The 144179-nt window shown below is 38.7% G+C and overlaps 3 protein-coding genes across 3 annotated transcripts; all 3 read left to right on the top strand.

Moving 5' to 3' along the window:
- The first annotated feature begins 8163 nt into the window (after positions 1–8163).
- Positions 8164–19360, top strand: MMP8 (matrix metallopeptidase 8). Its single transcript, XM_033121870.1, has 10 exons — positions 8164–8394; positions 10022–10266; positions 10941–11089; positions 11177–11302; positions 13996–14157; positions 15684–15801; positions 16544–16677; positions 17254–17407; positions 18129–18232; positions 18397–19360. Exons 1-10 carry the CDS (start codon positions 8284–8286, stop codon positions 18498–18500), a joined length of 1407 nt encoding a protein of 468 aa, XP_032977761.1. The 5' UTR covers positions 8164–8283; the 3' UTR covers positions 18501–19360.
- Positions 19361–23467: 4107 nt separating this feature from the next.
- On the top strand, positions 23468–35888 carry MMP27 (matrix metallopeptidase 27). Its single transcript, XM_033120870.1, has 10 exons — positions 23468–23595; positions 24412–24650; positions 25814–25962; positions 26053–26181; positions 30987–31148; positions 31329–31449; positions 32969–33099; positions 33855–34014; positions 34572–34675; positions 35638–35888. Exons 1-10 carry the CDS (start codon positions 23494–23496, stop codon positions 35871–35873), a joined length of 1533 nt encoding a protein of 510 aa, XP_032976761.1. The 5' UTR covers positions 23468–23493; the 3' UTR covers positions 35874–35888.
- A 46701-nt stretch (positions 35889–82589) lies between these two features.
- Positions 82590–121550, top strand: MMP20 (matrix metallopeptidase 20). Its single transcript, XM_033121088.1, has 10 exons — positions 82590–82722; positions 88490–88737; positions 92581–92729; positions 94627–94752; positions 95566–95727; positions 98295–98436; positions 107251–107387; positions 107992–108148; positions 119860–119963; positions 120976–121550. Exons 1-10 carry the CDS (start codon positions 82597–82599, stop codon positions 121074–121076), a joined length of 1452 nt encoding a protein of 483 aa, XP_032976979.1. The 5' UTR covers positions 82590–82596; the 3' UTR covers positions 121077–121550.
- The last annotated feature ends 22629 nt before the right edge of the window (positions 121551–144179 follow it).

The following is a 144179-nucleotide window of genomic DNA, read 5'->3' as shown; positions in this document are numbered from 1 at the left end:
CCCGTCTATTACTTTGTTGAGCTTTAATGAAAAGAGCTTTGGAGTCAGAGTGATGAAACCAAACCTGGATCCCACACTCCACCTTACATTACACACCTGCTAGCTGTGTGACCTTGGGTAATTCACTTAACTTCTATGTTCCTCAATTTCTATATTGCGTTAAAAAGCCACACTTAAGAGATTTACATGAAAGTGACTTTGCAAAGGAACTTACAGGCATACCTTGGAGATACTGTGGGTTCGGTTGCAAACCACCACAATAAAGCAAATATAGCAATAAAGTCAGTTACAAATTTTGTGGTTTCCCAGTGCATATAAAAGTTAAGTTTATGCTATACCATAGTCTATTAAATTGCAATAGCTCTATGTCTAAAAACAAACAAACATACAAACCCCAATTTAAAAATACATTATTGCTAAAAAATATTAACCATCATCTGAGCCAGTGGAAAAAATGACACCAGTAGACTTGTTCAACACAGGGTTGCCATATACCTTCAGTTGGTAAAAAAAAAAAAAAAAAGGCAATATTATCTGTCATGCGCAATAAAGCAAAGCACAATAAAAAGAGGTATGTCTGTACTACAGCACCTGACTTACAATGAGTGTTCAGTAAATACTCAAATAGTATGTTCTTGGCATTGAAAGTCAAAATGGGGACCAGATCATCCTGAGATTGTAGGGCATAATCTCCTAAAGCGCTTTCAAAGCACCCACAGGTGTTCCGGTAACCTTTGCTGTGCAGTCACTCCACACATATTAACTGACCACCCCCATCTCTTCCCATTGAAAATTATTGCCTGGTGGTGAGTGGAATAATGGCCCCAAAGATGTCCACTCCCTAAATCCCTGGAATCTGTATGTTAGTTTACATGGCAAAAGAGACTACAGGTGTGATTAAGGAGAAGGACCTTGAGACGGGGAGAGTAGCTTAAATTACCCAATCTAATCACACGAGTCCTGAAAAGTGGAAAACTCTTCCCAGAAGCAGTCAGGGGAAGACATGATAATGGAAGAAGGGTTAGAGGAAAGCAATCGTGCTGGCTTTGAAGATGGAGGGAGGGGGGCCACAGCCAAGGTAGCTTCTAGAAGCTGGAAACAGCAAGGGAACAGATTTTCCCCTGGAGCCTCCAGAAGGGAATAGAGCCCTGATGACACCTTGATTTTAGCTCAGTGAGACCCATAACAGACATCTGAGTACAGAACTGTAAAACAATTCATTTGTCTTGTTTTAAGCCACTAAGCTTGTGGTAATTTGTTACAGCAGCCATAGGAAACCAATACACTGCCCTTGATAAGCCAGTCACCAAAGGGCATATGCAGCGTCTTTTTGATACATTAGACTAAAAAAATAAAACTAAGTTGGGAGTGAGAACAGTATCTAATAGGGACTCTATAGACGTGAGACAGTTTATTGAAATGAGCTCTCCTCGACTCCAACAGTGCCGCTCAGGGAGGTGGGGATAAGGATCAGGTGTGTGGTCTGAGGAACTGAGCACCGGACCAGGCCTCCAAAAAGGCTGAGTGTGAGGGAAAGAGAGCAAAGACTGCAACTCAAGTGGTTAGCAGGGTGGAGAGAAGGCTATTTGTTTTTGTTTTGTTTTGTTTTGTTTTTTGTTGTTTTAATAAAATTTCACGGCATTTTTTTGTAGACAGAGGGGCAAGTGTCAAAAAGGGGGTGGGGAGAAAAGCCGGGAGAATGCATAAAGATGATAGTTTCTGGGTAGAAATACAGAGAGATCCATGGACATACTTGTTGTGAGTGCCTGGAAGGGCAGTTGCTACATTTCAGTCTCTTCCTGAAAGTCAAGGGGACATTAACCCCTCATCAGGGCCCTATGTCCCTGAGTGGTTGTCATGCAGGAGACCCTGCTCGCTCCACTATTTGTCGTGCAGGGAGGCCTGCTGGGTCTCTGGTCCCCCTCTCCACATAAGAACGCAGTATATGGCTACGCCAAAAAGGAACGCCCATGGAGCCATAGGTAGGGGAGTCATATCACTATAGTCTCACTGGAGGCTGGATCTACATGATCTTCAACCTGCTCTCTGCTTCTCTGCCTGCCAACCAACCGACTGACTCGAGTCCCCACCATAGCCGCAGCAGTTATATCAGGGGCTAATTGGCTAACTGGTAACAGCTGATGGTCAATTAGCCACAGCTGACGGCCATCTACTACCTGAACCAGCATCTTTCCTCGTGAGGCCGAGAGCCTGGAAACTGCTCTCTGGGACTCTGTCCTCACAGTGGTACTCGTGACTCAAGTGGGGAAGAAAGTCCCGGCACACATGTTCAGATAGAGTGAATAACACAGCTTTTTTTGGGAACCAAAGTCCCTCCAGAGACCAATGCTCTGGGAAGCACAGAAGGTTATACAGAATAAAATAGAATTTAATAACAAACCACGTCCCAGAGTCAATCGAGATGAAGAAGGTCCCTGGTCTGGGAGAGCTGACTGGGGCCACAACAGGTGTGGGGCAAGTTGGTCTTGCAAAGAAGAGCTTCAGAGAGTCCTGGAGTATCATGGCTTGGACCTCGCAGAGAGTCTCAGCCAGAGTGACCAGTCAGACTAATGGCGTCGCTCTGGAGTTCTGCCTTTATCCTTTTCCTTGGACTTGTTCACTTCTTAGGTGATAACCGGAAGTTGTTTTGGTGAACGTGATTACCACTCAATTTTGTTATGCTCGGTTTCACACAAAAACATGTTTTTCACTTCACTTTTATCAGTCTCAAACATGTGTGGCCGTATTCCTAGCTCACGTCTCTACTAGTAAACAACTTGTTTTGCAAACCGCAATCCAACGTATACAATATATTTTATATATTCTACACAACACCAAAGGACAGTTGTCAGCAGTCTTAGACAAGAGAAATCAGACTTTACATGATGGAAATGAGAGAAAATGAGGCATTTCACCTATGGTAGGAAGTAATGTCATCTCTTGGTACAGCTGGGCATGAGGTTAGACAATAAAGAGTGGAGAAGATTTAGAAAACACACGGCTCAAGAAAAATGAAATCTGAGACATCCTAGCCACAGAGCTGGACTAATTGAGGAAGGAAGAGAATTTCGGCAAATTCAGTCAGCAGTTTCCTTCCTCCACCAACACAGAGCAGCTTGGAATGGAAATGCTTATCATGTCATGGTCTTTTCTCCCAGGTCTCTGTGAAGCTGGTTTGTGGACAGTTACTGTCTGTCAATGGGACATTTTCTCCATTCTGTCTTATCCTCAACATTCTCCAGTTGGGAGGGGTGTTAAAGGGGAAGAAATAGAAACGCTTGAAGCTAACAAATAAGTTAGGGATTGGGTTCTCTTTGCTAACTATAGTTACCTTCTCACTTGCCTGAGCCAATACAGCTGCTCAACCAGGCTTTACTGGACTCATCTGCCTGTTGAATTTACTACCACAGCTTTTGTAAGTCCCCTTCACAGCCGTCAAGCCCAGCCCTAACCTCGCCCCCACCTGCCATCCCCAACACAACAGCTCTTACTGTATCCACACAATTGGTATTATCCAGTTTGGACTCCCCAGTCTACTTCTGTGATGTGAATGGCTGCCCCTAGTAATGTGCAGTGTGATGGCCCAGGTGCCCTCCTGTCCTCTTCAACCTCATTTCTTCACCACCCATCCTGCATGAAGGGAGATGTGCCTGTCCTCTTCATGGAGGAGGACCCGTGACCATCCCCAAGGCCAGGTCCTCGGGAACTTGCACTGAAACTTTTATTCCACCCTTTAATTATTCACCTTATTTACAGCTTCTCCCCACCTCAGTCTGTCCTAGATACTGTCGCCAGGTAAGTATAACTCAGCTCAGAAACCAACAATGGCTGTGTGCTGTTGACCTTTTGATGTTCAATTCCGGCCCCTCCATTGTCTGGTTCCAGCCTACCATCTCAATCTGCTTCTCTTTATCAATTCTATGCTTAATCACCTAGAACTGTGTTAATTCCTACCTACAACCTAAGGTTTTGCATCTCTCTGTTTTTGCTCTCTGTTTCTACCAATCCCACCCTCATTCATCCCAATCTAAATGCCACAATTCAATCCATCATTTGAAATTCATCTCAAGGGCCACTGCCTCCATGCAGAGACTTTGCTGATCTCCCCAACAGGACGTTGATTGTTCCTTCTTTTAAATCCTTAAGGTGTGGATGTTCACCTCTCTTGTTCTATGTCTTCTATCCTCCCTTACAATAGAAGTTCTTATGTCATCCTCAGAGTCACCTGGGTGCTCTCTAAAATTGTATATGCCTGGGCCCCACCCCAGAGTTTCTGACTTAGTAGCTGGAGTAGAGCTCACATCCGTATTTTTAATACAGATTCTGATATAGAGCTAAGACTGAGAACCATTGCCTTATTTTGAATTTTTCCTCACCGACAGAACAAAGGAGACTACTAGGAAGCATCAATGGAAAGTTAAGTTTGAATCAGATCTCTGAGCCTCAGTTTCCTTATCTTTAAAGTGGGAATAATAACCCCGACTTCTTTGGGTTGTTATGAAGCTGAAAGGAGATAATAGTGAATATCTAAGAAGGAGTACTACAGCGAGAGTGCAGACGATTAATACACGTTTTCCTCACTGGATAGTAAAGAGTGCCAGCTTAGCACAGCGTTTAATGCATGCTGGTTTCTGTGATTGTAACTTAACCATTTATACTCTGTGCAAAGGCTCTATAAGTTACAAGCCTATGTTTCCTGGCTGCACTGAGCACTGGATACTGAAGGAAGCTGTACGGAAGTTACTTCATCACTCTGTGGCTTAACTTTGAAGCACTTCTCTTTCTGGAAAACAGGACCTTTTCAACATTGCTAACTCAGTTCTCAGAATGGACGCACAAACTAGCATGGCCATAACTTCATCACATTCATAATACAAAGAGGACACCACACTAGAGGGTTGACACAGAGCTTTTATATATACTATCTCATCTAATCCTCTTGATGCCGTACAAGGGGGATGTTAATTTACTAGTTTTATAGATGTGGAAGTTGAAGCTCAGAAGAGTTGAGATGATTTGCTAAAAATTGCATAAGTAGAAAGTGGCAGAACTACAATTCAAACCCAGGTAGTATAATTTCAAGTTCAAAGCTCTTTACCCTTCTCCGCAACTGACCCCAACAATTATCCTGTTAACTTGATCAGACAGGTGTGTAGACATCCATCTTGATCATCAAAGTTCAAAAATGCCTAATGCAGAGGACATTTTGCCTTGCCTTATATGAGTCAAATTAGCCACATGCTTCACTGGGTATACGTTTGAGTTTAGAGCCTGTTGTTTCTTCTGCATTCCCTGTTGGCAAACTCCTACTCATCCTTCAAGATTCAGGCACATGTGCACACTTTCAGGCAGCTTTCCCAGCTACTTATGCCCATCCCAACTGGCTAGACCCAGTCTTTTTTTCTTTTTTTCTGTTTAACTAGAAAGAAAGCAGACTATATTTATGTGCTTAGTTTCATCTCTTAAGGTCTCAAAAGCAAAACTGAGCTATACAAATACAAGTTGCTATCTCTGCTGTGGACCAGCACATCAGATGATCAGACTAGGTTGCTACCTACAGCGGGTGGCCTTAGGGAGACAGAAAGAGCCTCCATTGCCTTGTATTGTATTGTCTCTGTCCAAAACTAAATTTTCTTCATCTTATTTGCTCTGAAATTGATCTTATAGGGAACAATGCTTCCTTTTCTTTTTTTTAATTTGTTTGCTTGTTCGTTTTTTGTTTATATTTTGTTTTGTTTTCTTAGTAAGTAATTGACTTACAAGGAAATAGTTCACACTGAGGTATAAATAACGGTAGCTGATCCTTTCCCAGAAGCAGGATTTACTGTAACAACTCTGGGTTCCAGGCATGAGAAGGGGTGAGGCTTAGAAACCATGCAGGCAAGTGGTGGTAATGTGTGAAGAAAGGATTCAGAAAACAAAAGCTAGAGGTCCTGGAAACAAAGGAGTCCTTTTCCGCCACTTCCCTGGGGCTAGACCTATTGTCAGGGATCCAGACCCAATAACTCTTTTTAACACAACATTTATACAAATGCCAGAGAACTGAGTCCACCAATGTGTTAAATTATTATCTAAATCACTTACCATTATGTTGAAAAAAAAATACATTTATAAATCTTCTAAACAAGTCAGTGCAGCAAAATAACTCAACATAGGGTCGACCAACGTTACGGCATTCTTATTCAGAAAAAACAAACGTTTTTTTTTCACTAAAGACCTAACGTGGAGGAAGCCACATCTGACTAAACTGTGCACCCAGGGAGGGTTAACATGATCATGACCTTAGAACATCTTGAACAACTTGTTGGGGAGAGCTACCACATGCATACAGGGAATAGTTCACCACGTTTCTGTCTATTCACAATCTACTCCTTCAAGGCGCCGTTGAAATTCTACCTCCATCATGAAGCCTTCCTTAATTCCACGTCCCCCACATTGCTCTTTCCTCCAGACTCCCACAACATTTCATCTGAACCACTATTAACTTATCTCCAATAATCTATTACCCATCACAGCCCCTGGCATATGGTAGATGGCAGGAAATGTTTGCTGAGTGAATGCACTAATCCACACCATGAACACTAATCTGCTGTCCAAATACGTTGTAACCCAAGACACATTTCTTCGGGTTGTTTATAAATGTTGTAAGAAACATCAGGAGGGAATGGCACTACTTACCATAAAATCTCAAAGACATTATTTACATATTAATACATGTTATAGATCACCTATGTTGACATATATTTATACACAAAATACCTACCATTAAGAATATATGTAAATATATGTAAATGAATAAAAGACTCTATGGTAACATAACCCACATGTACATAGAGTCAGAATAAGAGGGATGAGGTAACATGATTTGAAAAGTAAGCCCAAGGGCACCTGACCAATATAGATTGCTATGTAGCCACATCGTCTGCAAATCCTCTCTCAGTGTCATTTTCCTTGGGGAATATATGGCATCTCATTCTCCCTTTCCCTGTCTCTTTCTCCACGAACACAAGCCACTGTAACCAGTTGTTACAGGCCTAGAGCTTCTGCTCTATTATGGGCCAACTGGGGCACTTGAGTGCAGACTATAAAGCAGCCTGAGATACCGTGTTTCCCTGAAAATAAGACCGGGTCTTATACCATATTTCCCCAAAAATAAGATCGGGTCTTACATTAATTTTTGCTCCAAAGGCGCATCAGGGCGTATTTTCAGGGGCTGTCTTATTTTTTCATGTACAACAATCTACATTTATTCAAATACAGTCATGTCATCTTCTTCTGGAACATCATCATAACGTACTAAATGCATCTGTCTGGCTGATGATCTTAATTGGGGCTTATTTTCGGGCTAGGTCTTATTTTTGGGGAAACACGGGAGTAGCTGCTAGCTCAGTCTCTCTAAACATACCACCTGGAATTGAATCCTGGCTTTTCCACAAACTTAGCATGTGACTTTACAAGTCGTCTCACTTCTCTGGATTTGATTCCATCTGCAAAATGCAGATAATAGCTCCTACCTTCCAAGGTCGTGTGAGGACAAAAAGAGGTAATATTTGTACAGCATGTATATCTGGGACACAATAAATATTCAACAAATTTTATTATTATCCTCATCAGTATTGCTTTCTTTGTCTTTCCCGTGGAAAACCAACTGTAGGCTGGAAATTTTCTACTACATTAACGCCAAAACCACATTCTTCTGAAGCTGATCCAAGACTCCCATGCAAATCCTGCTTTGTGACAACACACCCAGACACACTCTTCTCACATGCAATAAGGGTGAGTAAGTACAGAGATTCTTGAACTGGGCTCCTCGGTCCCAAGATAGCTACTGCTAATCTAACAATATTCCCCTACGTAAATTAATAGAGCATGTGTTTTACATACCCAGCAAATGCAAACCCATAGATAACTGCGGTTCATTAACTTCAGGATTAGTCTCCTATTCCTTTTCCTTGACCAGACAATTTTGCAAAAGTAAATACCTAACAAAAAACCCCAAATGCAATGAGTAGCAAATTGTATTTTTTTCCCGTTGAAAGACTCCTCCGTTTTTGGGGATGCTAAATCGCATGATATAACATTACAAAATTGTCAGACTGTAATTAACCTGTGTTTCTTCACATTCCTGATGTGGCAATTGTTTCAGGCACGGCTTTTTAAAGGGCCAACAGAGAGGAGTGAGGAACACACAATTCTGTAAACGTCTGGGCACCCACCAGGGACGGACCCTACCCAGAGGGGCAGAGAGGAAGGCCACGAGAGGTAGAGTTTGGAGGAAAAGCCATGTTCAGTCTGATGATGCTTCCACCTCTGTTTATACTCCACATGCAGCTTTCCAAGGCTTTTCCAGTACCTTCTGAATCCCAAGAAGAGAAAACTATAGAAATTATTCAGGTAAGTTGACAGGTGGGTGGTTGACTTGGTGATTATTAGGAAATTGTGTGGGTTGTGTTCTCTTTTTAGTTAAAGCAGCCTGAAAGAAATTATGTGGATGATTTATTTGAGCTTGAACAACCCATTTCAGTGATTTGGGGGCTTCCGATCTGGATCCTATAAAAGCCAGGCATGAAAATAAGCTGGGTTCTTCAAACCCTGGGAAAACCCTGCTACCTCCAGCAAGGGAATACTTTTAGAAGGAATGGTTTTAATTACAAAACTAAATGGTTTTCTCTATTTACCTAAAATTTTCCCTTCTAATCTAGCTGCACCAGTTACTATTAATACATGTCTGGTTGTTTCTGGATGACTTATCTTTATAGTCCCAAATCCCAGCTGTACAAAACAGCATCAGAACGGGATATTATAAGGAACTAAAATCTGTTTATAGTATGATCAGATTTTCATATACTAGATTATGGGAATGTTTATAAATAAATTCTTGGAAGCTCTATAAAAGCAGAACCCAGAGCTTTCTTCCATTGTTTCACAGTATGAACGTCAGGCCAAATTTTTAAGAAACACAAGGGAATTCTGTCACAAATTTATCATGCACAATTTTCTTAGCAATACAGTTTCAGTAAAGCATCCTTGTTGCTTTTTCTTTTACTTTTTAGAAGTGTCTCACAATGGTAGTAGTGACTTCTGAGCTAATAGCTACAGTATATTGAGTATTTACTCTGTACAAGGCACTCTGCTAAATATTTCGCAAATGTTATCTCATTTTAGCTTTACGACAACCCTGTGAAAGGGGTATTATTATTTCCACTTTAGAAACTAAAGCGAATCTTAAGTCAGTTAAGTATATTTCCAAGAACTCAGTTACTTTGTAGCAGAGCTAAGATTTGAACCCAAATCAATCTGATCCCAAAGCCTGTGAGAGCACAAAAGTGTTCTCTCCCCTGTCACTTGCAAAACGCCAGGTGTTCACAGGATGCTTAAGGTGGGAGAAAGAAGTCTTATGATTGGCTTTCCGCCCCTCAGACATTTACTTCCTAATAAGTGTCTACCCTTTCAAAGAGTTACCATGGTGGATAAAATGCTAATGTCAGTGACACTGCAGTTGCCCCAGAACTTATTGGGTTCTTCTGAAATTGTTAATTCTCATTTGAAAAGCAACATGAATTGTCATCTAGGCAAGTTCCTTCCTTCTCTGTAGTCCATTTCTTAAATGAGGATGAGTAAATCCTCTTTACAGTAGTGAAAAGAGGATTAAAAGAGAATCTGCACTGATGCAACTAATCCCTTAAGAAGTCAATAAAAGTTAGTGATATTCTTTTGTATAAAAATAAGAAGGCAGTCTCCTGATTGTATTCTAACATTTTGCATGAGGACTTGGACCTTATCCCTTATGAAATACCTATTTTTATGCATAAACATTAACTGGAGCACTGACAGAGGGGCTCTTCTTTCCAATAGGTACTGTTCTTTCAAAGTCAACCTACAGTTTGTGTTTTTATACCTGTGACTATCAGGTTATTAGATTGTTATACTCGTAAGTCTGCAGTAACTTAAAAGGAATGCAAATGCCCAGAGAACTGAAGGTAATTTCACAGCAAGTTTCCTCATGTTTGTCTTTGTCCAGCATTACCTAGAAAATTTCTACCAGTTACCAACGACCAGATACCGCTCTGAAAGAAAGAACAGCGCAAATGTGATTGTTGAAAAACTTAAAGAAATGCAGCAATTCTTTGGGTTGAATGTGACGGGGAAGCCAAATCAGGAAACTCTGGAGATGATGCAAAAACCTCGTTGTGGAGTACCTGACCTGGACAATTTTATGTTAACCCCAGGAAACCCCAAGTGGAAGCAAGCCAACCTGACGTACAGGTGATATTTCCAGTTTCAAAATTCATTCAGTCAGTCAGTGTTTATTGAGCATTTGTGATGTGCCGGGTACTGTTCTAGGACTTGAGATCCACCAAAGACAAATAAATAAACATCCCTGTCCTTGTAAAGTTCAGATTCTAGTGAATGAGTATGAGAATGAAAGGATAAAGATCTCACGTGCTGTCTTCACTCCAAAGTCTGTCATTTTTTGTTTCCCTTCTCTAATAATCTAAAGAAGATTATGGCAATATTAGCTTGTCTCTCTGATAACTCACTTTAGGACCCAAAAAAGTTTAATAATTGCTGGAGAGAATTTAGCCCCACCTTTCATGCATCTTGATGATGATGTTAATACCCACTCTTTGTTGAATACTACTATTTGCCAAGAAGTGAACTAAACACTTTATGTGTATTTAACCACCCACAATAACTCTATGAGACGGGTCCTATATTATTATCCTCATTTTATAAATAAGGAAACTGAGTTTAAAGACATGTAACAACTTGTCCAGAGCCCACCTCTGTCTTCAACCCTACGTCCGGCACTCCCTCCTTCTACCCTCTCCACTGGAAGCTCATCACGTATGCAACTCACTTTAAAATGGAGAAACTCAAGCTGTTGAATGACTGCTGTTCTAAACAATAATGAACCCTTCATACATCTCATTTTGAAGGATTGTTAACTATACTCCACAACTGTCAAAAGCTGATGTGGACACAGCTATTGAGAAAGCCTTTCAAGTCTGGAGTGGTGCATCACCCCTGACCTTCACCAAGATCTTCGAGGAAAAAGCAGACATCAATATTGCTTTTGTCCAAAGAGGTGGGCTAAAAGCAGTCATGCTCAATTTTGCTTTCTCTGGCTAACATGAGAGTTGGCAAAGACCTGATACAAATTGTTTTATTTCAGATCACGGTGACAATTCTCCATTTGATGGACCCAATGGAATCCTTGCTCATGCCTTTCAGCCAGGCCAAGGTATTGGAGGAGATGCTCATTTTGATGCGGAAGAAACATGGACCAAAACCTCCAAAAGTAAGTTAACCAACGTTAGATCAACATGCAGCTTCTTAGTAAACATTTGCCACATTAGAATTTACACACACACACACACACACACACACACACACATCCAAGTTGTTGTAACACTTCCCACTCACACAAACTGACCGTTTAAAATTTTCCCTCCCTCAAGATACTGTCAAATTAGGTTTAAAAAAAGTCCTAAGGCTAATTACTGACCTAGTTTACTACGACAGGAATCAGTAAGCTACAGACCATGACTAAATCCTGCATGGCCCTGTTTGTATAAATAAAGTTTTACTGGAACAGCAGCACATTTACTTGTTTATGTATCATCTATGGCTGTTTCCATGCTCATGGGCAGAGCCGAGTAGTTGCAACAGAGACTGAAAATAGTCACTAAGCCTGAAATAGTCACTATCTGGACCTTTACAGAAAAAGTTTGCTGACCACTGACTGCCTTAGGGTATATCTTTCTTTTAATATTCTGAAATTTAATGATGTTTGAAAAAGGTCCTATTTTTGGAAATTCAGAAATAATTGAGTTCGTTTAGAAAATTGCCCTATTTAGAAAAGAGCAGCTATCTTTTTTTTTCATCTACTTATTTTGTCTTCATCTAGCTCTTTTTCAATCATATGTCCCTACATAGCAAGCCACCTTTTTCAGAAGAAGTCTCAGAATAAGAAGATTTGACCACATGAAAGGAAGAATTGAGGTTAAAGACAAAGATATCCAGTCCATATGGTACTTCACTAAGCCATATGTCACAGAATATGTCACAGAATACTTTTTAGAAGACAGTAGGAAAGGAACCTTTCACCTTGCTCGGCCTTTTTTCTCCCATCATTTATTCAAACTACATGTTGTGAGCATTTATTCTACCCAAGTCCCTGTGCTAAGAGCTGTGCATACCCAAAGATAAACAACACTCATAACTACTATGCAATCCTATTGCCCTCTCCACTAGTTCAGACAGCCATTACCTCTCATCCAAATTAAATGATCCAGATTCCCAACTGGACTGTTCACCGCCAATCTCTGCTCCCTCTAATTTTTTCCAACACTGCAGCAAGGTTTGTCTTTGGAAAGCCCATCTGGGATTACATTAGTCTCCTGCTTAAAACTTTCAGTGTTTACATTTTCTGGACCAAATAATGTCCAAATACCTTCATTTGACACTGAATCTCTTGGTTTTCCAACCTCATCTTTTCATGGCTTGTCTTCATATTTCACATAGAGTGGCCACATCGTACATTCACTCTTCGTAGAACACACCATGTGCTTTCCAATTTCCCTCTGTTTGCTCTCATTGCTTCCTCTTCCTAAAGTGACCTTTCCCACACTTCAAACACCCCAAATCTCGCTTTTCCCATGCTATGTCAAATGCCACCTCCATCTTGTCTTTCAACTGGAAATGAGGTCCTCCTCCTCAGAATCCTGACTGCTCTGCTCATTATTCTGTCCATTCAAATTTTTGTATACTTCTCCCCTTTCAGACTGTTTGTCATTATAAATAACCCAGAGCCCCTCTCACAGTGCCCAGGCACTCAAAGATGTTTTTTGAAATGCATTCATGAATGCAGGGGGCAAAAAAAGGATATGGTGATCAAGAAAGTAGATCTTGGAGCATGGGTAGAATTTTACCAGGCTACTTGTCAAGAGGAAGTTGAACATTGTGTTAATAGCACAACTCTTGCCATCATTCCTAGGATTGACCCCAGCTCTACCACTGCAAGTTACAAGACTAATAACAAGATATTGAAAACCTGTGGGCTTTAGTTCCTTATTGTAAAAATATTTCTAACAATATTTCATTAAAATGTTGTGAAGATTAAATAATATTACACTTCCTAGCATATAGAAAGTACAACTATGACTTAAAATGTCAGCACGTAAGAAAATGCACAGTGTGTTTGTGAGACAGCCCATAGACTGGCTGGAAGAAATGATTCATCTCAGAAGTCAAGGCCTCAAATATCTGCTGAAACCAAGTAGAGAGATCTCAGACTCGGCAAAGGCGCTTGGGTTTTGTTTAATAAGAAGTATGAGCCTTGGAAGTTTTTGCGTTCCCAGTTGTTAAAGGCACTATGCTCGTGGAAGTTAAAAAGATGAGGGAAATTAAAAAGATATGAGGCAGGATATGTCTCCTTTTGGTAGAGAATTCCTGAAGTTTCTTGGAGAGCTCAGAATGAGAGAAGAGCTGGTGCGAAGCTGTGGGTGATAAGTGAGTCTGTTCTGCCTCTACGGCTGCTGCCTGGAAGGCTTCTTATGTTACTATATGTTTCCTGAGACTCTACTGATGGAGCCGACAGCCTGGAAGACTGGAGAGGGGTGCGAGTGGATGCACAACAGGAGAGGGCTTCTGAGTATCATGAGACCTGTGATGGCTCTGCCATCATTTCTCTAAGCCTCAGGTCCACACCCACGAAATATGTGAATCAGAATATAAGCAGTTTTGCTTGATTCTAAGATTTGATGAGAAGCTTACATTCACCTAATCTCAACCTACAGCTCCTACTTTGATTCCTTTTAATCTTCATATTTTCAGGTAATCTTCATATTTTCAGGGAAAAAAGCAAAAGGCAGGCAGGGGAAGGGCTATTTCTCCAGGCAGTTTTGGCCCAGAAGCTACATTCCTTGAGATCATATTTCCACCACACTTGGATATACTTGGAGCCATTCACCATACGTGCTTGCGTTTCAGATTACAACTTGTTTCTTGTTGCTGCCCATGAATTTGGCCATTCATTGGGGCTTTCTCACTCCTCTGACCCTGGTGCTCTGATGTATCCCAACTATGCTTTCAACGAACCCAGCACTTATGCACTCCCTCAAGATGACATCAACGGCATTCAGGCCCTCTACGGTAAGGTCACTGTGAGACCTCGGCATGTCAAGGGTGTTCACTGCAGTCCTGTCTGTGTGGTGGAGGTTGGAGGCTACCTGGGAGTCCATTAAGAGGAGAATGTTCAAGTAAAATGTGCTGGATCCATGCCATAGAGTCATGTGCAGCAGTGAGAAGCACTGAGTTAGATGTCCATATGGCAACAACATATATGGGGCTTTAAAACATTGTGCTTCGTGGAAAAGAAATAGAATGATACACGTTACATAGTGTATGAATTAAATTACACAATATATGAAACTACATAAATTAGAAATGCACATAGATAAAGAAAGGAATTTTCAAGAATATGCTAACCAAAAGATGTATGTATGTTGAACACATTAAGATTGCTGTCTGTGGGGGGATGGAGGGGACTGGAAATGGAGTACGGAGAGATAGAAACATTTTGTGAAGACCTGACTGAAACCTTCCAGGGAGGAATATAGAGGCCTCTGGCCCTGTTATAAGAAGTACAGTAGTACCTCGGTTTTCAAACATCTCCAGTGACGAACATTTTGGTTTATGAACGCCATGAACCCGGAAGTAAATGTTTCGGTTTTCGAACATGACTCAGAAGTCGAACATGTCACACAGCTTCCGCTGAGTGCAAGATCCTGAGGCCTAGCTGTCGGCTGTTTTCGAACATTTTAGAACTCGTGGATTACTTTCGAAAACCGAGGTACCACTGTGCTGTCTGGAAAGACCGTTGCATTTCTTTTCCCTCTTGCCCTCCTGCCCTCTAGTGCCTATAAGAACGGGAAACCAGAGAAGAGATTTGCAGCTCTCTAAAAAGTGCTGAAGGCAGTGGAATGGGAGTGGAATGAAATAGAACTGGGAAAAGCATTCTGCCCTCTCTGGTGGGACAGCATTATAAAACCAAGCAGGTCAGGATACCACAACCAAGGAATTTTTTCATCACAGTAGAATTTTTAAGAATGAAAAGACCTACTCTAACTGTCTCTATTCCCCAACTCCTTTCCCCCTGAAAACATCTCTTTCTTTTGCTCATCAATGTTTTAAATCCTCTTAACTATGTGTATAGCCCTTCTACAATGAGAAAACAGTTACATGCAAATACTTACAGAAACATTATTCCTCAGATTTTATTTATATTTATGGTGTGGGGGTAAAAGATTGATATCAGCTCCCTGAAGCTGGATTTTGGAGGGGAAGTAGGAATCGGATACTAAGTGACCAAAAATGCAGAAAGAGGAAGCAAGAGAGGTGAGAAAGATGGGATTAGAATTTTAAGTGGAGGGGCATTCAATTCAAATTTCTTTACCTCACAATTTAACCTGGAACTGTCTCTGAAAATCACCATTACTCTTATTAGAAAAAAAAAATCAAGAGGGCCAAATGTACACTTACTTTGATGCCTGTGTGATGGTCTGGTAACTTTCTCTTTATGTGAAAACACTTCACCATCCTGAGAAATGCTGAAATACAATAAAGAATCACAGTGGACTTATCCTTATAAAAAGCCTTTTTTTTTTTTTTTTTTCCAGGACCTTCAAATAACCCTATCCAACCAACTGGACCAAGCACGCCCAGAACCTGTGACCCCAGACTGACATTTGACGCTGTCACCACACTCCGTGGAGAAATGCTTTTCTTTAAAGACAAGTATAAGAGTGAACTATTCCTTCCTTTCATTTCTTACTGGCATAACTTAAAACAGGATTCTAATTAAGTTCATATTACATATCACTCAGTTTTTTCTTTGAATTCTACACATATCATCTCTTTGGAACTTACAGTGTTTTGTAACTCTGTAACTCAAAACACCCAGAAAAAGAAAACTGAAACATTCATGAACATTCGGACGTTTATGGTGACATAAACAGACATAGGCTCTAGCTGCTTGGGAACTGCATAGCTAGGTTTATCCAACACCAAAACATCATTTAATGCCACTCAAACTCTGTCAAGTAAATGGAAATTTTCACCTAATAAGCTGCAGGGCAAATCATCTAAGTGATTGAATTTTTCAATTGTCCATCAGCTATTTTGTGATTATGTAATCACAGGCTGAGTGTCCTTGTACTATTTTTGCTGGAATATTCTAAATATTCTCATCATTTTGTAGGAACGATCATCGAGGAGACTAAAATAAGATTTGGGGGGGTAGGGCGTGACAGTAAAAAAATGTAATCAAATGAGGTCACTCCTACAACCCCCTCGGAAAGCAGATGGACAATACCACCATAAAGCACTGGCCAAATGTTGGTCACTGTGCTAGAAATTTTGTATTCACTATATTGTCATATCTTCCCAGCAATCTTACAAGGGCCAATACGAGCCCAAGACTCTCAGAAGCTGCCTACTTAGTCGATAGTGTGTGATTTTCTCCTTGGTGTTCCATTAGATTCTTCTGGAGAAGGCATCCTCAGATACCAACAGTTGAACTCAATTTTATTTCTCTATTCTGGCCATCCCTGCCAACTGGTATACAGGCTGCTTATGAGGATATTGACAGCGACCAAGTTTTCCTATTTAAAGGTAAGTGCCTAGGGTTTTCGTCTCATTTTCATTCTGCCTGAAGGGAGGGGAAGGATTTCTTTGTGATCCCTACCAGGTTTAGAGGAGGTGAGCCAATGAGAGGGTGTTACGCTGGACTGGCTTTTGTCTAGAGCCGCGGTAGAGACCCATCTCTGTCACTAAGTACTGTGTGAACTTGAGCGGGTTGTAGCCTCTTCAGGCGTCAGTTTTCTCATCTACAAAATGAGGAAACCTTAATAGATCACCTTTAGTGTTCCTGCACCCTCATCCTAGATATAATTTTCTAAGATTCCCCAAGGCTATAATTTAATCTCTGTCTAGAAGTCCCATGAGACAAGACATCCAATTGTGGGACCCTAAATGTGAGACTAAGCAGTTGGCATTTTTTTAATAAGAGCTGGGGAACCACTGGTCTATCACAGCCTAATTAACTTCACTTTTCCGCCTTGATATTTTAAAGACTACTTGTCCCATTTTCATTTCTACGATAAATTTATGCAAAGACTAAGAAATGATTCACATTGTTTTGTAGGAATGGAAGAACATTATCTAACATATAACTGGAATCATTTGCAGGCAACCAGTACTGGGCTCTGAGAGGCTATGACATTCAGCAAGATTATCCCAAGCATATATCAAACTACGGCTTTCCAAGCAGTGTCCAAGCCATTGATGGAGCTGTTTCCTACAGGACAAAAACATACTTCTTTGTAAACAACCAATTCTGGAGGTAAGATAGACTATTTTTCCAACTAGAGATTGAAATCTCTTCACCATGTCTACAAACCACTAACAATCAGGCACCTAAAGGTTTTAAAAATCTAGGTGGTCTTTGATAGGCATTCTTTTTCATAAGAAGATTGATGTTGCTATGGCTTTTGAAAATTTCATTTTTATAAAATTAAAATACCTGCACAAAAGTATTGAAGATTCTGTATCATGAAACATAGCAAGCCTTATTAAAGCACTAGGGTGGGATGCAAAGAAAGAGTTAAGCTAATTCTCATTTATGAGTTAAATTATAACATACTCAAGCAGATATTATCCAGATAGCCTACAAAATTTGGTGTCCAAATTTTACTATTTGGTAAGTAAACTTACTATTACATTTGTCCAGAGAGAGAGACAGACAGAGGCAAACTGACTATGTACCAATTAATTAAAAGCCTTAGAAAATATAGCTCTTCTTTTTAAAAATAACACTGCACCAGCAATCAAAAGCATCTCTTTAATATCATTTTAGTATTAATGATACCCATATACTTTATAAATAGGTATGTACACTTAGGTAGAGCGGTTAACCAATCTTAGTCCCAGTAAATAGGACATTGTGAAGACTGAATGAGAAAATAAGTGGGAAGGCACTTTGTAAATTATATGCAGTTTGAGAAAACCATTATCATTATATACTGTTCTGGTCTTAAAACACGGGACATTTTTTTTCTCATCAGATATGATAACCAAAGACAATTCATGGATCCAGGTTATCCAAAAAGCATAGCAAGTACCTTTCAAGGAATAGAAAATAGAGTTGATGCAGTTTTCCAGAGGAATAGTAAGTAGAAAAGAAAACTAGTAATAAATTTGTTTAAAGTTTTAAAATAGCGCATTTGCATTTGAATGTTATCTTGGGATAGGAATGGGGTCTTTTTCATTGAAAACATCTGAGATGTTACTTCTACAAGTTAATTCAATATATTCTCTCTTTTTTTTAAACAGATTTCTTCTTTTTCTTCAGTGGACCAAGATATTATGCATTTGATCTTAATAATCACAGAGTCACTAGGGTTGACAGAAGCGTTAGATGGCTTAATTGTAGATAAAGTTGAAGCAAAATCAAATGTGTTTGTATCCATTTTGTGAATATGAAAAGGAAGTCTAATTTGCATATTCATTACATAATGTTTACTCAACATTAAGTAATGTTGTTTGCTATCCCTATATTCATTGGACCTGCCCTCAGTGAAAATACATTTAGAGTATTCCACTGTTTGCAGAGTCTGATTTAGTTCTTTTATATTCCATTTTAGGTTAGTGAATCCATCACAAAGAGAAGGAAATTAAGTCCTCTTTGTCACCTCAATATTCACTATTTTCATTACTGGTTTATTTGACTTCTAAAATGCTTATATATTCCTACGTCTCTTTACACATGTCTTAACTATATTGCTATGTGCAATTTAGCACTGGAGTTTAGTTAGAAGTAAGGATTATGAACAATATAGACAATACCCCTTGCCTCTATGGAAAATGTGGTGCTATTTTCCACTCTTGGAAAGAAATATCGCTGATTCATGTTGTGGGTTTCATTGTGTCCTCCCCACCCCCACCCCAAAAAAAGAATGCTGAAGTCCTAACCCCAGCTACCTATGAATGGACTTTATTTGGAACTAGAGTCTTTGCAGATGTAGTTAGTTAAGGTGAGTTTATATTGGATTGCGATGGGTCTAAGAACTGGTGTCCTTCTGAGAAGAGGAGATACATAAATGCACAATGAAGAAGGTTATGTGAAAACAGAGGCAGAAATGCCAAGAATTACCGGAAACGACCAGAAGCTAGGAGGAGGCAAGGAAGGATCCTCCCTAGAGCCTTCTGAGAGAAGAACATGACCCACCCAATACCTTGATTTTGGACCTCTAGCCTCCAGAACTATGATAGAATAAATTTCTGTTGTTTTAAGCTACCAAGCTGTGGTACTTTGTTACGGCAGCCCTAGGAGCGCAATACAGTACACTTGCACATAAAAAAATAAATCAATACAGAATGACATAGTTGAACCCCCAAGTAAGGATTATTGGCATCTTCCTAGGGGGAGCAACAAAAAAAATAAGTACCTCTTTCTCTCTTGCTTCCTCCCCACCCTATCCTTCTAGAGTCAAGTAAACGGGCTCGTTGGAACTTTTTTTCCTGGTATACTCAGGAGGACAACCTCTACTGATAACTGGAGTTTACTACACAAACAACAATGCTGGGCACAAAATTTAATAAAACTCATTAAATTCAATTAAATTGAGTTTAGATGCATAAATTTGCTAATGGCTCTTCTCTGTTAAGAGCTTTAAGACTTGTGAGACCATAATGGCTAGTCCAGATATCAAAATCCTCGCAATGTCCTATTTGCAGTTGTTAGAATGTAATGTACCTTATTACACAATAAATATGTGAATTGTAAAATATATTTATGACTAGCACATCCTATTTTCTTTTTCTCTTAAAGTTTTTAAATTCCAATAGATAATTATTATTTAGTGTAATTTAGCATCTTACTCTGGTTCAAAATTATCTATTAAATGAGTTCAAAATAAATATTTTATTTTAAATAACTGACTTGTGATCTACTATTATTTCTTAGATACTACCACATAGTTCATTTAAAGCATTAAAAAATAGTAAATTTTGATATATTTGCACCCATTTATTCCCCTGTCAGAATTATAATATTGGTGTTAAGATTTTAGATATTGCTTCACAAATCGTGAAATATTTTATAAATACTCAAAAAAAGTTCCCCCAAATATATCAGCACAGTACTCTTCATTTATTTTATAAGATGAAAAAACAGAAACTAGTATATACTATAATTTTAATGATTTGTTCACTTATTCAACAAGAATTAGTCAGTTCCTTACACGTTACAAGTGCTGTGTTAGGGAAAGAGATGTGTAAGTAATGCATAGTATCAAGGTAACAAGTGCACAAGGACCTGTAAGAGATAGGTATTTCACTTTTAACAGTAGATTCAATTTCAGACTATCATATTTTCTATAACTTATGTCAGTTTTTACAAGCATGAAGATGGGAGATTCATCTTCTCAGAACACCTGCCATTTGTCCCAGCTAGCTATGACAGATTCTTCTTGGCCCAAACCTCATCTGTACATTTTTGAGTTAAGAATTGAGTTAATATTCTTTTCCACCATATGTCAGTCATATAAAGTGAACAGAAATATGAATACAGAATTCAAAACAATGTATTCCTTTTTCTAGGTTCTTTTCCTGACAACAGGTATTTTCTGGCTGTTACACGCAATTTTATGTGAGTAGAAGAGATGTAAGAATCTAAGCTTAGAATTTAAATAATGAGATTACTTTTTATCTTAGTTTGAGGTTTTTGCCAGAAGCAAAGCCTAAGACCTGGGTGCACTTATTTTATTCCGGACATGGTCTAAGGAAGCAAAAGTGAGGAAGTAAACAGACTGAAACAGAGAAGGAAGGAAAGTCAACACAAGTATGTGTTATCAATTTTTGCTATGTGCAACTGGAGCTCAATTTCATCAGGACCGCCTGAGAAGCCTACAGAACACCATTCAATTGTTCAAATCTCCAGGGAAGAGAAGGCTGGGACATTCATCTTTCAGTTCCCTTCACCACTGGGTGGCTCCAAGGCATTGACCTGTCAGGCTCTATGACATCCCCATGCTCTGGGCAGAGAGCAGAAGGACGCCCAGTATGTCCTTAAGGTCGGACTTTGTCAGAGCAAGGTGTGTTACACAGACCCGTCCACTGCCACTGAGGTGTGCCTAAGGCCACCAGAGGCATCCCCTCCGTCTTTGTTGTTGGGAGATTAAAATGAGGGAAAATTGAAGGAGTTTTCTCTGGACAAACTTACTAATCCAAGAAAAAAACAAACAAACAACGATTTATAGATACTGAGACTGTAGAAATCTCAATGTGGCAGAGGCTGCTCGTTGCCTACATTAATGTGTTATCCTTTCTTTGCTGCAGTAAAGACCCCAATTTCATTTGAGGTAGCAGTGAATCCAGCTAAAAGAATCCAGCTAAAAGAGTTTGCCACCTCGCTTACAGCTACATGTGGCCCATCTGTTTAATTTCTTGCCAAAATGTGAAAGCAGAATATTGTGTGGGCTTCTAGGAAGAGCCTGGGAATTTACTTTTTTTGCCTTCCCCTTTCTGCTGCCTGTAATGAAGATACAATGGCCAGAGTTTTTGAAGCCACCTGGACCTTGAGCCATTGCACACAGAGAGTGGGGCAGCAAGATAGATGTTGCCTACATCCCTGGTGGTGTGGAATTGTCATACAAGCCCTGGGAAACCAAATCTGGACTTCTCCCATGTGAGGGAGAAATAAATTTTTATTTTATTAATCATCTGTTATTTTCACGGTTATTATTATTCAACCCCTTCGAATACATCACATGAAACATCTGGAACCCACCCCACTTCCAGGCAGTAAATGTCAATGATTGAATAGCCCTGCACATATAGACAAAGCTTCCAGTCAGCTTTCTTGTCTCTCATTCTTTAACAGATTGCACAACACAAAGTCTCCAAATATTTGGAAAGAAGACTTCTAATGTGAAAAACAGACACCAAAAAAGAAATTTTGAAGAAATAAAGACAGTCCTGGGAGCAAAAGAAAATATCAAAATAAACTAAAATTGTACTTAACACTCTCAAATCATAAGGCATATTTTACATCCCAAAATATGAACAAAATGCAAAAAAGTACAAAATAAAATAAAACAAAATAAAAAGACACTCAGAGAACTAAAAAGAGATCTTAGAAATGTAAAATATCCCTAAAGTAAGAAACTCAGTAAGTGAACTGGAAAATAAAGTTGATGGAAAATAGTAAAGGATATATTAGAAATACAGGTATTCAATCCAGAGGTCCAACAGATGTGTATTTCAGAAAGAGAAAGAGGAAAAAATTATCCAAGCAATAGTGTAAGAAAATTCCCTTGACTTGAAGTTTTCGTAAGGAAAGGGCGCCATGCTAATGCAAAAAGACCCACCCACATCAAGGCACGTCATTAGAAAATTTCAGAGTATCTAAGTAAAGAGATTTCTAACATTTTTCAGAAGAAAAAAATAAAAAAATCAAGAATCAAAATAAATGGCTTCTCAACAGCAACACTAGATTCTAGAAAACAATGAAACAGAACCTTGAAAGTCCTAAGAAAAATTTATTTCATCCTGAAATTCCATATCCAGACACACTCTCAACCAAGTGTGATGACGGAATAGTAAAGGGCTTTCTTAAGCATGAAAACAATTTCCTTGCACCTTTTCTTCGATCCTCCATCTCCCGTGGCTGTCTATGCATATATTTGCTCTGGTCAGGCCAGATTTTTAACAGCTTATTTCTGCTGTTGTAATTGCTTCCTACGGCCTCCGTCCACTCATATGCCTTCTCCCTTCCTCTGTGCATTCTTCAAGACCCAGTGCAAGCCCTACCAGCTTAAAGACTCTAGGTTACCCCCATCAACAGTGATCTGTCTATCTTCTGGCCCTTCTCAGTCTCTGGAATCTTCATTGAGCATGGGCCGCTTGCCGCCATTTTGTCTGGCATTAGTCTCAGTATATGACTAAATTCTCCAACAAAATTAGAATGGTATTTTGTTCATGCTGTATTTACAGTGGCAGGCAAATAGTAGGTACTCCATAAACATTTGATGTTTACCCTGGTTAATGAGCATAATCCAATTTTTAATTCAACTGTCTCTTCATGATACCATGCTTCCCAAGATATTTTAAGGTTTCATCCCAAAAAAATATTTTATAAATTCTCAAGAATTTATGGATAGGAAAACCTTCAACTTTGCAAGGACAAAAGTAACTCTGAGGCTGACTTCATCTTATATTTTATTCAGTAATGAAGAGTAGCTCTGCAGATCATGATTGCAAAATCAATTCAACCTAAAAAAAGAAAAGCGTATCATGACATACTTCGTGGCAAATGTCCTTTTTCTGTTATTAATTAAGTGATGATACAAGCCAATTCATGCCACGTCTCACTATTGTTTTCTAAATTCTATGCAAACAGAGCCAGGCTTCAACTGAAGAGAGAGAGGAATGAAGAGCCTTCTGCTTCTATTTGTGCTTTTAATCACATTTTCTTCCGTGTATCCTACAGACCGAAAGATGGAAGATGAAGAAAACATGCACCTGGCTCAGGTACTGGCTTAATAAATGTTATTAATGACTATAAATAAAAAAATCATTTTGTTGGTTGTCTTAGGACTTAAAAAGACAGCAAATTCCTAGAAAAGAGTCCTGTAAGACTCTTTTGTGAGAAGCAGCTGCTTTTCATTTTCCTATCTCTAAGGACATCAAGGAATTGTGTGAGGGGTGGAAAGTGGGGGTGCAAAGGGGGAAAGGCGGGATTTGCCACAACTTTAAGCAATGGTAACAAGTGAGGAACTAGTGAGAGAAGAAAGGGGCCAGCCCTGCAAGAAGTGGAGATCCATCTAAAAGCATTTCTAGACCAGCCAGGAGGCTCCAACTATAATTTGGAGCCCCTTATATGTTGATTTGGACACTCCCTCTAAAAAGCAGTTCAGTTAATTTGCTACAGTTGGTTAAATCAATTGAATTTATACAAAATGAAAAATCACCTATCTCTTCTAGAATTTGTTTCAAAGAAACACCAAAATAAAACTAACAGTAAAAATATGTAAGATATGTGATATTTTGACACATAGAAGAAGCTTAATTCTCCTTTGTGGAGGTTTGGAGTTTTATGGGCTGAGTGGTTTGGCTAATTCGAGTGACACGTAGCTCAACCAGCTCTTGGAATCTGAAAAAAAACAGGGTGATTCCTTTCTTTCCTCTTTGTTTCCTTCCGTTCTTCTTTCCTCCCTCACTCCTTCCTTTTCCTTATTACTTATTTTCCCTGCCTACTGCCAAAAAATATTTCAGACAATTTTGTTTTATCCTGTGATGGAGATTTGCTCTCCAGTAGTCTGTGCCTTATTTTGTCTTTTTGGTCAGGTGTATCTCAACCAGTTCTACTCTCTTGAAATAGAAGGGAGTCATCTTGTTCAAAGCAAGAACAGCAGTCTCATAGACGGCAAACTTCGGGAAATGCAAGCATTTTTTGGATTGACAGTGACTGGAACACTGGACTCAAACACTCTTGAGGTCATGAAAACACCCAGGTGTGGGGTTCCTGATGTGGGTCAGTATGGGTACACACTCCCTGGGTGGAGGAAATACAACCTCACGTACAGGTAATACGACTGCAAACTTATTTCCTTCTATACCAAAAAAAAAAAACCCCAAAAAATAAAAAAACAAAAAAAGAACAAGAAAAAATAAAACAAAACAAAAACAAAAACATGAATATATCCTCCAAAGAACAAAAATAGTAATAGTTTCTTTTACTGCACACTTCCTATGCACATGGCACCTCAAAGATTTCATTTATTCATCCTCCCAACAAACTTGTGATGTAAGCACACAGAGAAACTGCAACAAAAGTTATTTACCATGATACAAAGCTCTTACCAGCAGACTGGCTATGGCAGGTCTGCTCTAACCTCTAACCTCTGCCACCTCCATGTAAGCTCAGGACCAGAAGTACTGCCATCTGATTGCACATGCTTGAAGGTACAGATGAAATGTGCTCAAGAGAAAAGAGGGAGACCTTAGAGCACAACCAATTCATGTTAGAGACGTGTGTGAGTTAGAATTATCAAATCTCAGATGGACCCTGAAAGGAAGTATGGCGTTTGCTCCCGGGCATCTCCGTGAAAGGGAGCTGGCTCATTGGCAAAAAGAGTATGAAGTGTTCCTGTGACCTAACCCAGAGTGAATGACCTTGATTATCTCTCTAGAGCCCTCATGACTGGCCCTAAAGAGTCTTTCTGATAGTTCTTCCTTCATCTTACTGAGTCTTAAGGATTGAGATAAAAATAGGTTTAACAAAAAAGGGAATATAAACAAGAAGAAAATCTTCCTGAGAAACTAACTCTTTGTGGCTCTCCAGTGAGACTCTTAACATGTGATGCATGCATAAGACTGATTTTCATAAGCCATTTGAGAAAATAAATCTCAGTTCTTTTTAGAACATTTATAATACAGTCATATACACAGCAAACACATACCTGAGACTAATGCTCTCCCACTTAGTGTGTGATCTTAGGGAAGTCATTTAACCTCTTTGAGTCTTATTTGTTAAAGTGTTATAATACTACCTGATTAATAGGGCAGATGAGAGAATTGAAAAAGTACTTTATTTAAATAGTAAAGTATTATATAAATGTAAGAATAGCACCATAACAAAAGTTAATGCAGTATATGGTTAATAAGAGAGAAATGCTTTTCTTTTTGTAGTATGTGTGCATACATGCATGTATAACCACCAAATGACATATTTTTGTTAATTGTTAAGAATTGTGAACTACACTCCAGATATGGCACGAGCTGACGTGGATGAAGCTATCCAAAAAGGTTTAGAAGTATGGAGCAAAGTTACTCCACTAAAATTCACTAAGATTTCCAAGGGGATTGCAGACATCATGATTGCATTTAGGACCCGAGGTAAGGTTTTCAACAGAGAAAACTATGGCTATTTTCATCTCAGGAGCTTTGAAGAGGCTGATTTTTTTCTTCTTATCAACTGTATCTTAGTCCATGGTCGGTGTCCTCGTTATTTTGATGGCCCCTTGGGCGTCCTCGGCCATGCCTTTCCTCCTGGTCTGGGACTGGGTGGAGATACTCACTTTGATGAGGATGAAAACTGGACCAAGGACGGAGCAGGTAAGCCCAATTTTCTTTATAAACAAAATGTTATTATTCTAAAGAATCCCTAAAAAGAATAGCTTCGCAATTACGAGTAGTTGCTTCTTACTTCCCAATTTCCTCACAATTTACCATATTTCAAGATGACACTGATGGAAATGTTTACTATCTATTCAGACAATTGTGCTTATACAATTCAGAGCCTTATCCACACAACACGCTCATAAAGTTGCTAATCCTGTTATGATCAGAGCAATCTTCACTTACTCATACATTCATTCGTGCACTCACAGTGCCTGAAGTTTCACCGTGTGTCTGGAACTACGCAAGGTGTTGCACGAACCACAGCATTGTACTATGAAAGTTCCAGCCCTTCAGAGGTTAATGATCTGTGTATGTATAAGGTCTAGACGTACATACCACCTTCATGGCAGGATATGCTATACGTTGTATCAGCAGTAGAAGTCATCTGTGGGTATGAATTGGAAGAAGATTCTAGGGAGGTGGTAATTTTGAGTTAGTGATTGAAGGACGGTGTGTGGGTTCATGGCCTATACAGGTCTATTTACAAGCATGAACTTCCTCTTCTGACTCTTTACCCATCTGCCAAGGAATTAGACATAATCTTTATATTTGACCTCCTTAAGAACAACTGGGTTGATTTTTTTCCTCCTAAAGGGCCTGCTTGACACTAAAATAAGAGATATTTTATTACTTTTTAAACAAAACAAAACAAAACTTTACTACACTAAAATTGTGTGCATCAAACAAAGGAGCTCAGTAGATTCTCAGGTTCTCTCCACTCTTTTTTTCCTATCATTGACAACAGTCATCTTAGGTCTTGCATCTGGTATCCAGGGTTCCAGGAAAGCAGAGATGGTGGCTCTGATGATGGGTGGTGTACGGGTCACCCTTCATTCCTGCCCAAGTAACTCCAGATAGTCTGTAGGTCAATTTTATAGTTTCTTCAAAACTGAAAGCCGGTGACACAAAATGGTTCATGGCCACGCATTGCTAAGATTGCAAGATGTGACGCAGTTCTTTTTCCAAGGGCTAGTGATCAAGGAGGGTAAATGAGTTAGTACTGGCTGGACTTGAGGCACCAGGGGAAGTCTGGGGGTGGTTACTGCCATTGCCACATAAGTGAGCATCACCGACAAGAGGATGAAGGAGATAGGGTGACACCATCATCTAAATGACAGAGGAGTTGAATGGACTATTCTTGTTGTGTGTCTTCTGCTGAGACACGTTCCAATACTTCTTTGGATCTGGCCTAAAGGCAGGTGGATATGTTCAACGAAGCAGTTATAGGAAATATCCTAATGCTTGCCAAAATCAAGACGACTTCTCTTGCTTGGTCAGGCTTTACTTTCATATCTGGAGGCAGAGATTAATCAAGGACTTCACTGTCCTTGTATCCCTATTAAATCCAATACTTAGTAGTAATTATTATTGTCTACACAGCTGTAAACCGTCTGCCAAGAGGGAGGTGTGATGCAGATTACGAAAAAGTCCAAAGAATTCTGAGCCCCAAGTTGGCAAAACTTTCTTGAGCTAGGTAGAGGATAAATGGAGCCTTCCACAGAGTTCTGGGTAGATTACCAAGCAACAGAACCCAAATGGGTTGTCTTCTAACTGCTTTAGTACGTTCCCTCAAGGTATAAATTGTGGGCCCCGGGAAACACCCAACTGTATGACTCTTAGCTCAGTGACATAAAAGGGAAAATGTCACCCTGCTTGCTAATTAAAAACAGGAAAAAATCTCAAGCAAACGTAATTTCCAATCACATGAGGATTTTTTAATATAAAATGTGACAATAATGTATGATATATGATAACCTCTGTTCCTAGAATGTGTAAACTCTGTCTGGGAAAAGGGCGCAAAAGTCTTAGTATAACTTGCTTCCGAGCAAGAGACAACAGTTGTCTCCTCATCCCACTGCTTCTTGCGAGAAGGACAAGTCATTGCATGGTGATGGCGGAGGGGTTTGAGCACATATAGTAGAGATTTTCCCAAGAATCTCCCAAAGGGAGGCCAGTGTCAAGCCTGTATGTGAATATATTTGTGTTACACATACACATGCACTAAACAACTGAAACAGGACTTTCAGATGTGACAGAGGCAGTGCTGTGATGTGGAAAGAGCGACAGTCTGTGGTTTGGCCGACTCTGGGCTTCCCCATTTACTACCTGAGGGACCCTGGGCAAGTTAATTTTCTTACTCTCCATTTCTTTATCTATAAAATAAGGCTAAGAACGCCATTCTTGCAGGAAGGTGACACAAATTACCCGTACTAAAGGTGAAAACACCTTGCAAAGCACTCGCCCTTAGTGAACATTCAGAGTATTTGACATTGATGATTATGCTGATGATTACTAGTATTGATGATGATGACGACTGAAGTGATTTTCAGGCACAGCAATAAATATTCACAAAGGTACCAGTGTATAATTTATCTATTTAGTTACATCTCCAAGAAGGCAGAGATGTGATCATTGTCCTCCGATCAGATACGGCCTGTAATATTGTCAGCACATGATAAATGCTCTACAAATATTTGGTAAATGAAGTGATTCAACAATCTATTACTCAACATCTACTGTGACCCAGGCTCCATGATAGAAACAGAGTATACAATGGTGTACAAGACACAGGCCATGCTCTCCAGGGCTTTACAGTCTAGGGATACGCACACAAATGGCAATTCAAATCAGTACGATCAACACAGGGATAAAGGAAACAATGGCAATATAATAGGAGCACATCAAAGAAATTCCGACCCAAATACAGAGGCCAGGGGAGGAAGTGATGCCAAACCTGAGAACTGAAGCCTAAGCCGGAACTCAGAGGGAATAAAGAGTGTTCCAGGCAGAATAAACCAACCTACTCAAGTATTAAAATTATGGTGGATGAGAAGGCTGAAACAGTGAATAGGATACAGATAATAGAGGGTCTTGAAGGCCAGGATAAAAGTTTGGGCTTCATTTAGATGACCTAAGCTTGAATCCTTTTTTTTCAAAGAGTTACTTGTTCCATCCCTGTCTGAAAGCTCACCCAGTAATCCTGCCAGCCAGACAAGGGGCAACAGCAAGGGCCAGAGCAGAAAAGCATGAAAGACCATGAAATAAGCCATTGCCATTCCATGTGTGTTTTGTGCAAATATCACTGGACAAGTTTCCATCATGTAAGTCCCAGTCTTTTCCCTAGGACCCATAGGCTCAGTTGCAAGTCCAAGAACATTCTATTGTATTCACAACCTTAAAGTCTAGTGGAAGGGACAGAAATAAAAAGGAATTCCACCATGCCTGGTAAGACTTCTGGTATGGATAAGTACAGGTTATACTATGGTCTTGTATAGGAGGCACATCTAACCATTCTTTCATCCAAATAAACACGTTGATACCTAGCAACCATTATTAAGCACCCACCATTAATAAGCTGCTTAGCAGTCACCAAGAATAAAAGATAGTTGACACATGGTCCCTGTACTGAAAGGGTGCACAGCTTGATGACAGAAATAGACAATGCCTAATGTCTTATGTGCTATGACACAATCAAGCACTGAGTCTACAGAAGCCCAGAGAGGGGCATTTAACTCAGTCGGGATAAGAGCTGGGGGGATAAGGGAAGCCTCCTGAAGGAGATGACTCCAGAGTGCATTCCTGAGGAATAAGTAGGATTGCTACACTAAAGGGGGGTGGGGAGAGGTAATATTCTGGACAGAAGGAATGGAGATATTAAGACAGAGATTATAAAAAATATGGCATAGGCGAGAAATGCAAATGATTCAATATGGCTAGCTCATGGAATATGAAAATAAAAGATGAGGCTGGAAAAAAATGCAGGGAGTAGATCATGGAAGGGCATGTTATGGTATTTGAATTTTATCCTACAGCCAATGGAGAACCTCTGAAAAATATTAAGTAGGAGGAGCACGATCACATACAGCACAGCCTAGCAACAACCAACGCTGGCAGCTTCAATTTTTTAAATACTAGCCATTTCTGAGACACCTATTTACCACAACTTGTTTATTCTGGGTTATATTTCTCCATGATGTAACTGATATCAATTATTAGTGTTGAAATATTTTTCATATAAATATTTTTCATATGCATACGAGGTCTGACAATTAAGTTCGTGAACTTGTTGCACCGATGTGGCTGACTTTTTTTGATATCAGGGGGATTATTCATTATGAATTTGTACCAGCTGGACAAACAGTTAACCAGCTTTACTATTTGGAAGTGCTGAAAAGGCTGCGTGAAAAAGTTAGACGACCTGAGCTTTTCACCAACAATTCACAGCACTTGCATCACGACAATGCACCAGCTCACAGGGCACTGTCTGTGAGGGAGTTTTTAGCCAGTAGACAAATAACTGTATTGGAACACCCTCCCTACTCACCTGATCTGGACCCCAATGATTTCTTTCTTTACCTGAAGAAAAAGGAAATATTGAAATGAAGACATTTTGATGACATTCAGGACATTAAGGATAGTATGACGACAGCTCTGATGGCCATTCCAGAGAAAGAGTTCCAAAATTGCTTTGAAGGATGGAATAGGCATTGGTGTTGGTGCATAGCTTCCCAAGGGGAGTACTTCAAAGGTGACTGTAGTGATATTCAGCAATGAGGTATGTGGCACTTTTTCTAGGATGAGTTCGCAAACTTAATTGTCAGACCGCGTATAAGAATTATCTGCTGTATGGCAAGCCATTTCTTCTTTCCTCTTAGTTACTTCCTAATCTTAGATGTAACCATTCTCCTTTTGAGATGAGGAGTAACTCATCTACTCCTGTTTTCCTTGTTTTTATTAAGGATTCAACTTATTTCTTGTGGCTGCTCATGAATTTGGTCATTCACTGGGGCTCTCTCACTCCAATGATCAAACAGCTTTGATGTTCCCAAATTATGTCTCCCTGGATCCTAGCAAATACCCACTTTCTCAGGATGATATCAATGGAATCCAATCCATCTATGGTGAGCAACATCATAAATACGAATATACATGAACTAAATAGGAAGTTTTCCAGGAAGGAAGCTGAGAAAATCACTTCATGAAATATTATCATGAAGAAAATATTCACTTTGGTAAGATCCTCCTGTAGGTATTTCCACATGCCGTCTTGATTCACTGTGGTATTTCTTTTCTTATCAAAGGAAGTCTGCATAAGGTACCTGCTAAGCCAAAGAGACCCACCGTACCCCATGCCTGTGACCCTGCTTTGACTTTTGATGCTATCACCACTTTCCGCAGAGAAGTAATGTTCTTTAAAGGCAGGTAAACCCATTCCCTTAAATACCTTAACTTCCTATGGAGATTTTTCTTTTCAAGAGATTTCAGGATAAAGAAGGCGTCATAGGGATTGTTAAAAAAAAAAAAAGTGTGCTTTTTTTTTCTTTCATGTTGTAACCGCCCATACTGTTCAAATGTTTTACTATGTGCATATATCTCTTACCTGTCTGATAAATTGATTTTTGAATGTTTTTAAGCAAATTTTAAAATTGCCATCGTATTATATAAGAAGGTGAAGTGGAGTCTACTTTCAGTGACTTCCTAGCTTAAAGAACACACCAATCCCAGTGGTGTGTTGGAGCTGACATATGCCATTTCAAGATCCAATTGTTAAATTTTCAGTTCACATGGCTTTGGTAGTTTGAAACTGGCCATTGTTGGAGTGTTTACACTCTGGAAATCAGCAGATAAAAAAAAAAAATGAGGAATTTTTCTTACCTGCAGTCAGTTGTTAAACACATATCAGCAGACCATTCCTTAATGTTGCATTAATAAAGTGTTAATTATAGTAGGAAATCTCTTCTCACACTATGTATAATTTGTTGGACTTAAATTGCAGCATGGTGTGTTAGTTATGTATATACCATAACCATTTTTTTAGAACAACGTATCAGGACATATACCATCTGACAAAGATATAAAGGCAAAAGAAAAGAATGTTTGAAATCAGACTCCTTTCAACTGGCACTATAATGACATACTATCACTTTTATGCTCCTAACAGCAGAGGTGACAGACCACTTGTCAGGGAAGGGTTGCCAGCATGGGAAGGGGAATAAAATATAAGGATTTTTTCAAGTCTCATTCATAGACTCAGAACTTTACAGCCAGAAGGGAAAATGTTTTGTCACACCAGCGATAACATTTCTTCATTCTAGCAAACATTGGCACTAGGGTTTCCAGGCGGGAATTCCTACCCGTTCTCAGGAAATTTTTTTGCTTTCCCGTTCCGGAATCCCGAGATATAAACTGTTTTCTGTCCTCCATGATGAATCGTTTCCACAAAGTGAAGGCCGATACTACCAACCACCTGGGTTCAAGGAGCCGATTTTCCCGATTTCCCGACCGACTTTTCTTGGGATTCAGGAACGGGAAAGTGAAAAAAATTCCTGAGAACGGGCGGGAATTCCGCCTGGAAACCCTAATTGACACCAGCAAGTTCTTAGAAGGCTTGGTGCTGGTTTAGAATGTTTGAGTTTTGCTGCTTTGGCAAAAATGAGGCCATTGTACGTACTGAGTACTGTTTATGGGATTTCCATGGATAACTTTCTACTCTAAGTACCCAAGTGAGTGAGCACAAAGGCACGTCCTGACCTTGGCAGTCCGAAGGGTAGAACTAAACTCACACCCCCCCTACATTTGCCGAGGGAAATTGTGTTAGTGCTGTAAATTATTTGAGGAGTATATCAGCCAATTAGATCAAAGACAAGCCTCAGTTTGCAATGCTGTCATTGACATAGATATGTATAGGCTGTATGTGTAAAGTGTTTTTTCTGTAACACAGGAACCTATGGAGGATCTATTGTGATATCACCGATGTTGAATTTGAATTAATCTCTTCATTCTGGCCATCTCTGCCAGCTGATATTCAAGCTGCATATGAGAACCCTAAAGACAAAATTCTGGTTTTTAAAGGTAACTTTTTCCATCATGATTTCCCCATTCCCAGCCCATATGCCTGAACTTAGGTTCCTGTCATAAAGAATAACTATCCAGGGATTCTCTGTGGTTGTGAAAAGAAACACCATCCCAATTACACAGGAGCTTTAAAAACACAGTATGACAGAAACTAAAAGACAGTCTTTTTTCTGCCAAATAAAAGTATCCCATCTCTCTTTTATATTCCCTTTTTGTTCTACATTCCCAGAATTGGCAAATAAAAATACAAGATGCTTTGAATTTGAGATAAATAATTTTTAGTATAAATTATTTTTAGTAAATATTGCATTTTGGATATACATATACCAGAAATTAGTCATTGGTTATTTGATATTCAAATTTAACTGGTATCTTACATTTAATTTAGCAACACTATTTTTCATAAGAATTTTATCAGATTACTTGTCGTTGAGAACACTTGGGTGCTAAAATTTAGGAGAACATGTCCAGACACACTTATTTCTTTTGTCAGAGTTAGAAAAGCAATCGGTACAATGAAACCAATTGACACGGGTATGCACACTATTAATCATAGGTATATATTATTTGTGTAATATTAATGATATAAGCAGCTAAAGAAAGTGGTAAGAATAAATGGAGACATAAGATTACTACATCTCTAATATTGAACCTAAGAGGAACTAGGCATCTAATTATTTTCAAACTTATTAAGACATCTATTTCTCACTCTAGAAAATCGATCATAAGGTAAACCCTTTCTCTCTTTCTAGATGACAATTTCTGGATGATCAGAGGATATGCTGTTTTGCCAGACTATCCCAAATCCATCTATACGCTGGGCTTTCCAAGATATGTGAAGAAAATTGATGCAGCTATTTGTGACCACAACACAAGAAAAACCTACTTCTTTGTGGGCAATTGGTGCTGGAGGCAAGTTTACAAAAAATTGATTCCTTTCTCTTATTCTGGAGAAAAATATTCACATAGCATCACTTTAACACAAAGATAAAACTAACCTATAATCTTAAAATCAATTATGTTGAAGGCAATTTCAGGTAGATGACATTCATCAAACCAAAGACTGTTTTAATGAGTCCAAAGATCTTTCTCTTACTTAAAAAACAAAGATAAGATAAAATAATAAAGCTGGCAATGTCAACCAAATTGCCAAAGACACAAACATATCCAGTCAAAATCTATGAAAGCTCCAAGCTGAGCCCTCACTTTGGTTTAATATTTCCTCAGAATAACATCAATCTGACAAATGATGAGGTTTTTTTCCTTTATTGGTTCTTGTTTTCAAGACACTATAAATGATTCAACAAAACATAATCTTTGCCATACTTTTTTTATCATTGATCCAAATAGTTTTCCTCTACTTGGCTTACTTTTTCTCCACATCACTGCTTGGCTCCAAGCTGGGCAGTAGAATAATTAAGCTCCCAAAGCAAAGAACCCCTGGAAACTTTTGAAATCCATGTATCCAGGTATGACGAAGTGACCCAGAGCATGGACAAAGGGTACCCAGAGAGAGTGGTAAAATACTTTCCAGGAATTGGTGTCCGAGTTGATGCTGCTTTCCAGCATAAAGGTAAGTATCAAGACCTAAACTCTTAGGATACTAGAAGATTTTATAAAAGAAGACAACACAGAAACTTAAATGTTTCCATTTTAATGTAATTTTACTACTCTTGAGTACATGTAATAATACATTTTAATCCTGTGGACATCATCATAAGCTGAGTCAGTAAGTCCTGAATTGTATTCTCTGTTACACCATTTTAAATCCATGCAGCAAGTACCAAAATTAGTTTTACTTCTCATTGATCCAAGATACCTCCTAAAAGATACCCCCTGAAGAGTTTTAAATGTAAAAAATGACTAAGCACATAACCTGAACAATAATTCTCAACCTATAATGTATATAGTTTAATATACATTAATATACATTAGGGTTTGTGCGTGAAACTACAAATTTTTCAGAGTTTCTGAGGCCGTGGTATTATGGGTGAGATCCAGGAATCTACAGTTTTAAAAGAACCTCAGGCAATTAAATGTACCGGTCCACCTACTATTATCTTTAAAGACAATGGCCTAGACCATGGAGTATACAGGAGTTCAAAAAGGTTTTTGAGGTATACAACCTTTTATTCCAATGATATCAGACACAGAACCTCAAAACCTAAAATGGGTAAAGTAAAACACATCTAAGTAAATGAGGATGTAAGGCCCGAGGCCATACCCATGGGGACCTTCTTCTCCCCCTCACTGAGACATTTTTGAGAGCTAGTGAGAACGTCTGGCATAAACCAGTCCGGCTGAAAAGATAGTAAGCCCCTTGAAGTTCATGTTTTATACCTTAGCTTCTTCCTCGGAAATAAAAATAATAATATTTCTCATGTAATAGTAATAAAATTAAATGTATTTATATATCACACAAGTTTCTTTTCTTTCCATAATGTTCAATGATTTTATTCTATATTCATAAAATTAAAAAGTATGGAACCATTATACAGTTGTGCAAGATAACTAATCATGATTTTCTCTCTCTAGGATTCTTCTATTTCTTCCGTAGATCAAAGCAATTTGAATATGATCCTAAGACAAAGAATATTACCCGAGTGATGAAAACCAATACTTGGTTTCGATGTAAAGAACCATTAAACTCATCATCTGATTTTAGTACCAGCAAGGAAAAAGTAAATTCAAGAGGAGTGGAGATGTTTTATCATAAAAATTTAAACTTGCTTATTTTCAGTATTGTTCATGTGCTGGAAAAAAAACTATAACTATCAATAAATTCATAGCCCTAAAATAAACCTCAAGAGGTCTTTTACTCTGAATTCTGCTTCAAAGTAGAATAAAACTATAAGAGCAAGTTACCAGGCCTGTCATCAATATCTATTGGGTAAAGATTCAACAGTTATTTTGAGGTACCTGATTCTTTTTGCAGGAAGTTATTATGTAATAAACAAAACTCTCACTGTACTTTAAGCCTATTTTATACTTTGTGGACTTGAAGAAGTAAGCCATGTGCCTTATAATAATTAAATATTGAAGACATTTATTAAACCAATGTTTAGCATTCTATTTTGTCTGGACCTTTAAAGTTGGAGAGGCCCAATAAACTGCATCCCTCATCCAAACCCACATTCTGAACCCACTGAGAAATAACACACAGTTGGGAAAGCAAACTCTCACTTTTCTTACTGATAAAGCTGATATTGGAGAATGTATCTGGGCAAGCAAGTTTCCTAATGTCAAATTCTAGAATGAGACATAGTTACACACAAATCATGGAAAGAATTGGAAATCACCAAGCCTCTCCAAGATTGTGAGCTCCATATAGGCTGAGCGCAGCCCAAAGAGAAAAAAACAAGGATGGAGCTATATATGCCCAGTTTCTATTCCCAAATTGACCAATTAAATAAGGTATTCCACCTGCCAAAGACAGGAGTGACAGCCTAGAGAGATGCAGGAAGGGTTATATAAGAGGTGATCCCCCAACAATTAAGGAACTAGCAGGAGTAGGAAAGTAGTGTTCCCTGCAACCGCACAAGCATAGATCCTTAGAGAGTTTAAAATCAAGACTTTTTGCACATTGATCTCACATACTAGAAATGTAGAGGTTTCCTCCCTGTGTTTGAGATATAAGAGTCACCTAAACATAAACCTATACGTGGAAAGTCTCTTTTCTCTTTATTGCACCATGTATTTGCTGAGATTCTAAATTCTTATGGTAGGCTTTTACCTTTACACCCTCAAAACTAAATGCTTAGTAAAGCTCTTCATAAATTTTCTGACCCAGAAGGTGGGAGGTTGTCAGTTGAACCTGATTCTGATAAGGTAATAGACTGACCAGGTGTCAACTGATAGAAAATAAGCACAGAAAATCTCAGAATTCCTACAGCTACTCCCCCTACTCACAAATTTCACCTGAGTTCAGTGTTGCCAAATCCCTAAAAAAGGGGGGTATAGAAAAGATTTAATGTATGTTTGAAACAGGAAGTAAATTTTAAGAAGTACAGTTTAATACCTAGCATGTAGTAGATAGCATGTTAGTCTTTGCAAAAAATAGTGCTGGAATAATCAAATATCCACACACATTTAAAAAAAAAAATTCTCAACCCTACCCCACATGACTCACAAAAATTAACTAAAAATGGGCCTAGACCTCTAATAGAAAAATTAAAAATATAAAACTTCTAGAAGAAAATATTTTTTAAAAATTTGTGACCTTGGATAGATTTTCAGATAGAACATAAAAAACATGAACCATAAAAGAAAAAATCGACAAATTAAACTTTATCAATACTTACAACCTTTGCTCTTCAGGAAACAACATTAAAAGAATGAAAAGTCAAGCCACACACTAGAAGATAATATTTTTCATATGTGTGTGTGTGTGTATGTGTGTGTGATAAAGGACTTGTATCCTGAATATATAAAAAATGCGTATAATGAAAAATAAGATTACAAGCAGCTCAACTTTTTTAAATAGTCAAAATATTTGCTATACGAGTGACAATATAAGAGGTTCAACACCTTTATCATTAGGAAAATGCTAATTAAAACCACAATAAGATACGACAACATACCTACCATATGGTCAAAATTAAAAAGACTGAAAATACCAAGTGCTGACAAGATGTAGAATAACTGGAACTCTCTTAGAGTGCTGGTGACAATGAAAAATGATACAGCCTCTTTGGAAAACAGTTTGACCATTTCTTGTAAAGTTAAACATACTCTTACCATGTGACTCAATAACCCCACTCCTAAATATTTACCCAAGAAAAACGAAACTACACTCACATAAATAGTTGTACATAAACATTTATTTGTGTACATAAACATTTATCATAAGCTTTATTTGTGATAGCTAAAACTTGAAACAACCCAAGTGTCTATCAATTGGTAAATGGATAAACATACTGTGATACATCCAGGTAGTAGGAAACTACTCAGCAACAAAAAGCAACAAAAGACTAATATATATATGCAACAATATAGATGAAGCTCAGAAGTGTTGTGGTAAATGAAAGAAGCCAGACACAAAAGGTTATATATCATTTGATTTCATTTATGTGAAAACTTAGAAAAGGCAAAACCATAAAGATAGAAAGCAGATTGCTGGTTGCCAGGGGCCAGAAGTGAAGGAAGAGACTACAAAGGAATGTGGTATTCTGTAGCACAAATACCTATGATATTATAATCTTTTGAGATTTAAATAAACTTGACTTCCAAAATCCTATGGGGATTCTAAGGCCCTCCACCAAGCACTTGGGTGAGGAGAGGAAACATTCTTATTCTCAATGTCCTTTCACAAACCTAAGTCCTCTTCCCAGCCACTTCTCCCCAGCTTCCAGCCTCCTGTTTCTCTGATTCCCTCCCTGCTTTACCCTCTCTGAGAAACCCAATTTACTATTTGATTACTATTTTTACATATATATTAATCAATTAAGCAGTAACTTTGTTTTGTTGTCTCTTAAACCTGCCACTAGGGCCTCCCCTTTCTTGGAAAAGCTTAAGTAGGTATTTTTTTCTCCTAGAGAAAAGCACCAAAATACGTTTTCACTGTGATTCATAAAGAAGACATTTTGATTTCCCTTTGCTAGCTTGGAGGCTGGGTAAGAATGTGGGCTCTGGATCCAGAATACTTAGACTCTTGGCCCAGTTCCTCCACTGATTAGCTGTGGAACATTGTTCAAGTTACTGACTGCTCTGTGTCTCAGATTCTCCATCTGTGAAATAAGAACAGTAAGAGATCCAGGCTCATAGAGCTGTTCAGAGTCTGAAACAACCCACGTACGACACGTAGGATCAGTACTTGAGGGATAGAAATTGCTCCATAACTGTAAGCCACGATTATTGTAATTAGGTAAGTTAAGAAATGTATCCAAAAGTACAAACAACTGGAAAAACTAGAAGCTGATCTCAGAGTTTCTCAAAATTGAAATCAAGTATGAACCAATTCTTTCTCTGCGGTACCTTACACTTACAGGAACAAATTAACTAGAACAACAAACTTTGTTCCAGTTGGCTGTGTTCTTTCTGGTTTTTTCAAGGGCCTATGACCAAGTCTTGACAGAAAGAAACAGCCTTAAAAACAAGCATGAACAAGACGATGTTGACAATAGTTATTTATTTTGGAAATCTGAGCAGCTGAGATGAAACAGGAATGAATTCACACAGAGAGAATGTGTTTGAATTTCTTCTTGCCTGGGAACAAAGAGAAACTCATCATAACCTTTCTATTGTTCATCATGGGTAAACTCTCCTAAGACTCTCACCTGAATGAATCATTTGTCCCAGAAGAAATGGAATGACTTTTTTTTTTTTTTTTTGGTCTTGAATTTATTTTAAACACGATATGTCTTTAGGCTGGAATTCAATCCCTTGTTTGTCTTCAAATATACAGAATCTTAAAAAGGAAGATCAATGGCTAAAAAATATCTTTATCATACTTCAATTGGTCACAAAATCATAAATGTTAAGTATATATTTACTCACTAGTCAGATACCATTATCCATCTAAAGTTCTTTTTTTTCTGAGCTTTCCATAGGGAAATAAAAATTCAGCTGTTTGTGATATGAATCACTTAGAATACGATTTCTTAGGAGCGGTCAAGAAAATACCAACAAGATAGTCAACACTGACATTAAGACTTCCTTATAGTGGAAAGTTTCCAGAACAGAAAAATGTTTTTGTCTGACCACTATTTATAGTTTCATGCAGTGTTTATTGCTTCATTGACCTCTATAAAGCCAGGTTCGGTTTTAATCTTGAAATTCAATAAATTAATAATTTTCTGTCCATTTACTTCTGAATTGCAGTGTTCAATTTTATTGGTAATAAATAATGCAAGCATTTATTTTCAAGGTTGTGATTGTTTTTGACAAACTGAATTCAGAGTTTCAGGTTTCCTGAACTATTTTTAAAACTTAGAAGCAATAAAAATCAAATAGGGAGCATTTCAACTAGACAAATTCATGGAGATGAAATGGAAATTAAATGAGTCAAAAAGCCCTCAGGAAATACAATACTAAGAATTTGAAGGAATCATATATGAAAATGAGTCATAAATTATAAGGCTCTTCAAATGAATGTGATTTTCTCAGGAGTCTTAGAAAATCTGTTGAGATGGATTTCAACTAAGATGGCATCTTGTTCTTTTTCACATAAATAACATTTACCTTGGTATTGTAATTATTAATCAATCTCATGTATTCAATATATTTGTTAAAGTCCTTTCATAAGTCAGAGGCACTGTCTGTTGAGGCATAGTCTTTCATTCAACAAATATTTACTGAATGCCTACTATGTGCCAGGCACTGTTTTAGGAGCTAGAAACACAGCAGTGAACAAAACAGCAAAGCTTTTGCCTTCAGGAACCCTCTATTCCACTCAAGGTAGAGAAACCACAAATAAACAACTGTAAATATGTCATAAATGCTCTGAGAAAAAATAGAGCAGGTTGTGCCAGTGCTGGGCCTGTTCACCTTCAGATTCCGTCCTCTGTTAAGAACAGGGTGTTGGGTGCTGCCCACTGAGCACAGGCCTCACGGTTAGCCCAGTCGAAGTCAGTTCCTCTGATGGGAGGCACTGAGGGAGGCTGGAAGGCTGGAGGGAGAAGCCAGGATGTCTCTTCCTCTCCCTCCTGTGATAGCATCTGTAGTGGTGGCTGCCTCTTCAGCGCTCCAGCTGCTGCCACAACCACCGTAGTTCCTGCTTTGAGTGCCTTTCTCCTGCCTTCCTGGGGGGAAGAAGACTAGTGGTTTCCCACTGTTTCTAACTTCCGGGTTGCTTCGTTGTCCCCTCTGGCTTCTCAGCCTCTTCCATCATTCATAGAACTAATTTCCTGCATCAAATTCCCCGTTTCAAATACTCAGGATGATTTCTGTTTTCTGGTTGACACTTGACTAATACTTTAAGTAAGGGGATAGGGAGAGTGACAGATAAGGGATGTTTTGGGATGAATTGCATAGAGTTCTTAGTGCAGATCTGAGATCTGAATCTGCAGGAAGTGAGCAAGCAAAAGAGAGCTCCGGGAGGAACAGTTCAGTGCAAAGGCGCTGAGGATCCGTGAAGAAGCTTCTGTGACCAGGGAGAAATGGGGGCAGAGGGTGGAATGAGCGGGAAGGAGATGAAGTTGGAGAAGTGGCAGGGAGACAGATCACGTAAGGCCTTATAAGTGCATTACATAGAGTTTAGATTCTAGAGATATTTAAGAAGAGAAACAATATTACTAACATTACTAAACAATACCACACTATTACTAATTGACTTGTATTTTAAAAGAATCACTCTGGCTGTTCTGAGGACAATAAACTATACCAGAAAAAGAACAGAGACAGGACATCTATTAGGAGGCTACTGCGACAGTAGATGATGGTAGTAGCAGTGAAAAATAGGCTGAGGATGTATTTTGAAGGGTAGGATGACAGGATTTGGTAATTGACTGGATATGTGGTGTGATATAAAGAGAGGAGTCAAGTATAATCTGACTTTTTTTTTTTTTTCCCTGAACAACTGTAAGAATGGAATGTCCGTTCACTGAGATGATCAGATCTGGGGGTAAAACAATTTTGAGGAGAAAACCAAGACATCCAGTCAGCAGGTGAATACATACTTAGGTCTGGAGTTGAGCGGAGAGCCTGAGCATGGGGATATAAATCTGGGAATTGTCATTGTGTAGAGACATGAGATTGGATTAGGTCACCAAGAAATTGAGAACGGATGCCTAGTTATTAACAAATTAGTTATAAACTGTGTTGTACATTTTATTTGACCCCCACAGCAATTCTATTTATGCACATGGGCACGTTCTTCCTGTTGGTGCTCATTCTCCATGCTGTATGCCAGGAGCTGGCTACTTCACCCTGCATGACTTAGCACAACTCCTAAGCCCTTTTAGTGGATTCTCCAAACCAGAACATGGGAGCATCCTGCAGGATGGGGGGAAAGGGGGCAGGAGAGCACAAATTAGAACTCTCAAAAGGACATGTGTCACGTCCTGCACAACAAGAGCTGTGGGAAGCAAGAAGGGCGGCACAGAGTTAAGAAAGACAGGAGCCAAGAGTAGAGTGCAAGCGGGGCCAAGGGACTCAAGTCTCAAGCACTGAGCCCCGATTCGAGCCAAAGCATAACTTTTACTGGTTAACCATTCAGGAGGTAAAGCTTGTTAATCTCAAGATCTGTGAGTTACGTGCCTGCTGGCTGTCTTCCCAAAACTCCCCATAGTGTTCCAGCTTGTACTTTGCCTTCACACACACACTCACAACTCCAGGGGATCCATTGCAGGGGAGGGACCGATATGATTCCATTGGGTCTCAGTTTGCTGAGACATCCCCTCAAGGAAGCTTTACCGATATCTTTCCATATCTTTGCTGAGGCACTCCCTTGTGAAATCCTGGGAAAGGCGCGGGGGAACAAATGGTTTGGCAGCTGTAAGGCAACATGCATGAAATCGTCTGTGTCAACAATGTATACCCAGGTTTTATTTAGCAAACATATGAGAAGAGCATACATTTTTCATTAATGCGGAAAGTTGACAAAATGAGAAAACTTCCGTCATGCCATCTTGATGAGAGACCCATTGTCTGTGATATAGTAGAACTCTGCCTTGCCTCCCAGCTTGAGGGTCTACAAGCTGAGACTCTGGCCTGTGGGCTAGTGACACTTTCTCTTAATAAGCATTGTAAACATTATTGACATTTTTTTCTCTTTCTATATGAATGAAACTTATTTTAAGAAGCTACAAAAAGAATCAAATCAATTCAAAAGTATTATAGTGACATGTCTAAAAACAAACAACAAAAAACACCTCACTTGATCATTTCCTACCTCAGTCCTTGCATTCAAATTAGGAAAACATTCTGCTAACTCCCAGTGGCAAGAACAGTCCATTATCAGAATGGAGTGCCTACCCTGTTTGGAACAGATACCCAAGAGGAAAATGAGTTCCTATATTTTTAAGCCCTTTCCTTCACTTTTAAAGAAAGCTTATCTGTAAGCTAGTCCTATAAATAATCTAAAGAATCATAATAATAGTGACTAGTAATTAAACACAATATGCTAGTTACTTTATGGTATTTCATTGATCCTCATAGCCATCCTATAAGGGTGGGTATTGTTGTATTTTATAAATTAAGAAATGAGATTTAGAGAGATTATTTTTCTTGCCCAAAATCCCTTGAAAAATGTTAGGATCCAAATCCTATTTCATATATTCACATTTTGAATCTTCTCATGGAATACGAATGTCCTAACACTCTATTATGCCTTGTACTCACCATCACTCAAAACAAAGCAAAACTCCCTTGTACACATTTATCTTTTAACCTATAAGAACCTGATTCTCCCGCTCACCCCCCAAACTTGCAGCAGTACCCAGCAGGCTCCATTGCAACGTGTTTTCTGGTTCTTCTGCAATGTGTTTCCCCAAAGTTCTGATTTCATGATTGCTGTGGTTTATTTTCTTAATTTTGTGTAAAGAAAAAAGAAGGAACATGGTACATTCCCATTAAGCAATCCTACAACACACCAAGTGACAAAAGATAGTAACCGATATGATTCCGTAGGGTCTCAGTTTGCTGAGACATCCCCTCAAGGAAGCTTTCCCTTGAGGTAAGCTAAAGGATATCTTTCCATTGGGCCTCAGTTTGCTCCCACTTAAGGCCTCCAGTGGTGCCTGTATCATTCCAAGAAGACATTCTTGCTGAATGAAATTGTCAAAGAGGCTCTGGGGAACCAACTGTGACCCAGCTCTCAGCCCCCAGCCTGGGACTCCCTTATTTCACAGTAATAAAAATAACCAAAAATATTGGCTTGCAAGTTATCTGCATAGAATTTTGTAAGCAAAGTATGACAAAGTAACAATTCAAATTTTGTATTTCACTAATTATTTTTGCATCTATGATCTTATTTGGTTCTCAAGATAACCTTGGGAAGTAAGAAAGAAAATGCTGATGGTAATAAATCTGATGCATCCATTTTATGGAGAAGAAAGCTAAGATACACAATGAGCTGCTAACAACGACGGAATTCATATTTAGATACCCTGGTTAGTGGTTCTGTGTTCTTTTTACTGCACCTCTTTCCTGTACAACATTCTTTACTGTTCCATCTTCTTTTGTTGTTGTTGTTGTTGTTAATTATTTGTTTTTAGTCTTAACTGACCCCTTCCTAAATGTAGGAACTGTGCCTTAGGCATATTTATATTTAGTATAGTGTCTAATTCTTAAAAGGCCTCAGAAATATGCATTAGATTGAAGTAAAGGATCTCACACTTCCAAGATCTTGTTTGGACATGAAGTTCCCTGCATTTATTCCATGAGATACAAAGGTGGGGTGCCAGTGGTGGGTTAGGAACAATAAAATTCAACTCACTGCTTTGTATCATTCAAAGAAGAGGAGCGTTCAGTAAATTTAATATTCAACACTTAAAGACATAACTGCCAGTCACCCCAAGGATTATAAGACCCTGGAAGGAGGCCTTAAGTGGGAGCAAATGTCCACAAAATCACAGAGCAGCAGCTTCCTTAAGATATCACATATACACACAGTCAGTTTGTTAATCTGAGTGATGAAGAAGCTGATGATTTCTAGGGAAGCTACGAGGCCAGTTCTGACCATCATCCAGTTGGTGGGGACAGTCCTGAAGCTCTCCGCACACTGTCTTCCCCTTTCCCCCGACCTGGGCCTCGCTGTTGGCTAATCTCGGTCCCCCCACCCTCAGGCAGAGCCCAGGCTGCGTCCCACCATCTCTCATCCTGAGACCTGCCCACCTTTCTCCTTGGTTGCTGAACCTGGGCTGGGCTGGAGCTGAATTTGGACAGCTGGGCCCTTCTTTTCTTATTACCCATTTCAGTTTTTCATAGCTTTCATCTCACATTGATAGTAGCTTGATGTTAGTTATTTGCTTCAGTCCCTTGAGGGAACTTGAAAGCATCATTGGCTGATGTTGTGCCACTGATAACATCTGGCCTGATTCTTCCACGCCATCTTCTACTGCTGGTACTCTGAAACCTACTCCTCTTTGGAGAGAGGAATGATAACTGAGCTGGGTAAATCTGCAAAGGAAAATCATTTATATCCTTATATCTGTGAAGAAAGGATCACTTTTTCTCCTGGAAAATATAAATTGCATCGAACAGTTTCTTCCTTGAGCAGTAATTCTCAATCCTAGATGCGTGCCTTAGTCAGTCCAGCTGCTATAACACAATACCATAGACTAGGTGGCTTAAACAAAAGACATGTATTTCTCACAGTTTTGGAGTCTGCAAGATCAGGATGCCAGCATGGTCAAGTTCTTGGTGAGGGTTCACTTCCTGGTTATGTCCTCACATGGCCTGTTCAGTGTGTGCAGAGAGAGAGAGAGGGGGGGTGGAGAGAGAGAGAGATCTGTCTCCTCCTCTTTTTATAAGGACATGAATTCCACCATCAGGGCCCTACTCATGACATAATATAACCTTAATTATCTCCCAAAGGCCTGACCTCCACATACCATCACATTGGGAGTTAGGACATTAACATATGAATTTGGGAGGGGGAACACAAACAACACCCAGTCCCTAGCAATGCACACTTATGTGGCGGGCCAGCCGCCACAAATCGAACAGTACCTGAATGGGGGAGTGGGAATGAAAAAAGACACTCACACAAATGATGATGCGGCCGGTCTTCAGTGATCCTGAAGCACCGAGTTTACTTTCCTTTACCAATTTATACCACCTGTGTACGTGCAGCTTAACAATCACGAATGTGCATTACCTCATTGAGAGTAAAATTTTCAACTTTTACATATAAACTACAGACTCACTGAAACTTCCCCAAAGTCATTATCTCAAAGACAAAGCCCACCAATTACCCTGATAATCATCAATGATCTGTGTCCGGGAACTGGCCGTTCCCACCTCATTCCTCAGCAGCTTGCAAGCACCCTCCAGGTGCAGGCAGAGACAATGCCTCAGGAGCTAAAACTGAGCCAGTCTGCAAGGCTTCAGAATAACAAGAAATCATGGCTCCCCACACACTTAGAATCACTTGGAGAGTTTTTTAAATTACCAATAACTGGACTCCTCTGTCCCAGACCAAGTGAAGCAGAACCTCAGGAGGGTGGGGCCTGAGGTTCTCATTTCTAATTAGCCCCCAGATAACTCTGGTCCACAGACTTTCTTTGAGTAGCACTGACTTTCTCAAACAGTGGTTCTCAAATGTTCGTGTGTGTCAAAATTACCTAGAGGGGTTGTTACAACAGATTGTTGGCCCTCACCCCTAGACTTTCTGATTCGGTAGGTCATTCATGGGTGGGGCCTGATAACCTGCCTGTCTAAACCACTCCCAGGTGATATCGATGCTGCTGGTCTGGAGACCACACTTTGAAATCCACTATATCATGCACCGCCGCCCTCCCCTGACCTTGGCTGCCTTGGTCGTCCTTCTAACTCCATCGTGGCTACAATGGTGAAGATCTAGGAACAGAGAAAGCAAGACTGAGAAACATAGGTAGAGAGCCCTCTCCCTTTGACTGTTCTTGGGTCTTGCTCCATAAATTCAACTTCAGGGTTTGGATCAAGGCAACTAGCAGTTGCCTCTGTCCACCAGTCCCCATTTGTGTGCCATATGTTTTCCAAACAGAAGCCAGCCTCCCATTCACTCAGGCTTCCTAGTCAGCAGACACTCAATTTCCAAGGAAAAGAGGCAGCTCCCTTGGCGGACCCTAAGGGTTTGGAACACTGGAGTGAGTGGTTAAAGCCAGTTGTGAAATATCTTTCCCAGAAAATACCAACACCCACCTGAACCCTGAGAGTTCAGGAATCTAAAGCATCAAGACCCTCATTAAATCAATTTGAAAAACTACTTGGAAAGAGAACTTGCTAACAAGAATAGTCAGAGGACAGAGACAGGCATCTCTAGTGATGCATGGCTAGCTGGCAAGGGGAATAGGAAGTGCCTGATGGTCAGATGATTCCTGATTTATTCTTCTTGCCCGAAGAGGATTGCCATTGTTCATGTTCTCCATTTTCACCCCCTTGGGCTCTGAGTGAAAGAAGGAGAGGGCAAAGTAAATACGTCTTCTAGCTTTGACAGCCCAGGGCTTGAGCTCAAGTAGCTGATTGCTGGTGCTACCTAACTGGGTTTAGCTAGGATTGGGCTGTTACTAAAGAAGGTAATTTCATCAGGAAAAGTCAAAACCCCATTTCTAAGGCTTGCTAGAAATCAGTCAGGTGCCACAAATCTCCATGGAGTTATCAGGAAGAAAACATCAGGCTCTGCCATGGAGAGGACATTCAAACCAATGACTAGAAGAAAATAAAATCAGATCACAGAATTAGGCATTCTGTGATCATTCCCTCCTAAATGCAGTACTGCATTAGTTCTCTCTAAACTTCTCATAAAATTGATCCTCAGTTCAGTGGACCCAGCAGGTCAAGTCTGGTTTTCACAATTTTTCTAATTTAAATCTTTGAATCTTAAGCACTATTTAAAATTCTCCATGCGCCACCTAGTGAAAACTTCAGTGAACTGAAAAGGTGCTCTTTCATCTATCCTGTAGGATGTGACTGCTTCGTAGAGGGGGAAATGCAAACACACACCTCCTCCAGTGTTTCTCTCATTTTAATGTGCATATGAATCACTTGGTGAAATGCAGATTGTGATGCTAGGTGGCCTTGTGTAGGGCCTGAGATTCTCCATTTCTAAGGAACTCAGAGTTGATGCCCATGCTGAGGTTCTCCATGCAGCACTTTGAATAAAAAATTATCTATTTCACCTGAACTGGTGTTTTAGATTACATTACAAATGTTAAGCTACCAAGAGAGAACATGGGAGAATCTTTTAAAATATTTTTTTCCTTTGTACACAAGTCACAAACCCAGAAATTACAATGGAAAAACTGAAAAATTTGACCAAATAAAAATTTAAATTTCTCCATGGCAAAGAAGACTATAAGCAAGGCAAAACAGAAAAAATATTTGCATCTAGAAGGGGACTGGTTCCTTCTTTAATGTTGAAAGCTCTTTTAACATCAGTAAGAAAATGATCACCAACTCAATTAAAAAATGGTCAAATAACAGTTCATGGACAGTGGCAGGAGGGCTTATATATGAATCTATGCTCAATCTTACTCATAATTGAAGAAATAGATAAAAAGTATTGAGGTACTTTTTTTTTTTTAACTTCTTGTATTGTCAGAATTGTTTGTTTGCTTTCTAATGTCCTAACACACAGAATTAAAGGCATTCTCATGTCCCGCAATTACAGAGGTAAACTATTGTAATGTGGTTGATGGGCAATTAAAATCCACACACTGCTTTTGTTCTAGTCAATACCACTTCCAAAAATTTAATCTAAAGATATATTTGTACACATACACAAAGTTGAATATCTACAGAAAATTATTGCCCATTGTTATTGGAAATTATTGGAAATAACTAAATTTACATAGATAAAGGACTAACTAAATAAATGACTATACATCCATACAAATAAATACAATGCAATCCATTAAAAGGAATAACAGAATAACATAACATATTGTTGATATAAAAAAGATCTTCAAGAGCTTTATCAAAATTAAAAACTTTTGCTCAATGCAAGACCCTATTAAGAGGAGAAAGAAACAAGCTACAGACTGGGAGAAAATATTTGCAAACCACATATGTGACAAAGGCTTCATTAAAAAAAAAATCCATTTAGAAAATGGGCAAAGGATATGAAGAGATAATTCACAAAGGAGGCTATATGGACAGCAAAAGTCACAGGAAAAGATATCCAATGTAGCCATTAGGAAAATGCAAATTAAAGCCAAAATGAGATATCTCTCCACATCTGTTAGAACAGATAAAATGAAAAATAGTGAGAATACCATATGCTGAAAATATGGAGAAACTGCCCTCTCTTACGTTGCTGGTAGGAATGTAAAATGCTACAGTTGAAAAATTAATTTGGCAGTATTTTAAAAAAGCTAAACATATATTTGTACAACCCAGCAATTGCACTCCTGGATATTTATACCAGAGAAATGGAAAGTTATGTTCATATAAAACCAGTAAATGTTTGTCAGAGCAGCTTTACTTACAATAGCCCAAAACTGGAAATAACCAAAATGTCCCTCAACAACAAAAGGTGAATAGGTGAATGGCTAAACAAACTGCAGTACACCCATACCATGGAACATTACTCAGCAATTACAAGGAATGAATTATTAATAAACACAACTTGGATAGATCTGAAAAAGACATTATGCTAATGGAAAAAAAACCAATCTCAAAAAGTCACATATTATAACATTCCATTTATGTAATATTCTCTAAATGACAAAATTACAGAGAAGGAAAACAGATTAGTGTTTACCAGGATTTATTGATAGTGGCAGGTTGGGAGGAAGAGAGCAGGTATAACTTTCAAAGGGTCACACAAGGGAGTTCTTGATTTCAGTGGTGGTTACACTGATGTTGGATCTGCCAGCAGTTTCTGGGTGTGGGCCGGGCCGAGATTGTGTTTTGTGAAGCCTGAGAATGGACACACGCACCGGGGAGAGGCAAAAAGTTTTAAAAAGAGGATAGTTTATTAGAGGCAGGAGAAGAGGTTGCATCTCCCGAGTGAGAGGAGGTCCCAAATGGGGGTGCCCACTGGCTAAGGCTTTTACTTTTATACTTTCCCTTGCCTGCTTGGGGAAGGGGGCTGAATCCCTCTAATAGAATTTATCTGTCAAGTTTGTCCAGTTTGCTCATCCTAAAGGGATTAAGGAAACAACCCATTCCTATCTATCAGATCTACTCCTTTGTCCTGCCAGAAGGGATTTGAGATTATCTATTAACCTTAAGGCGTATTCTTATGTCTCTGTCCTGGAGTGAAGGAGACATTCCAGGGCCTGGAGTTTCAGGATATGGCTGCTTTTTTTTGTTGTTTATTTCATCAGGGAACACTCCACCCCACCCCCGTCTACCTAGCAACCATACTAACTGGCCTGTCTCAACATGAAGTCTTCACATCTGATAAAATGACTGAACAATATACAAACATTGTACCAATGTCAATTTCCTGGCTTTGATATTGTAATATAATTGTGTAAGATGCAACCATTGGGGGAAACTGGGGAAATGGACTATCTTGGCAACTTCCTGTGAATTTACAATCATTTAAAATTTTTTTTTTAAAAAAAGACCAGTCATGTTAAATTAACATTTAACAGTTGACTATGTGTTGCAAAAAAGTTTTAAAGACAATAAGTGAGAAAAAAAGCAAGAATAGTATACAATGTAATGTGCTCCTATCTATTTTTTTCTTTTAGAAAGGTTATTGTCATGCAGGGTCTCTGGTCCCACTCCCCACATAGGAATGCAGGATATGGTGAGGCCAAAAAGGAACACCCATGGAGCCATAGATAGGGGAGTCATATCACTATAGTCTCACTGGAGGCTGGGTTGGAGACACAGGAGGCAGGAGCCACACCATCCGCAACCCACCGTCCACTTCTCTGCCAACCAACCTCACTTGCTAGTTACAATCCGCCGTGCTAACTGCAATCCGCTCTTGCTAGCTCAGCCACCATCTTCTTGCTAGCCCCCATTTGCAGCTAGCGTAGCCACGGCAGTTATATTAGTGGCCAATGGCTCACTGGTTACAGCTGACGGCCAACTAGCCACAGCTGATGGCCAGCCAATCACAGTTAATGGCCATTTACTACCTGAGCCAGCACCTTTCCACGTGAGGCCGAGAGCCTAGGAACTGCACTCCTGGCTCTGTCCCCACAGTTATATATGCGTGTATATATATATATATATATATATATATATATATATATATATATACATTTTCTAAGTGATAGTCAAGAAACTAATAGGAGAGACTGCTCCTGAGCAGGAGAGAGATTTGGGGAACGTAGAGTGAGAGACACCTTTGAAGGTCAAAGACAGCTTTACTAATGATTGCACAGTAACAACAGGCGTTAACAAGGGCAAAACTGGGAAAACCAGAGATTGTGATCACTGATAGTACTCAATAAATGTTAGTTATTGTTATTATCTTTTTTCTTCCTTATATTTTTATCTATCATATACAAATAAAAAGTTTATGGTAAAGGGGGAACTAAATTATTTGTATTGATCCTCCAGCTGACAACAAATTGATATACTAGTTTTAAAATGTTGTTAGCCCATCCAATATATGATAGGATATCTCTTAAAATGCCTGTAAACTGATCAGTGGTCAAAATCCAAATTCCTAGCAGGCCAGGCAGGTAAGGTGGATGTGTGAATTGGGTCATGTGCATTATTTAGCAGTTGAGACTGTAACAAATTGGAAAAAACTCCCAGACAAAGCATTCAGAAGCAAATGCTTACAAGACATGACCTGGGCCAAACAAATCACATCTATGTCCCTGCCAGCCCCCATCCACATCTGCTTGCTAAGGCATCCTGTTCCACTGTAGACAAGTCTAATTTCTAGAAAGTTCTTTATGCTAAGCTGATATTTACCTGTGGTGACTTCTTCCTATTAATCCTAGTGTTACCGGGGAATGGGTTCTTGGTATCGTCACAGGAAATAATTCAAGGACGTATCAATAAGTCACGCAAACCAAGCCAAGCAAGTAGTGGATTTATTAAATAAGAAGAAAAAGGAGGGGAGAGAGAGAGAGAGTAAGAGAAAATACTCGCAAAATAGTGGGAGTGGGCAGGCCAAGAGGAGAGCTACTGCAACGAAGAACAAGGAGGCTTAGGACTTTATTAGAATAAGGGTGCAAAATATTCAAGTTTTAGGGGTTTCCAGGGTGGGTCCCCACTGTCCTCACTGATCACTCCTTCCCGTCGGGAGGTGGGATCCCCTTGTTCTCACCTCGCCCTTTTCAGAACTGTCATGGAAACACAGAGCGTGGTGATTATTCCCTGCCTGCAATGCTAATAGTATTATAATCCATCACAATTAGCTATAGCTGCACCTTTTCTAAAGAATGATCTCATGTCCTCTCTCTTTTGTCTCCCACTCGTCTTCCTTCCCTTTCTCCCCTCTCTCCCGGAAGCCCTGTTCTTTCTGCCTACAGTAACACTAGTTCTGAGAATTTCCTTCATGATGAGATTTAGTTGACTTGGTTTCAGACAGTCCAATTGGACTTGCTGGTGTCCGATTAAGAGCTAGTTACTTGACTCAGGGCTCAGAGCCACCTACAGGCCACGTAACTCAGGTTGGTCTTCAGATGAACTAAGGTGAAATGCAAACTCGGACATTGAAAATCATTAAGACCATGGACAAGTAATTTAATCTTTAGATACCTCCATATTCAAAATGAGAATAATAAAAAGGCCCAGTTTGCAGAGTTGCTGGGAAGATTAAATGTGGAAACATGTCAAACACCAAGTAGATGTCAAAGTAGTGACATGTTTTGTCAGGAAATGATTGTGGTAGAAGTTCTTTTGGACTAATTTTTCAGCTTTGATTTTTGTGAGAATGGGAGATTCGCAAATTCTCAGAGTGATTTCATAGCCAAGGATGGAAGGTTGAGCTTCCCCTTTCCCAAGGTACTAGGTGTATTTCTTTACTTTACCACTAGATGGCACTTGCCTCCCAGAGCATTTGAGCGGGAAGGAAGTAAAACCCTCAAGTTGGCTGCCACGCTGATTTTCATGTTACAAATCAGGACTTAGACCCACACCAAGTAACAGGGTAGCCCCTCAAAGGGAATTTGTCCACTCGGTAACTAAGAAATTCAGGGCCCTTTCCTGAAATTCAAGGGTGGAGGGGGTGATGGTCCAGAAGAGCAATTTGACATTTTCCACACAGGTACTCACTCAACTAACGTGAGATTGCGCCTGCTACAGAGCCTTGGCACTTGCTGTGCCATCTCCTTTTCCCCTGGTCGTCATATAATCCGCTCCTTTATGTATTTACTTACTAACTCCTTACCCCCATAATGTAAGTCTCAGGAGAGCAGGGGTTGTGTTTTGTTCCCATATCATCCCCAACCTCAAGAACTGTATCTAATACATAATAATAAACATTTGCTCTATAAGTATTTATCAAATGAAAGGGAAATAAATACCCAATTCTCAAAAGTTGCTCATCCACTAGCTGAAATAACACCCTTTCTCTTTTCCTCAAGAAACCAAATCCGGATTCAAATGAACGAGAGAGACTCTATGTCCAACCAGCCCAGGGCTGGATGCTGCAATGCTACCGGACCCCTCGGCTGTGGAAATCGCATCTCGTGTCCTACGTTCCTTGAACCTCCACTGACCATTGCAAGGCTAATAAATTGTGTGACTTGAGAAAGTGTTACCTTAATCTCTCTGTGCCTGGCCCCTGAGATAATAAAGAGAAGTCAGGAATGACTTCTTTCTTGCCTTATCAGTAACATGACTTTTAAAATAATTATTCTGGAGGAAAAGCTGTTGCCAAAGCCAACATCCCCTTCATGTAGACTTTTACCTACACCTCTACGTCTCATAGGTGCTTCAAACTCAAATAAATTCATTCTCTTCTTCCATAAACTGATAATAGCACCTCAGTCACAGGACTTCAGGTCATTGCCCTCCTTAGTCCCCATATGTAATTGTCACCCCCTCATAATCCCACCTGAAATGTGACTCTATGTTCCTCTTCTCCATTCTTATTACCAGCACCCAGGTTTACGCCCTCATTTCCCAGGGCTGCTACAACAGGCTGATGAAATTCATAGCTCTGACCATGACCTTCTGCTCAAAACCATCTATGGACCCTTTAAGGATCAGTTTATTCCATCTCCTTTATGAAGCTTTCTTTCTCCCTGCATCTCTGAGTAGAACCGACCTTCTCTCCCCTGTGTCTCCATGTGTGTCATGTAGACTTCTCTCATAGCATCTATTCCTCTTTATTGCAAGGAATTTTTAGCCAGCTGCTTCTCACCAGACTAGAAGGTCTTTGAGGGCTGAGCAACATCTTATTTTTTTTGTTGTTTTTGTTTTATGCCCAGCACCTAAAACTGGATATGGAGCATTTCGATCCCCATAACTGATTCCCGTTACCCACCAAATAAATTCTAAGCCCTTGCCCTATAATTAAAGGTCATCAAGCATGTCCCCTAATTACTTCCCTACATGTCCTTCCTATCCACTCCCAGGCAGGCTGAACACCCGCGGTATCCCTGTTAGCACATATCAGAGACTATCCAGTGCCCCTGGAGAAAGGACCCTGAATGACAAACTGTAAGTCCATGATGGTAGATCGTACTTAAAATGTTACTTAAAATGTTAGAATATTAGTTAACAGGGAGGTTCTAGAGCCATATTGCCTAGGTTCAGATCTCCCTTCCATCACTTCTTGGCTGTGTGACTTGGGAAAATATGACCTTAATATTTCTGTGCCTCAGTTTCCTCAATGGCAAAAAGATGCTAATAATAATACCTTTCCCATAAGGGGCTATTTTTGGATTGGGTTACCATAGGCAAAGCTCTGAAACAATCTTGAAACATAGTAACCATTCAATTAATTCTAATTATTGAGTGTCTGTTATATTTTAGCTGTGATGCTTGAAACTTGACATATTACTTATAATCCTTACAACACTGGAAGGAGGCAGTATTTTCCCCTTCATCCGATAAGAGAGCTGAGGCCCATAGAGGTTAAGTATCTTTCCCCAAATCACAGGGTCAGGAAGGTCTGGAGCAAAGATTTTAACCCAAAGCTGTCTCTCTCCTTTACGCTAACTCATTCCAATTTTCAGTCAACTGCATACCACTTATGCGACTTTTGCCACATCTGTAATATTGTTTACTAAATAGTCTTTAACTTGGCTCATTTTTTCCTTTACATAAGTGTAGTATAAATGTAAACTTCATTTCACTTTCACAAATGAGATTGATGTGTTGGCCAGTTATCCTAATTCACATGAAAAAAATATAATAATTCTTAAATGTTTGTTCATTTTTTTTTATTGGTGAATATTGGGGAACAGTGTGTTTTTCCAGGGCCCATTAGCTCCAAGTCTTTGTCCTTTAATCTAGTTGCGGAGGGTGCAGCTCAGCTCCAAGTCCAGTCGCCCTTGTCAGTCTTAGTTGCAGGGGGCGCAGCCCGCCATTCCATGCGGGAATTGAACCAGCAACCTTGCTGTTAAGAGCTCACGCTCTGGGTGGTCGGATGTCTCCGTGGGTTAGAGCGCGAACTCTAAGCAGCAGGGTTGCCAGTTTGATTCCCACATGGACCAGTGAGCTGTGCCCTCCACAACTGGATTGGAGACAAGGAGCTGCCAGTGAGCCTCCGGAGGGGCAGCCAGATGGCTCAGTTGGGATGGTGGGCTTTGCCCCTGCAACTAAAGATTGAAAAGAGCCACTGGACTTGGAGCTGAGCTGCGCCCTCCACAGTTAGATTGAGAGACAACAACTTGAAGCAGACGGGCCCTGGAGAAACACACTGTTCCCCAATATTCCCCGATAAAAAATATTAAAAAATAAAATAAAGAGCTTGCGCTCTAACCAACTGAGCCTTCCGGCCGCCCCCACCCCGTTTGTTCATATTTCACCTTAGGAAACACAGTACTGCATCATGCTGCTTAGCCTGTTTTTGATTATATGAGTTTTATAAGAATAAAGTGGTTGATCTGCTGTATAGCAATGTGGATATAGTCAACAATACTGTATATACACTTAAAAGTTTGTTAAAAAGTTTGAATAAAAGAGCTCAAGAGAGACAGAGCCAGAACTATAGATAAAATAATATAGAAATCAGTTCATAGGAACCTCAATTCTAGACTTCAGTCTACTGTTTAAATACTTTTGGTACATTTGGCAATTCACTCAGCAGTTACTTTCTCTTATCTATTACATCTGAATAATGCCATATGTTACACCTCTTGTCTGTACTACAAGAAGAATAAAATTATGAACTGGTGGGATAATATTGTGAGAAATGTAAAGTACTCTATAAATCAATATTGTAGTTACTTGAGCAAATTAATAACTTGTACTCATATCAGAATCAAATTATAATAACACAGGACCCTTATGACAGGCTCTTGTCAATACTCCAGTAAGAACTATGTTATTAGATTCCAACCCAATTAACTTTCTCAAGGCAAACTCCTTCCTCATAAAAATGGAATTTCCCTCTTTTTCTCCAGAGGCAGAGTTTTCTTTTCTTTTTTTTAAATTAAAGTTTATTGGGGTGACAGTGGTCAGTAAAGTTACATAGGTTTCAAGTGTATATTTCTATAATACATCATCTATATCACATAGTGTGTTCACCACCTAGAGGCAGTTCTCCTTCCATCACCACGTATTTGATCCCATTTATTCCACCAGAGTTTTCTTTTAATTATGGGTCCATACTGCAGGGAAATGTAGTCCAGAAAATTTTATTCTGGGAACAAAAGACTGAAATTTTACTTATGTTCAGACTAGACAAGGTGAGAACTGCAGTCGCCTCTTGCATATTACAATATCCCATACACTGAGAATTGTGAACATGTATGATCCCAAGACTCATTCTGGTCTTGCATGAAGAACGTCACTTCTGAGAAACAAATTAACAGAATTTCACACGGGATCAATGTAACTTCTACGCACAATGTACCTTCTATGCACAAACAACCCAAGACTGCAGGGGACAGTTATTTTTCCCATAAATTCAAGTACTTAGAGTTGACCCTGGAAAAACGCAGGAGTTAGGGATGCCCACCATCCCACAGTGGAAAACCCGCTGTAACTATGACTCTGCAGTTGGTCCTTTGCATCCAAGATTCAACCAACTGCATATTGAAAACAGTACTTTCGATGTGTGGTGGGGAATCCACAGTTGGAAATGCAAAAATGCTATTTTCCATCCAGTGTGTTAAATCCTCTGATGCGAAACCGACAGATATGACGGGTGGACAGTATTTACAAAAAAACTCGCGTGTAAGTGGGTCCGCATTGTTGAAACCCATGTTGTTCAAGGGCCAGCTGTATCCAAGTCCATGGTGTCTCTTTTGTAAAGAAAGGTAAGGTACCATTTTTATTTTGCTGCATTTTGCTTTTCACTTTGCTTAACAAAGATAATCTGAGGATGTTCATAATACAGTGGAAACACAACTACTAGTTGATTTCACAATTTCTGTCAACAGGGTAAAAGTCAAACACATTAAAATTTTGTGTTAAATCAAAAGAATAACAACTTACTTTATAACTGAAAAAAACTTTAAAGGCTGGCTATTTACTCCACAAACAAGAAGGCTTCAATTTATATGCCAATTTTGAAGACTTGGCAATGGCTTCCCGGAATGTTGGACTGGACACATGAAGAAACAATGCCATAATGCTCTCTGCCAAGGGGGCAGGAGGCTGGGGTGGGAGGGCTGGTTCCCTATTTGCCTTCCTTCATCTAGTCCAACCCATTTAACTGGTCGGAGGTGACTCCTGACTGCCTTTTTCTTTCCCCCACCACTGTTCCCTTACTGGATAAGCCAGTAGAGCCAGGTTTTCCCAAGAGGCAATGGTAACTAATGGAGGAAAGAGACTATGGAAACTCTTGATACTGGGATGATGTTACTTCAGGAGATATGCAGGGGACCCAGAGCCATCAAGAAGGCAGTTAAAAGGGCTGAGAGGCATGTGCTGGAAGGGGCATTCAGGTGAGGAGGAAAAAGAGCATCAAGGAGCTGCACCAGTCAGCCACAATAGGAACCTGGCAAGTAAACATTGTTTTATGTGATGACTGTGTATTAAACCTGAAATCAGCATTTAGCCCCTGTCAGTAAGCCAGCAGGATGCCTCTAAGTGCTTACTGGGGCTCTTGCACATGTATATTTTTCTGCTCCAACACATACTTAAGGCAGACATTGGGTTGTGGTGAGGGATCTCTCTTATGGCTATTTACCTGGGCCGAGCTGTGATGCTCACGTGGGCAAGCCTCTACTTATTTGGTCCCATATGAGGGATTAAAAAAGAAAAATCCTCCTACTGATTCTCCTGTTATTCGCCCTGCTCTTTCTAGTTTTGAAAGGAAGGGGAGTTTGTCGAGTGGGTACGCTCACTCTGAAAACTCCAAAAGAAGAGCCAGAAGTCCTTCCTTTGCTGGCAAGACTAGAATCCTGTCTCAGAAAATGTCTAAAGGACGTCTGTGCAGAAAAGAATTAACATAGCAAGCCTAAACTGCTATCCTTAGAAAGCTCTGCTTGCAAGGCTGCCCTTTGGCCGTCTTCCAGAAACTTACATTTTGGAAGAGTTCCCACCATTAATGGATAAAAATGGCTCACTGTGCCTAAACTGTTTGTGTAGACACTATGGTTTATGCTGAACACCTGCTTTCCTTCTGGGAGTCTAGAATTTGGCTACATGCCTGGCAAAGGCAGGCAGAGAGGGAATATCACCAGCACGCAATAAAAACCCTGGACTCTGAGTCTCTAATGAGCTTCCCTGGTTGACAACACTTCACATATGTTGTCACAACTTGTTGCAAGGAGAATTAAGCTTGTCTTACGTTATTCCACTGGGAAAGGACCCTTGGAAACTTGTACCTGGCTTCCCCTAGACTCGGCCCCTTCTGCCTTTTCCCTTTGCTGAATTTTCTCTGTATCCTTTCACCATAATAAATCATAGTCATGAGTACAACTATATTCGGAGTCCTGTCCATTCTCCTAGCAAATTGTGGAACCTAAGGGTGGGTGTAGGGAATCCACAGACACAACTACTTTTGCTTCACCATGTTCTAGGGTTACAAAAAGATGGATCATGGCCAGAAAAACAAATAAATTTGAGCTAAGAATCTGAAACTTAAATATAAGATATGAACTCCATAAGCATCAACTAGAGAGTAGATCTGTCTTGGACATGTGGGAAAACATGATGAACTTCTTGTAGCAATTGGAGAAAGGGTATGTTGCCCTGGAAAGCATCATTTAGTTTATGACCTGATCTTGTATGTAAGAAAAGAAAGTTGCTGTATAAGTAGATGCTAGTTAACATAAATGGTCTTCCTTGAGGTAGAATCACCCCAAAACCAGAAATCTAAGTTTTCTCCTTGCCTTTTTTTTTTTTTTAAAGACCCTGCCTGCCTTTTTAAAGGCATTTAGAAAACCTTAGACTTAAAAGGGGTCTCACAGGTCATCATTCCTTTTCCTATCAGTATAGAAAATCCTCTTTAGAACATTCCTGTCAGATATTGATTGCTTGAGCACTTTGTTACACTCAGAGCATCTCCAAAGTGTCATAAAGAAATAAATTTTATGAGCAAAGAAGTAGGTTCAGGTGTAATAAAAATCAGATACGCAAATATCATAACCTCTGAACATATTTGTTTCTGCTTAAAAACTCATCTGAATTTTGCTTTGTATTTTATTGTGTATCTGTATTTGCTTAACATAAAAACATTATAGGTTGAGACATAACCTGGCACATGTATATTTCTGTGGAGATATTCATCACCATTTTTAAAAGCATGATCTGAAATAAAATACATTTTTATGTTTTTTTTTCCTAGTTACAAAACACATGAAAGCCAAAGTACAAAGGACAACAGTCATGCGTAACATCCCCTGCCTCAAAATAACTGCTTTTAATCTTTAAGTGCATATCTTAGAATTTTTTTAAGAAAAAAACAACAGCTATATTGTAATAGATTCCACTTGCATAAAAAAATAAGGCAAGAAAACAAAAAAGAATTGGGTATTACGATTTCAATAGAAGGAAGTGCCTAGAAATCGAACTTTGACTGGAAGAACTAGAGGTGAGAGAGACAGAAAATTGAATATAATAACCATGTTTCCATTTTAAAACATACCTTTCCAGTAAGGATCCAAATGCTTTAGATATAACATGGCAAAGACAGAGCAGAGTCCAAAAAAACTGAAGAGAGACTGTCTGCATATTTATTCACCGTGATTCTTTGTTAATATGAGGTTAGGCATCTATATACCCTTTAGTTATACTCACTCAGCTGCTGTCAGCAGAGTCATTGCACAGGTTCAGAGCAGTGTGGGGAATTTATTTTCCAGTTATATATAAAGGTCTTTCTAAGAAGTAGAGAACTGGAACTCATAAGAAAAATAATTGTACCTGCAAGACTATTAAACTCTATGGTTTGCCTATTAGGAGATCTAGTAAGTTCAAGGGCCTAAAAGAAGTAGATATTACACACACATGTACAAACACACACACACACACACACACACACACACACACACGGAAGGGGATGTAGAAGTGCTGGGAGGGACAAAACTCCTACTGAAAAACAACATTCTTCCAGGCATCTGGCTAAAGCACTGGAATTTTCGCCAATGATTGGGAACCTAGAGGCAGGTCTAGTGTTTGAAAGAAACTGAGAACTTACCCTGCAAGAGGTCCAAGTTCTACTGGTCCTTCTATTTACCAACCAGTGAGCTTTGCAAGTCATTTCACTTCTTTGAGCTTGAACTCTCATCAATAAAATGGGTATAACAGTATCCACCTAGAAGGACTAAAGTTCATATATTTTATAGTGCCTGGCATGTCATAAATACTAATATATGACAGCTTATAGGGTTGTGATGCTGACAAAATAAAACAATGTGTATACAAGTACTTTGTAATCTATGTAAGTTACTTGAGAGTAGGAGAAAGCCAAACTCTATTGGAACGCTAATGCCTAGAAATAAGGATTATGTTTAAGAAAGGCCTCATTGATTAAGGAGAGCAAATAGATTTCACCAGGAGGGACAACTCCATTCAATGAGGAGCTGCTGTCTGGAGTGATACATTGTGGAGAAAAACAAAAACAAGTTCTGAAGCCATGTCCAAACTTAGAAAGAAAGAGCTTTGGGAGAAATTAGTTATGTCTTCCATGAATACAGAAGGGAAAAGAATTACAGCACTCTTGCCAGTCTCAGATCATCTAAAGGAATATGTTAGACTTCAAACCCACCTCCAGAATTTAGGGAAAGTCACCCTTTCTGCACCCTGGTTCCTGATCTACAGCTACTCCACTTAATGTTGCAGCAAAAGGTTTCATGAACAGAACACAGCAATCATAAATATCAGACTTGTAAGGTGTATACACTAGATGAAAACCCACAATATCCCAACCTTTTCAAGTTTATCCAAGTGTAGAATCTCAGAATACTGGGTATCAGCAAAAAAGAGCAAGGAATCTTTCACAATCCAAGGACAATACTGGGCATCAGTTTTCAATAAACATCAGGGTAATTATAATACTACTATCAGGGTTTTTATGAGAAACGAATGAGGTACATAAAATGCACAGGTACATAGAATAGCACCTGGCACATGACAAACCTTTAATAATATTTAGCTATTATTACAAGAATGAAGATTTACTATATTTTATTTCAACAATTTACATAATTTGCAATTTAATTATCAAATGAATGATTAACACAAAACTCATGTCAAATCAAAATCACTTTTGAATAATCCTTAAATTGTCAAAACCTGAAGATTTGGAAGCTCAAAGGCAAAAAATATACAATTTTTACCTCTCTGTTTTTCAGGTGAGAGCTCCCTTTACTTAGGGCAAGGGGAGAGATCCTGTTTAAATGTGATGTGGATATCTCCTGTCAAGAAGGTGGAGTAGATAAACGCTATGCTTGACTCCTCTCATAATCACATCAAAATTACAACGAAACTACAGAATAACCATCATTGAGAATTGCCTGAAGTCTAGCTGAACAAAAGACCTACAACTAAGGACATAGAGAAGCCACCTTGAGACTGGTAAGAGGGACAGAGACATAGAATGGGCTAGTCTCACACCCATGTGTGACCATTAAAAATTGGGAGGAATATCTCAGCTTTGGAGGTCCCCCCGCAGAAGAGCAAGGGGTCCCAGCCCGACACCAGGCTCCGCAGCACAAGATTCCAGTGGTAGAGAGAAAAGTCCCCATAATTTCTGGCAGTGAAAACCAGCAGAGATTGTGGCTGAGTGAGATGGAAGGCCGCTAGAATCTGGGTGTTCCTCATAAAGGGCCCATGCATCAACTTACTCACTGAAGGACTCATTTGCTCTGGGCTCCAAAGCTGGGGCAGCAGGTCGAAAGTCATCAGGTACATACAGTGAGGAACTGAGCTGTCTGGCTTCAGGGCAAGGGCTGGAAAGGCTGCTTTCTCCCAGACAGAAGTGCTGGCAGAATCCATTGTTTTTTTGTTGAGCCCTGCCCCCTCCTGGCATGCAGACGCAGGTGATCGCCATATCTGAGTCTCCATCCACCTAGCTAAAATTGTTCACCTTCCCTGGTGACTCCCTGAGACCATCCCACCCAACTGTCAGGCACACCCAAGCTACTTCCAGTGGCTTTCCATAAAAACAGCCTGTCTTGGCTCATGCTAAGGACTTTCCTAAAATCTTTTAAAGGTTTACAAAACCCAAACAAGGAACATCTGGCTTCCACATGTCCAATACCCTTTGCTGAGCAGTCCCAAGCACAGCAATGGCAGCAGCCAGGCTCAGTTGGCAACTTGGTCTCTCAAGGCACCTCTAAGCCCAGCATGGGTAGGGGCCATCTGCAGATTGCTTTGTCGCTCATGCCAGGTAGCCTTGGGCAGGGCACAGGCTGCACTTGAACTTGGCCTGTGACGGGGCTCCCCCCCAGGAGGCTCTGGGGCTGGCATATTCTGTGGCCAGCTTCAGACCAAGCCAGACCATCTCTTGGCTGCCTCTGAGGACAACACACACAAAGGGAAGACTGGACAGGCACCAGACCCCTACTAAAGAAAATCCTGCTCCATAGGGTCAGCCCCATCACAACAGCTCCTCCACTGTAGTCACAGCAAGTCCTCACAACCAATCAGCCCAAGGGTCAATTCCTCCCATTGATGTACAAACAGCAACCTAGACTCAAATACAACAGGAGGGCACACACAACCCACATAAGGGTTACACCTGGAGCACCTAGCTCAGGTGACCAGGGAGAGTGACCCACTGGGCCCCACAGGACACCTACTACATAAGGCCACTCTACTAAGACTGGGAGACATAGCAGCCTTACCTAATACAAACACAGGGAGGCAGCCAATGTGGGAAGACAAAGAAACATGCCACAAATAAAAGAATCGAAAAAAGCTCAAGAAAAAGAACTAAACAAAATGAAGACAAGCAATCAACCAGATACAGAGTTCAAAACACTGGTTATAAGGATGCTCAGTCATCTTCAAAGAAAAGACAACGCGGGGCTTGAGGCTGTGCCCCCTCAAGGGGAACTTCAACAAAGAGATAGGAAACATAAAAATGGAGATAGAAAACATTAAAAAGAACCAGTCAGAGTGAAGAATACAATAACTGAAATGAAGAATAAATACATTAGAGGGAATCAACAGTATATTGGATGAAGCATAGCATCAAGTCAGAGAGTTGGAAGATAAGGTAGCAAAAACACCCAATCAGGACAACAACAACAAAGGAATTAAGATAGTTGAAGGGGCCTCTGGGACAACATTCCCATCATAAGGATAGCAGAAGAAGACAGCAAGCAAGGAATTAAACACCTATTTGAAGAAATAATGGAAAACTTCCCTTAACATGGTGAACGAAATAGATATACAAGCCCAGCATTCACAGAGTCCCAAACAAGATGAACCCAAAGAGGCCCACACCAAGGCACATAAAAATGCCAAAAGTTAAAGACAAAGAGAGAATTTTAAAAGCAGCAAGAGAAAGCAGATAGTTACCTATAAAGTAGCCCTGCTAAGACTATCAGCTGACTTCTCAACAGAAACTTTTCAGGCAAGAAGGGATTGGCATGAAACATTCAAAGTGATAAAAAGCAAGGACTTACAACCAAGATTTCTCTACCCAGAAAAGCTATCATAGAATCAAAGGACAGATAAAGAGCTTCCCAGACAAGAAAAAGCTAACAGAGTTCACCAAACCATTATTACAAGAAATTTTAGAGGGACTTCTTTATGATGAAAGAAAAAAATAAAAAATATGAATGATAAAATAGCAATAACTACATACTTATCAACAATTACTTTCCACATAAATGGATTAAATGCTCCAATCAAAAGATAAGGCAGCTGAATGGATAAGAAAATAAGACCCTTACATACAAAGGTCTGACAATTAAATTTGGGAACTCATCCTACAAAAAGTGCTACATACCTCATTGCTGAAATCACTACTGTCACCTTTGAAGTACTCCCCTTGGGGAGCTATGCAACAATGCCAGCACGCAGTCTACCCTTCAAAGCAATTTTGGAACTCTTTTTCTGGAATGGCCATCAGAGCTGTCTTCATATTACCCTTGATATCCTGAATGTCATCAAAATGCTTGCCTTTCAATATTTCCTTTATCTTCAAGTAAAGAAAGAAGTCATTGGGGGTAAGATCAGGTGAGTAGGGAGGGTGTTCCAATAGTTATTTGTTTACTGGCTAAAAACTCCCTCACAGACAGTGCCTCGTATTCCCGTGATGCAAGAGCCATGAATTGTTGGCAAAAAGTTGAGGTCATCTAACTTTTTCACACAGCCTTTTCAGCACTTCCAAATAGCAAACTTGGTAAGCTGTTTGTCCAGTTGGTACAAATTCATAATGAATAATGCCTCTCATATCAAAAAATGCTAGCAACATCATTGCAACAAGTTCACAAACTGAATTGTCATACCTTATATGCTGACTACAAGAGAGTTACTTCAGATCAAAAGACACACAGATTAAAAGTAAAGGGATGGAAAAAGATATTCTATGAAAATGGAAACAAACAAACAAAAGCTGAAGTAACAATTCTTATACCTAACTTTAAAACAAAGCCAAGAGACAAAGAAGGACCCAGTAATCCCACTTCTGGGTATGTATCTGAAAAAACCCAAAATGCTACTACTTCAAGGGGACTTGTGCTTCCATATGTTCATTGCAGCATTGTTTATAATGGCCAAGATGTGGAGGCAACCTGGGTGTTCATCGATGGATAAATAGACAAAGAAGAGGTGGTACATATCAGGGGTGCCAAAAATATGTATACACGTAACTTGTATTCATCTTTTGTTATCAGTATATATTGAGAATTACAATTTCAATACAGTTTTTTCCTTTCTTAAAATATATATACTTTTTTTTTGGCACCCCCTGTATATACAATGGAATATTGCTCCACTATGAAAAGGAATGGGTTTTTGCTATCTGTGGCAGCATGGATGGACCTGGAAGGTATTGTGCTGAGTGGAGTATGACATACAGAGAAACACAGATGCAATGTGATTTCAGTTATATGTGGAATCTAAAGAGCAAAACAAAACAAAGTAAACAGAAACAAACTCATAGATATAGAGAACATTTTGATGTTTGCCAGATGGGAGGGGGGTTGGGGAGGTAGGTGAAAAGGGAGAAGAGATTATAAAGCAGAAATTGATTGTTACAAAGTGGTCATGGTGATGCAGGGTATAGCATAAAGAATATAGTCAATAATATGGTAATAACTATGTATGGTATCAGATGGCTACTAGACTAGTCAGGGGGATCATTTCTTAATTATATAAATATCTAAACACTACCCTGTGTGCCTGAAATTAATATAAAATAATATTGAATATCAACTGTAATTTGAAAATTTTAAAAAAAGGAAGGGGGAAGGGGAATAAGAGGTTCAAATTTCCACGTATAAAGCAAATAAGTCATGGGGATGTAATGCACCGCACGGGGAATGTACTCATAGTTAATAATATGTGATAGCATAGTACGGTGTCAGACGGTTGCTGGACTTATCATGGTGATCACTTCTTTAGGCATATAACTATGGAACAACTATGATGTACACCTGAAACTAGTATAATATTGTATGTTAGCTATATTTTAATAAAAATATATTTTTAAAAAGAATTAAATCAAACAGTAAAAGACTTTTTAAGAAGTCGTCTGCTGTGCCCCAGTCTGACAACTTACAGGCAACCACTGCAGCATATTTAATTGTGTCTTCTGGTATTCAATTTAATTTCTCTAAATAACATGCTTATGCATTTATTTCTTGATTTAGCTATTCTATACGTTATCTACTTAATTCTGTTATGTTAGGATTTAGCTCTGTCACACTCCCAACGTTCCATCCTCTTTCTTCCCTGTACTTTTTCTTTACTCATATCATAGTTTTTTTTAACGACATCAATAGTTTACATTTTTGATTATGTGAACATTTTTGCTTCTAAGTAAAAGTAAATTTTTACTTCTAAGTAAAAAAAAATAAACATGTTTACTTCTAAGTCAAAATAGCTTGTTATGACTCAACTTGTATTTACATACAACTCTCTCTTCTTCCTAGAAAGGTTTTTTTCCCTAAAAGTTATTACTGTATTTTTCATTGTTTAGTTCTGTGTGTCCATTTCAATTTTTTTCAAATGCTCCAGCTAATTTGATGTGTGCCTATCAATAATTATCCAGTTCAAATAGTGTCTAGCCATGTAACTTAGTTCTTTTTTTTTTCTCCCTGAGGATGAAGCTGTCCATCCTGACCCCATAGGTCTCTAGCCTTGACACTTACCTGTTTATATTTAAACTGCCCTTCATTGCGTTTCTCTATTGGCTCCTCTTATTCCTGGATTCTGTATTTTCCTCTTTCTTGTTTCACCCTATCAATGTATGAAATCTTTTTTTAAAGTTTTTTATTAAATTTATTGGGGTGACATTGGTTAATAAAATTATATAGGTTCCAAGTATAAAATTCTATAATACAATACCTAAATATGGCATTGTGTGTTCACCACCCAGAGTCGGTTCTCCTTCCATCACCATGTATTTGGTCCCCTTTACCCTCCTCCACCACCCCGCCCCTCCTTACCCCCTGGTAACCATTAAACTCTTGTCTGTGTCTATGAGTTTTTGTTTGTTTCTTTGTCTTGTTTGTTTTCTCCACTAACTTCCTGAGAGAGGATACATGGATAATTCGTTTTTTTTTCCTTGATATGTATCTTGATTGATAGATTAATTGAGTATAAAAACCTAGGTGAAAGTCATTTTCCTTTAAAATTTTGAAGACATTTCTCTACTGTCTAGAGTCAATTATTCTAGTCATTTGAATTCCATAGTGGGATTTTGATTTGTTTTTTCTCTTTTTATTTGCTTTTCTGAATTTCAAGGTAACGTGCCTTGGTGGGGGCCTTTTTGCATTTGTTGATCTGGGTAATTGGTGACACCTTTCAGTCTAGAAACTCTCAGCCTTCAAAGGAGAGAAATTTTTCTATTTCATTTCTTCGATAATTTTTTCTTCTCTGTTTTCTCAGGTCTCTTTTTCTGGAACTCTTCTTGATTGGATGTTAGTTCTCCTGGTTTAATCTCTAATTTTCTTATATTTTTCTCCACTTTTTCACCTCTTCATATTTTTATTCTCTTTTCTGGACAATATCCTTCACTTTATCTATTGCTTATATTTTTAATAAAATTAACCAATTTATTTGTATCAGTCCAGGTACTTAGTTGCAAGCATTAGAAGCAAACTCTGGCCACTTAAATACAAAGGGAATGTACTTAAAACTGTTAATTCTGACTCCCTATAGCTAAAGGTTCCCCTTCGTGCTTAGCACAATGCATGATACTCTATTATCATATTTATCAAAAGTCTTTCTCAAGACAGCAGGCCAGGAAGTCCACAACCAAACTATCAGAGTTGGCACAATCTATATGCCTTGAATTGACCAAAGAAAAATTAATCAACCAGCATATACACTGTTTTAACCTTTAGAATCCTTTGGTCTTGAAGAGTAAAGAAAAAGCAACAGCCCTACTTTACTAAGTCTGGGAATAGATCAAAATGAATGAGGTGGAAAACCTAGAAATCTGATGCAAACAGATGAAGATTTAAAAATAATGACAACAAAACATAGTTTGCATTGCAAATGGTGGTATTTGGCAAATCCCAGGAACTGAGGCACCAGCACTTTAACCCACCCATGAATGCTGCAATCTGGAGTGACCTGGCCTTTTTTAGAACCCTGTAATCAGCTCTGAGTCTAAACCTAGATGATGGGTGGTGACCTGAGCAGAGGACCAAAAAGAGAGGAAACAAGGTTGTATTATATTTCTGGAAAGGAAGCACTATGTTGGAAAAAAAAAAAAATTGAAGGAATGCAGTCATTTATTTAGAAGAAGAGTGCATGAAAATGTAATGAGATGAAGAAAAAGCTGTTACCAAAATCCTTGTTAGGGATAGCACTGTATTTGTCCTGCAATAAATGTCTTAATTAACCACTACTGGTCAAAGGTGAGAACCACCCATATCCTGTAGGCACATGCTCAAGAAACAAGAATTGATGGCTAAGCTGTTTTGTATAGTAGAGAAGTAAGGCATTAAATTCTCTTTAAAAAGAGGAGAAAGAGAGCAGAAGAAGAAAATTCCCAGAGTGTTAAGAAAAGGAAAAACTGAGGAGCATAGATATATCACATGGATAAATGAGAGCAAAAAATGACTTAAATAAATATTCTTTATTAAAAAAACACTTGGACCACTATGTGTCTTTCCTTGCCTGGATATTTTAAAAGAAAACTATAGGGTAAGCAAATGTTTGCAAAAGTTTAAACTCATGTCTTCTTAGAGGCAGAGAATAAAAGACCTTTCGAGACCTTCTCAGCCCTATGATACTATGACATTTCAGGGAATCAAGAGCATGATTAAACCTGAAGAACTATAATAAAAACAAACTTTAGGTGTAATTATAATACCCCAAAGTGCCTACTTCGTCTCTTTTGCTGCTGGTTCTTGTGTTTTTCACTTAAACAGCTTCAAACTGCAAATCAGCATTTTAAAAAAGATCCTGAGTGCTCAAGGCAAAAAAAAAAAAAAGAGAAGTATTTCTGAATTCAGAACATGATTCTGGTTCCAAGTCAATATTTTTGCTGCTGCTATAATTGATTCGATACAAATATTTGCTCAACAGCTCTCTGCAACTTGTATTAAATTTTATGGGGATGAGGAATCAAAGATGAGTGAAATATGATTTCCGCATTTAGAGAACTCCTAATCTAGTTTGGAGGACAGAAATACAACACATAATCCAAATAAAAGGAAGTAGGTGCTACAATGGAGTTATGTGAAAATGCTTTCTAATAAGAAATTCTTATTTAAGACATGAAAAAATAATATCCACCGCATTTCTTAAGCCTTGTCCTTCGTAATACGATTATATCCTCTTATCCTTCTTATCAAAACATGAAAACAACAAAACTTTGACAATAGATGATAATGCCAAAATGAGAGAAAGAATAAGGCTTTGAACCAGAAGTTAGAGTATAACTCCAAAAGGGCTACCATCCTGGTGATCAGATTATTTTGCAGTGTAAACCAAAGTGTGGCTTCACCAATCAAATGGTCAAATAGGGTTGAAAGATACAACATACCCCAGAGTCGACCCTAAGGAGGTACAGATCACTGCAGCCATTCCAATCAGATGAAATCAGGTTAAGATGAACATCAAGGAAACAGAAAGAAATTGTTAAAGGGCAATTTGCCTCTTCCCCAGGCTAGTGTGTGGGAGTAGAGAATGACTTGGGGAACAACAAATGCAAATGCTTCAGATCCCTTTAGCCACACCAGCTAAGTCATGGTGTCACACCCAACACTGTCATCTTGACCTTGAGAGTTGGAGATCCCACAGGGTGACCACCCTTATTTGCTACTGTCTGTGGATGACCCAAAACCTGCTTCTCCTACCAAATGATTGGATGTTTGCAGATAAAGAAACTACACCCCTTGATTCAAAATTAAGTGTTGATATCTGAAGGACTTTATGGAGAAAAAAATTAATATGACTTAGTAATATGAAAACACAGATGAGTTTGCTTTCCTAATTAAAACTGTGCATTATAATCAGTGTGTAACAACACTACAAAGAAGTCACTCCTGGTACACTTTCTTTCTCGTTTCACTTTATATTTAGGTTCCTCTTTAATAAAAATTAAGGGTGGGAGGGCGGACACCAAATTTTAAATGACACGTGTTAGACTTCTGAAAAAGTCATTGCTCCAGGGAAACAGGAACACCTATTTTAAGAAATAATAAAAAAAAAACAATGAAGTAAGAAATTTAAAAGGCTGTAACATATAAACACACGACAGCAGAACAACCAGTTCTGAGTGAAACAAAGCCAACTGCAATGACAAAATGAAAAATAAAAGTAATTTCCCTTGAATTCAATCTCCAAGAAGAAAGAAAGAAAGAAAAAATTAATTGAATGAATGTGTATAACTTTATCAAAAGTCCAACTAGTCACTGTTTTTGAAGGGATTGTTGAAGAAAAGACCTACCTTACAATAAATAAATTTGTTTTAAGTAATTGCTTTCCTCAGTATAGTAAGGTTAGAAATTTTCTTTTAAAACGACAGTAAGGAAAATGAGACATGAGAATAAAATCTAGAAACTTCTTACTTGAGAAGAGAAAGAAAATAATGACAGATGGTAAAAAAAAAAAAAAAAAAAATTAAAAATTAGCTTTGATGACCCAAAAGAAACCAGCGCCTCCCTGGGGAGAACCCAGCAGTGCACTATAAATTCAGACCTAGGAAAAGAAATCTATGAGAACCCGAACTCCCCAAAAGCTTCTTTCCATTCCCCGTAGGCTCTTAATTTCTCAGGAATGAACATTTTCAGCCAGAGCCAAGTTTCCAGTCTTGATACTAGAGTCAGTAGAAGGTAAATATAAACAGGAAAACTCAAGAAGTTCAAGTTAAAACTGACAGCAGGGTCAAAAGACGTTCATCCCTTACCTCCACAGAATAAAGCCTAGGCACTTAATGGGGTACAGAAGGCTGCCGTGTCTCCTTCTGCCTTCTGTCTTGTCCACTTTGCTTTCCCCTTAGGCTTCAGACCCACTGGGTGGTCATGTTCTTGCACAAAGCAGGCCATCTCATACTGTCCCACTTCCTAAAATGCTCCTCTTCTTTCCTTTGTCCCGTTCACCTCTGCCCACCCGTCATGGTCAGGAAGCCTTCCCTGACCGCTGCAGTAATTCCATGACAGTGACAACCTATATCCGCCATTGACCCCTGTTTTATGCTTGCTCTTCTGTATGACTGTCTTTCAGACCAGCTACTGAGCTCCTAAAGGACAGAGCTAAGTCATGTTTACTACAATACCACTAGTACCAGGCACGTGGCCATTTGTTACGTGAATGAGGAACTAGGATATTTGTAAACTTGAATCAGCTATTCTTTCAACTTTTGCTGGCAAAAACGTCCTAAGCCATGTTTAGAGACTGTGGAGGAAAAAAAGAAAGGAAATCCACAGTGAGCTCTGTGTTCTCCAAGAGAATGCTTTTTAATTGTGGAGTGGTTGGGTGGGGGTAGGAGAGATAAATTTAGGATATGTTTAAAAGGTTGAGAAAAAGAAAAGTATGAAAGAGAAGAAAAACAGAGAGTACTCTTATAACCACTCATTAAGCTGTACAGATTTGCTTTGTGATTCTTTGAAGGGATTCAAGTCAAAAGAGAGTCTTGAGAGGATTGCAGATAAATTATACCTTATGATTAGAATAATTACTATATACGACATTAAATTATAATTCTGTTATATATGTGTACATAATATGTAATACTATATAACATATAATGCTATATAATAATAAACATTATCCAGCACTTTCTCCCTTTCAGAGAGACATAGCCTGTAAGAAGTTTCATTCAAAATACATATCTGAAAGGGTAGCTTCCCAGTGGTCCAGTACGGCTGCTCTAAGCACACAATACAGTAGATGCCCACTACGTTGAGACTACAGGGAGATTGTCAAGTGGAGTTTCCAGGAGATCCTTAAATGTATCTTTAAAAAAAAAAAAATCTGGGTTGAAGATAAAAATTTAGGTTTCATCAGCATATATGTGGATTTTGAACAACAGTAATTAATGAGGTTATCCAAAGAGAATACATAAAAGATGAGAGAGAACCCATCGAAGAGAATACTCAAATAAGATGATTAAAGATGGACCCCGAAGAGAACCAACACTTACAGGCCTGAATAAGGAAAAGGAAGGGGGAGACTAAGGAGCACAGAGACGTGGGTGATATGCCTAAAATGTTGGGGTGAGGCCACAGTAACTGAGCATGGTAACGTTAGATCTCTCTATAAAATGTCATAATTTTCTTGTTTTATGATGTAAGCTGAGAAAATTTTTAAGATATTTATAAATTCAGAGAACAAATAAATTCATTATTTAATTTTCCCAATTTAGGATGACTTGTTCTAGATGCATTTAAACTTATATCACATTTCTGACCGTTGTCATTTTTTTCTGGGAATTTGAAAGGTCATATAACTCTTCTTCCCCAATCAAGGCTAGACCAGGGTTAAACTGATATTGAACCTGAAAATTTGGCACCCTTTCAAATTTATAATCTTTGAATATTTCTTCTACACTTATTTAAAGGAGGTCAGAAAAAAATGTTTTCTATGAGTAAAAATCATATCTTTTAAGTATAAAATGAGATTTATCACATCACTTAATTCATCGCAGCATAATATTTTAACTTATTTGGACCTACCTTTTATTTCAGTTTTTCTCTTACCTATTTAAGCAAGGCTAGAGTTAAGTTGCATGGTTATGGTTTTATTTATAATATTTGTAATTTTTTTATAATATATTTTTTTATTTATAATATTTTTAAAAAATTTTCCTGGCTTGAGTGTTGTCAAAATGGTTCTTACTTTTCTAGAGTATTTATTGTTCTCTTTGGTTGATACAAAAATTTTAATTTGCAGGTAACTTTCACACTCTTTCACTAGCTCCTCAGAGCAACACTAGGAAGTAGGTCCTACTGTGTAAGTCTGAGTCCTATTTTTCCAACATAGTAAATTGAGTCTGAATTATTTAGATGACCATTTTTTAAATGTTTTTTTTTAATATTTAAGTTTGAAGCAGTTTCAAACTTACAGAGAAATTACAAGAATAGTAGAACTCTCATCCAGAGACCTCATTCAAGTTTTGTGCCAGTAATGTCCTTTGAAGATCCCGTGTGGCACCCAGCTGTCACATCCTTTTAATTGTGTTCAACCTGGAACAGCTCCTCAGTGCTCCTTCACTTTCATGACCTTTTAAAAGTACATTTATACAATGGAGTATTACGCAGCCATAAAGAAGAAAGAAATCTTACCATTTGCAACAACATGGATGGACCTAGAGAACATTATGTTAAGTGAAATAAGTCAGACAGAGAAAGATAAGTACCATATGATCTCACATATTTGCGGAATCTAAAGAAAAGAATAAGTGAATGAACTAATCAGAAACAGTTTTGGAGACAAAGAGGAAAAACTGAGGGTTGCTAGATGGGCGGGAGGGGTGGGGGGGGAGGGTGAGGGGATTGGAGGGCAGTTGGTGACCACAGGATGGCCACGGGTTTGAAAATTAATCTGGGGAACGTAATTTGGTGGTTACCAGAGGGTAAGGGGGTTGGGGGGTGGGGGATGAGGGTAAGGGAGATCAAATGTATGGTGATGGAAGGGGAGCTGACTCTGGGTGGTGAACACACAATGTAATTTATAGATGATGTGATGCAGAATTGCACACCTGAAATCTATGTAATTTTACTAACAATTGTCACCCCAATAAATTTAAAAAATAAAATTAAAAAAAAAAGTTATAGGCAGTTATTTTATAGAATGTTTCTCAATTTGGGTTTGTCTTGTGTATTCTCATAAATAGGCTCAGGTTATATATTTTTGGCCAGAGCATTAAAGAAACTTTGCTCCTTTCTTTGCTACCTATTGGGTGGCACGTGATGCCTATTTATTATATGTGATGATAACTTCTTTCCTTGGTAGTGTACAAATTTTGTGGGATGATACTTTGTTATGATGTAAAAATCCCTGTCTTCACCCTACTTTCACCCACAGTTTTAGCATCTCTTGATGTTTCTTGCCTGGATCAGTTACCACTGAAACGGTTTCCAAACAGTTATTTTCTAAAGCCATTGTTCATTCTGCATTTATTAGTTGGCTTTCTACGAGAAGGAAGAGGTTTCTTTTCTCTCCATGGTTAATTTGTTTGCTTATATCAGTCTAGACTCATGGGTTCCCAGTTTATTTAATGGACTATAACCCATTACTATCATTATGTACTTTGATGCTCAGAGTGTCCCAGATTAGGCCAGAGAAGGCTCCAAGCTGGCTTGTATCCTTTTGGCATGCTTCCATCACTAGTTGTGTCTTTCCTTACTATCTAGCACCACGAGGTGTTCCAGGTTCACCTTTGAATTTCCCTCCCCCAGCTCTACAAATTGCCATTTCCAAGGAGCCTGGTTCCTTTTAGTGGAGGTGGTTTTGGAAACCAAAATCTGGGTGTAAGGTGTGCATGTTGTGTCCCTGCTCCCAGGCCTTTCCTCCCTTTCAGTGGACACTGATGGGAAATACACACACACACACACACACACACACACGCACACACACACACCTACATTTGGCTCCATGTTTATTTCTATGTCATATTAGTTTACACCAATGCCCTCATTCCCATTCTCTCGGGCTTCACTGCAGTTTTCCTCCTGTCCATTTTTGTACTTCTCTTTTCTGACAGTGGGAAACCTGGCCCCTGTTATCTGTGTAGCCAGTCTCTTGAACCTGCCAGGCTGCCGCCAATCACTGGCCCTCATACCTAAGTCCTGACACCGGCTAGGGCCTGCCTTCCCTAAGTTACCATCCCCATTTGGCCCTGGTTAATGGCTTTTTGGTAGAAAGGGAAGGAGGGGAGGGAGAGAGAAGAGGGAAAGAGAGGAAGGAGGAAAGAGACAAAACTCTAGAGGGAAAAAAAATGGAGAGTTCAAAAGAAACTACTAGGCAAAATATCAACTTCCAGAAATTGCTGATTCATACAATGAAATAGGTCTATAATTTAGTGAATTGACTCACTGAAACGACTGGGCAAGTGGAATGTGCTCTAATGGAACTTTTGACATCCTGCCCTTACACAGGCAGCTGTAAACACATTTACTGTCCAACCTCAAAAACTCACATTGGTGATCATTACAGGCGATGCATTACAGGCGATGCATTACAGGCCTGGGATTTTCCAAGAATAAACAAAATGCTAACTAAAGACACTCTGCTTGTCTTTCATGGTTCATGATCTAAGATAAACATCACTGTTAGCCCTCTGACCCTGGCCTCCTTACACCCACCCCGCGCTGACCCCCTCACTTCCACCCTCACCCCCCTGCAATCTCTGCATGCTCCTTTGAGAGCAGTCTTTCTGTGCATGCAAACCCAATCCTGTCATTCCTTGGGAAGAACCCTCCAGTGGTTTCCCATCACAAACCATTAATGTCTACGTGCCTTAGCCTGGCACACAAGGCTCCCATGACGTTACCTAGTCCACCCCTCTCTGGGCCCTTTAAATAAACTCAGCAAGCCCTCAACAGCCCTTGTTGCTACTGTGGCTGCTCCAGACTTGTTTGGTGCCATTCTGTTCATCTTCCCCTCATTTTCTTTTTTTGCCAACCACATTCCAGCTCTGTGTCCTGGAAACTCATTTCAGTCCTGCCCCTTGGATCTGCAGCTTGGGTTCGAATGTTCTTCTCTCCTGGCTTTCACCGTTGGCCATGACTCAACCAGCAAACAACTCCTAGCTTCTGCCTTCCTGATTCAGTCATCGGAACTGTGGGTGAGAAGCGTCCTCCAACAAATAGGTCTCTTGCCCACCTTTTCTGTCCCCTCCCCTGGTGCAGCTGCCAGATACGAAAATACCTTCAATTTCCTAAGAATAGATGCTCTTTGACGTTTTTTTCACCCCGTAATCTCCTCAGCTTGGAATTCCTCCTCCCCACTTCCGTTCATCATCCCTCCTTCTCGTCTCATGAATCTTGCTGGTGAAGTCTAACTCCTTTGGCAACCAGAACTCAACTAAAGCCTCAACTAAAGCTCTATGGAAAGCCCACCCTGAACCCTCCTTTTCTCCATCCCACTCCCATTCTCAAATGAGGGCAGACCTTTACATACCTTTATTATTCCACTAAATTAAGTGAGATATTTTGATTTTACATCCAAGTCTCTTACTGGAGATTCGAAGACCCTGGTAGGCAAGAACAGGTTTTTATTTACCTTTTTGTACTTAGAACACTAAGCCTAGTACCAGCATATAGAATAAATGCGAGAGATTTAGACTAAGTAAATAGATGAAGCGTGGGCAAACAAATGAGTAAGTAAAACAGGCCACGGAGTTCATCGTGTAGGTCTTACATTTTCTAAAATGTAAACGAAACTTAAAGGGTACATTGATATAATCTTTCAAAATTTCACTTACTATTTTTTTTTTTAATGTGTGGTAGCATTAAAGCATAATTTACAAGAATGGTTAGGTGTAAGGTGTAAGGTCTTACCATCTTAACACTACCATTTTCAGTTCTCTAGGTTTTCCTCCAACATTTTTGCCTATATGTACATACTTTTCTTTAGCAGATATAGAACCAAATTTGTCCAATTTTGTATTTTGATTTTTTGGTTAAAATTGTTTTTGTTTTTTTTAAATATTTTATGTATTGCTATTTCATTTCTCATGACTGAATTATGTAATATGGAGTTACCATAACTTATGTAACCACTTCTTTATTTTTTGACACTTAGGTTGTTTCCAAGTTTTTTTGCTGTTATAACTAAGCATAAAATAAACATTTTTGCTTTTATTCTTCCAAATGATTTTCTTAGCTAAAATTCTTAGGAATGGAATATGGCCCCCCAAAATATGAACCCTTTTCTTGGTATGAATTACATAATTGCTTTTTAGAAGATTTCTACCAATTTGCAATATAAAGGCACATTTTTTAGTCACAAAGAGTCAATTTTTATCTAAGATCTTACTCCAAGTTCTCAATCTTATTGCAGTAGTAAATTTTGAGCTCCTAAAGTGTAAAAACAGTGTCTTGTATCTTTGTATTCCCAGTGTCTAAAAAATAATTGATGCTCAAAAACTACTTATGAAACATTTGAATGAATATATACATATATGTATATATACACACACACAAACATACACACACATATATGTAATATATATATTTACATATATATGTGTGTGTATATATATATATATATATATGTGTGTGTGTGTGTGTGTGTGATTTGACAGAATCATCTAATCTAACTTCTCCACTACACCCTGAACCCAAGCAGACAGGCAGAACCCCACAAAATTCAATCTTTTCTAAATTCATGGTCTTCTGTCCTATGGTCAAAGTCTTTCAGAGGCAACTCCACAAACTTCTTTAGTATTCGTTTTAATTGCTAGATTGAACAGTTGTTTCCATCTCTCTAACCAAAATAAGCCATGATAGAGGGTAAATCTGTTTTCCTTTCTTCTTCTCTTCTCTCCTCTTCTCTTCTCTTCTCATTTCTATTCCTGTGCTTGGTGAAGATAATAAACAAGTCATCTTCTGAAGAAAAGCTTGCTATGCCCTCTCTGAGCTTCTCATTCTCATAAGTGATGTCAGATCATTTGCTTATTTTCTGTATGGGATTCTGAGGGTAGTCTCTGGTTTCAAACCCACTATTTCTTTCTTCTATTTTTATTCCATCTAATTCTAGAATATTTGTTTACCTAGAAATTCAGAATATCAGTTAATGTTATTCTCTATTCTTCATAAAAACATCTAAACTTTTAAAAAATAATAATATTATTATAAAATAGACTATGATGTTATTTACAAGTTAAATAAATGAAAAAAATATTAAGTCAGGTATTCAGAGTGGGATTTATTACTGGAGTAGTTTGAAAGAAAGACTGTGTGTGGTAAGGCTGGGAAGCCTTCTTCCAGATTGTGACTGAACTCCGTGGAAATCCAGAAATGTAATCACTTATCAAAGACAAATTCATTAGAGATTGAAATATAGAAAGCAGAATAACAACTGGATCATTGGCAATGAGAAATATCATCATCAGTCAGGGAACTTGGGCAGTCTGGTTGGCTCATCTTCACTGTAGGCAAAACTCACAGCAGTGCTAGAGAGCTGCTTGGCAGGTGGAGTCAGCCAAGTGATCCACCCAGCAGCCAACTAGAGGTCCAGTGTCTCCTAGAACACTGCTTGACATAGGCATCAATGGTTGTATGCTTCCTGTACCTGTCAAAAACACAGACGTTGAACTCAAACAGATCTGGAGTAAAATCTTGGAGTTACCACTTAATATCTATGTGCACATCAACCAATATTTATCTTCCCTAAGCCCAACTTTCATCACCTGAAAAATAGGATGTCTTAAAGCTGTTTGAAAAATGTACATAAAGTGCTTAGCTCAATGTCTGGTATGTAATAAGGGTTTAATAAAAGTTCTAACACCTAACGGTAATGCTACATACCTTTGTGTGGTTTATTATATGGGTTGATTTAAAATCTATCCCTCTGAGGACAATCGTGTTTTTCTTATTCCTAACTTTACTAATTCAAGCAATTGCTCATTCATGCATTACACATTCAACAAGTGTTTATTGAATATTTATTTTGTGCCAGACACTGTACCATATGCTAGGGATACTAACAGCATATGTAGTCCTTATCCATATGGAGCTTAGTAGTGAAAGACAACACAGAAGAAATATATAGTATGTCAATGTGTACATTTAATGATGTACTATTTTATTTTTTCCTACAACTGTTATTTTAATCAATGGTCAATTCAATAAGCAATGATATCTTAGAAAAAATGTCACATATTCATTTTTTATTAATCCACAATAGTTCTGGGAAATTTTCGCAAATCATGGTGAAAAGCAATTATGAAATCTTATTTATGAACTAGACTGAGCACTAAGGAACTATTAGCTATTTTAATCCTTTCAACAGCTTTCTGAGATAGGTTATCTCACAGAATATCATGAGATTATTCCCCACGTAACAAAACAGGAGATAGCTTAGGAGATTCCACAGATGTGGTGGACATTTTCTGGGTTTGGTTTTGATTTGTTCTTTGGTTGCCCAGCACCAATTTCCTCTCTGGGAGACACTCCCATTATATATATTATTGGTGGTCTCTATGGAATGCATCCTGCCTCCCAGTATGAAGTCTATGTTGGGAAGGTCTGCTTCTTGCTTCTGGACTTCAGGGTGACAGCACGTGACCCACGCCCAGCCAAGAGACTCTCCCATTGAAGATTCTGAATGGTGAGGGAGTGAGACAAAGACAATTAGAAACAAGAGCCTAATTGCAATGGCCTGGACTATCCAGCTGCGATATTATCTAGTGGTAAGAGTCAAGGGCCCCAGCAATAGATCACTCCTTGGTTTTGGTTTCTTCTGCCCTTGGTTCTGCTGCTTTGTCCACCTTGGTGTTCCAGCCGTCCTGGCAATTCTCTGAGCTACCTGACTGATATATTTAAACAAAACAAAACAAACAAACAAAAATATGTTTTCTTTTAAATTAGCGAGAATTGGATTTCATAGCCTGAAACTTAAGAACACTGACTGGTAACACATCTAGAAAGTGGCCAAGTCAGTGTTTGATTCTAGCTCTGTCTAAATACAAAGACTGTGCCCTTTGTAAGTTAGACAAATAGGCAGTCAGTTATTTATTCAACAATTATTCATCGATCCATCACATGCATAACAGGCACCATTTCAGAAACGTAAATGTTAAAGATTTACTAAAACTCCTATGGACTTGAATTCAGCTAGGATCTAGCAAGAACTCAGTTCTATAATTTAAAACACTTTCCCCCTTGTATGAGTGATATATGGAAACTTGGATTCTGTTTAAAGGTTCTAAGAAGTCTGCAGAATCCTCAAATATCACCCCTGCCCAGAGGCTACCAACTTCCTGTTTCATGTACACATATATTCTTTTTATCATCCAATTTTTCTATAGACACTATATTTTCTACAGTTCTCTATGATACAGTCTTTCATTTCATTTCCTTTTAGTCATTGACTTGCTTTGATATGATCTTTTTAGGTTGGAACGATTTGGATTTAAATTATGTTTTATACAAGAATGATAGAAAGAAAGCAGACTTTGCTCCCCTGTGAAGAGAAAACAAAATCAGACAAAGGAAACACCTGGGGAGATATTATTACCAACTTGAGTTTGTCATTTTTTTTTTTTGTAAAGGTCAAGGATGTTGCCTAGTGCTAACTAGCCTTGAGGTGAAATTTATTCACACTTAAGTTTAAGTGACTTACAAGAACATAAATTGCTATTCCTCTTCAGTTTTCGCACTTAATTGAAGTGTCATACTTAGGAATATTGGGATTGATTGCATTCATGCATTAGGAAAGTGGATACTGGAACCTTCTAGAAATATCTACATCACACTTATAGGCAGGAATTTAGCATACTCTCTAGAGTTCCAGAGGAGAGAATATCTTTTCTCTATTGGTCCCAGAGTTTCTTACTGTCATTCTTCAACTCCAACACTCCCCTCTCTGTCTGCTTTTGCATTGGGTCCATCACTATAAGCTGGAACAGTGGTTTGAGGAGAAAACAAGAGAACAAGATGACGAAGTAGAGGAAAGTTTCAAGGACTCAGTCCTTGCTCATCAATTTTAGCAGCTGCTATGAAGGTATAGTACTAGTGCTACAAAGGACAGGAAAGCACATAAATGCAAATTTTGAGAGATTATTGTAATGTTCTTTTCCTTCCTCAGACCAAAAAGTGACTGTTCATATGTGTTTGCACATTCATTCATTCATTAAGCAAATTTGATTGGAATTTTTTTATCACTCAGTTTTCAAGGAGCTTACAATTTAGTGAATTGAACGAGTCTACTAGATGTTTGGTTTCCTTTCTCTTTTTCTTCTGAGAATCATGTGTCGTGTGTTTCAGAGTACATGACAGAGATAATGTTCACATGTGTGACAAACTTGAGTACCTGGGGTTATACACTAGACCCCACACATCGGCTGTAACTCCACTGTTTTCTCTTCCACACAGGGAAGTATATCAATGCAACAGAGAGAACAACAGGGAGAGCAAGAGATCACTATGGGAAAAACCTTGAATCTGATCTAAATGTGAAGAAGGTAAGTCATTCACATACTTTCATGGCTTAACAAGTATTAGTAATAAATTATTGGCAACAGACTTCAAAAATTACTTCCAGATACAAGGTATGTCACCACTGGAAAACACTGCTCTGGAAGACAAGGGCAGTACAGAATACTTTCTGGGACTGGGATGTTTTTGATACTTTCTGTACATGTTTTCATTTCCTCCCAGACCCTAAAATCTTATTTCCTCAACTAACCCAGTATGTTTTCTAACTGAGGTATGCATCAGAATTACCGAGAGGGCTTGTGAAAACATAGACTGCTGGGCCACATTCCCTGAGTTTCTGATTCAGTAAGTCTGGGTGGGGACTGAGAATTTGCATTTCCAACAAGTTCCCAGGTAATAGTGATGCTGCTGGTCCAGGAACCACACTTTGAGAAGCATTGATCGAGTCATCCATTCATCCATTCAGAAAACATTTATTAAAAGCCTACCAGGTGGCACCAAAGTAAAAAAAAGATAAATTGAACATTATTTTTCAAGAGCTAATGTCTACTGAGCACTGTGCTAAGGGCTTTGTTATGACCTGATTTACTCCTTCATGACAATCCTACAGAGTGGGATTCTTTCCCCTATTTTACAGATGAAAGTACCACAACTGAAAGAGATTAAGTAACCTACTCAAAGTCATATGGACACGTGTTTGAACTAGGATTTAAACCCATGTCTATCGGATGCCAAGCGGTGCCAGCAGACACCATGCTATGTATATGTTATGCTATCCCTATCACACTGAGAAGCTTACACGCAATATTATTGTCAGTCTTTTGCAGATTAAAACAAAAAATGATGTTCAGAGAAGTTAAATAACATGCCCAAAGTCACACCGCAACGAGATAACCTTTTAAAAAATGCAATCTCAGTTTAACTGATGCCAAAGTGCTTTTCCCACCATAAATATCCTTTCTCCATTCTATCTCTAGATCAAGATAAATCTTAATCACCACCAGGAAAAAGAGCATGACCCCAACTAACCAGAGTGCGCAGAGAATGGGTAGTTCTGTCTAAAGTCTTTGTTAACTAAGACATATCTCTTCTGCTAACTTTCTAACAGTTATCGGTTCACTTTCCACCCTAAGTCAGCACAGCATAATGTAATGTTTCCTTGATGATTCAGGATCTGACATACCCCAGAACCATCATTATAAACAGCGTGCGTTACTGAGAAATGTCAAGTTAGATGTAGAAGACACAGATCATTGGATTGAATCAAGCCCAGAATTACTGAGGATAAATTAAATTATATTCTAATCATTTACCTTTTCCGTAATCGGAGTGGAAAAACGCCCCCAAACTGAGACTAATCAAATGTTTCAGTTGAGAGGGGTTCAAGTTCATCAAATTTACCCCAATTTGTGTAAGTAGCAGACAAATTTCATTAAAAGTGACTGTTTTTCTCCTTTTGTGACTTGGTAAATCACAAAGAATGAAGCTTTCCCTGACTCCTGTGTACCATTGTGTTACCCCATCATCAGGGAGAGAAATGAGCTGTATAATTACCTTTTGAGACATGAATCATCCTTGCTCTGAGGGTCCAGACCTGTTTGACTCTATAAAAGCAGCTCAAGGTCGAAGTGCAAATGTGCATTGTCTGCCGTCCCCCACGCTGATATAATTACCAAGCTACCTTGAGGAGATGAAGGTACTCCCTGCATCTGGCCTCGCTCTCCTCCTCGTCACGGCTTTGAACTTTTCCACTGCGGCCCCCTCCCTATTTGCAGCCACCCCCAGGACCTCAAGGAACAACTACCACCTCATACAGGTTTGTGAATCTTTGCACAATTCCCTCTTCCTCCTGCTGCCCCAGAAAACTTAAAGGGGTATAACGAGAAAATACGGAAAAATCTGTTATTGATTTAAGAATCATTTTTTAAGACCATTGAAGCCTAGTAGATACTATCGTCTGTGCAGCTAACACAGATGTCTGGTGCTCATTAGGTGTTCGTGTTGCATGATTGAATAAATATTTATCTAGGTATCTTGCTTCGTATACAATTTGAGGTGGCTTGCAAAAATTTATGCAATACAAAAAGACCAAAGAAATATTAGAGGACTAATATAGGACTCATATAGAGGACTAAGAAGGGCAGAAAAATAAAAATCTAAGTGTAAGATTCGCACACTAGAGGGGGGTTGTAAATGCATTGCTAAAAGTTCTAACAGTTGTACTCAGGGAAAACTTGGTCAAAATCTAAAGTGAACCCAGTTTTTCCTGGGTGCCTCTTTTCACTTGAGAAACTTTGCTCTCTAAAGCACATTCCCCAAATACCTTATTTACTTCCACTTTCTGTATTTTCCCCTTTTAAAATCTCTCCCAACTGACTGCCGGAAAGGATTTGATACAAGTAATTCATACTAGAACTTTTGCAAAGACCAGTTGTGACTCAATGTATATTTGCTTCTAAGCAAATTTTGCATCTAATGGGAAGGCGGCCGTCTTTAACCTAAAGAAACGAGTCGCTAATGGTGGAACTTCCAACATTTGTGAAAGGTGTGTGGATGAAATGTGTTTGCACCAGGACTTCTCTTTCGAGAGTGACAGCACATCTGTGATTACCAGCCCACCTCCGGAGTGCTTTCTTTCTTACCTGCCAGACTACACCATGTCCTGCTCCCCCAGTTGCCCTGCAGAGCTGTTTGTCACCCATACACACCCACCAGCATGTCCCTACAGATTGTTTATACTACTCATCCTTTCTAACTGGTCAGTCCCCTACCACACCAAGTATTAAACATTTTGTATATCAGCGCTGCCTATAAACAGTACTGTGAAAGCCAAGTACAGGCCTGCTGAATTGAACTTCATTTGACCTGAGCTCACTTTTAAGATGAATTGAATTCAAAACAACATATCTCAGAATTGGGGTCCATTCAAATTGTATTTCACTGGTGCCCCCTAGCTATGGGTCCCTTCTCCCCAAATGTAATTTTTTTCCCAAACCCAGCTTCATGCCACTCTGATGCAGAAATTACAGTCTTTGTGACCTCCTTCTGAGCCAAAACTGATCCGAGGTGGCTGACAACCCTGTTTCTAGTCCAGGTTCAGACAAACTGTGGTCATTGGCAATACCGGCCACACCTACTTGTTTACATATTGTCTATTACTGTTTTGTACCACAATGGAGTATGGCAAAACCAAAAATATTAAGTGTCGGTTCTTTACAGAAAAAAGTTGCTGATCCCTGATGAGTCTATGCAAGAATAAGGCCATACAAGACTTGGGAAAAGCTGTCCTTGCTAGGAGTATTTGCAAAGACTTAGTAGCCTTGGAATGTCGGGGATCTTTACTGATCCCTTACTTCTTTTTCTCCAAAATAAGTGAGTGCTTACTTATTCTATACTTACACTCCGAAAGACTTTTGACCAGGGACCAAATTTGTCAACAACTTGCCACCCGGCAAACTGCAGCTTCTCCTGCTGTCAATAGCCCCAGCCGTCAGCTCTGGGCAGAAAAAGGTTTCACTCTAGCAGGTTGGCAAACCTCTAAAGTGGGTCCCAGTGATGAGAAAAAAAATCGTGTCCCATCTTACAGTTTATAGAAGCATATAACAGCTTTGGCAGTCTCACAATACAACAAATGAAAATAGGCAGTTTAAGTTCATTCATTCAACAGTTATTTATTGTGTGCTTACTATGTGCTATGTGCCAGGATCTGTTCTAAGTACTGGATAAACATCAGTGACCAAAACAAGTAAAGTCCCTGTTCTTAGGGCATTTACATGGCGATGAGAGAGGAGGTGGGAAGGTCCTGGGAGGAGATAAACAAGTAGCAGTCAACAAGTGCCCAAGATTATTTCAGAATGTGACGTGATACTGGAAAAAAGTTAATTAGGATATAGAGAGTGACTGGGACAGTAGGGGACAGGGGGACGTTTTCACCTGAGTAATCCAGGCAGGCTTCTCTGAGGAAGTGACATTCAAGATGAACCTGAACTGCATTAAATTCCCAGTCATGTGAAGATCTGGAGAGAGCATTCTAGGCAGAGGAAACAGCAAGTACAACAGCTGGTGGAGCGAAAGAACTTAGAAGTAAGCATCAGGCTAGTGTGGCAAGAGCTGAGACCACAAGATGAGGGTACTGGCTGAGTCTCAGACACAGGCACTGCCAGCGAATTACCTGGGGCACGGGAACCCGTGTCAGGAGAAGCAGCTTCCACACTGCTCTCTTTCTAGATCTCTCACTAAGAGAGAACAAATGATTTCTTGTGCCTGGAAACACCAGATAGGCAATGTTTCCAAATATCACACGCTTCTTCCCAAGCCTACAAACACAATAATCTACACTTGAAAAAATGAACAGGTTTTTAGTTGATTTATTTAATGCCCACCTGTATCCTTTAAATTCTGATTTGCTGATGAACATAAAGGCTTTAAAATGATGGAATGATAAAACGCTTACTTAGTCTCTTAATCCAGGATTTTATTCTGTTTTTTTGTTTTTTAAAAATTAGTAACATCAATACAAGATTTAAAACAGGTGTTAAATTGTCCTTAAAAATAATATAAATTTTCATTATCACATTACTATGAACTCTTAATTAAAGAAAATAGAAATAAAAACCTTCCAAATACAAACTGCTAAATTCAGATGTTTTTACCACCATTTTGCTTTCTGTGCATACAGATATTTTTAAATTGCTATTATATTTGATTCCTACTTTTCTCACTGATTATTGTCACAATAAAATTTTGATTTTTATACTATTTTCATAAACATCATTTTAAAGAGTTACAAATATTCTAGAATGTAAGTGAGTTATAATTTATTGAATCATTTCTTTTGTTAGACACATAGATTATTTCCATATGAAGGTTTCTATGAACAGCTTTGTACATCAGCCTAATCTAAAGGGTTATTTTTTCAGGATAGATTTCCAGAAGTGGAATTAATGAGTAAAAGGATATACATTTTAAAGTTTTTTGATGTATTTAAAAGCATTTTCACGGTGAGAACCTCATTGGCTCCTCACGCTGCTCTGGCCCGTAGGACAGATACCAACTCCATTTTATAGATGAGAAAGCTGCCCCAAAAGAAATGAAAGGAATCCACCAAAACCTGTTAGCATCTTATGCATATTTCAAAGAAAAAACATTGTATTGTAAAACTTGTATATGTTCAGAGTAGAAAAATTATAAAACAGATATAACTAAAAAAGAATTCTTCTCAATTCCATCACTAAGCTATCACCACTGTTAATCCTTCAGTCTATATATCTTTCAAAACACTTTTCTATGACTCAGGCCAGAGTCACCAGGGTGAGGGGAGTGAGGCAGGATTGAACACTGTGTTTATGTAAAATTTTCATATTTTGTCTATCACGGATTTTTTTGCATTAATTTCAATCTTTTAAATACTGCATTAAAACATTATTTTTCTTGATTACTGGGTTTTTGGCAGTGCCCCACCCCCACTTCCTCACCGTACTCCCAGTTTGTGAATATCTGTGTGTATGTCCTCCTGCACACACTTTTGTTGACAAACATGGCTTACGCTATAATAATAGTTGTAAACCTACTTTCCACTTAATGTATCATGAGCTTCCTCCCTTATTGTGAAACCAAGAATCGTCATATCAGAATAGACAGAGTAACATACAATCTAACAAGGGAACAAAATATTTGAAATCAAAATTATCTCAGAAAATGAGGAGCATCTGGTCTTCTGCACAGAGCTAAGCTCTGAAGAGCATAATTCAGATTTACCGTGAGCATCGCATTATCACAGCAACAGCTAGAGAAGATGGGTGGCTCGGAAAATCGATACCATCTTGCAAAAACAATCACAAACATAAAATGCGAACTTAACATGGCCCAACCAGAGATGGACATGGAACTTGGCACACCTTTGTTTCCGAGAGCTTCATCCAGGCTTCAGGACCTGACCCTCCATGCTGCCTCCCTCTTTCCCTCCTCTAGGTTCTCATGTCATTACATCTCATGTCATGGGACGATCACCAGGGAAGTGAGTTTCTCTCACAAGCAGGGCAGGGAGCAAGGATCGATTGACCCCATAGTGAAGAAGCAGAGCACCTTGTCCAAATGAGTGAGCAAGGCTTACTCCTTTTTATTTTTTCCTTAACAATTACAGTCCATGTTCATAGCAGAAAACTTTGGCTGATAGGAAAGGATAAAAAATAAATTGTCACCATAATTTTACAACCCAAAGGTAAACAAGATTAATATTCAGACATATTTCTTTCCATTATTTATGTTACTCATGTTCATTATATATGATATATATTATCAATGTATGAATTAGTATCTTAATTTAAAATATCACTATACATATTAACATTACAATAATATACATGTATCATGAACATGAGTATAATATAAATACATACATATATATTTGGTTTGTTTTATTTATTAAATTATGATTATAATCTGTATAAAGATTTATCCTCTGTTTTTCTCAGTATATTGCCATTATATGGACTGCATTATCGCATGCCATTAAACAGTTTTCAAAAATGTGATCTTAGTAGAGGCTTAGTATTACTTCACATGAATATATAATAATATACTTAACAAATTTCCTATTGTTAGACATTAAGATTACTGTCAATATTTTATTATTTATATGTATAAGTATGTATATATATATAACAAATGTTTCAAATACAAAATTCACATAGTATATAAATAAATGTATTGTTAAAATAGTGTATAAATGTTATTTATATACAATTGATATACCTCATATATAAATATAAATGTTTATATGTAATAAAATATGTATATAAATCTTTAGCTGCTCTTTGTTTATTTGCCTGCAGAAAGTTGGGTGGGTGAAATTCCTGGGACCACAGCAGGCTCTTGACTTGGCAGTTGCATGACCCTGCCTCACTCACTTTACCTTAAACAGTCATAGAAAAGTGTTTTGAATTATATAGATATTAGAGGTTTTAATGTGCAAATGAAATTTTATAATGTATGGTTTTATTTATCTCAAAGAATAAAAAGCCTGTCCCAGGAAACCTATCCCATGAAAATAAGTTCAATTCTGCATATGAACACCTCTGAACTGATTAAAAGCCTCAGTTGGGAAACAGATTGACCCTCTGCCTTTGTATAAGATGAGAGGCTGAATTATAAAGCCCCTGAGAGTTAAAAACACTGATCTTGCATAATGTATAAGGAAAATGATGCTTACCAGAGAAATGGGACAATCTGTCTTGCAAATTGGGTACAGGTTTCAAAGACAAACAAATGATCTATGGGGGAAAAAAATGTTCATTTCCCTTCCATTATTTTTCTCTCTTAAAAATGCCTATTCATTGTAGGACAACTATAAAATACAGGTGAGCAAAAAATAAATAAATAAAAGATAATCATTGTTAATAATTTGGCATATTATATATCTTTGTAAGCTTTATCTGTGCAAATGTATCCAATTTTTTTCAAAAATGGGGATATGCTTTACACACTATTTTTGATCCATCGAGAAAATATTGTCCCTGTCATACCTGAGCATGAGTACTTCCTAGAGATTGCTGTAGATGTGTCAGCCTGCCTCTCCATTTCAGGCGTATCTTGACAAGTACTACACAAAGAAAGGAGGGCACCAGGTTGGTGAGATCGTTTCACGAGGAAGCAATTCCATGGTAAAGAAGATTAAGGAGCTGCAAGCGTTCTTTGGCCTCCAAGTCACGGGGAAGTTAGACCGGTCCACAATGGATGTGATTAAGAGGCCTCGCTGTGGGGTCCCTGATGTGGCAAACTACCGCCTCTTCCCAGGGGAACCCAAATGGAAAAAAAATACTTTGACATACAGGTAATGAGACCTGAGTCTTTCCAAACTCAGAGAGAAACACCCTGTCTCTCTCTTTCCTTCTTTTCTTTTAAAAATATCTTCCTTCTGATCTGCATAAATATCGTGACTCATCACAACCATAAGAAAGAATAACAACTTTTAGGCCTAATCGTTAGGCAATGACAATGGAGAATTCACTGAAAAAATATGATCTCAGGATCATTGAAATGGCTGGTCATCTTAGGCATTATGAACAGTTTTACCAGAGACAACACATTTATTTATCTTCAAAGAAAAATAATCTAAGGTTAGTAACCTGCCAAAGACCAACCAGTTTTCTTAAAACAACCTGTTCAATCAGAAGGGTATGTTACAACTCACCTATCAATAAATTAATCATGTTCATGAATTTAAAAAATCATGTATTGATGACTTATTAAGTGCCTACTGTAGACACTCAATTTTGGAGATAAATTGTCCTTGATGGGTGGGCCCTAAGCCCCAGGCTACCCCATTCCCTCCCTTATGCCTCTCTCCACCTCCACACTTTAGCGTGTCCTCCCTGGTCATCCTCTGACCTCCTCCTGCCCGGAACAAGGATTCTCTGTAGTCTGAGAGGACACGTCCAACCAGAGCCTACATTCTCTCTGTGCTCTAGGCCCTCACACAGGAATTCCTTGCCCAGCAGCCTAGACCGACTTCTGGGCCTCCTTCACACGTCAGCCTCTGTTGAACCATCCATGCGGCCCACCCTTCCTCCTAAGGCTGGGGCTGGAGGCAGGAAAACAGCGCATGGTCATGTGGGCTTCGTGCATGCCAGACAGAGAGGCAGCATTGGAGAAGAAGGGCAACCTCCCTTTGTATGTTTGCCCCAGGCCTCACAAATGTAGGGGTTTTCCAAGTAGAAAAGCAGACCGAGCAAATAGCAGCGTGGAGTGGAATGGCCTGGTGTGTGGGCAGCAGTGCCACCTGCAGTGCCCCGGGCGAGCAGAGAGTGCAGGAAGAGGAATGGTGGAAAGTGAGGCTGAAGAGGCAGCCTGGAGGGAGCTAGAATGTGAAGCTCAGCAGTTTGGACTTTATTCCTAGGGCAATGGAGAGCCAGGCCACTGTCAGAATCAGATTTCTTTTTCTTTTCTTTTTTTCTTTTTTTTTTTTTTTTTTTGGCTGAGCCCATCTGGTCGATATCTCGGGATGCGGCAAAGCTGGACTATTCAATAGTCCCAGTCCCAGCAGTGGTGTGGTGCTGGAACTGACTACTGACAGCTCAGAAAATCCAATCCGTACTTGAATTTCCTGCAATTTCACAGCCAGTTATTAAGTTTCAAAAAATTTTGTGAGCTGGTTGCTACACAAACCCATTATTAAAAATTAAATTATGTAAACTAACAAATAAATTATGTTAAAAACAATGATAATCAATACATTGCTTTTTAATTATGACACCTCCTTTCTCTATGCTCACAAAGTCAGTTACATTTATTTTGTACAGTGAGAATGATGTGCTGTTGCTCAGTGCTTCCCAGCTTTGTGCTCAGTGGTGGCAAGTTGGTAGCTTGAAATTAGCCATAATGAGAGTGTTTACAATATGGAAATCGGCAAACCCTGCAAATCAAGAATTTCCCTCGTAGAGCCGTTAAACTGTACCAGTTCACCAGTTGGTCCCTGTAATCAAATGAGGGCCCAAACTAGGCTGTTATGAGCTCATGAGTCCATAAGGTGGCGCACTGAACACAATTATTAGTCGTCTTCAGTTAAGAATTCCACAAAAATCAAAGCGTTTGTTCCTCTTATGGAAAAGCAATTCATAAGGACTTGAAACATAAAGTAATTATGAGATGATTAAGGGTAAAACAGGGAAATTTTATATAAATCCATGGAGTCTTTTCCATCATTTTCTTAAACTGTATCACAGAATTTTGGCCTGGGAGTATGCACAGCAAAGACAAGTTTCATAGATCAGGATAATTTGGAACTTGGAGAAACACAATATTCGTGTAATAAGTTAGGCAGCCCCAAAACCCTCTCAACACACTCACACTGCCCGTCCACTCTTGCTCTTGAGCAACTTCCCTGCCGCCTCAGGAGTCTGTCTTAGCACACTGTCTATGTAGATACTAGATCCCCGAATAACTTCTTATAACAGAGGACTTCAAAAGACAAAATCAGAAAGACAAAAAAAGACAAAATATATCCTGGTGCCTATGGGCATCAGCTTTGAAGTCAGATAGAACTGGGCTCAAATCCTGCCTAATCATAAAATGCAGATCATTATTATTAACTCTTAGGTGTTGTATTCAATGGCATAGCACATTAAAAGGTGCTCAGAACAGTGTCTGGCCCTTCGTATGTGGTCAAAGAATAGTAGCTATTATCACTATTATCAGTCTGTAGACTGTGGGTCAGGACTTCTCTCCATGTTCTTTTCTGATGCTCTTCCTTTCTGTCTCTGTCTTCTCCAACCCAACACACTGTTAGCGCAAAGCTACGGCTGACTCGTCTATAATGTGAGGGAATTTCAAGGTACTAACTACGTAGAATCATGATAAACCACAGATTCCTGTTATACAGTGGGCTTGGCATATTTTGAAAGCACTAAATGGTCCCTTTAAGGGCCTGTCTGGTTTCTCCTCTCAATATTGTAGTTCTCTCATCTTGGCCCTAACCGCTGGAGTTAAAGATCTTGTTCCTTCCCTCTCCAGTGCTGAGTAGAGCTATTTACCATCCTCTCGGTGGGACATGGTCTCTTCCTTTTGGGCCCCTAGGATTACCTCTGTTGGTTTCTGGTTGAAATTGTACCAACTGCCTCAGAATAACCTAGGATACTTGTTCAAATGCAGATTTCTAGGTCACACATGTGCATTTTAAAATCTCCCTAGGTAGGTAACACAGGTTCTAAACTTTGAGAACCAGTGAGTAGGTCCTAAAAACCACTACCTTTTCTTGATTAATTCATCTATTTATCAAGTATATTTGCTAAGTACCTATTATGTGCAAAGTACTGGACTAGGAACTGGAGAAAGAGAGAAAGTAGGCTTAGTCCTGCTCTCCAGGTTGGCTGTCACAGACCTAGTTTCTCTCTCTTCATCCATTATTCCATCCCAGCCCAAAATCCCCAGTGAAAGTTCCTCTCTCCAGCCTTTCCTTCACAGGCTGCCAGCCCCTAGACTCCAGAGCAGGATGTCTTAGAGGACCACCAACTAACTCTCTCTCTTTAACTGTTTGTCAAAAACAAACAAACAAACCAACCAAAAACCTCTATACTTTTCTGCCTGCAGATGTCATTGTCACACCAGGACTTGATGAAAGACTCGAGACTTTTTCTGAACAAGAGAGCATCCTCGTTTAAAGCTAGCATTTCCTCTTTAAGAAATGTATTATTTTAAGGAAAAACATTCCCCCGTGACCCTGGGGAAATCCTAATGGCCTTTGAATCAGAATTTGTAAAACTACAAAACTCCACATTTTTATTTTTAAAAATTGAAAATTTTCAGTCCCTTATGAGGAAAAAGAGATCCCTTCTCAGTTAAAACCACATTAGGTAAAACGGACTTCTTGGTACTGGTAAAGTTACACAAGGTATTATTCTTTAAAATTAGTGATAATCTAATAATAGTGAAAGCCAAACTGTTTCGGCACCTGATTTTCTCATCTCTTTCATTTCTCTACTCTGTTTTTCTTACTGTTTCACATGTTTCAGTAATTTAACAAATATGGAAGCAAAATAAGAATCATTGTTTTGGAGAAAAAAATCTAAATTATAGATTTATGTTAAATATTTTCATTTTTAGTATAAACAGCATATTTTTTGGTTTTTCGCTGAGGAGCATTTACTGAAAGAATAACATGTCCCTTCTGTTTTCACAGAGTATCCAAATACACATCTTCGATGCCTTCTGCTGACGTGGACAAAGCTATAGAGATGGCCTTACAGGCCTGGAGTAGTGCCGTCCCTCTGAACTTTGTGAGAATCAACTCAGGAGAAGCCGATATTATGATATCTTTTGAAACGGGAGGTACTGTGGTGCTTCTTGGATTTTGTCTACTAATCCAGAGGAGAAATGTTCCAATATTTTTTGTTCCATGATATTTAATCCAAGTGATCAGCACAATCCTTCACACTGTGCTGTGGTGAACAGAGGCCAAGATCATGGCAAGTCATGACTTATCCGGCCAGAAAATAGAACCAGAGGAGCTCTCAGCATTTCTTGTCATCATTAGCCTGAGCTGTAGAATGGGCGCGGTATAACCAGTTTTCATCATGGTTTGCCCCATTAGGGATAGATTCTGTCATATTTAGCTTTCCCATTGGCCGGGAGGACACAGGACTGCATGCCACATCCATGGTGTTCATTGCTATATACACCCTTCCATATTACCCAAGAATCTCCAACCTTGAATCTTCACTGAAGGAAGTAAATTCCAGTGGCCCTGACAGCTTTTCCCCTGCAACAATCATTGGGCAGTGGCGTTGCTATCTTGCCTCCACTAGCAGACAGACTACTTTGGGAATGACCAGGTCTGCCTCCAACGTGCCCACTTTTTCTCCATTCCCCACTCACCCTGGTAAGGAATAGAAGCACAACTTTACACAGGGTTGGTGGAACGCTCTGAGCCCTTTGCAGAGAAACAGTTCTAGTTAGACGACAAAGGAAAGGCCGTGAAATTACTTTCTCTTCTTAGCTTCCTGATAGTCAAGGTAACCCTCCAAGGATAACATTTCTAAGTGTCCCTGTTATTTCAAGTCTTGATTGTAATTTTTATCTGATGTCACTGGGGAAAAACATGCTTAGAAGCTAGGAGAGAGAAGATCAAGCAAGTCCTGAGTCTAAATCCTTTAGAGACGGCCCATGGTGGGTACTGGTCAACCCAGAGGATCAAGGCCACCGTAGTATGGCTCAGGGCAGCTTTGGGGGCCATGGGGTTAACATCCAGAGCTCCCTTGATCTTTCACAGTTGGGCCCTGTCCCCTAAAACACAAGCTGACTAAGGACCACACTGTCATTTCACTGGTTGCCTCAGGGCATGCAAGCTGATTAAACTGCACTGCACCTAAACCTGGGGAATAAAACACCAAAACATTGTTTTGTTGGTTTTTATTAAAACAACGTATCCTCACTAAAGTCCTAAAAAAAACTTTGAAATGTAGCTTCCGTATCATCCCTCACTTTATTCTTCCTCCTTTCCTATTACTTTAGAAATGAAGTGTTACTTAAATACAGATAATAAAACAAAAATATATAAAACTTTAAAAGTTAGGATTTTATATACAGCTTTATTACTTTCATGACTTTTACACATGGAAGTATGTCAAAATTACAGAGAAATTTTTTCGAGACTTCCTTAAGTTGTATTACATGGTATCGTGCTGTAGAAACACAAAGCACCTGCTTATTTACTCAATTTGCTGTTATTGTTTTAGCTGAATCATACGTTGAAAGCTGTACTCTGCCAGCATGTTCATCTGCCAGTCACCTTCCAGTCATCTGTGCTCTCTCCTGTTGTAATCTATGGAACAGGCATAATTCACAGTATGCTACATGTCAGTGAAAGCCATAGCAATAAAAACAATAACAGAAGGACATTTTTTTAAATTCTTAATGCTTCCTATCTTTGAAGTACAAAAATAGCACTTTTGATTTTTCCAAATCAACAGATTACTCATTGACATTGAACTTCTTATTACAAAAAAAAATCAATATTGAAAATCTATTTGACATTGAACTTCTTATTGAACTTCTCATTGACATTGAATTTCTTATTACCAAAAAAAAAAAAAATCAATATTCAAAATTTTTTTGTATGAGAAGTGTCAGTGCTATTCAGAAAGTTGTCCATTCCCTGTAATGTTATGTATCCCTCTAAATTGCTAGAAGGACTAAACGCTGTTGGCATTTCTCCCGACTTGTGTAGATCACGGGGATTCCTACCCGTTCGATGGGCCTCGAGGGACTTTAGCCCATGCATTTGCACCTGGAGAAGGCCTGGGAGGAGATACACATTTCGACAATGCTGAGAAGTGGACTATGGGAACGAATGGTATATATGCACAATTCACCATAACCTGGAAAATATTGTACCTTCTTCTGGGCCTCCATCATGAAACCTTGAGGTTCAACGTCCCAAGCCACCCTTTAACTAGGGGGGCTGGCTAGGAAAAACAAGTAAGCCAAAAATCCAAAAATCCGAAAGGGAACACCATAAGGGAAAAGCCCACCCTCAGTCGTGCTGTAGACTTGTCTGATCTCTGGTTCATAGCATATAATCTCAAAAAGTAGCAATCCCCTCCTCAACACACAGCTCTTTTTAGTCAACTACATAGTATTTATTGTTTGTTACTTGTACTTGGAAATAGGCTACATTCAGAAATGACCTGAGGGAATCGGTACTCTCCCAAGAAGTATGATGGGGATGGGTATAAAAGTTCCAGAATATCGTGCATGTCGTCTGGAAATCTTCAGTGTGAAACGTGTGGAGAAAAAGTAGCCTGTAATAGCAGGGAACTAGTAAAGCATTTGTGGCCTAAGTCTACCTATTATTGCCACTATTATCATTCTGCCACTATTAGCTCTAATTAGACCCTTTTTTATCAATCTACTAAGCATCACTGACAATGAACAAAATGACTTGACTTACATTTCCATTCTTCCAACCTCAAGCCCCTTCTAGCCAAGGGGAAAAGAACTAAAGCTAGCAAAGCTAAGTGCCAGAATAACCTACCAACCTTTGACGAACCCAGCATGAAAAGAAAATGAATTGATTGTGATTTGGGCATAAAGTCTCCTGTAAAGACAAGATGTGGGAAATCAAACCCTGTGTTGATGCTGTCTTTTTCTCTCTCGTATTATCTAGGTTTCAATTTATTCACCGTTGCTGCTCATGAATTTGGCCACGCACTGGGCCTGGCCCATTCCACCGACCCCACAGCGCTGATGTACCCAACTTATAAGTACCAGCATCCCTATGGATTCCACCTCCCCAAGGATGACGTGAAAGGGATCCAGGCATTGTATGGTACAATCACTATGCTTCTCTGATGACTAACCCTGAAAGTAACAGGCATTCAGTCTCCACCTTAGAGAAAGTATACTTTGCCGGGAGTTAACCTGCAGAGGTGAAGATGCGGCTGGAGACCACAACTCCAACTGTGCCTCTTATAAAGAGCTTATTTACCAGATGTGAACATTGCTCTCTTCTAAGATGTGCAGTTAAATTTTACCTCTCTCCTCCCCAGCATATCGGTCGCTCAACGGCCATAGAAAATACAATCATTTGTCTGTTTTTTAAATGTAGATCAGGATTTAGACATTGGGAGAGGATGGATATATTTTATAGTTCATATTTATGGTACTTACCTATTTGCAGATAAGTGACCTTATTTTCCTAAAAACAGCAATTATGATGATGATAATAACTACACCACTCAGTTGTACAGACAATCTGCAGTTTATAAAACATGTCATATGCATTATCTTACACCGTCTTCAAGACCAGCTTGTGGGGTGTGCAGTGTTTTCATTTGATAGCTGAGAAAGCTGAGGCTCAAAGACAGAAATATTCAAAATTATCTCGTGTTAACATTCTTTTAAAGATAAGAGAGGATTATTAGAAACTCTATATCTCATCTAACTTAACAGAAAGATAAATCTATTAATCCATGAGAAGGAATCTTGATACATCCTTAGACCTTGACACTTTTTCTTTAATGGGTTAAAGGCCAGAAAAATCTATACACTGATTTTCCCATAAGCTTCAGAGCCTGGATTTCAGCCTTTACCTGTTGGAGCCTCTCCTCATCTTCTCAGCCTAGAAAAGGGCCTGGAGAGCCAGATCCCCCACACCTTTCTGTGTTTTGACCAGCCCATCTGGCTGTTCAGAAATGGGCACACACATCTGCAAACAGTCATATAGCAGCTAAGGCATAAAAGACAAATTTTCTCCAGAGAAGTGTTCAGCCAGTTCTATCCACTTTCAGAGGGTAGGTGATCGTTCTACTCCACCCTTGAGTGACAAAATAAATACTGTGCATGTCTCCATTTTTCAAACATGACTCCAGACTCCCGGGGGCAGGGAAGCAATTCCTATGGGCAGCCAAGTATTTAGACTAAATACTAAATACAAGTCTAAATACTTGGCTGCCCTTTACAGGTCATCGTGCACTGGAAATGCACCACCATTCTCATGGCCACGGTCACTCAGCCAGGAGCTGAAGCCTATCTTTTGACATGGCCATTTTTGCACAGGTGAACAAGATATGAAAACATAGTTTTGTGTTGCCAGGAGCATACCCCTCACCCGTGCCTGACCACCTGGCCACCTCTGACCCTTAGCAGAGTGCTTGGCACATAGTAAATGTTCAAAATAAAAAGTAATACATTTCTAATCTACCCAATTTCCAGTTTCTGATCTTTTCCCGAAGCCTCACCTGATCTCTGATCTTCACCTCACTGCTGACCCTGCTCAGCCCTGATCTCACCCCTCTCTCACCCTTAGTGGGCCTTTCCTGGGCCCCACTCCTTCCCTGATCCTCACCTCTGGTTACAACAAGACTTGATCACGAGCAGGGACTTGTGAGGGGCAATGGCTCAGGCAGCCCCAGGTCATTTCTATAGCTGGCAGATACCGTGTTTCCCCGAAAATAAGGCCTAGCCGGACAATCCGCTCTAATGCGTCTTTTGGAGCAAAAATTAATATAAGACCCGGTCTGATTTTACTATAATACAAGACCAGGTGTTTAAGAATAGAATAGACTAGAATAGAACAGAACAGAACAGAACAGAACAGAATAGAATAGAATAGAATAGAATACCGGGTCTTATATTAATTTTTGCTCCAAAAGACTCATTAGAGCTGATTGCCCTGCTGTCCGGCTAGGTCTTATTTTCGGGGAAACAGACTAGTCCTCAGGAACACGGAGTGAGAGATGAAAACTCACGAGCAGCTCTCCTAAGGAGTCGGCCCCTGCTTTACAAGAGAACCACCAGAAGCTGTGTTTAAATAAACACCTTCAGTGTATTTCAATGCCACAAGAATTCTCAATCTTTCCTGGGTCTCTCACAGGGCAGGATGACCTAAAGTGGATGAAAATTATACAAAAAACACAGAAGAATCATTTAGTCTTATAGAGAACAAAGAAATTAGTTACAATGAAACAATCAGTGGCAACTTTAAGAACACATTTCCGATTTGGAACATGTACTGGTATAGCTATCAAAGAAGTTGTGTATGATTATAAAATAATAGCTACCAGTCTTTGAACATTTACTACTATGTGCCAAGCACTCGCCTACGTAAGTGCTTTTCAGGCAGTATTGAATTCTCATCAAAACCTGAGGTAGGTACTATTATTGCCCGTCCCATTTTGCTAATAAGGAAAATGAGGCTTTGAGGGGTGAAATTATTTGCCTGTTTATCACACAACTCAGTCACTAGTGAAGCCGGAATTCAAACCCCGGTCTGCCTGCCATCAACAGCTGTGCTCTTCATCACCTTGTGAAATACAATGAAAGTGGGTCTCTGAAGTAGGAGTGTACAGACGCTAGATTCCTGGCACCATCTGACCAAGTCACTTTGAATCCTAGGACCTCGGAAAACATTTCCGGGAAAGCCCACTGTGCCCCACGTGCCCCCTCATACTCCGTCCAACCCCGACCTCTGTGACTCCAGCTCATCCTTTGATGCAGTGACAATGTTGGGGAAGGAGCTCCTGTTCTTCAAGGACCGGTAAGCCCAAGACCGACTTAAGACAGCGAGGTTGTCCTACAAGTGCGAAGAAAATAATTGATAATTTTTTTTTCACTCAACAGTATCTCATTTTTCCATGTCAATGAATTTTAATTTTTATCTCTAAGTGATATATGTATATATATTCCAGTGAATAGACATAGCATTACTTAGTTAACCGATCCCATCCTTATGAACATCTAGATTATTCCTAATTTTCAAGAAATTAGGAACATCTTAAACTAAATCTTTAACAATGGATGGTCATCTGCTTTTCAAAGGCAAAATAGAGCTGATTTTCCCATAAGCTTCAGAGCCTGGATTTCAGCCTTTACTTGTTGGAGTCTCTCCTCATCTTCTCAGCCTAGAAAAGGGCCTGGAGAGCCAGATCCCCCACACCTTTCTGTGTTTTGACCAGCCCATCTGGCTATTTAGAAATGGGCACACACATCTGCAAACAGTCATATTGCAGCTGAGGCATAAAAGACAAATTTTCTCCAGAGAAGTGTTCAGCCAGTTCTATCCACTTTCAGAGGGTAGGTGATAGAAACTCAAGCTTTAGCATTAGGCTAAGTTGGTTTAAATCGTGACCTTGCTTCTTACTGATCAAGTGACCCTGGACAAGTCATGTGCCAAACACATGGTGAGTGCTCCATAAATATTTGGGAATCAAAAATATGTACAATGGATGAAGTCTTAGATACTTGAGGCATTTTTTATTATTAATTTTGATTCTTTTTGATAAGACTTCTCGATTATTGACTTTCTTTTTGTTGATTATTACCAAAAGTAAACTGAAACAAAATTGCTAGCATTGACCCAGAAGTGACTGGCTAGCCACAGAGCAGGAGGAGTCTGGAACAGCGTGATAAGTAATGTTGGCTTCATCCGAGGGATAAGGTTGTAGAGTTTCCATCGCCCAGCCAGGTGCCTGCAGCACTCATTGAGTGATAAAGAAAGAAGGTGCTAGCCACAGTGTAGCATGTAGCTTATTCTTTTGGTAAATATCAGTGGTTGTGATAGGTGCAAAGGAAACAGTGCAGTCAAAGATATTACGCCCTTCCATGCAATTATAATTGTGTTTTTAAAAAAGAAAAAACAATGTTTAAGAACGCTGTATCAAACTATGAGCATTTAGCAATTACTAATGACTATTTGAAGTAGATACATCTTTTGACAAAGTCTTGACTATAAATACTAAGGATGATAACAGAATAGAAAGGGAAGCATGGATGCAAGAGACATTTAGAAATGTGTGGTCAGGGAGGGATTAGAGAAAGACAGATGGTTGACTGACATGTACCTGCTGAGTCATCACCTTCTCAACAATTCTGTCAGATTTGATGAGCTGCTGTGATAGGGCAGGTAATTCCAAAAAACTAGGAAATGCTAGAAGGAGGACAGGGAGTCAGGAGTGGTCCCCTTCTGGATTTACCAGTGACTTGCCATGGGACCTTGAATTTCTCTTCCTCCACTTTAAAATGAGGTGTTGTGTGACATGAATAGTGACTTCAGAGTGCTCAGTAGTTACTATCTAAACACTTTGTTCTCAAATCCTTGCAATGGCCCTGTGAGATATGAATTATTATTCTCTTTTTATAAGACACAGAAAGGATAAGCAACTTGTTCAAGAACATATTGCTAGTGAAGAGTCACACCTGCATGGTGGCAGGGCCTGTGCTTCTACCTGCCCTGTGCTACTACCTCCAGAGCTAGAATTCCATGACTCTACAGCTCTGATCCCCTACTGGCTGCCACCAAATGTCCCAAAGTGCTTGCTAAGCCTGGACAAAGAACAAAGAATTCTTTCAAGTCACAGCTACAATGGCAAGCTGGGGCCATTATGAAAGGGCTCCCAGTCTGTTCCCTCCTACCCGCAAGCCTGGAATTCCCCATCACCAACAATAACCTGTTGATGAGTTATTTTAAACTGTGGATGTAATAACCACATGTTTTTTTTTCCCAAAGCAAGATGGAATGCAGTACCTTTTAAAGTCACCATTAGATTGTTACCCATCTCCATAGTGAATAAAGGAACATCAGTACATTCAAAAGTCCTGCTTGAAGAGAAATAAACTTCAGCTGTAATAAGTTGAAAGTCATATATATATTTAATTCCCACACATTTCTTCTTTAGAATAAATTTCCAAATATTGAGACTATCCCAGATGTCCTCAGACTCTTAGGGAAGAGAAGAGGGCAATGATTGAATTGCAGCCATACTAAAATTATATTTGCATCTCTCGGATTATCCTGAATTTTGCACACTATCATTTTAAGGCTAAAATAAAAAAATATCACAACTAGCATTTTACAAATGGAATAAGTTTAAAGGTTGATCATGTCCAAATTCTTCATTTTAGAGACAGGAGAGCTAAGTCCAGGTCTCCCTCAGCCCAGCAGACCCTCCACTGCAACCTGGGTCTTCCAGACTCCCAGTCCCGAGTCGATCCTATCACAAATATAGAAAACCTCCTGACTATGCAATGGGACTACCAAGAGAAACACTGAATTTTGGCTTAAGTGAACTTATGCCTTTCTCCTGGTATTCATGTGAGTTAGTGGAAAAAGTACTCAGGGCTGCTCCTGTGCCCCTGGGCCGTTGGCCGGCAGGCCAGGTAAACAGGCACAAGAAGCAGGATGTTAGACTATCAAAGTTTCCCCAAAATGTTTGATAGGCTTCTGCGCATTCTCTTTTATTCTCAAAATAGGATTCTTTAGTTAAAAAACGAAAACAAAAAAACTATCAATCACTACTGTCACATCACTACTTTAACATCATTGAAAGATGTTCTGTGTCTTAGATTAGAATGCAAAGAAGGACATTTTTAAAGCTATGCAAGTAGGAGTTGAAGAGAAGGATGGATGAAAAAGGCATTCAGAAGGAGTCACCAGGAGGACTTAGGCACTAATTTGGTGAGGAAAACAATGGAAAACAAAGAGTCAAAAGTAGCAGCGTCATTCACATAAATAGGAAAATCAAGATTTATTGGGCACATAAAGAAACACTCAATTTTAGTTAGATGTGTCAAATTCCAGGTGATGACGATTCTAGTGGGGTTTTATAGAAATAAGCTCGTGCTCAGAGGAAGGGCCACAGCTGAAGGCATCATAGGTTATGGAATCTCCCACATGGAGGAGGCAGTTAAAGCATGTGAAAATTAATAATAATAATAATAATATACTACTAATAATAATAATAATAACTGACATTTCATGATCATTTACAGTGTGCTGTGTGTTATGATAAGCACTTTACAGACATTTACTCATTTACTCCACACTGCTATTGTCCCAGCTGGAATTTTAACCTAGGTCTACTTGACATCAGAGACAGAATCCCTGTTGTGGAAATCCCAATTAAATCAGAGAAAAGAGGCTTATCTTTTTATTTAAGTGAAGAACAGTGGAAATGCTGCCCCAGGTCACCAGATTGAGAACTGCAGAAAAGTGACTGATTGGCCAGGATAAATAAGGGATGTAGTTTCAGGGAAGTAGTGAGGAAGGAAGATCACGGGCAGTGAGAGAACAACTGGTGAGGAGCAAATGGAGATGGTAGCCATAGATCATTTATTTGAGAATCTTGTTGACAACAAAAGGAGTTAAGTCAAGATAAGAGTTGGAAGAGGAGGCAGGGTCAAATGAGGATTTTTCAAGATGAGTAATACCTGGACATATTTGAAGACATGAAATGGAGCTAGTAGGAAAAAAAATGCAAAGCACTGTGGGAAGGAAGGACAGTAAACTCAATAACCACTACGATTAGGTAGTATGCTTGGCATGTAGCATTTCGTGCGATTCCATGGGCTTGAGGATAGCCAGTACAACTGAAGAGGAAGTCTTCCTCCTTCACAGTCTCCTTGGAGATGTGTCTTTTCTACAAGGTTGCGTCACTGAAAGTAAACAAATGGCATTGTATTTACTTAGGCCAATTCTCTGTTATGTATTAAGAATTCAGACAAAGAGGCAGAAGTTGTACTAAGATACCTGACTCTGTTATTTCTGCTGAACTCCCTCCTTCTGGCTGAGAATGGGGCCCTTTACATCTTTACAGGTTATGGCTTATAAATATAGATCCCCATTGTCTCCTCAGATGGGTAGAAATACTTAATTTAAGGGCACTATGCTTTGATTATTTTTAACCCACACCACTGTCTCACAGTGAGTTTTTAATTTTATAAGCTGTGTTTTGCTTGGACTCAGTGAGATGGATGATACATGGTTGATTTCTTGGCCTCTAAAGTATTCTAATAAAAACGACACTGGTTAGTGAACCCATCCAAAGGAATGGCTTCTCAGCCAGTGATGTGACAGCCTGTACTTCAAAGTTTCCAGTGACAGAAATATTTTATATCTGGGAGACAAATTTAGAAAGAAACTTAGTTGTATTGATAAACTCTTAAGTTTTACATACCATCAATTAATACATTTGTAGAGTGAAAATAAGTCTCTTTTAAGTATCTAAAACTAATTGTAAAAATAGTCCAGAGCTTATAAAATGCTTCATATGCATTTTCTCAACCGATCCTTTGAAGTATTAGTGTTCTCACTCTTATTTGACAAAAGGAAATTGAGTCTCAAAAAAATCAAGTGACTCCTATGAGGTCACATATCCAATGATAAAACAAGGTTTCAAGCATCTCTTTCTTCTCTTATTGCACGACATTGCCCGGTCTCCGGGGACAGGAGCAGGAGTTCAATTGTGAGCATCAAAAAGACAGAAAGAAGAAAGACACCTCTTCCCCCTGAAAGTAGGGAACAAGATGACAGGGAAAGACAAAGTCAAGGAAAGGGAAGGGGTGAAGAGGATGGAAAATGAATTGCCCATTCAGCTCTTGCTGAAGTTTCTTGACAGTCCAGCCAACAGGAGGTGAAGGCATCTCTTGAAAATGAAAGACTGATGGGACCAGCTGAGGAAGGTGGCGAGGAAACATGGTTGGGTGTAACAAAACAAGAACAAAAGTTTAACCAACGTGGGTCAAGTCCCTCGATGTGCCAGCCACTATGCTAACCTGAGGACAAAACGATGGCTAATACATGACCCTGGCCCCAAGGAGTACACAGAACAGACAAAGGGCTACAAGAAGCCAGGTGAAGGTTATCAGTGATCTAATCTCAAACCTGATGAAGTAGTCGCTGTTCTTCAGTAAAAAGGAATGAAAATGTCAGAGAATATGAAAATCGATGATCAAATAATTTCCACTCAACCCTCTGGCACCCGTGTATTTTGCCAACAAATATTTATAGAGCCCTGACTATGTGCCAAGCAGTGTTGGCTCCTGGGTATACAAATTAGTGCAGCTAATATCTAATCAGCTGGTCTATAATATCAATGAGTTCCATTGTTTTGCCTTCGTTAGCAAAGATCAGATTACAGACTATTAATAGGATCTGTTTATCTGTTTTCACTACTGGTTACAATACATCCAGCACCTGTTCTTTTCCAACAAGCTCATAGATTTTATTTATTTATTTATTTATTTATTTATTTATTTATTTATTGGCTTATATTTTAAATCCATTTACAGACGTATCATGAGGTTACTTACTATCACCTTTTTTATCAACTTTAATTCATTTATTATTGCAGTCTCTAGCTCTAAGCTTGTAAATCCTTCGCATATGTGTTTCATTGCTTTATTACCCACTGGACATAATTTTTCTTCATTAGTGAGTGTACTGAAAATCTCCATGATTGTAGGTTCCTTGTGGAATTTGTATTACTTTATATAAGTGATAGGGAGTGTTTATTTCTACCTTATGATACGATGTATACGTTATGTCATAAGAGTGTTTAAACCAGAGTTTCTCAACTTTGGCACTACTGATGTTTTCCACCAGATCAGTCTTTGTTGTGAGGGGCTGCCCTGTGTATTGTAGGACGTATAGCAGCATCCATGGCCTCCACCCATTAGACTCCATTAGCACTGCCCGGCCCCAGTTGTGACACCAAAGATGTCACTGGACATTGCCAAGTGTCCCCTGGGGCACAAAATCATTCTTGTTTAGAATGACTATTCTACCTTAATTGAATCCTCACAATACCCACAGTATCCTAAACCAGGGTTTATTTAGTAAGAAATTTAAGATTCTACCACCAGTAAAAAGTTAGAAAAATACCTTTTTAGTTTGCCTGCACTCTTTTTTAAATATATTTTTTGTTTTTCAATTACAGTTGACATACAATATTATATTAGTTTCAGATATACAACATAGCGATTAGACATTTATATAACTTACAAAGTGATCACCCTGATAAATCTAGTACCCATCTGACACCATACATAGTTATTACACTGTTATTGACTATATTTCTTACGTTATATTTTACATCCCCATGACTATTTTGTAACTACCAATTTGTACATCTTCCCCTTCCCCTTTTTCACCCAACCCCCCTTTAATCACTACACTTTACTACGTCTCCTATTGAGTCATTCGGGACATCAGTGTCTTACAACTTCAAATAAGAGATGGGGTTCAATTTTGCCTGGAGTCGCTTGTTGATTTTTAAATGAGAAATAAAAGAAAATACATCCCAGCTTTAGGGTGCTCAGGGAAAAAGTCAGCTGTACCTCATCGGAGACGTAATGCAGATAGAGCCTAGTTATCAGAGGATGTATCTGCTGCTCCCCCTGCCTGCTTTCCCCACTTCCTCATCCCCACCATTATAATCCCCTGAAATGCACACTTCATGTTAGTGAGCATCGAGCACAATGACTTAGCATTTCAGAACTATATATTGAATTGAAGTCATTCCTCATCAAGTTCCCAATTAGTCCATTGTTTCGCCTTCTTCATCAAAGATCAGAGTATGGACTATTGACGTGATCTGTTTATTTTCATGACTGGATTCTTCTGGATGCTCAAACCGGTGCTCATTTTGTGGTGGTAGAGAAAAAGGAGAAGAAAAGCCAATTAGACCTAGCCTTCAGAAAAACCTAAGTCGGATTGGACAAGAGGTCAAGTTATAAACAAAGAAAAACCAAAGATCACAAGGCTGAGAATGAGCAAGTTGTTGAGATAGGGCACGTGATGAAAATCAAGACAGCTGAAGTCTGTCTCCCCCTAACCACCAGGTGAAGCCTTGGTGGGTCTCAGTTTTTCTTCTAGTAATACACATGTCCTAGACAAACCTGTGATGTATAGGGCCTAGGGTGAGGCAGTGTACCCTAAATGAACTCCTGCCACTTGTGTATGGTCTATGTATGTGCCCAGTTAGTGAGTAGTTAAGGCCTAGGCAAGTAATAATTTTTATAATTATAAAATATAATATGTTTACAATGCAGTTTCATATGCATTATCTCATCTGATCCTCATAATGATCTCATGAGATAAGCCAGGTATTATTATTTGCATTTAAGAGATGATGAAACTGCGGTTTGGAGATGCTGGTCAGCCTACACCTTCCAAAACACCGTGTGCTTTTCCTTCTGCATCATGATGCCACTTAGGAAACATGAAGAAATATTTTTCTCTTCCCAGTATAGCTCACTCTTATATTTCATCATCGGCTTAAGTTGCCTCATCTGGGATGCCTTCACCAAACCCTCAAGTGCAATGGGGTATCCCTCCTGTGTGTTCCCAGAATATTCTCAACTTAACTCTTTGTAGAACTGATCACTCTAAATTAGAATTGCCTACTTCCTCATCTGTCTCTACTACTAGATTGTAAGCTCCTTGAGAGCAGGGCCTGGGTCTTGTTCACTGTTTTATTCTCAATGTTCCATAAATATTTGTTAAATTAACTGAATAGGAAAACTCACCATAAGATTCGAGGAGTTCCTAAACAACCTACAGTGGTACCTCGGTTTTCGAACGTAATCCATGAGTTCTGAAACGTTCAAAAACAGTCGACAGCTAGGCCTCAGGATCTTGCACTCAGGGGAAGCCACGTGACATGTTCGACTTCCGAGCATTTACTTCCGGGTTTATGGCATTCATAAACCACAATGTTTGTCAATGGAGACGTTCGAAAACCAAGGTACCACTGTACATGGAAAGTTAAATGTTAAAACTTTATTACAGTTTCCTCGTCCACAAATAATTTTCTGTATTGATTCTAGCTTCTATGAAGTCAAGTAAACTATCTGTATTTTATAAAATTATTTTTTTCTGCAAAAATCAAAATGAACCATATTTACATTAAGAGTTTCAGCCCACAGCCCTTGTGTATACTGTCATAATAGTATGGAAATAATATTGGGTAAGTTGATGCATGAGTTGCTAACCCTTAAGTTGATTTGTATCTTACCAGATTTTCTGTTAATTAGCCATCAGGTTCAAAGATACAAACACTTTCAATAGAAAGAGAAATAGGCAACATGACAATTTACAATTGTTAACGTTTTTGCTTTTTTTACTGGGAATAATTAGCATCTCCCAACCACAAAGTTTGGATTCATTTATATAATATTCATAATGTTTACCTGGATCATACTTATCTTTATGAGTTTTTAACTTTTAAAAGATCAGAAAAGGAAAGGGAAATTTGTATCAAATGATATTTTGAATAGGAACGTGCACAGCTTACATGTGTAAATCATTGATGTCATTTCCTTGCAATATCCTTCAATATTCTGACCATCCTTAAATAAATGAAGGAAAGGGGATTGTAGAGATGCTAAGAAAATGACAAGGGAAAAGAAACTGTTTGCTAAGGTCAAAAATTTATGTTGTCCTTCAAAACAAGACAAGGGGCAAGAGGCATTTAGCAATGGCCTCTGAAGTGTGACTTGCAGTACATTTAAGTCCAAGTTCAGTTTGAGATCTAAATCAACCTTTGATCTTGATTTCTTTTGAATTGCCCAATAGGATTTTCTGGCGTCGGCAGGTTCACCCGATGGCAGGGATCCGGCCCAGCACCATTACCAGCTCCTTCCCCCAGCTTATGTCCAATGTGGATGCAGCTTACGAAGTGGCTGAGAGGGGCACCGCTTACTTCTTTAAAGGTACCCTACAGATCCTCAAGAAAAGAAGTGGCAGGGTACTGTGCCCAGAGTGTTTGGAACATGCAGCACTGCCAGCATTTCTTCAGTGATCACGGAGTGTGTTTCGGCCACTCCTCCTCAGGCTGGGTATGAGATGCCACCCCACTCTGTTGTAACAATGACAGGATTGACAATGACTATCAAACAGTTCTCAGGGCCAAACTTGTATGCTGGTGAGTCTCCATTCTGAGTGACACTGCCCAGAGAGCTAGAAACCTGGTCTCTGCCGCCCTTGCACCTCTCTGCTCCAAGTGACATGGCATACCCTTTTGAGAGCCTTTAATTAACAGAAGCCAACATAGAACCGAATGTGAGGAGAATAATACCCTTGCTTCTGTGCCAGAGTATTTTTGTTTCCCTTTGTGTTATTTGTGGTTGGGAGATGCCTCCAGGGCTAATGTAAGTCTTTTACTGAATTGAATGGTTAGATATCGCCTACTGGGATATAGCCATGGAAAATATCTCAGAAACTAGTCCCACGGATGATCCTGCTTAGGAATCCTCATGAGTGAAGTGCATTGCTAAGTGGTACAGAGTTTTTGTAAACTTTAATTTCCATTTTCAGGCCCCCACTACTGGATAACAAGAGGATTCCAAATGCAAGGTCCTCCTCGGACTATTTATGACTTTGGGTTCCCCAGGTACGTGCAGCGAATAGATGCTGCCGTCTATCTGAAGGATGCGCAGAAGACCCTTTTCTTTGTGGGAGATGAATACTACAGGTACGGCTTTTCTCCTTTTGATTGCCCAGATGTATTCAATGGGAAGGACAAAACCTTTTGCAGAAATGAACGCAAAGCAAGTTTGCTATAAGACCATTGACTCTTCTTGGCCACTGGGGTGCCATTTGCTGATGGTTGACACTATCTTCTAAATATGGAACCATCCAAATGATAAGTGAAACATTAATTCAATAATCCTATTCTTTGGTCTCTAGGACACCAAACATCCTGACTTTTCAATGCACTCATTAAGTGGAACCCCAGTGACCTAAAAGAGTGGATGCAGCATCCCCAAATACATAACTACCCACTGGGAATGCCTGAGGGGAGAACTGGTTCCCTGTTATGTGAGTACCAATGCATTCCAGAATACTCTGTGATTTTGTGCAAAATGGACATGGTCGTGACTGTGGGCCTCCTTGAAGGAAAGTTCTGCTAAAAGGAAAGGCCTTATTGCTAAGTCCTTTTATCCAGCGTAGAACATGAAAATTCTTCTTATCCAAAGTGACTCATATATGATTTCCATGACGATCTTGCAGAAGGTTATTACAAACAAATCTGAATATGGTGTCACGTGTTATCCAATCACTGCACACAGGGTTACACTTCATTTCACCTAGTGGGTTTCTATCCTTAACTGATTCATTTTGAAGGATGAGTGCAGCTCTTTACCTCTGCACACCTCTCCTCGATTCCCGGTTTTCACTTTGGCGTTGTTTGTTTTTCTGACCTTCAAAAGAGAGAAGCAAAAACAGATTCTAAGCAGTTGACTATGCTCAACATTTTAGGGTTTGGTTGGAAGCAGGCAAGCACCCAACTTAGGCCCAAGGGTTTTTATTTTATTTTATATCACTTACGTTTAATAACCATTACTGTGGCATAAAAATTTTATAAATAAATATTTGTCATCTTCTTCCACCTGACTGATATTGTCTTCCCTGATTTGGAGCTGAGAAAGTAATATAACTAGAGCATAGATATATTTCATGAAAAAGAGAATTTATTTTATAGAAATGAATGTCAAACAAATGTGGACCCTGCCGATTCTTCTGGTCACTGAGAGTCCTGGTAGCATTGCTGAAATTATCATATGGTGTTATGAGTTGTTACTTCCAGTCCAATTAAATCACCAAGCTAGCATTTTTTTTTTTCAGAACTTCCTTTCTGAAAGTGATAGTAATTCATTTATTAAGTCCCTAATATCGTGTTTCCCCGAAAACAAGACTGGGTCTTTTATTAAATTTTGCTGCAAACGACACATTTAGGGCTTATATTCAGGGAATATCATTCTAAAAAATCATGCTAGGGCTTATTTTCCAGTTAGGTCTTATTATCGGGAAAACACTGTAGCTGCTGGGCAGATTCTTCAAAGCCTTTCTTTAAGATAAGGTAACTGTAATCATAGTGCTGACATATAAGAAGATAGGCACTAAGAAACCTGATTCCCATTGTGAATTTTTAGAGAATGAGATCGGGAGATTCATGTATGAGTACGTGTGTCGGAGCGTGAGCGCATTATGTTATGATTATTCAGTTTATTTGTCAAAGCTTGTTCACAGCCTGATTCTAACATAGGGGATTACCCGCTCTCCCATTATTGTTTTTCTCCATTAATCATCCAGTCTTTGGACTAATCCAGCATGCACCAGCACCTTTAGTAAAGCACACACCTCCAGCCAGGCAGAACTGAGGCTTAACAGCCAACACAAGAGGCTTGGTGAAAGGTTTAAAATTCTCTCTAAATTTAAGGTTGGGGAGAGAGAGGGTCTCTGATTTTAATCACGCCTGAGGAAATAATACTGAATCTTTCCAACTGGGACTCTACGATTGTCTATTAAGAAAAAGTCTTTAGTAATCTAGATAAAACAGATTCATTAAAAAGCTGGTCTAGGGCATTAATTCAAATGTTACAGAGCTCATTTTGCTGGTAAGGGAAGGAAACCATGGTAAGCACTTTCAACATCAATCTTCCTATCTTATTAAGAGTATGAAGTGATATAATGCATGGAGACACCTAGCACAGTGCCTGGCACATAGTAGGTGCTCAAAAAGAGTAACTTCTATAATAATAGAAACTTATATGGTAATTAACAAATAATTGCTTTAAACATTGTGATAATTAACAAATGATTGTTTAAACCTCAATATTCCTCTGACGGGCAATCCAGTCAAAGAGATGGTCAAAGGGAGTTTCGTTTCAGTAAATACTGAAGGACCTGACATTACCCTGAAATGATTGCTTTTGGCAAACCTTAGGCAATCCTTTCAACAATGGGAGTCTTCTACTATACACACTTCAACACGCACACTGGTGTATTCACTAAAGAATAAGACAAACCCCCTTGACTCACAGCTCAAAAGTGTGAGTCAAAAAGTTCAGAAAAAGCTATTGTGTCAGCTCTATTAATAACCCCTCTGCCTGAATTCCACACATTGTGTTTAGCAGGACCTCACGTGTGCGACATCTTGTTGTCATGTGAAGCCCTGTATCAGTTAGAAATTGCATTCAGCTACTAAAAACAGACACCCAAAACGATTGTGGCTTAAATATACAAAGGGTTTGTTCTTCTCATAAATGTAAAATGTCTGAAGTGTAACAGATTTAGGGCTGGTAAGTTAGGCTTCGTGGTCATCAGGAACCCAAGTTCCTTCTAATATTTTATTCTTAACACATGGCTTCCACTCTCGTGGTGGCCATGAGATTCAAGGAGGCCAAAGGAGTTCGTCATTACATCTCTATTCTAAGCAGGAAGAAGGAGGAAGGAAGCTGGGAGGAAAGTGCAAAGGAGACAAATGAGTTTCTACAGGTAAAGCACATGGCCATACCAAACAATACAGAAGGCCACAGCCTCAAGTTATAGATGACAATTTTACTAGAATGACATCCATTGACAGTGTTTTAGGACTTATTTGCGTTACTCATACCTTGGGTTCTGCTTTGGTCCTCATGCTAGTTCAGTCTGTGGCACAAATATTGTGCCAAGGGAAGAAGTCTTTGGATATGCTTTGTTGTCAGGGACAATCTCCATGAACTCCTAATGCTTGGGACCAGTTTTAGTGAATGAAGTGCAATGAGAAAACTATTGGGGAACCTCCTCCACTGAGGATTGAGAGTTGGCTTGGGGCCAGGTGGGTTTAGACTCTATGAATAAGAACCCACATGCTAGCATACTAATAATGTACAGGGGAGCAGCACCCAGAGAACTACAAAGTGAAATCCAAAAAGGGGGTTCTACCATGCTGCGGCCATTACATCCTACATCACAAAATGACATGCTGGTTAAATTTTTACCCCATGTCCATTTACCTTTTGTTATTTCCTTTCTTCTTTCTAGAAGGCCTCAGTGATCCAGCAAGATTTTTTTTTTCTTCACTCTTCTTCCACCATCTGTGGCTAATTTCTCTAGTAGATATTTTTTCTTGTCTACCAATAACAGCAGAGGCTACACAAAGGAGTGTCTGGGGGGTGCCATCAGTTCCACCCTTCTTTGAGATGGTCAGTGGTTTGTTTTTTTTTTTTAATTTTATCTAAAGTAATTTGCAAATCTACCTGTCCCCTTTTTTTACCCCTAAATCATTCTTTCTATGCAGACAGACTAGAGGCAAAATTGATGCAAGGTAGGACACAATCTTCCACATTCTCTCCTTCCTGCATACCACAGGAGTACTGGACATGGATCTGTTTACTTACAGATTCTATAGTTAGTCACCATAGAGAAATAAATAGTAGGTAATAAAAATAAGAAAGATGAGTACAGTTCAAAACCTTGTTTTGTAGTCTTAAATTTTTAAAAAAGCATTACCAAAAGACCACATTCAACCTACACATATTGGACATAACTATGTGTCAGACTCTGTACTAGGAACTGACACCAAGAGAGACACAGAATTTGCTGTTTAAGAGTGGGCAGGAGTAACAGAGTGTCAATCTCAACTCTTAACAGCAATCGTCTAGCAACCTGGATCACCCTTCTGTCTCTGTGTCATTATTTTCAGAATGGAGGTAGAAATAATATTGACTTCATAGAGCTGTGGGAATGAATGAGAAGAATATGAAATAGCTGTCCTAGTATAAGTACCTAATGCATGTTGGGTACTGTTAATGCAAATCTTACAGTTGAGAATAAATCCGTGGATAAATAATTAAGAGCAATTCAATTTGCCCTGATAGAAGACTGCACAGGGATCAGTGGGGCAAAATAAAGAGGTAATAGCCAGGAAAGAATTCTTAGAGGAAGCAATGACTGAGCTTCACATTGAGAGTTGAGTAGGAGTTTCCCAGTCGGGAAGTAGGAGGGGTGGGGGTGGTTTCCAGGCAGAGAAAGCAGTTGAAGCAAAAGCACCGATGTATGAAATAGCCTGTGGGTATGGGAAAAATCTGAAAAATCTGAAGAAGTTCACTGTGACTAGAACATGGGGTAGAATAGAGATGTGGCCCAGGCATAAGCAGGATGTAGATCATGCAGGACCTATGCTTTTCAGGAAGGTCAGTATTTATTCTATAGAAAAGAGGGATATCATTAACTGTCTTAAATAAGAGAAGAACCCAATAAGATTTGTGTTATAAAATATCATTCTGGAGCAATGTGACTAGATTAGAGGGGGACAAGATTGGAAGTCAGCTAAACCAGTTAGGCCAGAAGGTAATGGGAAACGTATTCAAAATGTTAGAAAGAAAAAAAAATCTATCTTTCAGAAGTGAAGGCAAAATAGAAACATTCCTTGATAAACAAAAACTGAAAAAATTCATTGCTAGTACATGTGCCTTACAAGAAATACTAAAGGAAGTCTTCCAGGCTGTCCCCAGGCAGTAATTTAAACCCACAATAAAAAAAAAAAGTACCAGCAAATGTAATTATGTAGTTATAAAAGATAGCATAAATGCATATTTCTTAATTGATTTGTATGAAAGAATATGTATATAATTATATTGTTAGGCTTATAAGATATAGAAATATATTTGTCAATAATAGCATAAAGGAGTTGGATAGGAGAAAAATTGTGTTAAGCATTAAATGACACCAGATAGGAACTCAAATTCACACAAACAAAAGAAGAGAACCAGAAATGGTAAATAAGAGGTTAATATAACAAATGGTATAAATATATACTTACTCTTTTTCTTCTCTCGGCTTCTTTAAAAGACATTAAATTACATAAAATAGTAATTATAACAATATATTTTGGGGTTTGTAACACATACAGATGTATATGCATAACAATACCACAAAAGAGAAGAGTAGGGAATAGAGGTATATAGGAGTAATGTTTTAATATCCCATTGGAATTAAGTTAGTATATATCTAAAGCAGATCATGATAAATTACAATTTATATGGTATACCCTATAGCGACCACTAAGGAAATAATTTTTTTAAATGGAGTGAAAAATGTATGAAAGAAATTAAAATAGTATGTTAAATTTTTTTTTCACTAATGCAAAAGAAAGCACTACGGAGCAAGAGAAGAACAAAAAGAAATGAGACTGTAAAAAACAAAAAGTAAAATGGCAAATGTAAATCCAATTTATTAATAATATTAATGTAAATGGGTCAAACGATCTAATCAAATGCCAGAGATTATCACACTAGGAAAAAAACTAAAAAACAAGATCCATCCATATGCTATCTACAAGAGGCACACTTTAGATTCAACGATACAAATAGAATGAAAGCAAAAAGATAGGATATTTACATATATACATTTCCACTCTCATCACTTCTGCTCAACATTGTACTGGAGGTTGTAGCCAGGGCAATTAAGCAACAACTAATGAAATAAAAGACATCCAGATTGGAAAAAACTATCTTTATTTGCATGTCACATGATCTTTTATATAGAAAAACCTAAGTAACCCTTAAAAAAAAAAAACTATTAGAACTAATAAATGAGTTCCTCAATGAAGAATATGAAAATGGAATTAAGGAAACAATTCCACTTACAATAGCATCAAAAAGTACTTAGATATACATTTAACAAAAGAAGTTAAAAACTTATACTCTGAAAATGATAGAACATCGCTTAAAGAAATTAAACAAGATCTAAATGGAAAGATATCTCATGTTCATGGAATGGAAGCCTTAATATTTTTAAGATGCCAATACTCCCCAACTTGATTTATAGACTCAACACAATCTCTATCAAAATACCACTGACTTCTTTGTAAAAAATGTCAAGCTGATCTTAAAATTCATATGGAAACTCATAGGACCCAAAATAGTCAAAATACCTTGAAAAAAAAATAAAGTTGGAGAACTGAGACTTTCCAATTTCAAAACTTATTACAAAGCAACAGCAATCAAGACAATGTGACACCAATGGAAGGATAGACTTATAGATCAATGGAATAAAATCTAGAAATACTCTATAGATTTATCTATGGTCAGTTGATTTTTGACAGGGATGCTATGGCTATTCAATGGGGGAAAGAATAACATTAAGAAGTAAAGCAGAATTAAAAGAATAAACAGGCATTCCCTTTTGTACATGGAGAGTTTGACATGCTGGTGGGACCCAAGAAGGCAAATGTCCAGAAGAGAGTTGAACACACAGATCTTAAACTCAGAAAACTCAGGCTGGAGAGATAAATTTGGATTTTATCATATAATCAGGTGACAAATGAGGCCATTGATATTTTTCCGTGTTGTTACAAATTCTTTGTTCCAAAACTTTCTCACAGTCATTTTCCTCATGGGGTCCTAGTTTCTGGACTGTTGTCTGGGATGGTACATGGCAGCTTCTCACTCTTCTCCCTTCCCTTTATTCTGACCACTGTCCCTTCTGCCCTTCTCTGGTGTAGACCACAAAGTCTCCTTGCTCCGTGAAAGCCATGTTATTCCTGGCTAGAAGTAGATTATTAACTTCAAAAAAGATTCCAGACTTCCATTTCACCAGAAAAATCTCTTTGAAAAGACTTCCTGAAAACATATATCTTAGATACCTTATCAATAAGTTCCCCTTTTTGCCATCCTTCCTCACGTGTTTTTTAAAGCATCTTTTAGCAGGCTCAACTCCTCATTCAGTACTTCAAAGGAGGCAGCATAGAGTCAGTTTTGCCATTAACCGATGATAGAAATCATCACAAGCAAAACAACATTCAGGCACTTTACCAAAATAATCCATCCCCAAGTCCTTAGATTACAAAGGTGGAGAGTAAGATAATGTATCTCAAAAACCCACATCAGATATCCATTGCACTATGGTATTGTTAGTCAAGTTTAACTGTCATGAATGATTTATTTAATATGTATACCTGTTAATCAATATTAAGTGGTGACCAAAAGCCCAAAAAGTAAATAAATTTAGTTACAGGTTAATCATTTTTAGGTGGTATTTAGGGTTCACAAACAAGACCCAGTAATGAGAAAATATGTGCAATGATTTTAGCAGGTACCTAGCATATAATAGATTCACAATAAAAATTCATTTATTTCCTTAATGTTCAAATTCAGATAATATGTATTGATTACTTATCGTGTTAGGAATCATACTGAGTATTTTTCTCATATTCTCTCATTTTCCCTTCTTCCTTCTCAACAATCTTGAGAAGTAAGTACTGCTATCTCCATTTAACAATTAAAAACTACATCAGAGAGATTAAGTGATTTAGATGAAGGTCTCACAGCTAGAAAATGATCCATCTGAAGCTGCTTTTCATGTCCTCTGAATCCAAATCCAGAGGTTCTTCTTGTTCCCCACTTATAGCCATTCTTCATTCTCTTCACTATTTATTTATTTATGGTCTATTATAATACTCATGCCCATAAGTCTCATCATATAATTTCCTTTTCTTTTACGTTCAGCAAAATCCTCAGCATACAGTAGACTTTGTTAATCTTAATCCCTTCCTTGTTAAATTCTCTAGACCGCCTCCAACATTCTCCAGCCCTCCTGATGAAGTCTGTTTAAAGATTAGGTAAAGATTAAACTCGTTGATGATTTACGATTCCAGATTGAATCACAAAGTTCACTCAACCTCATACTAGCCAGTCACAGTTAATGATTCTGGGGCTAAATTAAACTACAAAGTCTTATGGCTTGGACCTGCCCTGAGTGCCTACATGTACCAGGCACTGTGTGTGTGAGAGGGTGTGTGTGTGTGTGTGTGTGTGTGTGTGTGTGTGTGTGTGTGTGTGTGTGAATTGTCTCTCATCTTCATGACCACTATTTCCCAGATGTGGAAGCCAGGGCTTAGAGCCCTGAGCACTTTCTCCTGATCACAGAGCCAGCAAATAACGGAGTCAGAATCCAAATCCAGAGCCATCTAACTATACAAGTTGTGCTCTTTGCTCTGTAATAGAATTTCTCAAATATTTGTCCACAAACCAAGGGTTGGCTCATCACAAAGTTTTTATCAGTCCACCGCAAAATAAGAACCGCAGCACAGTATTATACATGTGAGGGGGTGGGATCTGTGTCAGTATAAAAACACATTATTGGAAAGAACCATCTTTTATTCTGAGATTATGTTCTTTCAGTCTTTTTGGTTTTAAAGTTTCTTTTCTTTGTGAAATAATGATGAAAACAGGTAGTAATTTTTTTTTGATGGTTTAATGGTAATGTTCTTAGTTGGTAAAATGGAAAGTAGGTACCCCTATGTTTGTTAAGTAGGCCATGCCTACATAATGTGAACATAAAAAGTTCAAATGAAATATTAATATGGCATTAACTAACCCCAAAATGGTGATTCGGTTTCAGGCTGATACTTCGAAATAGTTTGTTGAGAGTAATACTCTCTGGAAATCAGTTATAAGACAGGAGGCGAGAAGGCAGAGACAGGCTAATATAACGGGAGAGGGACTTTTAAATATAAAAGTGGTAGAAGAGATGGAGGAAAGAATCAGTAATTTCACACTTTTGCCAAGGATTTTTGCCTAAGTTTTTATAAATGTGATTGACAATTAAAATTCGCAACTGGACATTGCTTCTTTAAAATTTCTTCTGAAATTTTATTTACATATAATATTATTACTTTCATTATCCTCTGAATAGATATACATAAGGTTTTAGGTGTCACCACCGCCCGCCTCAGCGAACTAAGCAGGCAGATAAAAGCGAAAAATTTCTTTTTCAGATCTTTCTATTAGATGATTAGTCATTGTTTTGCCTTTAAGACTTATTTCTGTATTATTTAAACTGTGTCTTTATTCTCAAGAAAGCTCTTTGCTCTGTCTTTTCTTACTTTCCAGACTTCTCCATCCAATTTAAATATCATACAAGCAGATCCCAACTTGTAGTAGGTTTCCCCACAAATATTCTTTAGTCAGTCGGTTGTTTGGAGCTGAGAACACATTTTGTCATAAAACACTATAAATGGTGGTTACATTCTCAAAATTACTGATAAATGTCTGTTTAACATACAAAAATGGAAGGAACTCTAATTATGATAGCTCAGCTTCCAATCCTGTATCCAGAGCTGACAAAAGATGATAAAGGCATGAAAGGAATTCCACCATTTTCCCTGAGCATAGGGTCAACATTAGCAAAAGAATTCAAAACAGGTTGTTCTCTGGTATCCTCCCACTGGGATTCCCTCTATATCTACAGAAATGCCAATTGCCTCTTAGGGGCTGTAGTGCAGGGGATCCTGCCAACTACACGAAGTGTCGTGCGGGGCGCCTGGCGGGGTCTCTGGTCCCACTCCCCATATAAGAACGCAGGACATGGTGAGGCCAAAAAGGAACACCCACGGAGTCATAGGTAGGGGAGTCACACCACTATACTCTCGCTGGCGGCTGGGTTGGAGACACAGGAACCAGGAGCAACACAATTCTCAACCCTCACTGTGCCGCTTGCAGGCTCAGCCACCATCTTCTTGCTAGCTCCCCCTTTTTTCACTAGCCTAGCCACGGCAGTTATATTAGTGCCCAATGGCTCACTGGTTACAGCTGACGGCCAACTAGCCACAGCTGATGGCCATTTGATCGCAGTCGATGGCCATTTACTACCTGAGCCAGCACCTTTCTATGTGAGGCCAAGAGCCTGGAAACTGCTTTTTGGGGCTCTGTCCCCACAGGGGCTTTGTCTTTTCTTTTGCATCCCACTCCCCAAATATTTTAAGCTTTAGAAGTACCTTCCTCACTCCTTCCAATCAAAGTTTCCATTTTCTCAATACAGCTGTCTCAGAGAAGCAAGAGAAGAAAAACAATCTAGTGAACAAAGATTAACATGTGAACAATCTGTACTTCCATTTTTAATAAAAGACTCCAGATTTCAGACTCTAGAACAAAGTGAAAACAACAAATCTAGGCCATGGGAGCGCCAATGTGCCCAGGCTGTTCCTCTTTTTCTCCATTTCCCCCTAAACTCCACTCCTGATACCTTGCAATCACTCTTTCTAATAGTGTATGGGTGTCCTGTATTGGCACTTCTGATGATTATAGAATACAGTAAGTGGTTTCCATTTATATTGGTGCTACAGTAACTCATAGCTCAGTTTTTCTTTTGATTTGCTAGGTCCTAATCGCTCTCCTGGAAAGAGTTTGGGAAAGTTACCTTCTACTCCTATCCTCAAAATTCCAAAAACAGCTCAATTCTCATGTCAGTTTCAGTCTGACTAGTTAGTTTCAGCCTGACTTCTGTCCCAGTGTTTAAATACTGCTCAGTATCATAAGAGATCTGTCCCCTTGCCTGTGTAGTCATAGCCACATGAGAGGCACATTTCAGGAGAAGGTGGGTGTGATCTGTTGCCACAAGAAACTGCCCAGTGGTCCAGACACCAGAAGAAACTGTCTAACCTTTTGGTGGGAGAGCAGTTGGGTGTCCACCCTGAGAATGTCATCATTTTGAGCTCTGTGATGATGAAGAAGGGGCTTTCTTACACTTTAAATGAAGTCTTCTTGAAGAGGTGAGAGTCAGCTCTGCCTGCATGCTGAACTCACACAAATCATGCTGACTCATAGAAGTCACAGTCTTTTTTACAAGGGTGCAATTTTGATCACAAAGAAATGTATTAACCAATCTTCAAAGTTATGGCTGAATGGGGATTGCTAATCCAGGAAAAGTTATCTAATCTTTTCGGTCAGTCGTATAATCTTCCTCCAGGAAACAAGAGCAATTTCATTCAATTAAATTGACTTGAAAGGCAGAAGCTTAGTTATTCCACATTTCCTTGCTTTTTATCTTTATCTATTGATCATTCACACATTTGTTTAGTCATTGGTTGTGCATTATTCGTTCAATTCCTCCTCTGTGGGTGTGTAGCAAGAAGCCCATGAATAAAAGTCCCTATGAAGGACTTTCACCTGTTTGTTGACCACCCCCCCAAAAAAAAATCATTCATGGAGAGGGTGGGGGGAGACAGAATAATTACAATAGTAAATAAAGCACTAAAAAATTATGTAAAGTTCCTTTTGAAAGGCAACATGCATTTTTCAATTGTGGGAACATGTTGCTATAATATACAGAATAACTAATTCTAAGCAATACATCTAATAATTTTTTAAAGAGATTGTTTAGAGCAAGCTAGTGGTCCCAGAATTTCAGAAACCTGGGAGAGTCGTGATAGAATGTGTGTGTGTGTGTGTGTGTGTGTGTGTGTGTGCAAGGGAGGAGAGAGAGAGAGAGACAGAGAGGAAAGAGAGACAGAGTGAGAGCGAGAGATCTAAATAAACCATTATATACTCCTGATTAAATATACCTGACCAGCATGATGTCACTTACAGTCAATTAAAACCTCTTATTAATATTATTAATGAAATAATACTCTTCCAGCTATGATGAACGAAAAAGGAAAATGGAAAAAGACTATCCAAAGAATACTGAAGAGGAATTTTCAGGAGTAAATGGCCAAATAGATGCTGCTGTGGAATTGAATGGTGAGTGTTTTCACTAAAAACTTTCTTTGTGGAATTGTAACAAGAAATCTGGACTCCGCTTCCACGGAACAGAAAATGGGTTTCCTAATGGAAGTCCTCAGCTCTGATTTTTGGTCCTGAGTCCCTTATAAATTTAGCTAACCAGATTAACCACTAAAAGGAGTCACTATAAAAGGTCTGCCATTGTCGTTCTGTCTGCAAATGGAAAGTTTTAAAAATATAGCTTCAATCCATTAGTCAGCTACATTATAAAGTATATCTGTTCAAAATTACTGTTTTCGTCTTTAAAATGCACATATTGTCAACCTTCCCCATGCCTTTCCACTCCACTCCTAAAATTCAACACTTAGCTGGAAAAGTTGAATTGAACTGAACTGGGTTGAATACATTTAATTGAACTTTTGCATCAATCAACACATTCTTCTTGAGTATATAGCACAGAGCTGGACACTTCAGAAATGCAGAGACAGCTCCAGATATGGTCTCTGCTTTTGCAGAATGATTAACTCCCTCCAACACAGATGAAATTACTAGAAAATAAGACAACCTATAATTTGGTATTGACTTGTATGGTAGTCTTCCAATAATAGCAAGAGGTGATCTGAGAAAGAAAAGATCAGAACTGGCATTCGTAGTTGGAGATTTCATGGTAGATTTCAGCTGGTTTTTAAAGAATGGCTAGAGGTTTGACTAGGGAAAGAAAAGGGGAGGGGACTTCCAGGAGGGGAACAGCCTGAGCAGAAGAACCAAACATAATTGACTTTGACCTGTTAAATGGCCCCAAGGAGAAGGCCAGAGCCTGGCTGGAAGAGAGAGAAAGATGAGAGATGATTGAGGAGTTAGAGGTGTCAGGTTCTAGGGCTCACTGAGAATTGTTCAGAGGACTTGCTAACTGCCACCTGACACATTCGCAAATTCCCTTTGGTGCCACCTCAAGAAAATTACAAGTCCTCCTACTTACAAATTTGCAAGTCATTTTCAGTAACCACAATTTCAATTTTGTCTCTTTTAGGCTACATTTACTTCTTTTCAGGACCAAAAGCGTACAAGTATGATACAGAGAAGGAAGATGTGGTTAGTGTGCTGAAATCTAGTTCCTGGATTGGTTGCTAAATAGAAAGGTCTAGTCTTTCCTAAGGAACGAAGACTGCAAGCAGCTGGTAACTGGATCTAAGGACTAAAGCAGAATGTAGGGTAGGGATTCTTCCCATGGCCTTCAATTCTAAGGGTGTTTTAAAGTTCATTGAAAATAATTATGCTTCTAATTTTTTTCATAGCTGTGGATTCATAATTTTAATCCAAATGAGAAATTCCTATCTGGTTGACTTCATACAAAATCAAAAACTCTTCGATTAGACACCTATTATTTTTTTCTTAGCTAATATAGTGAAGCAAATGGATAAATTTGGTTTTTATTTCCAAAAAGAAGCCTACTTGTGAATTCCCTGATGAGTATTATAATTCTTTTAATAGGAAATGTCATTACCATACAAATTATAATTATTCTTTACAAGTAGTGGCTTTGTGGCCTTAACATTTGTGATGATGAATATAAATTTGTCCACCTATACTTTAAACATATCACAAACAATACACTGCGTAAATTTTGTTACTTGTTTGTTTAACTCTATCAGTACTCATTGGTCTTTGAAGTAAGTTATGGCAGGAAAATCTATTCAAATGAATTTTCATACTGCATTAAGAGATAGCCACTTTTTAACAGGAAAACTTTTAACAAAAGCCAGTTAAACTATTGTATAAGAACAGTCTCTCATTTCTTTTTTCAGTTAATATTTATTATATTTATTAGCTTCTATCACATTTTATTTGGCAATAAATTCTGTGCACCTATAAAAAACACAAACCTTGAGGTAGTATTGTAAGTATACAGACCCAGAATAAATAACAGTAGTTCTCTCTGTTTCCTGCTTCCTGACAATAAAAGACCCTCAATGAAATTATCTTTAGACCATTAAGGGAGTCTCTTCTGAATAGTTTTCCATTTAAGGGAGTTCATCTTTTGCTTTGGTTTTTCTGACTTCAAGCTAGACTTTTTTTCCCCCATCTAGTCAGTAATACAGATAAAAACACAGCAGTCTGTCATTCTTATGATATTTTAAAAAATATTATTGTCTAGAATGTAAGGATTCGAAAATATTTTAGTGGTTCTAAAATCAGATGATAAAATACATTTAACATACTTCAGAGACTGCCTGGACTATTACAGAGTTCAACAGATGTTAGCAATTATTGTTACCATCATTTATTACATTTGTTTCATTCACTCACTAAAAAGACTTAGTATTGAGAAGGGATGGGGCAGGTACTCAAGATTACTCTAAGATTTCCTTTTGGTTGCCATTATTGAAGGTGGCCATTTACAGCCCACTTGCTGAAACCTTGACTTGAAGACAAAGACTAGTATGCTTGTTTTCCAGTGTCAACTGCCTCTATAGAGAAAGAAAAGTCACTTTTACAAAAACAGTCAGATGAGGAGAATTTCTTCATATTAATAAACAAGGAGGGAAAAATAGTCTGGCAGTTCCTCAAAAAGTTAAACCTAGAGTTGCCATATCTATAATCCAACAATTCCACTCCAGAGTATGAGAAATAAAAACATATGTCCACACAAAAATGTGCACACAAATGTTCATAACATTCTTCATAATAGCCAAAAAGTAGAAACATGTCCATCAAATGATGAATGGATTTTTTTAAATGTGGTAAATTCATACAGTGGAATATTATTCAGCAATAAAAAAAAAGAACAAATACATACTACAACATGGATGAACTTGAAAACATTACACTAAGTGAAAGAAGCCAGACAAAAATAGGCCACATATTGTATGATTTTATTTATATGAAATGTTCAGAATAGGAAAATCCATAGAGACAGAAAGCTGACTAGTGCTTGTCAGAAGTTGGGGGCACGGGAATGGGAGGTGACTGCTAGTGGGTGTGGGGCTTCTTTGTGGGGTGGTGAAAATGTTCTAGAAGTGATGGTGATGGTTGTACAACTCTGTGAATATATTGAAAGCCATTAAATTGTATACTTTAAATGGATGGATTGTATGGTATGTGAATTATATCTCAATAAACCTGTTATATTAAAAAATAATAATAAGCAAGGATTTCAGGGTGGTGTGATGATCTGTGCAAGTTCGTGCCATCTGGCCAGCTGTGACAGGGACCACACAGCAATGAAGTGTCAGCTGGAAGACATCCGGTCCTGGGTACAACCAGCCAGATGTCCTCTTTGTGTCCGGTGGCAGGCCAGGAACATACAAATTGTAGACACTTCACTAAATACATTAATGTTACTGAAAGCATAAAAGCACGTGCTCTGAGGTCTGACTGACTGGATTCAAACCCCAGATCTGTTATTTTTAGCTGTATGATGTTTGGTCAAGTTCCCTAATTTCTGTCTCAGTTTCCTCCTTTGTAAAATTAGAATAGGAATAGCTCTAACTACCTAGAGATAGTTAGAGGCTTAAATATAATACATGAGTCAATATATGCAAATCTCTGAGATAGTCCCCGGGACCGTATAGGGATCTCTATAGTTGTGTTTAAAATAATTAGAATTAATATTGTTTTAAGATACTTTGGAGAATTTATAAATATCCCTTGAGATAGTTGAAGATGTGATCATAACAAGGATTGATAACCAGTGACTTCAAATTTTTCTTTTCCAAATTCCAAATTAAATCAATAGTCAAATAATATACTGATTGTGGTTAATCTCCATTTCCCCCAAAAAAATAATTCTTATAAATCATCATTCCTTTGTTGAGTAAGAGAACTCCTGGCTCTGAGATATAATTGCATGTGTTTTGGAAAGATAAATTCTTTCTAAAGCACAAGAAATAGTGATTGTGTCAAAACTCAATCAAGACATTTATATGCTCATTTGAAACAAGAATTTTGTGCAGAAATAACTTATAACATATACTCCTCATTTGGCTTTAGAGTAATTGAGTCCAAAAATGCTTTGTTTAGTAACATTTTTGAACAAAGTGTGGTTTAATTGCTCCTTTGGGGATCAAAACAGTGTTTGTTTTCTGATTACTTTTGTATATTATCCTATTAACCTCAGTTATAACTATTTATGGTTGGCCCAGAAGCCCTTGGAAAGCATCAGAAAGGCTGCTAAAGGAAGAACAGATTCATCGGTGGGAAGCTTCCCTAACAGCTCTACATTAAATTTTCTGTAGCCGCAACCAAGCTCACTTCCGTTTCGCCTGGTGTTCAATGGCAGAGCCATTTTTGTCTGTTAGACCCTCTGTTCTTTTTCAGATGTTTTTTTAGAAACCCCTTAGACTTACATTTCACATAGCAGATGGCAAAAGAACTGCACAGTTTTTTTAATTTGGAATTCTGTGTAATATATTTTAAAATTATCATACAGTTTTCAAGTGCTTTCATTTATATATTATCCAGATATTTTCTCTTTATCCCTGTGTTTAGTCATTTCCCTCTACAGGCAATGATATTGAAGGTTCTTTGTGAATATTCACAGCTAAAATTACCCAATGAAGTGCCATTTGAGAAAAAATACAGAAGCTGGTCAACAGGTTATAGTTTTGGACTTTCATAATGGAGCATTGGAAAGTCGAGGCTAAAGATTCTCTGTGTGTCTCCCCTGTAGGCCTGAGTAAAAGGAAGAAACTGCAGCCTCTAATCATCTTTCATCTGCTAAGTCTGTCTCTGGTGCCATTCCCATCCCCAAGTGATGTATCATTAGGACCAAATAAAAGTGCATCCTGTTACACTCAAAATGCCATAATCCCTACCTTGCTCCCACCACCTAGATTCTTGGAATTTAAATAGAAGCAGAACTGGGAAGCCTGCTGGCAAATAAATTATAGTAGGAAATTAGTGAGTGACTTTGGGGTCCAAAGGTGGACTCCTTTTTTAATGCGCATGTCCTCATTTTAATCTTTTCTCCATTAACCTTAATCCAACATCCTTTCCTTTAATTCAATATATCATTTTAAATGATTGGGGATGAAATTAAACTTTTGCTTCACACGGTGAAGCATGTTGTTCTGAGAAGAGTAGGAGTGATCAGAAGAGAAAAGGACTAGAGAAAGTCAATGAGAAAACAGTTGCAAAATACCAGGTGAGAAATGTAACATTTAAATCCATTTTTGATCATCCACAGTTGGGGGGGAAAAAAAGCATGTCTGTATAAACAGTCGACAATTTGTTTAGTCTTTTAATGCAATGATAAATAATGTAAGCTTTTGCAGTTGAGTAGTAAACGTGTTTACAGCTGCCTCTATAAAGGATAGGATGTCAAAAGTCCTAGTAGAGCACATTCCATGTGAATCGCAGACTGCCCAATGATTGTAGTATGTCACCACTAAATTTTAGACATGTATCCATAAATGAATTGGCAATTTATGGAAGTTGATAATATCATCAGCCATTTCTTTTGAAAGACTTCATCTCATCCCTAAAATAGTTTTATCTCCACAAATAATCAATTTAACATTTTTTGAAGGATCTAGGTATCCCACCATATCCACCCTCAGTATCACTTTTAATTTATTAAAAAATAGTTATTAAACATTTATTTTATGTTGGCACCAAGCTAGGCTCAATTGCTTTCTAAGTGTAAACTTTTGCCCTCTAAGAGCTTATATTCTAGTGAGAGAGACTAATATTCAATATTCAAATAAATAAATAGATCTAGATATAATGAAAGACATTGAAAAATGCTTTGAAAAAATAAATAAAGCAGGGAAGGGGATAAAGGGTGTTGGAGCTTCATTTTATAAAAATACGTTTGGGACAGAACATACTGAGTCAGGGATATTTATGCAGAGAGGTGGAGGTGGAGACCAATGGGTCTCAAAATTTCAGGTAGAAGTAGCAGTAAGTGAGAGACCTTGAGATAAGAAAGGATTTGGGCTTATTTGAGACACCGCAGGAAGGCCAATAAGGCTGAAGGCAGTGAGGGAAAAGAAAAGTAGAAAAAGATGAGGTCAGAAGGGAAGCCAGCCAAACTAGAGAGAGCCTTGTGGGCCACCCAAGGAGATCAGATTTCACGCTAATAGAAGGGTTTTGAGTAAGTGCCTAACATGATTTCAGTTATATTTCAAAAAGTCACTCTGGCATCTGGGTGGCATACAGCTTATAAAACCATTATGAGTGGATGCAGGGACACCAGACAGTGGCATTTTCCAGGGTAGAGATTATGATGGCACTGACCAAGGAAGTAGCCATGTCTTAAGATGCTAAGAATGGTCAGATTGAGGAAAAATTTCCAGGTAAAGCCAACAGGATTTGCTCCTAAAGTATATGTCGGATTTAAGAAAAACAGGGGAGTCAAGAATGACTCCAAGGTGTTTGGCCTAAGCAAGTGGGAGAATGGTGATGAAATGAGAAGGACTAGAGCAGGAGCAGGTTTATGAGGACCGGAAACCGAGAGTGCAAGTTTGAATTTGTTGGGTTTCAGTTGCCTATTAGACATCTAAGGGGAGATGTCCAATTAGGTAGATAGACATAAAAGCTTGAGTTCAAGGAAGAATTTGGAGCTGGAGATAGAAATTCTGGAGTCATAGTTCTTATATTGTCATCTACAACTCTTTGAGCTCCCGCCCTCACAGACTACGATGGAGATAGGGCAAAAATGGATTTTAAAAGAATAAGAAGGCACAGCACAACCAACTGCATTTGTGAAACAAGAAAATAAAGGCTTACTTCTCTTAAAAATGAAGAAGAAGGCAGATAAACATGATCTCAACTTTTTTAATCGCATTCAGTGCTCAGTTTACTAATCCATTCTTCTGTTCAAGAACATGGTTTAATTTTCAACAGGAGTTTTGGAGGTTTCGAGGGGATTTTTTTTCTTGCTTTACATATTTCCTGGTACAAAAATTAAAAAACAAATCACAAAGAAAACTACAAAATCTTAACGATTGCTCTTCTAGAAAAAAGTTGTTGATAGGCTAGGAACTTATTTAATAGGGTAAAAAAAAAAAACTGTTCACAATATTTTAAAAATCCCTTTTGTTCATACAGTGAAAACACCTGTGTAATCTCATCAAACCTTACAGAGGAAATGACTAGCAAGGTCTCTACCACATTCTTCTGTCTGCCTGAAAACCAGAGTCTCTGCGTCTTTACTTCAGGTCAGGGCCTTCCCTAGTACCCAAATCAATCTTCAAGACAACAGTTATGCCTGGAACCTCAGTCCAGCCATCCAGTGGCTCCTGTATCTAAAGAGCCAGTCTTGCTCTCCAGTGGGCCAGTATATGAAAGGCTAGGATGAGTCCAAGATACATACACCCTTTCCTGCCTGACCTATTGTGAGCAACCAGGCCTCTGCTTCACTTTTCTTTCCCAGTAGACAGATTCCTAACCCTGCTTTTAATTCCAGATCACTTTGCTGGTGTCCCAGAATTGTGTTCAGCATTATAAATTTTCAAGCATCATTGCTTGCCTAACTTGCTTTGAGACTCGCAATAACCCTGACAGGTATTAGTATTGCTTCCACAGTCACACAGATAAGAGTAGAAATTTTCATGGACAGAGAAGAAAATCAATGCTAATTGCCAAGTGAGTGGTATGGACCACACATGCTACAAGAACTCAGATATAAGAAAATGTGGCAAGAGAGAAGGAAAGAGGAAAGGAGTCTTGGATTTTCCTTCTTATAAACGAACTTAAAGTTCATTTCTGTTATTTTTATAACATTAATACTCTAAGTGTTTGGGTTTAACTCCCAGGACTTCAACCTTTCCATAAATACAACCAGATAATCTTTATCTCTCTCAGTATCTGTCTATCCCTCCTCCGTCTCACCCCCTTCTCCATCCCTCTCTCCCTTCCTCTCTTAGTCACAAAAAACATTTGTATGAGGTTCAGCCAGCTCAAATTTAGTTTGAAAGCCTGAAACCTAAATAGGTTACATGTATATGAATGGAAGTGTTACTACATTGGAAGCAGACTTCAAACTACTACAAAAAGTAAAGGTTCTTCTGAAAAGTATATTATATGAAAAACTCCAACAATCTGTTTCTGGATCTTTTGATATTTCTGTATGTCCTCAACACATCAGCCCAAGGCTTTGTCTTTATCAATATGGAAAAGGAGAATGAGGAATGATTTATTAATTCTTTACTCACTCATTTAGGATACTTATTTATTCATTTATAAGAAAAAGAACACCCATAATTAAAGCCTTTCCAGAAACCAAAGACACAGGCTCTAAAATATTTTTGCATTCTAGGGAAGCTGGCCTGGGTTTATGGCCTTCGTTTATATAACACTGTGTTTCCTAGCGCCCACCACCATGGGGATGAATTACCCTCTCTTACCTCAGGGAAATTCAGCTGAACTCACATGCCTTATATCTACTTCTGGGAGTGCCTAGCGGATCTCCCATGTGTGCTCATGAATTACTGCTCTCAAATTATTTAATCTGACAATTTCTGGGAATATCTCCTATTGCTGTCAACACTGATGGCAAAGCCACTGCAGTGTACCCCATTCCACATATAACCTCATAATTCAGCAAGTCATTGAATCCATTGGCATAAAGTGGGTTTTTTTTTCTGATATATATGATTTCCTTTTTTAAATTAAAATTTTTGGGGTGACAATGTTTAGTGAAATTACATAGGTTTCAAGTGTACAATTCTATAATACATCATCTATATGTCATACTGTGTGCTCATCGCCCAGGGTCAATTCTCCTTGACACAAAGTTTTTAGATAATATTCCCTTGTGATCCATTTAATGTGTGTAGTAAATACGTAAGGTCCCTTCCTTCATTTCAGAAATTGGTGAGTTGTATTTTGACTCCTTTTTTCTTAATCAGTCTAGCTAATTATTTGTTATTTTATTTATCTTTTCAAAGAACTTCTATTTTCATTGACTTTTCAAAACTGCATGTTCATTTTCTATTTTATTGATTTTTCAATCTTGTATTGATTATTTTCAGACCTCTACTTACTTTGGGTTTAATTTGCTTTTCTTTTTTTCTTAAATTTTTATTGGGAAATATTGGATAACAGTGTGTTTTTTCCAGGACTCATCAGCTCCAAGTCATGGTCCTTCAATCTTGTTGTGGAGGGCGCAGCTCAGCTCCAAGTCCAGTTGCCATTTCCAATCTTAGTTGTGGGGGCGCAGCCCACCATCCCATGTGGGAATTGAACCAATAATCCTGTTTTTAAGAGCTCGCACTCTAACCAACTGAGCCATCCGGCCACCCTAATTTACTTTTCTATCTGAAGCTTCTATATAAGTCATGCCCCTTTCCACATCCTTATATTGCTTATCTGATCCCTTTTTTTTTCTCTTGATCAGTCTCTCCAGACATTTTTTTTCCCCTTAGAAGCACATGTTATTTGTTTCTTTCTTTTTTTGTTATTTGGGTTTATTTGTTTGTTCATTTTTTTTTACTTCTTAAATTGGACATATTAATTTTGAGGCATCCCTGTTTCCTAATACAAGCACTTAAGGCTATAAATTTTCCTGTTTTTATATAAACCCCTAAATTTTAAAATTAGTGTTTTCATTATTGTCTGGATTCGAGTACTTTAAAATTCACAATATATTTTTTTCTTTGACGTGGGAGTGAAGTGTCCACATGTCTGGCAATATTTTCAATTAATGTGTTTTTTTTTTTTAAATTAACTTCTAACAATTTTATTGCAGTCTGATAATGCAGTCTGAATGATACACATTTTTAAAAATTTGCTGAGACTTGCTTTAACTTGTGTTTTTGTTAGGACGTTTTTCGTGCGGGCACCACCGCTAGGAGCTTTCCATCCCCCTCCTCCTCCGATACCTTATTGGAGCAATTTCTGCAAACACAGCAGTTAGAGGCTTTCCCGTCAAAACAATGTTGAGCGATCACAGCTGTTAGGGATGGACCTCCCCAGCACCCCGGCCAGATTTCCCCTCCCCAACCCCGAGGCCTAACCCTATAAAACAAAGCGCCCGACCCCAATAAGTCCTCAGTCTTTGTGAACAATCCTGCTGAGCCCGCCCGTGTAATAAAGCTGTGTTCTCCCTGATCTCTGCGTGCCGCTTGAGTCTCTCGGTCCTTGCTGCTTTTTCCGCAACATTTTGACTTAATACATGATCAAATTTTTGTAAATGCTGCCTGTGTATTCAGATATAGGTTTTCAGTATGTGAACTTTCTTTTGGACATCTGCTCTCCCCAATCTCACTAATTTCTTCTATGAGCTCACATGATCAGTTTTCCTGGCTAGGAGAAGGATGAAGGTCCACATCTTAATTTGTGCCTTCTTGCCTAATTTAGGGACTGGGGAGGAATTGAAGCACCTCAGGGCAAGGTGTTTGGTGATGAAGTCTGGACTCAACCATTCTCATTTCTCATCCTCACCATGGTTCTTTGCTCTTGCCCATCTTTGCTAGCATCCTGCATCAATTGCACACTAATTTATTCAAAAATATTCATCGAGCATCTACTTGATTATATCAGCAAACCCTTGGATTATATCAGCAAACATAACAGGACCCCTTGCCCTCATGGAGCTCCAATGTCCCTGAGGAAGACAGGGAAAAAGTAATAGACATAATAAATGATTAAATTATATGGTATGTTAGAAGATAAGTTCTATAGGGGAAAAAATTGTGGAGCAGTGGCAGGCAATTGGGAATTAAGAGTTGGGGTGTAGCTTGTGACTTTAAATATGGTAAGTCAGCAAAGGCCTCAATTTAGGTAATACATTAACTAGCATATTCATTAGAAAACAAACCCACCTCTTATTTTAAAATAAAATAAAATGTATACTTGTATATACTTAACACTGATAAATCAGAGAAAAGACAGCTTTTTTTCATAAAACCAAAATTATTAAACAATTCTGATCTACCAAAGACTTACTATTATTAGGTGAACTTAAATTCTTAAGATGTTTCTGAGTCAACAATCTCTGTACAAAAAGAATTTGAACAAAATTATTACATCTACCATGTTAAAACTTTAGTTTTCTTATTTTCTGTGAATTGGGAAATACTACAATTATGTAAGTGCTTATTTACCTCTATAAATAATCAGAACAGAGCTTCTTTAATTTAGGAGACATTGTAATCTAATTTATTAATACCCTCCAGTGTTAATACCTTCTATAAGTTGGAGAGTATGTCTCACTCTTACAATTAAAGGATAGGGCGTTTTTCAGTTATCAGACATTAACACACAAAGACACATAAGCATGTAAAAAAGCTTATGGCTTCAGTCTCACACTTCAGCCATGATTGAAGAATAAATACAAAAATACAAAAACTAACTGGTCTATTTAGACCTCAAAGAGCTAGTTTCCTTCCCATTGGGGACAAAATTCTGAATTGATTTGAGCTCACAAATAGATGAACAGACAGACAAACAAAAAAGACTATCCAGCCAGATTCTCTGTTGTTTCTCACTCAACAGAGAATTCATCTCCATCATTTAGAAAGATCACAAAATGGTTACTCTGTAAAACCATTTTCTCAATCATTGATGCAACCAATTGAGAATAAGTTATTGACTCTGGGCAAACCAGAATGAAAAACTAAACAGAAAATCCATAGAGAGATAGAAAGAGGAAAAACTAGAGAAACAGAGCAACTCTCTTTTGTTACTTGGAATTTATTCTGAAAACCGAGAAAGAATTAGCAGGTTAAGCAACTGTTAGAACCCAGATTAAGCAACCATTAACGAACTTTTCCTGAAACACAATTTATTTGATACTTTGTCAGGAAAGTCCACTAAGGTTTCTGGGTGGAACGTCCAAAACTGCTAAACTATAATATTCTAAAAGGCAAAATCATGACTGTAAAAGAAACATAAAATGAACATGTGTAAAAAAATTTGTTGCTCTGGCCCAGTAGCTCAGGTGGTTGGAGCGCCATGCTCCTATCGCCGGTTTGATTCCCACTACCGGCAGCCAACTGCCTGGGGTGGCGGGGGACTCAAGATTCATAATACCAGCATGGGCTAGGGAGCTGTGTCCTACACAACTAGACCGAGAAAACAACGGCTTGAACCAGAGTGGGGTGGGGGGGAGGCAGAAGAAGGGGGAAAATTTTTGTTTACTCAATTAATTAATGGGGGGTACTTGTAATAGATTTTGGACAGTGTATATATGTAATTAGGAATGCTGAAATGATTTTCTAATAAATGCAGAACTGGTTAATATCCTACAGGTCCACAAAATATTAATTTTACATTTAAAAATTCTATCTCTATGGGATAATACGACTCTGCATTTCTATGGACAAGATTGTTTGTGTTACTGTGGACAGGAAAAAATTGCATTGTTATCAATTTTCTACAACTTACTTTCTGTCCTTACAGAGCTATAAAATAGCTTAGTCAATCAGAAGTACTCAAATAATCAAATAGAATCAAATAATCCCTGGAGGATCAGCTCCACGCAGGACTACTCCACTGAAAGAATACTTAGTTCTCTCTCTTTTTTTACCCATTTCCAAGACTGATAATCTTTCATGAAATTTAAAATGAATTTAAAAAATAAAAATTCCCACATCAATTTATTCAGTCCCATATAATTATTTCTTTGTTCAGCTGGATCATGGGCCAGCAGTCTGCCTGCATATCTCCATTTGGGCTAAGAAAAACTAGCACTCCTACTGGTAATTACACACATTCAGTCAGAGTTAGCCATTATTTGAAAGTTCGTTCTCATACGTATTAGTTTCTAATATGATGGTGGGACTTTTGGTTTAATTTTTTTAATTTTCTTTTGAAGTAATTTTTACAAATCAAATCAACATATTTAAAGTTAAAATTAAATAAAAGACAGTCCTCTAAGTCAAAATATTACTTTCTCTTCCCATTTGCCAGACACTATTCTACAGAAACTTCATTATTAGGTAGAGCTACTGAGAGATAGGACATTTGAGAGAAGGGATACTTCTTGGAGCGGGGCTTTTGAGGACAATTGATGTGGCCTCTGGAAGTTCGTCTGAACACCTAAGCACAGTGCTTGATATGTGGTAGTTTGTTGTTCCTTCATATCTGGGAAAATACAGGCAGGTCCAGAGCCTCCAGGCAAGGACTAGCAGTTATTCCCTTGTCTGCATTTACCCAGAAAACAGCCCTCAAACTCACACCTGATAAGTAATTGGAGATATGTCTATTACTGAGGCAGTACAATGCCAAATAATTGGCTAAATGAAATTTTTTGCATCAAGTATTTTTGGATAAAACTAAAGTTTTAACAGAAGCATAAAAAAAAAAAAACCATCTTGGAACCTGAAGTTTTTACCATTGGTGGGTGAATAAATTAATAAACGAATAAGCAGAGAAAACATTCTGAGAAGAAAAATGGTTTAAATGGACAATGAGAAAATACTATAACTTTTAAAGAGAATTATAAGGAGTTTGGACTGTTATATTGGACTTACATTGTGAAATATCCTGGAAAATCAAGCTGAAGAACTGGACTTTATTCAACAAAAAATGCAGGTTACAAAATGGAATTAAAAAAAAACAAAACAGAGCTGAGTAAAGGAGGTATTTTAAATAACGGTTGTTGGTTCACGACCTCGGGAGTTCCCTGATGAAATTTGAAACTGGACCCCATACACAGAGGGCAAGGAGAGACTGAAGAAAGAGGCAGGTCTCTCCATATTGATCAGTAGCAGGTTTAATAAGCAAGAGAACTTATTTAGGCTTGTCCAGGGCAGCCACAAGAGAAATAAATTTTCACAAGTGCCCACCAGAATCTTAAAGTTTATACAGAGGCCTTAACTGGGTTCAGTCACAGATTAGTCCAGATGCTCTCAAAATTACCTTACTCAATGCTACATCCTTAAAATGGCTCTTAGCTCAGGAAGGGTGGGCAGAATGTACATTCCAAGGACAGGGGTGGAGATGAGGAGTCTCCGATTGTCCGGATCCAGCTCCCAGGTCAACCAATGGTCACATCCTCTAGATGACCTCCTCCAACAGTGGTTAAACTACTATGTTGCCATTACGTTAACTGAGAGGAACAATTGTTTACCTGCCTTATGTGACTATACTGGACTTTTAAACAACACATGTAAAGGAAGAGGACAAGAAGAAGAAGAAGAAAGGAGAAGGAGGAGAAGCAACAGCACGTGACAAACTATTTGCTTCTCTTCAGAAGATAGTATTACACACATATTCAACAGAGATAATATTACTCTAATAAATTGCTCATAAGTTTATAAATGCTTACTCTCAAGTTCTATTAGATATGTCCTAACAGACTGATAGCAAGCGGTTTGTAGACAGGCATTGCTCTGTGGACCACATTTTAGGTAGCCCTGGTCCAAATGACACAGACATTCAAGATGGTGTGCCTTATAGTCAAACTTTTCACCATTTCAACAAGTTTTCAAACTGAGGATGCCATAACTAAGAGTCATCTATAAGTGTTTCTACATTATACATATTTATATTTATGAAATATCTAAAAACAAATGACAGAAGATATATAAAGAAAGAAGAGAAGGAAGGAAGGGAAGAAGAAGTGGAACTGACAATTTTATAATCGCACCAAAAATTATTTCGATAAGGCCTTATTCATAAAACATTGTAACCAAGTATAAAAATTCTGCTGAAGAATAAGGGACAATTGAGTTAAATTTCACCAAATGAGCATTTAATGAATTTAATTCTTACCCTAGGCAAGAACATTCTCAACAGTGAAATCTGTCAAGCATTTCGGTGTAATACCTGTCATACCAAGAAACCCTGCCTAGTGGCCTAACATCATGGGACTTACCCTTGTCTATTTAAGGAAGTCAGCCAATTCCTACCCAAGATTTAATTATTCTTCTCGTAACAGAACCCAAAATTCCCAAACATGACTATGTGACTAACCTGACCACTCCAAGAACTTCAGGTCAGTAAAGCTCAGAAATTTAAGTATCAAAGAGCACCAAACCACATTGTTATTCATAAAACACAGTGCAGACAATCCCCAAGTTATAATTGGGTTGTATTTCAAAACTTTGCTAGTTAATTCTTTCGAACTCAGACCATGTTTCTTATGATGATGATCTTATAAGCTAACAAAAGAAAAGGGGGCTATATACCTCCCAGGAGAATTGTTGGTTCTTAAACTACGCATATGTTCAGCTTTAATATATACCACCAAATCATCTTCAAAAGTGGTTGTGCTGATGTACACTCCAGCCAGCAGTGTGTGAGTACCAGTGAATGGTCATTTTTATTAGCATTTATTATGTATCAGGCACTGTGTAAGTGTTTTACATGTGTTGCTTTATTTAATCTGTCCCTGAGGTGGCTATCACTGCTTTTTCCATTTTCAGGATAAGTGAACTTGTCCCAGACATAGCTAAAAACAGGCAGAGTCAGGATTGGAACTCATGTCTGCTGCTCTTTGCTATTAAGTCTTCCCTGAGAAAGACTTTAGAGCATACAGAGCAAACACGTATGAAAAACACCCCTTATAATGCACTAAAGGAAGAGCTGCATTTAGTCCTGTGCATAAATCAACTGTCGGCTCTGCATAGCGATATACCTGAGGGCTGATGGGGACAGACTGGAGATTTGCAAATGGAGTCAGAATGGGAAGAAGATTCAGAGATTTGGGACGAGGGGAAGGATGGCATAGGCGAGGCTGGGAGGCGGACAACACATGACTGAGGTCAAGAATGCTGTTTGGCTCACTCTGCCCTCAGCATTTGTAGCCTCGTGCACAGGTGGCAACCTTAACAGTGAGTTAGTTGTCTGACTTTTCTGGAGCTTTGAATAATAGACTCCAGGGTTCTGAATGAAAGACTGATTTTCACGCACATTTCACCTTTCCCAGGGAGAAAATTGCTGTTATCTCTTCCTGGAACTCTACCCTTTGTTCTTTGGTTCTGTTTGTTGTTTCTGAGTGGGATTTTCTTCCTCTCTTCCTCATTCCCCGGGTGCTAGTCTATTCGCACGCACTACTCTGATGGGAATTCCTCTGAAAATGCCGGCAGTCTCTTTGATGAGCTAAGCCTCGGAGACTTTATGTAAACCCCGGGAAGGGTGCTTTGAGCCTCTGGCTGTCTGGCCACCTTCCCACAGCCCACAAGTGTCTGCACACATCATCGGTTTTTCCCTCTTCAAACTCTTGGACTCCCTTAAGGGAGGGAAACCCTGGGAGACTCAGTCTGCCTCTTGGATATCCAAGTCAGCCTGGCCTTCCTGCTGGGTGGACAGCTTAGAGTGCTGTATTTTAGCTCAAGTGTCTCCAATTTCCATTTTGGAGGTGGCACTTTTCTCTACCATCCAAATACAATAATGAGAGCCCCCATTCTGTGCTGAGTCTCAAGTTACCGCCCTGACTCCCCAGCCCTGACCAAATACCACCACCATGCACATCTTCCGAGAATTTCCATGCTGCAGGGATGCTTACATATTCCATCATCTCTTCTTTGTCCTCATCATCTCTTCTCCCAGCTATTTTTCTGCGCATCGTCATGGATGTCTGTGCCTTGTCACCCTTCCTGGGCCTGCTGTCCAATTGAGCACAGACGGCAGCCTCTTCCCCGGGCCCCACATCGTCACATTCACAATGTTGATGTGAGTAGCAGACTCACTGCAGGTTTAAGGGCCGATTAGAGCCCAGAAGCTGAAATCATTTGCAATTGAAAGCAAAGCTCTCTGGTAGCATTCGGTGCCCATGCTCATCCCAGTATCCTTTCCTGGCTGTTTCTCTTCTCAGGCCCTAATCTCCCACAGCTGCTACAGTCTCTTTTCTCTCCTCTTGCCTATATTCTCCCTTTTTCTACTTCCTCAAATGCAGAGGTCCTTGAAAACATCCTTGGGACCACCGGGGAAAAATAGGAAATTCCTATTACTTTATCACAGCCATCAATTCAGCTTCCTTTGCCTCCGTTTCCCATTTCCTGGGGCTTGACTTTAATAATCACAATGCTGTAAAAGATATTCTCAAAACTGTGAACTCAAGACTCCCAACTTCAACAGTAGCCCAGATCTCTCAATTTTTTTTTTTTTTTAATTTTTCTTTAACAGCTTCAAAGTTTCCAGTTCAGGTTTTATCACTTGTACTTTTCTCTTCCAGGAGTCTGTAGGTTGAAGGAGAGCAGTTAACCATCCAGTCTCCCCCTTACCTTCTCAAACATCAGATCTGGGGCATTTTTTGCCCTCCTCTGTCATGGATATTGGGTAAAAACACTTCTCAAGCACGTGGTCTCCTAGAGAGGAATCATGTCTCTGGCACCAAGCAAAAGCTTCGTTTAAGGATTGGCCATATCAAAGCATGCAAAAATTCTTCTCTTCTCTACTATTCCCTCTGGGAAAATAAGGCCAACGGAGAGATGCAGCAAAAAGACATGGAGAGTCAAACAGTAACAATATTCTTTTGTCACATACAAAAGAATATTCCAGAGATATAAAACAGGATTCTAACTTCAAGATGCATAGTATTTACATATGAGATATTTAGCTTTTATTCCCTGTGGTGCCTGTGCAAGAACTTTTCTGTTCCCCTCCTTTAGGCCAAGAGTTTAATTCTCAGAAGGGTCCTGGGAGGTGGGTTCGTTATTCTCACCTAATAAGCAGTAAAATTGAGGCCCAGAGAGGTTAAGATTTTTGCCTAATTTAACACAAATAGTGCCAGAAGAATTATTAAGACTTTGTCCTTCAAATTCCAAGTTCCTAGCAAATGGTATTTTCCCCAAATACAGAAAATAGTAAGTCAAATATCCAAGTGGTAATAACCTCTTAGCATTTGCCTCATACCCCAAGTCCTCCAAAAACTACATCAGATGAGGGGACATAAGAGCAATGGCACAATGAAATATGGAGGCAGGTTTCCAAGCTGGGAGAGAAGGATATGAAAAACAAATACAGCATTAAATATGCCCGTGTATGTTTACTAAGTATATTTGTAGCCTGTTAATTCATTGAAGTATTTGAATTATTAATTATTCTTTGCAGAAATCTATTTGTCCTGCTCTGCCCCTCCAGGGTACGGAGAACACATTGAAAAAGATAATCACAAAGTGCTGAAAATTATTAGCTTCAAGCAACCTATGAAGCAAGGGCAGGATTTCCAGGCCATGAGTGAGGAGAATGCCAAGTGGAAAATGAGAAGTGTCAGCACACAGCATGTAGCTTGCTGATCTACATTACAGGTCACAATGTGACAGAACAACTTCAAAGTCTCCCCAACAATCTGTGAAAGATCCAGACACTAACAGAATTTTGCAGCGTTACAGAGCTTCCCACATGCTCTCTGGCCTCGTGGGAGCGATTGTCGTCAATGTGCTATCATTATAAGCGGTTCATGCTTCACTGCTGGGAGGACTGTTGGTGGCATTCTATCCCACCCTCTCACATTATTCACCAAGCAATGAAGTTTAAATATGCCTACAAACCCATAGGCTATCAAAGTAGAAACCAGAACTGAGACCCAGGCTGCATTCTTAGAATCCTAAAGTGAAAGGTGAATTGCAAGATGTATGGAGGTGGGAGAGAAGGTGGCAGTGGCTGCAACAGGAGCTCACAGCTTTAGGCGGTCTTGTTATCAGTGTGCTTTCTCCCACGTCTATTTTTCTGATGACACATCTCTTAAGCCTCAGTTTTTCCATCTGTATAATGGGAATAATAATTACAGAAATATTGTTGTGAGAATTAAATGAGATAATCTAGACAAAGCACTGAGCACAATGCCTAGCTCATAATAAAAAATAAATTAATGATTTGTATAATAGTAAAATAATTAATTATTATTTTTAGTTGCTTTTTAAAGTCCTAAGGACATATCTCATGTTGTAATGCTGCCAAACTGGGTATCTAGTGCTAGGTCACAAAAAATCGAGTTCCAGTCCTGGTCTTCTGCTAATAAGCTCTGTGTTCTTCAATGACTCGCTTCATCTTTCCAGTCTGAGTAAATCTCAGTCTGCTTTTTATTTATCACCATATGCCACCAATTCTAAACAATATCATTAACGAAATATTCCTCCTCCAAAAATCTTAGTCTATATTCTATATTAGTCTATATTGTAAACAAGTACTAAACTTATGGTTGAATTTTAATAATATATATGTGTACTTCAAATGAATACATTTTTATTATTTATATGTTTAATAGATATTATGTCCCAAATAGAAGTTAATTTGGAAAACAAGCTAAATAGTTAGCCTTGGACAAATGAGGACTCAGCTACACACATACCTTTTGAAAGTAAGTTAGTAATGGTTCATGCTTACTCTGGCACAATTTGTTTCTCCAATCTCTGTAGTATGTCACATTTCTGCGTTGAAACAGTAGATTAAAAATAAACAGTGGGAACATGGGATTCCAAAAATGAGGAAACAGAATTTGAATTCCATCAGTTCTGTCCTTCCCTGTGACCACATGGAGTTTTAAATTGTATTTTGAATTTTTCACCAGCAGAAACATATGAAAGATGTTAAACCCAATCCCAAAGAAACAAACATGGATAACATTATAATTTCTGGAACTGCTGTGAGATTTTTTATGACTCTGACAAACTTATTCTTAAGTTTAAGACTTTTCCTAACTATTTATATATTGATTACAACATGTGAAAGAAACTTTTCACAATTAAAATTAATGAAATGTATTCTTCAATTAACTATGAGTACAGATCAATTGACAAATTTTAACATGTATATGCAAAGATCAATTATGATGGTGTTCAGTCTCAAAAACAAAAACTAACATTATTTGTTACTGTGACAGGTTATTATAGGGGATATGTTTTTGTTTGTTTGTTTGCTTTTTCTCTTTTCAACATTAATGCAATTTTCTCTTTTATATTTAAATATTTGTTTTATTTTATTTTTTGTTTTCCTGGCATGATTATATATAAAATGTTCAGTAACTGAAAATTTCACTTTCTGCATTTCTTTTCCTGTCAGTATTCTTATTCATTTCATTTCCTGATTATGACTAAAAATAATTTTGTCATATAGAGAAAGAGGATATTAAAAATGACTCACTCCATGGGCTGACACATACACTAGGTTTGCTCCTGGCTCTGTCAACCAGAGGTAAAGTGATGGCGCTAGTTTCAGAGTTGGAAAGGGGTCATCCATGGGGGAAATCTAATCTAAAGGGGTACTTTGTTTAAACTGCGTGGTGTTGGGCCATATCGTATTGTTACTTATGTATGTATGTATGTATGTACGAGGTATGATCAAACAATATGGTGAATGTTTAAATTAAAAAATATATATTATTACAGTAAAAGACACATTCCCATTAATCCCCTTCAAAATACTCCTGTTCACTTCAAACACACTTATCCCATCATTCTTGCCACTTTCTGAAGCAGTTCTGAAAGTCCTCTTTTTTAAGTGTCTTTAGTTGTGCTATTGTGGCTGCCTCAATGTCCTGAATCGGTTCAAAACATTTATCTTGTATGGTTGTTTTGACTTTGGGGAAGAGCCAGAAGTTGCACAGTGCCAGATCCGGTGAATAAAGTGAACGAGGACACACTGTAATGTTTTTATCTGACAGAAATTGCCATACCATAAGTCATGTGTGACATGGAATGTTGTCATGATGGAGGATGAAACCGTTTGGTTATTTCACATTAATGCATTGTCTGTGATCCATGATTTACGCCACACCTTAAAACACATCTTCTCTCAACCGTAGCTCACACCCGACTGACTGCACTGAACAAGTTGAAACTTGTCACACATTGTTACTAAGGTTCAACACACTGCTTCCCCTATTGAAGATCCCTGCCTTTCAGTTGGATGGCACTCGGCAGCTGCATTCACCTTATGTTTTGATCACACCACGTATGTATGTATCTATGTATGTATGTATGTATGTATTTACATTAGTTAAGACTTTAAAAATCAGGATTTTCATGTAGTATTAAAATTTTCTGGCACGTCTGGAAAACTCAGAAAATCAGGTAGCAATCAGCAGCAGCTGAGAGCAGCAGTTGCCCTGGTTAGCCTGGTCGTGGCTCTCCAGTGCACTATAGTCATTAGTTCTCCCTTATCATCCCCCTACCCCTGAGGCTGAGTTTTAGTTGCCGATGAACTACAAGCTGAAAGTGTCTCCACACAATATGATATTGATATTTCAAGATATGCTACCTCTTGAGGATCAGAGAGGCTAAGTAATTTCCCTCAGTTACTAGAACAAGCATGCCAGATTTCCCGAGTAGAATTCCCAGGCTTTCTGCAGTGTACTACCTGCTGTGTGTGTGTGTGCGTGTATGTGTGTGTGTGTGTGTGTAAGGGAGAGAATGCAGCACGCAGGTGTCAATGCTAGGGGGCAGGAGGGGTCCAGAGAGGACTCCATTTCAGTATTAAGAGGAATTTATTTTTAAGAGGAATAATTTGGATCAAGTTCTGGGCCATATTCTTTCCCTCCTTCCCTCAACAAGCACATGTCTGTAGCTGCACTTATTGAGCGCCTGTGATGAACCAGTCACTGCCCACGCACTATTACATTCATCCCTCCGACATCCCTGCCCTTAAATTCTCTCCACCCCAGGGTTCCCAAACTTCATGCGGATGTACCTCAAGGGACACAGGTGAATTCATGGGATAGTCTACATTTTCGAGGGAAATACAGCAACACTCGACATTTGTGGACATCGCACAAACTAATAGCTCCAGCTAGTTCAGAGTTTCAATACTACGTCGTGCAACGTTCCTTTAGGTGTCATCGAACTTTGCAAAACTGGGTTTGCCACAGTTGATGTAATAAAAACCAAATACTGTATGAAAAACAATGTGTGTTGATCTTATTCCAAAAATTGAGAAGTTGTATAGCGTCCAACAGGTGCATACATTCCCTTAGTAAGAAATCCTGGCTATTTAAGAATGAAATAAAAGTGTTACTTTCTTTCAATTTCAATTTATGTGTATTCTTTTTTCAAACAGCTTCTAAGTTGTTGGGACATGAATAATTATTAAGTTGATTTGGGCCTAACTACTTAATAAACAGGACTGCTTCACTTTTTTTTTTTTGGCCTAGAGACACTGAAAAAAATTGCTGAGACCCAGGGGACCGGAAACAAGAAAGTTTTAGATCTCTATATTAACCCATTTTAGAGGTGAGAAAATGGGCGCAGCGAAGTTAAGTAACCTGTCCCAGGTGATAAAACTGGGATTTGAATCAATAGATATCTGATTCTATTGCCCTGTATTGCCTCCTGCACATCAGACAACAAATAAGGTTTCAGCTCTGATAAGATAACTAATAAGGTGTCAGCTCTGTCAATACAAACACAGGGTCAAACTTGGTCACTGGCTCAAGAGATTCATTCAAAAATGTTGTCAAGTCTGTCATGAGTGCTATGCTAACCCTGAAGGTATCATGTTACCCATCCCCATTATTTATAACCTTCCAGTAACCTCCACTTTGTTGCCCCAATTGATTTTCTTTGTCTGGCTCATGGTATACACCAAACACAGGTCCTTAAAGAAAATGACTATCCCCAACACAAAATAACTCTGCTTGTAATATATGAAGGCATGATGTCAATTCAGGCCAGCATGTGATGAGAGTTAGACATGGGCTGTGGGAAATTCAGTAATGAAAGGGACCTCGTGAAAAGAGAACCGATAAGGTTTCATATTAACCAAGGGGAAACTTTCTGACTGTAAATGTGCCTCGGGTAATTCTCAGACTAGAATGTCCAGGATAAGACATGATATTAAAATTACTTCCAAAGGATGTAGCAAATTAGAGAAGTCTTTCCTTTACCACAAATGAATGCAGTTTCTTCAAAACAAGGAAGTAAGGCAAAAAAATCCTGATAGCAAAAGTATTGAATTTATTACCAAATGCCACACCCAAAAATAGTAGTGCCATGGTGTCTAATTTAATCATAATTTATAAACATCAAGAGAAACACTGACGAAAAATAATTGAATGCAAATTATAAAAAAACACCCGCTATTAAACTTAAGGGAACGTAGGAGATTTTTCACATGCATTGCTGTAGCCCCCAAGGTCTACTCTTCTGCAGGTGCTTAATAATTGTGAGTGGGGTCAATTAAACCAAATTAGTGGACACTCAACTAAATACCAGAGTGAATTTGAAAATTCTACCATGAGCTAAAACAAAACTCTCCCAGACTTTTCTTTAAAAACAAACAAACAAAAAAACCAACCATCATTAACAAGTGAATTTTATGGAATGCAAATTATATCTCATTAAAGCTGTTTTATTAAACACTACTAATGTCTATAAGGCTTTCTTTAAATTGCATAGGTGATAGTTAAAAAGTCTCTCTTCATCTTGTAGAAAATTATTTTCCATTCACATTTCTTAATCACAGTTCTTCATTTCTCCAAGACACATAAATAACACATGTATTCATAAGCATGCTTATTTAAAAAATTCAATAAGGCAAGAGAATGGAGAAAGCAGTTTGACTAAATAAGAGTATAGGTTTTGGTGTCAAACTGGGTTCAAAAGCCGGCTCTAGCACTTACTAACAAGTTACTTAGAACATTTGTGCCTCCCCTTGCTCATCTGTTAAATGGAAATGATGATGATGTTGTTAATAGCTCTTTCGTGAATGCTAACTATGTGTCAAGGGCTGTTCTAATAAGTTTACATGTATATCTCAATCAATCCTCACAACCCCATTACTTAGGTACTGCTTTTATTTCCATTTTACAGATGAGGAAACTGAGGCACAGAAGATTTAAGTAATTTGTTTTAAGGTGACAGTCACACAGCTAGTCTGTTTGTAAGCTGAGATATATAGTTTGAACTCTGGAATATGTATAAGCTGGAAGAACCAACATTCTTAACCACTAGTATCTTCCTCATGTGGTTGTGACAAGTAAGTGAAATAAAATAGGTAAAGCTTTAGAAAAGGGCCTAGCACATGCAATAATGTTAGCTTTTATTAATTATTATAAAGTAGAATGTGAAAATCTCCCTTTATCTGTATTGTACTGCCCTTCCCTCCCCAAAAGAAATCACTATTACACATATATTTTATATTTAAATATATATTTATGTACGTAAATGGAATGATGCTAAACATACGTTTAGTTACTTGCTTTTAACTTAACCCATGTCTTTGGATTTTTGGAGACACTTATATGACAAAGCATAAAGATCATTTAATTTGCGGTAAAGATGATGGTTTGATTCAATGGGTAAGATGCGTTAGTTAATTAATGGTATTAGTGTTTCCAGTTATCTTTTCTTCCATATGGTCCTGTTCACTGACTATTGGGTCCAATGGTCTGGGGCATACAAAATATCC

Source organism: Rhinolophus ferrumequinum, chromosome 11 (genome assembly GCF_004115265.2).
Source record: "Rhinolophus ferrumequinum isolate MPI-CBG mRhiFer1 chromosome 11, mRhiFer1_v1.p, whole genome shotgun sequence".
Classification (NCBI taxonomy): Eukaryota; Metazoa; Chordata; class Mammalia; order Chiroptera; family Rhinolophidae; genus Rhinolophus; species Rhinolophus ferrumequinum.
This window is presented reverse-complemented; position numbering and strand designations above follow the sequence as displayed.

What these genes read in the sequence shown, in the direction of transcription:
- MMP8 (XM_033121870.1), top strand. Translation starts at nt 8,284, where the DNA reads ATGTTCAGTCTGATGATGCTTCCACCTCTGTTTATACTCCACATGCAG. An exon ending in TATTGCTTTTGTCCAAAGAG is followed by an intron (nt 11,090 to 11,176) that starts GTGGGCTAAAAG and finishes GTTTTATTTCAG; the next exon opens with ATCACGGTGACAATTCTCCA. An exon ending in ATGCTTTTCTTTAAAGACAA is followed by an intron (nt 15,802 to 16,543) that starts GTATAAGAGTGA and finishes GTGTTCCATTAG; the next exon opens with ATTCTTCTGGAGAAGGCATC.
- MMP20 (XM_033121088.1), top strand. Translation starts at nt 82,597, where the DNA reads ATGAAGGTACTCCCTGCATCTGGCCTCGCTCTCCTCCTCGTCACGGCT. An exon ending in AGGGATCCAGGCATTGTATG is followed by an intron (nt 95,728 to 98,294) that starts GTACAATCACTA and finishes TTTGAATCCTAG; the next exon opens with GACCTCGGAAAACATTTCCG. An exon ending in TGCTGCTGTGGAATTGAATG is followed by an intron (nt 119,964 to 120,975) that starts GTGAGTGTTTTC and finishes TGTCTCTTTTAG; the next exon opens with GCTACATTTACTTCTTTTCA.
- MMP27 (XM_033120870.1), top strand. Translation starts at nt 23,494, where the DNA reads ATGAAGAGCCTTCTGCTTCTATTTGTGCTTTTAATCACATTTTCTTCC. An exon ending in AAATACAACCTCACGTACAG is followed by an intron (nt 24,651 to 25,813) that starts GTAATACGACTG and finishes TTAATTGTTAAG; the next exon opens with AATTGTGAACTACACTCCAG. An exon ending in CAAAATTCTGGTTTTTAAAG is followed by an intron (nt 33,100 to 33,854) that starts GTAACTTTTTCC and finishes CTCTCTTTCTAG; the next exon opens with ATGACAATTTCTGGATGATC.